This window comes from Mytilus edulis, chromosome 6 (genome assembly GCF_963676685.1).
Source record: "Mytilus edulis chromosome 6, xbMytEdul2.2, whole genome shotgun sequence".
Lineage (NCBI taxonomy): Eukaryota > Metazoa > Mollusca > Bivalvia > Mytilida > Mytilidae > Mytilus > Mytilus edulis.
In genome coordinates, this window is record NC_092349.1 from 61,261,391 (window position 1) to 61,373,760 (window position 112,370).

Genomic DNA, 112,370 nt, shown 5'->3' on the forward strand with positions numbered 1-112,370 from the left:
TAAAATATTTAAATTTTGTTTTATCTGCATGTTTCTCTCGTCTTCTAACAAATGCACAGTCTTATTTCTTAAAAACTTGGTGAAAGATAAATAATAATATCTCGGGATTCCGTTCATGAACGATTCGTATGTTCTTGGCATCATTTTAAAAATTTAAAAGAAACTAAGATTCCGTAATTTGTATGAGTTCAAAAAGTTGAAGAAGTAGAGTTCAATTCGTCAAAAAGGTCAATCCATCCGATTCGTAAGATAAGTCTGATCATTCAAAGATTTTTACCGTAAGTCTGACGGATAGTTAACGTGAGTTTCACGCGATCTATGCTGATCGATAACCGCTGATTGATCACTTGAATATTAACTCCTAATGTTGCATTTACTGTATAACAAACTGTCAATGACAATGTTTGCCTCCATTGATTCCTTCTGAGAAATCTAACTACTGACTTATGATAAATCATTAATGTTTTTCTGTTTGAAACTATAATTTTTGCAATGATTTCACAGCTTTATTCTATACAAACAGAGTATTTGCGTCCTCCTATTCATGTTAAGCCAGTTACCAGGAGTAAGCCCGAGCTGACGCCATTATATAGTTCTATTTTTAATTTTATGGAATTCGTTTTTACAATGTTGAAATTGTTCGGGTCACAAGAAACAGCGTGTCATGCCAGACTAATCTAAATGGGATACTAGCACGGTTCCAACGTTTGAATATTTGTATTCATATCCGTATTACCTCATGGTATAGGGGCCATGACATTATCATGCATTTTAGAATTATTTTTTTTTTATGGACCTTGTGAGACTCTGATTCGATCCAATTGCACAATCCGCAGGTTAACAAGAGTCAAAAGATGATAGATAGGCCGACATGAAAAAGACATGAACATCACATACGATACATTTGAAAAATGTCTCAAAATTTCAACAAAACTATTCTTTCAATGGCAATACAATTTTTATTTTTATAAAGAGAAATGTAGTACATTAGTAACAGACTTGCCATCTTAATGACAGTTTTTAGAACTTCTTTGCGATATTTATTTGTTTTCAAGACCTTTCAGTTATTATTGTTAGGATAACTTAGTTGTACCATGTTTAAAAGTATTAAAGTTGCATCCTTCATTTCCTCTTATATTAAAATATTCTATGCATGCAAACTAATATAAAAAAAAATTGTTCATTTGCAAAGATTTAAAAATGTCTGTACCACGTCAGGAATATGACAGTTGTTTTCTATTTGTTTGCTGTGTTTGAGCATTGATTTTGCCATTTGATAAGGAGCTTTCAGTGTTGAATTTTCCTTGAAAGTCGCTAGTTTTTTTATTTAACTTTTTATAATAACTTACTGCATCAACACCTACATTTGATATAGTAGTTGAGTCCACTAGCCGTTTAAGGAATAAAGATGCATATAATTTGCGTTTTATCTACTATACAAATTTACATCAGATTGCAATGCAATATTCGTGTACATTGAAAGTGTTATATATTATTAAGCAATTAAAACTTTGATGAATCTAACAAGAGGTTGCTGTCTAATATTATGATGAATAGAAATAATGTATTGACGGTAGAATGATCAGCACTGTTAATTTAACTACATTAGTGATACATATATATATATATATATACCAGATGCGTAATTCTATGTGAACTATGTATTTATTACTACATAATTACAGCAAATTATAATTTATAATATTCTCTAATATTGACGATTATACAGATATCATTTTTATGAATTTCAGTATAATTGCGATTTAAACTAAGGTTGAAGGAACGTTGCGTTGGAAAACATTTACTGTTTTTTTAATCAAAGAATTCAATTATTTCTTATTTTATTATTTAACTTTTTAGACAAGGTTAATCTATATTGAATTGAGTTATTGATCCATAAAAAATGACAGCAAATAAATCGTATTATTATAAAACTACTTACAAAAAATCCGCCCTGAAATCATCAAAAGATATATATATATAACAGGATTAGTAATGTTCTCTTTATATAACAATTATAATTATTAAATGAGTTATATGTTATATATAACTATGTACAAAATATGATTCCCTGAACGTACGTATTCCAATGATGAAGAGAAAAAGATAAATAGATTAATTTAGTCAATACTTAAATGTTACAGCTATTCCATCTTTGGGTTAAAAAAAAAAGAACACCTCTTTTCATTATCTATAAAGAGAACATCATCTGTATAACAATCTGTCAACCGTAAGGCTAACATCTTTGTATTCTTTCTTAGAAAGTCCTATATAGATCTCACTTTACCAGTCCAGGAACAAGTGTTTATACATGTAACTTTTTTTAAATTGTTATTTGAATGGAGAGTTGTCTCATTGGCACTCACACCACACCTTCCTATATCTATATAAACCCATTTATTTTTTGTTTTCATTATAACTTGTATCAACACCTACATTTCATAAGGTAGGCGAATCTTCTAGCCTTGTTAAGAATAAAGATTGGGAAAAAATGCGTTTGATAAAATGTGTCAAACTTATTTCAAGTTTGAATACACTCATTGTCAATGAAATAACCATGTACTGTGAAGTACTATATAAGCAATTAAATGTTCCAGTATGTATTATTAGTTGTTGTTCGACATAATGATGAATTTATTGACAGAAGAATTATCAGCAATGTTACTTCGACTACATCAGTGTTATTTAAAAACATATGATGCGTTTTTCTATATGAATTATGCATTTCATTATCACAATATTATATCACATTACAATTTATCATATTCTCTTATATTGAAGATTATGAAAATATCGTATTTGATAAATTCCAGTATTAGGATTTAAACTTAGGTGGAAGAAACGTAATGTTGGAAAAACACGCACTGTTTTCGTATTCAACAAATTCATTTTTTTCTGTGGATTTTACAAGATTGGTCTATATTGAATTCAGTTACAGATCAAAAACCAATGACAGCAAAATAACCGTATCATTTAATCACTACTTACAATATCTTTGCACTGAAATCATAAAAAAAGAATATTATAGTATTAATGTATGGACTTTTTCATATTGGCCCTGTAACATGCCCGAGGTATTAATAATGGCCAAGGATGGTTGTAATGGCCCTGAGGCAACGCCGAGGGCCATTACAACTGTCCGAGGCCATTATTAATATCAAGGGTATGTTACAGGGCCAATATGAAAAAGTCTATATATTGATACTTTTATTAACCAACTAACATGACTAAGGCAACTTCATTCAAGAACAGTCTTCGAGTCTCGGATCCAAAATTATACAGCTATCCACAAACTAGTACTACAACAGGACCAATACAGAAAAAGCGAGTTTTATAACCTTTTTATTGAATGGTTTTAATTCTTCGATTAAACAAAGAGTAAGAAACTTACCGTGAAGAAGATACAGGAATTTCATAGCTGAACTTCAACTTGTCAGCCTTTTCGCATTCAATTTCGCATGGAATTTTGGTCAACATTGTGACTGTCAGATATAATTTCTGATTTCTCATCCAAGTACTTAATTTTATGCTATTAAAATTCATTTCATCTAGCAAATAAAAAGTAGCTGGGAGGAATAAATCAGACAGATAACTATTCTTAATAGATATAGGAAGATGTGGTGTGAGTGCCAATGAGACAACTGTCCATCCAAATAACAATTTCAAAAGTAAACCATTATAGGTTAAATTACGGCTTTCAACACGGAGCCTTGGCTCACACCGAACAACAAGCTATAAAGGGCCCCAAAATTACTAGTGTTAAACCATTCAAACGGGAAAACCAACGGTCTAATCTATATAAACAAAACGAGAAACGAGAATATTACATAAACAAACGACATCAGATTCCTGACTTAGGACAGGTGCAAACATTTGCAGCGGGATTAAACGTTTTAATGGATCCAAACCTTCTCCCTTTTTCTGAAACAATAGCATAACATCACAACATAGAAAAACACACGATAAAATATCAATTGGCAGACTTAACTTAATCAAAAAACGTATGATTACACAATGAACGAATAAATTTGATCTGCGATATCTGAATACAAATGCACAGTTAATTAAATATTAGAGACAAACATTCATGACCAAAAAGCTAACAAACAAATTCAAACAAAGCCATGGCAGGACTTAAGTCTGCATTCTGAGGATTGAACAACGGAAATGAAACAGTGATAATAATCGAAAGTCGTACTCGAAAAAGGCTGTGAAATATTTCCGTTTCAAGTCGTTACAAAACAATGAACTTCATTTGAACTTGTTTTTATGATATTAGGTTTAAAAAAAAATTAAAAAAATTCAACATGCAGACATCTTATACGTTCAGGTATTTCACATCCAATTTTTTATGGAAATATTCTTTATAAAACACAAAAATGTCAGTATTCTCCTCAGAAACTAACAAAACCTTTAAATAGACTTATTAAACGGGATATAGTTACGATGCTGTTGTCAGGTTATTAAAGATTGCATATTTTGGCTTTAATATTAATTCACTGATAGGGTCTTTGCATCGGAACTAAACACATTTATTTCTAAAAAACAGTTGTTGGCATGACACGGGTTATGTTCTTCTCATATATTTTATGATAGTATGATACTCAACCCCTAACAGGAGGATTGTGCCTGATATTTATATGATGAACACATAATCTTTCAATCAGTTTAATTGAGGTCTGGAGCTGGCATGTCAGTTAACTGCTAGTAGTCTGGTTTTTTTTTTTTTAATGTTTTATTGTCATTTTATTTATTTTCTTTTGTTACATCTTTCGACATCGGACTCGGACTTCTCTTGAACTGAATTTTAATGTGCGTATTGTTATGATTTTACTTTTCTACATTGGCTAGAGGTATAGGGGGAGGCGGTTGAGATCTCAAAAACATGTTTAACCCCGCCGCAATTTTGCGCCTGTCCCAAGTCGCCTTTGGTCTTTGTTAGTCTTGTATGATTTTAAATTTTAGTTTCTTGTGTATAATTCGGAGTTTAGTATGACGTCCATTATCACTGTACTATTATGCATATTTTTAGGGGCCAGCTGAAGGACACCTACGGGTGTGGGAATTCTCGCTACATTGGAGACCCATTGGTTGCCTTCGGCTGTGTTCTGCTCTATGGTCGGGTGGTTGTCGCTTTGACATATTCACCATTTCCTTTCTCAATTTTAATAACTATGTGTCTGATCCAATTTTGTATTCTATAAACGGCATCTATATATTTACACTACTAATCTACAACTCTCAGTCTATGGCTACACGTGCTGATCTTATCTATATTCATGCATAATATTCATTTAATTAAATATTAAAGACAAACATTCATGACCAAAAAGCTAACAAACAAATTCAAACAAAGCCATGGCAGGACTTAAGTCTGCATTCTGAGGAATGAACAACGGAAATGAAACAGTGATAATAATCGAAAGTCGTACTCGAAAAAGGCTGTGAAATATTTCCGTTTCAAGTCGTTACAAAACAATGAACTTCATTTAAACTTGTTTTCATGATATTAGGTTTAAACAAAAATTAAAAAAATGTCACACTTATTTAAATAAATAAACGACATTTTGATTTAATCGATGTCCCGTTTCATCTGTTCATAATGCATGACTGTGATTTCGTAATGCACGGGTGTGATTTCGTAATGCATGACTGAGATTTCGTAATGACTGGCTGTAGCAATTTCTTCGTTCATAATGACCAGATGTCGAAATTTATCTTTTATAAAGCATGGGCATTTCTATACATATTGTAGTAAGTTGGTTAATAAAATATTATATATATCGATTTCCTTTTATTATAATACTAATAATTAAATAAGTTATATGTTAACATATAACTATGAACAAAAGTGTGATTCCTTGAACGTAATACACAGTTAGGTGTAGACCAAACATTACGAAAAGCAAACGCATATTAACGCCGCGTGCACATATTTCAACTGTTAACTCTAAAATGGAAACTTCAAATGTCTACTCGAGTAAACCCGCGTTTGCTATGTGTCTGTTAGGTCAATAGTTAACGGGCGTTCACACGAAATTTTACATTTTTACCTGTACATGTACGTTCACTTAGAAAACGTGCGTTTAGTTTTCCCATTAACTATTTGTAAATCATCAATACACTTTTTTCCCCTTGTTAGAATGATTTTTTATTTCAAAGTTTGAATATAAACTATAACTATTTTCATAGTGCGTTCTGTCCGATTATATTGGATTGTGTTTATCTTAATTTCAATAACATTGCATTATTATTGTCATTATTTGCAATGGCTTATTCATATGTTGCAATTTATAAGTAAATATAGTATAATTGAAAAAATGTTTTTAAAAACTATTTGATCATTAATTCTACAAAACTTAAAAAGAATGAAAGTTTTACATGTTGCCACCAATTATCATTACGGTAGATTGAATGAGGCAGTGGCTTACAGACTTGAAAGAAAACAGACGACATAAAGTTATCTATGATATTTCGTGTTCAGACAATATCCTGGTTAATGGTTTATGTCATTTAAAACCTATATATACAATGCATATTGTCAATTTTATTAAATCTGCTGATCATTCCAGACCACAGAAACTCTTTTTTATAAAACAAAAAATTCATTCGAAAGAATTTCTTTCCTTTATGTAAAAATCCATCCTAAGGTATGATAAGAGAATTTTTAGACCAGTACATGTTTTTATTATACGATATAATAAATATTGGCAATTTTGATTGTTATCGACATCAGTGTTAGTTACTGTAGATTGAAAGAGCTCTCAATTTGTGTTAAACTATACATCCGCTAAGGTATCAAAAGAAAAAAATGTTAATGCCGGTACATAATAATCAGGCAACAGGGAAAATAATGGAACCTTATATTAATGCTGACAACAACTACTGATGTTTTAAACTTATATTCTTTCATTTTTATGTCTAACAGTCCATCTTGATGTATAAAAAATACTAAGTTTTCAGGCCTGTACATGCATTTAAGTAAAACATAAAAAAATGGTAACTTTTTATTGTTTTTGATATAAATATTAGTAACAGTAGAGCTCCCGATTTGTGTAAAACTATTTTTCCGTATGTACCAAAAAAACCAGAATGTTGATGCCGTTGTATAATGTTCTAACAAAATGGAAAATACTGGCACCTTTTGTGGATGCCGACAACACATTTTGCAATTTTACAGTTTCATATCGACGTGAATATCAGTAAAAGAGGGACGAAAGATACCAAAGGGACAGTCAAACTCATAAATCTAAAACAAACTGACAACGCCATGGCTAAAAATGAAAAAGACAAACAGAAAAACAATAGTACACATGACACAACATAGAAAACTAAAGAATAAACAACACGAACCCAACAAAAACTAGGGGTGATCTCTAGTGCTCCGGAAGGGTAAGCAGATCCTGCTCCACATGTGGCACCCGTCGTGTTGCTTATGTGATTACAAATCCGGTAAATAGTCTTATTCGGTAGGTCACATTCATGAAAGGGAAGGGGATTGTAGTTACGACGTAAGAAACATATCCAATATCATTTGTGAAACGGTTATTCCATAACGGTCAACCAACTCGTGATGGCGTCCGTAAAATTTACGAAGGGATGATTTCAACTTCACCATTTGGAACTCTTGGTTTAATAGCTTCCTTGTGAGCAGTAACCCACTATCAAGAAAATAATGATAGGAAATGCAAGCACGGAAATATCGTATCAATTGGGAGATATATACCCTGTATGCAGGTGCTGCTGGAATGTTGCTACTTAGAAATGGAAAGTTCACAATTGGAAAGCTGAAATCATCTCTTTTGTCGTAAAGTTTTGTTTTCAACCGACCCTCATTGTCAATTTCTAGATGTAAGTCAAGATATGAAGCCGACTTAACTGTATCTGTAGTATCCTTTATCTCCAATTCGATGGGATAGATGCGTTCCACATAGTCACCAAATTTTGAATTGTTTAGTGAAAAAACGTCATCTATATAACGGAAAGTAGAGTTAAAGGATATTGCTAACTTCTTATCTTTCTTCCTAAGAAGTTCCTGCATGAAGTCAGCCTCATAATAAAAAAAGAAACAAGTCGGAAAGTAGAGGTGCACAGTTTCTTCCCATTGAGATGCCGACAGTCTGTTGAAAAACACGTCCTCCAAACGTTAAAAATATGTTGTCAATCAAGAAATCAAGCATCTTGATAATATCGGTTTCAGAGAATTTTTTGTTTGAATCAGAGTGATTCTTTACAAAGTATGATTTATCCCTCCCTAAGACAAGATACTTGTATCTACGTTGGCCATTCTTATTTTATGAAGCAAAGTAATACCAACTGAAGGACACCTACGGGTGCGGGAATTCTCGCTACATTGAAGACCCATTGGTTGCCTTCGGCTGTTGTTTGCTCTATGGTCGGGTGGTTGTCGCTTTGACATATTCACCATTTCCTTTCTCAATTTTATCTTTCAATTTGTCTTTTAGTTTGGAATGTGGAATACTTGTGTAAAGAGTAGAAAAGTCAAATGTTTTAATACTGTTACAAGATGAAAGAGAGTTAGATTGTATGTACTCTAAAAGATCTTTGGAATTTTTAAGTATCCACATCTGATTCACGCTACCTCTAAATTAGGCAGTTTCACAATAACTTTGAAGCCCGTCTTTGATTGCTGATAAAATAGATGTTAATAATTTAGAAAGAGGTTTCGTGGAGCACTTGGAAGACCCAGCAATATACCGTTGTTTGTAAGGACACTTATGTAGTTTAGATATCCAATACAGTGATGGAAGATCCAGTTCTTCATCTTTGGTTGAAATACCAAAGGAACAAAGAACAGACCTATGATTATCCAGGATTTCCTCTTTGGTAAGTGTCGTGAGGGTATATGTTGAGTTTCCAAGTGAATTGTCTATACCTAATTCGTTTATCAAGCAATTAATGTAGTGACTTTTACAGACAAAAACGATGTTATTTGGGGCTTTGTCTGCGGGGACAACAACATATTTATCATGGAGGTCGGATAAGTGTTTAGCAACATTTGGGTCTTTAAAGATTGACGTAGCATGGGCATTGATGAACCCATTCAGTTTCTTGATTCTGATTTGTATTAACGACCTCACTGCCTTAATCCATTCGGATAGAGTGTCTACGTCTTCCTTTTCATGTTTAGCCCATTGCCTGGCATAATTCTTGACTGAGTCCATCAAATTTTTAAAGTTGTATTTCCAATTGATGGATTTAGGCTCACGATATTTCGGACCTTTCGATAACACATTTCGTAGAGAAGTGTTATTAACAATGTTAAGGTCACCGATAATAACGTGGCCAGCAGGATTATATATGAATTGGGAACTAGCACAAGTGCAATCAGGAGGTTTAGACTTGAAGTCGTCAATATCGAGATTCTGCAAAACGCGTTTGTAATTAAAATTTTTAGTTGCAATAGGTTTGGTATAGGTATAAGAAATTATTGGTACCTACTGGTCTTTGAAATAAGGAGGTATTTTCGATTGAACTAATTTATGATGAAGGATATTGCCTAGGTTGACGCCATCGAGACCTTTGTTGGCAAAGGAAAGATTTAGAAAAGATCTTTTCTCTTTTTCATCTTTTCCAATGTGAACTGGCTTGAAAAGTCTGTGACTTGCAATATCCGAAATTATAGCTTGAAGTTTGTATTGGTTTGAATGAGGGTTTGTAACAGTGGATTCCAAACATAAATTGAACAGAGAATGAAGTTTTGAAAGGGGTAATGAATAAAGTTTCGTGCGAATGTGATGAATACCTAACGGCTTTTGTATGAATGACATCAAGTCATTAATAGAAACATCATGCAGAAAAGGTGGTGTATTATGACAATGACCATGACTGTGTAACCGTAGACTTATACAATACTGAATTAGTGTAAAACTCTTCAGCTTTAGCATGTTTAGGTACCAAGAGATCAGAACAATGAGGCTGTTAATGTTCTAACAAAATGGACAATATTGGAACCTTTTGTTGATTCCGACAACAAATTTTGCTATTTTATACTTTAATTCCTTAAATTGTCAAACATTCAATCCGGAGGTATAAAAAGTACTGCATTATCGGGACAGTACAGGACTATTAATAAAAAGAAGAAAATGAAAAAATATTGGCACTTTTTGTTGATTTCAACAACAAATTTTCCTATGTTATATTCCTTCAATTGTCAAACAATTAATCCGGAGGTATAAAGAGAACTCCATTATCAGGACAGTAAGGACTACAGTTGGGTGCATACCTAGTATAACATAAAGTAAACGCATATTAGCGCCTCGTGTACATATTTCATTTGTCAACTCCAATTTTCACGTTTACTACAATTGCGTTAACGCGCTTAAAATGGAAATTCGAGTAAACGCGCTTGTTAATAGAATGCAAATGATAAATAAATAAAGAATCGCTTAACAAATATGTTCAGAAATTATTTGAATAAGTAAATACTGCAAATTTTTTTAAAGTTTACAACAATTAATAAAATTGAGAATGGAAATGGGGAATGTGTCAAAGAGACAACAACCCGACCATAGAACAGACAACAGCAGAATTTATCAATAGGGTTAATATTCATTACCGCAGATTTAGCAAGGCAATGTTTCAAGACTTGAAATAAAACAGACGACATCAAATGATCTATAATATTTTGCTTTCAGACAATACACCAAATTTATCGATATTTATATATACCATGTAAAATGTAAAATTTTATTAAATCTATTCATCCCTGCCGACATAATGAATTGTTTTTTTTTATAAAAAAAAGATTGTCGAAATGATTACCTCCCTTATATGTCAAACAATCCATCTTAAGGTATAAAAAGAATTGAACGTGGGAAAACATTAACTGTCCTCGTATTAAAAAAAATCACTTATTTCTGTGGATTTGTTTTGGACAAGATTGGTCTATATTGAATTGAGCTACAGATCCATAATCAATGACAGCAAAATAACCGTATCATTTAATCTATACTTACTCTCTCTGTTCCCTGAAATCATAAAAAAAGAATATAACATTATGTATAACGTTTTCTTTATGTTATAATATTATTCATTAAATGAGTTACATGTTAACATGTAGTTATGTAAAAAAGTGTGATTCCTTGAACGTAATTAAAGTTAGGTGTACGGCAAGTATTACGAAAAGCAAACGCACGTTAACACCGTGTGCACATATTTCATTTGTTAAATTCAAAATTGAAATTTCTAATGTCTACTCGAGTAAACCCGCGTTTGATATCTGTCCGTTTTGTTAATAGTCAACGGGCATTTACTACAGAGTTTACATTTTTACCTGTAAGCGCACTTAGACAAAACACTTTTAATCTTCCCGTTAACTATTTGTGACAATTATAAATACCCTTTTTTCTCTTGTTAGAATGATTTTTAATTTCAAAGTTTTAATTTCAAACCATAACTTTTTTTATTAGAACGTTCTATTTGATTATAGTGGAGTGTGTTAATCTTGATTTCAATAACATTTTAACAGTTTCATTTTATGTTTAATGGCTTATTCATATGTTGCAATTGATAAATAAATATAGTATCATTGAAAAAAGGGTTTTTAGAAACTATTTGATATTTTATTCTGCAAAACGTCAAAAGAAAGAAAGTTTTATATGCTGCCACTAATTATCATTACGGTAGATTGAATTAGGCAGTGGCTTCGAGACTTGAAATAAAACAGATGACATAATGTAATCTATGATATTTTTTGTTCAGACAATACCCTTGTTAAGGGTTTATGTCATTTAAAAATGAATGTGCTGATCGACCTCTATATACGATGTATATTGTCAATTTTATTAAATCTGTTGATCAACGCATACAACACAAATTGCTTTTTATAAACAAACAAAAATCATTCGAAAGAGTTACTTTCCTTTATGTAAAAATCCATCCTAAGGTATGATAAGAGAATTTTTAGATCAGTACATGTTTTTATTATACGATAAAATAAATATTGGCAATTTTGATTGTTTTCGACATAAGTATTAGTTACTATAGATTGAAAGAGCTCTCAATTTGTGTAAAACTTTACATCCGCTAAGGTATCAAAAGAAAAAAAATAAATTTCAGTTTGTGTAAAACTTTTCATTCTCATTAATGAAATGACCAGCATTTTAATGACGTTATATAACATTCTATTAAAATCGAAAATATTGGCACCTTTTATTGATACCAACAATACATTTTACTATTTTGAACTTATATTCCTCCCATTAAATGTCAAATAATCCATCCGGAGGAATAAAAAGTAACTCCATTATCAGGCTAATACTAGAAAATAAGTAAAAATAAAATATTGTCACTTTTTATTGCTATCGACATAAATATTAGTAACCGTAGACCTATCACGCCTATAGAGCTCTCAATTTATAAAAAATATTCATCCTCAGGTAACAAAAGAACAGAATAATAATGCATTGTATAATATTTTAACAAAAGGGAAAATATTGGCAACTTACATTAATGTTGAAAACAAATTTTGTACTTTCATTAATTCCGTCCCTTTGATACCAAACAATCTATCATGAGGAATGAGAAAACACAAATATCAGGCCAGTTAATTAATTTTATTTAAAAAAAGAAATATTTGCACTCTTGATTGTTATAGACATATGTTTAAGTAACTTTAGAATAATAGCTCTTAATTTCTGTAAAACTATCCATCTTAAGGAACCAAAAGAACACAATTTTAATGCTGCCAAATAACATTCTAATAAAATGGAAACTATTGGCACCTTAAATTGATGCCGATAACAAGTTATGCAACTTTTAATTCAAATGCCTTCCATTTTAAGCCAAACAATCCATCCTGAAGAATAAAAAGTACTCAATTATCAGGCCAGAAGTGTGCTTAAAGAACATAATTTTAAATTCCGTTGTACAATAGTCTACCGTAATGAAAAAAATATTGTCATCTTTTGTTGTTGCCGACAACAAATATTGCTATTTCAATCTTAAATTCCTTCACTTCTATGCCTTACAATCTATTCTTAGTTGTAAAAAGTAATCAACTATCTGGCCAGTTCAAGAATATTAATAAGGGAAAAAAAACTATTGTCACTTTTCATTTTTATCGACATAAATATTAGAAACAGTTGATTTATAGAACTCTCACTTTGTGTAAAACTATTCATCCTTAAGTGCCAAAAGAACTGAATTTTAATGCCCTTGTTCAATATTCTTGGAAATTGAACAAATATTGGCACCTTCTGTTCTTCGCGACAACAAATTTAGCTATTTTCAACTTAGAAGCCTTTCCGTTAATGTAAAATAATCTCTCCGGATGTATACACAGTACCCCATTATCAGGCCAGTACAAAAATACTTACAAAACTTCATTGTTACATTTAGAGACATGAACATTAGTAACCATATACCTCTCAATTTATGTAAAACTATTCATATAGGTACAAAAAAAAACATAATTTTAATGCCGTCGTATAATATTCTCAAAAAATAGAAAATATTGGCACCTGTTGTTGATACCGACAACACATTTTGCTTTTTCGACTTACACTCCTACCATTTATTGTCAAACAATCTATCTGGAGGTATAAAAATACTCCATTATCAGGCCTGTACATGAATAATATATACAAGAAGAAATATAGGAACTTTATGTTGTAGTCAACATATGTTTTACATATTTAATAACCATAGATGTATGGAGCTTTCAATTTGTGTACAACTATCCATCCTGAGAAACCAAAAGATCAACAATTAAATGATGTTACTCAATCGTCCAATAAAAGAAACAATATTGGCACCTTACATTAATGCGGACAACAATTTTTTCAGTTTTAAACTTTAATTCCTTCCCCATGTTCCCTTTCATGTCAAACAAGGCATCCTTGAGTATAAGAAATACTCAATTATCAAGCCAGTGCATGAATAATATTAGATTGAAGAAATATTATCACTTTTTATCGTTAACGACATTAATTTTAGTCACAAATGGAAAAATATTGACACACTATATTAATGCCGACAAGGAATTTTGCAATTTTAAACTAAAATGTCTTCAAACAAGCCATTCGTAGGTATAGCAAGTAATGAAATATCAAGCCAGACCAAGAATGTCAAGAAAAAAATGTTTCTTCAATTGCAAATTTTGATGTTAAAAATGTTAAATCAATGACTCTCGCATCACAACAATTTTGGTAAAAATATGCCAAAATTAAATACATGTGATGAAAAACTGTAAGTACAAGCAAACGTCATATATAAGATAGCATCAGAAATAAGTGGTCAACTGTTCAATGACAACATTATTTATTGCAAACTTATCTGTTCAGACTGAAAGAAATATCTTAATCTGAAAATGTTGTTTTGGACCATGTAATCGTTTTGAATTACATAACCACTCACGGAAAAAAATAAAGATATTTTGCGATTCCAGAAAAAATATATTTTTGTTACTTATGTACAATTTTGCATTTTCAACTCATTAAATACGTGCTATAGCATGCATTGTATTCGTTAATCTATAAATTTGTCGAAACTGGACTAATTTTGCGTAGTATCAATGATACCTTGACAAACTGCGTTAACGCGCGTCTACTACCAAAGGGATACGTGCGTTTACTTCTAATAATAATAAAAGACATGCCTGTTTCTCTTTAATGCGAGGGTAAACGTTAAAATAAACGCCTGTTTACTTTATATATCTACTGATTTATTTTAGTTTACGCAGAGTAAGTGTGGTGTTTATATGAAGGGCATGTGAGTGAACACCGTGTTAACTTTGTCCGCCTGTTTACGTGTAATGTTTAGTTTGCTCTCAACTGTACTCAATCTATGTTTGCGTTCAACAAAACTTTGAAATATGTATAGAGAAAAAAAAATCTACATCACAGACAGTCAATCGTAATGCTAGCTTCTTTGTAGTCTGACTTAGAAATTCCTGTATAATATCTGACTTAAGCGGTCAAGGAACACATGTTTACAGGCCCATTCAATATTTTTTATTGTATCAATGATCTCACTGTCTTTATCTATTCGGAGAAAAAGTCTTGTCGATATTGCTTAGGCCTTCTTATATTTATGACATACCTGACTATATGTGAATGCGAGAACTAACATAATTTCATTTACATACTGTTAAGTTGATCTGATAAATTACTGGTAAATATTCTCATTGTCAGTTTATTTTAAACTTATGCGTTTGAGTATTCCTTTTGTATTTTCGCCTTTCTTTTATAATTACATTAACTCATGCTAGCACATTACCATAGACTTCAGAAATTACTTTTCTATTACGGACCTGGTATCATCCCGAAACTCCGACGTGAGTACAAGGCAGAAGCCGAGTTTTTTACGATTTAATGACCGACACACAAAAGGACATGTGAACATATAGTTAGTCTGTTGTTATTTATGTATTATTGTCATTTTGTTTATTTTCTTGGGTTACATATTCTGACATCAGACTCGGACTTCTCTTGAACTGAATTTTAATGTGCGTATTGTTATGCGTTTACTTTTCTACATTGGTTAGAGGTATAGGGGGAGGGTTGAGATCTCACAAACATGTTAAACCCCGCCGCATTTTGCGCCTGTCCCAAGTCAGGAGCCTCTGGCCTTTGTTAGTCTTGTATTATTTTAATTTTAGTTTCTTGTGTACAATTTGGAAATTAGTATGACGTTCATTATCACTGGACTAGTATATATTTGTTTAGGGGCCAGCTGAAGGACGCCTCCGTGTGCGGGAATTTCTCGCTACATTGAAGACCTGTTGGTGTCCCTCTGCTGTTGTTTTTTATTTGGTCGGGTTGTTGTCTCTTTGACACATTCCCCATTTCCATTCTCAATTTTATCACAAACCATATGTGTGACAAATGTGTCAAAATGTTTAAAACAAAAGTTAAGCTTTAATGTCAATACGATAATGTTTTGAAAATAAAGATGTTTAGGACATTAATACCAGGAGTGATATCTTAATAGTTGATTAACTAAAATATTGGAGATATTTATTTGTTGATTAAACATTATTATATTTATTGTTGTGATAACTTCGTTGCAAAATTTGTGAAAGTATTAAAGTAGCATCCTTCAGTTCCTCGTCTTTCGAAATACTGTATACATGCAAATCTATTTTACAAAACACAAAATCTATGATTCGCTACGTTGCAGAATACCAACTAACCAGATCAACAATTACATGTTATATGGTATGTGAATGGCTTAGCCTTGTTGAACATAAAGATGCACATATTCTGAGTTTCATCAATTAAACATTAACGGCAAATGTGTCAAAACTTATATCAAGTTTGAATATTCTCAAATTAAATGAAATAACAATATACATCGAAAGTGTTATATAAGCAATTAAATGTTCAAGTAATGTATGATCAATCGAAAAGTTGTTGATCGATATTATGATTAATAGCAATAATGTATTGACGAAAGCATTATCAACAATGTTACTTCAACTACATCTGTATTTCAGTGATTCATAGATACAAAAGATCCGTTTTTCTATATGATTATCATGATTATGTATGTCATTATTACAATATTATAGAAAATTGTAATGCATAATATTCTGTAATATTAACGATTATAAACATATCAACTTTGATAAATTCCAGTATTGCCTTAGATTGAAGTAAAAACAATCACTTTTTCCGTATTCAAATAATTTACTTATTGCATTTTAATTTTTAAAACACGATTGGTCTATTTTGAATTTAGTTACAGCTCCACAATTAATGACAACAAATGAATCATATCATTATATCACTACTTACTTCATCTGTCTCCTGAAATCATAAAAAAGAATATAACATTATTCATAACGTTACCTTTATATAACAACATTTTTCATTAAATGAGTAACGTGTATACAAAAAACCATGAAAAGAAGTGTGATTTCTTGAACGTAATTACTCCAATGATGTTTAAAAAAAATTAAAAGATAAGCTTAATCAATCCTACAATGTTATAGCCAATCTATAATTGCGTTCAGTATAATACCAACCCTTTAGATTATTTATAGATAAAATATCATCTGTATCACATACAGTCAATCGTAATGCTAGCTTCTTTCTTAGAAAGTCCTGTATAATATCTGACTCAAACAGCCGAGGATCAAGTGTTTACAGATCCATTTTTTTTTTCATTTTATCAATGATATCATAACCTCTACCTGTTAGGAAATAGTATATACATCTTTTTTACATGTAAAGTCAGTTGCTATACTAAATCGTCGACTATTTAAATTAGTATTTATGAGTTTTCCGTTTTTTACAATTTGTGAATTAAACACATCGTTTTTAGGTTGTTGAATTTGGTGAACACTTTTTGTGAAACAGACTTTTCGATATTGTTTAGGCCACACGTAACATCATGACATGCCGGAAAATATGTGACTGGCGAAACTAGAACAGTTTCTTCACATACTGTTAAGATATGTTAAGCTTATGGATTACTCTTAAATATTTTCATTCTCAGTTTATTTTCAACTTATGAGTTTGAATGTCCCTTTTGTCATATTTTGACTTTCGTTTCTATTATGGACCCGATATCAACCCGAAACTTCCACATGAGTCCAAGGCGCAAGCCGAGTTTTCACTTTGTTCGAAGGATCATATAATGACCGACAAACCAAAAGATTAACAAATGTCTCAAATTGTCAAAACGATGATGTTTTGATAATGAAAACGTGTAGGACATTAATACCAGTAATAGGATGATAATGATTGATTTTTTAAATTCCTTGAACTATTTATTTGTTTTCAAAACATTCTAATATTTTTGTTATGATAACTTTTTTGAAAAATTTGTGAATGTATTAAAGTTGCATCCTTCATTACCTCGTTTGCCGAAATACTCTACAAATGCAAACCTTTATACAAAAACCCAAAAATCTGTCATTAGCTACGTTGCAGAATAACAACTCACCAGAATCAACACCTACATTTCATAAGGCATGTAAATGTGTTAGCCGTGTTAGAAATAAAGATGCACATACTCTGAACTTTATCAATTACACATTTATGTCAAATGTGTCAAAACTTATATCAAGTTTGAATATTCTCATTTTCAATTTGCATAATGTACATCGAAAGTGTTATTTATAAAACGCAAACCGCGCGTAACATCATGACGGCCCTTGTATAATCCCGAAACTCCTACATGCCGGACTATGTACGACTTGGAAACTGACACAGCTCCTTTCACGTACTGTTAAGCCGACGTTAAGCTTATCAATTACTAGTAAATACATTGCCAGTTTATTTTCGACTAATGGGTTTGAATTTCCCCTTGACTTTTTTTGCCTTTCTTTTATAATCGCATTACCTCATGCTAGCACATTATCATACAATTCAAAAAAAACTTTTCTATGACGGACATGAAACCATCGCGGACTTCCCACATGAGTCCAAATCACAAATTGAGTCTGCGCATTGTTCGGAGGATGATTTAATGACCGAAATACAAGACATGTAAATATATAGTTATCACAAACCATATCTTTCACAAATGACTCAAAATGTCAACAAAACTGAACTTGTAATGGCAATACGATGATGTTTGCATGGTAAATGTTCAGAAAATTAGTACCAGAGATAATAGCGTAATGGTTTGTTTTTGAACTTGTGTGCGATTAACATGTTTCCTATACACTGCAATATTCATTTTCATTCAATTTTAAAAATTGGAAAGTATTAGAGTTGCATTCTCTATCTCCTCATGTAGATATAAAATACTATACATGCAAACTTAAATACTAAAAGCCAAGATCGTGCATTTGCGAAGTTTGAAATATTGTCATACTAGATCACCCCATACATTTCAAAATGTTGATACAACTGCCATCCTTGTTAAGAATTGAGATGCAAATAAGTTGTCAATTAATTATTACTAGTAAATTACGTAGTTTGATATGGTTTACTACTTCAGACAAGCACAAAGAACATTTTCAATGTATAGAACTTAACATTGTTTACTTGTTTTCGCCATTTCACGATGCAGCTGAAGCAATGAAGAAAACAAAATTTCTTATTTGTATAAGAGAAATATTTGAAATTCATCCTTTATTAATTACCTTTCAAACTATGTAATTATCTGTATATGTATTTAGTATTTTGGGCCTAACTTAATATTTATATATAAAGTCTTTTATTTCTTCTGATGATAATCATGAAATTACAAACAAAGTAACAAAAAAAAAGACACAAGAGTTTTTACCAGGCTGCCAATTAAATTACATATTGAAATATCAGAGTATAGCTCCCTAAATTCCTTTTTAAAGCATTCATTCCTAAATGCATTTCAAACATGTTTGAATTCTTAAAATGTATTTATTCACCTAAAATTGACTACATTTAAATATTATTTACCGTAGAACAGCTTAAAAGCTATATTTTTGCAGGTGGCGGTATTTCAAGCAACTAAATGAGTTGTTATGATTGGCTGTGTAATTAGTAAGAAACAGTAATATTATGATATCAAAAACTTCCGTAGCATTTAATTAAATAAGTTATATGGTTTTATGGTAATTAACAATTGAATCACAGAGAAATATTTTGAATTTTCATTCTTTTTTATCCTGTTCACCGGAATTTCACTAAAAAGACGCTAATTATTAAATATACGTCACATTTTAAAATGCGTTTGACAATTGACTAATAGTATCTGTTATAAAAGTTGTTTATATTTCCCTACATAATTTTATTATTTAAAAGACGGAATATGAAAAAATGTTGACATCTTGTTAAGTAAGAAATTGTCTTGGCCTATGGTTGTGATTTGACAGAAAATGCACCTTACGAATATTTGACGACCGGACAAAAAAAAAGAGACATATGATATTGCTTTCGAATAATATATGATTTATCCCTATGATAGGTGAGTGCATAACACTGAAATTATATGGTTAATGTTACTCGACAAGAAATATCATCAGCACTGTTGTTGTAACTACATCCGTGATAACTATTTGTTAATCCAACATTATTGAATATAAATTATGTATTTGAATAAAACAATATTATAACAAATCATATTTACAATTTTCTCATGGATTGGAGATTTCAAAGATATAACTATAGATACATTCTGAAATAGCTATTATAAACTAAGTGTAACAACGTTACTATGTTTGGGAATATATAATATTTCATTATTCAAATATTGTACTGATTTAGATTCAATTGTTCAGAAACGAGTAGTTAGATATTAGAAGATGTGGTATAAGTGCCAATGAGACAACTTTCCATCCAAGTCAAAATGTATAAAATAAAAGTACACCAATATAGGTCTTCAATACGGAGCATTGGCTCACACCGAACAGCAAGCTATAAAGAGGCCCAAAAATTAAATTGAGCTGTAGAAGTATAGTCAAAGACTGCCAAAGAATATTATAATTTTATCATTACTTACTCATGTACACTGTGAGCCCTGAAATCATAAAAGAAATATTGATATTAAAATAGTATTCATTAAATTAAGTACATATGTTCAGAAGTTTAATTCCTTGAACGATATTATTGCAATGATAATGAAAACAGACAAGGAAAAGATTCAATAATTAATCCTGATTTAATTTGTAATAGCAATTCTACCTCTGTGACGTCATTTTTAATGGATCTACACACAATTCATTTCATATACTATTTTGGTATGATGTGCATTGCTAAAAAAAATCAATGGCAAACACACGTTTACTTTAATAGGTATAAAATATTTGGAAATGTTTTGCCATATCCTTTGTGAGCTGTCAATCTTGTCATGACAAATGTTAAACAAGATTTCATACTTGATCAATAACAATTATGTAATCATTATAAAGATTTGGTATGCTTGCAAATGATAAAATTATTCACTAGGGATCAAATGACGTATCTTCGTTGCCATATTTACGTGTTTTTTATACCTCACATTTTCAATTTTCGGAATGTCTCATGTGACGAATCATAAAAAAAAATATAAATTAGCTTAATTCTGAAGTGTATGGCAACTCTTTCTGTGTGACGATTTTTATTTATATTTCTACACAAAATTCAATTATCTGCTTCTCCGATATGTTGTGCATTGCTAAATTAATACTAAATAGCATAGAGTAAAACAACTAAAATACAGAACTCCAAGGAAAAATTAATAAAAAACGGAAAGTCTCATAACAAATTGGAAAAATCAAAAGCTCAAACATATGCAATTTCCTTTAAAACAAATGTTATATTTCTGACTTGGGAGAGGCATTTCCTTTTTTTTTTATTATTTAGAAAATGTAGGATTAAACCTTGTTTTAAAGCTAGCTAAACCTCTCAAACACGACATGACTTTTATACGTGTTAAACATTGGAAAATGTCATGCCATTTCCTTTAAAAACACATTTCTTCCTATTATAGAACTGGTATAATTCCGGGACTCCCACAAGCCGAGGGTTTACATGGGTCGAAGGATGATCTAATGGCAGCAATTGAAAAGAACATTACTAAAATATAGTGATCACAAACCATATAATTAAAAAATGTATCAAAATTTCCAAAAATAATCAACTTTTAATGGCAAAACAATATTTCGATAATCAATGTTTAGGACAAAATGACTTGTGGGGAGAAGGGGAAAAAATACGAAATCCATGTTGGAACAGTCGTGTAGAGACATATTGTTGCACTAATAGGATATAGTTTTGGTAGACAAACAATGCCCCAATTCTGTTAGAGACAAATAAGTTGCCATATTGGAATAGAAAGAGGGAATATGTGCTATATACCTTGAAATATCGATGCCAATAAAATTCAAAAAACCGATTTCAGAAGCTTTTTTGTCCAAATCAAACCCCTGACACAAGATGCTGTCTAAATTAAATTTGGTTTTCACAGAGTAATATTCATTGAGTTATCAATGATGAATTGACGTGGCGCACCCTGGACAGAGGCCAATGGAGCAAAGAGGAAAAAGGGAGGAGTGCAATAGGCCACACAAATTCTTGTAAAAACAAACATAAACACTTCTGTATCAGACTTTTGCATTTAATTTTTTCTTTTTCTTTTTGACAATAAAAGTTAAGTTAAAAAAGAGAGGCGGAAGATACCAACGAGACATACAAATGCATTAGTCTAAAATAAACTGACAACGCCATGGCATAAAAAAAAAACACAAAAGAAAAACAACAGTACATAAAACACAACATTTAAGTTACATATAAGGGGGTACCAACACTCTACCCCCCAAAAAACTTGTCGTTTAATTTTTCTTGTTTTTATATCATTGAAATATTAGGCCTAGATGAATATCTTGTAAACAAATTTTAATTTGAACCGTTAGTAAAAAGATATGGCCACCCAAATATAGCATTGGTCACATGCTAATTTCGGTCGAGCTTGGAAGTTCTAGAAATATGGGTATATGGGTATATATGTTATTTTTTTTTTTGAAAATTTAGCCTAAATTGACATTAGCATAGTTATTTGGTGACTCAGTAAATTTTTAGTTGATCGATGCCCTTTACTTGTTTTTTACTTTTTTACTTAAGTTTTTTTGTTTTTTAATTTAAATTTTAGTCTGAAATAAAAAGGGGGGTCTAAGATAAGTATGTTTATTTAAAAAAAAAAGTGTCGTTTATTTATTTGAAAAACTAACCATTTGTAGTACTATATCAGTCTGTTGTTCTTGCAAAAATTTATAACTATTCATGATTTAACCGCCAGATTGTGTTCTATTTAATATTAAAATATATCCCCATCCTCGATAAATAAGAGCAAGATCCATTCTCATAGTACATATGGGCCATAACTTGTTTGTCTTTTGATCTAAGCCTTAGATATTTGGCATGTGGATGTATCATCATCAGGTTAAGTGTCTTGTTTCATGATGACCTTCATGATGACCTTCAAATTTGAGAGCAAGATCCATTCTCATAGTACATATGGGCCATAACTTGTTTGTCTTTTGACCTAGGCCTAACATCTTTGCCATGTGAATATATCAAGTGGTGGTGTGCCCCTCTCAAGTATGACCTTCATGTGACCTTGAACTTTGACGTCGAGGACGATAAATGCATTTTAAGCAAGAAACACTTCAGCGGAACACGACTTTTGACCTAGGCTTAATATATTTGATTTGTTAATTCAATTCAATTGAATTCAATTCAAATTTTTATTCAGAGTCGATATTTAGTAAACAAATACATATTATACATATATTATACAAGCTCCAATGAGCTATTCATATCGACAATAACAGTATAAACACATTATGACATATCAACAAATTCCATGCATACAAAATACATGTATTATCTGTTATCAAGAAGGGGTTAACCTTTTTTGTTTTTGAGATGAGAGCTGTTGAAATAAACAGCATGAAACGCCAAAAATACAAACGATACATAGGGAAAATCCTAAAAATCTGCAGATTTTTTTACATTATCAATATTTTCTATTTTGTTGGTCCACAGATTTATAATAAAATTATATACGATTAAGAAAATGAACGACGAATCCATTGGTGCAAACATACACAGCTCCTGAAAATTTGAACTTAAGTGATAGAATAGAGCAAACCATGCGAGATTCTCATGTATAATCAAGTTCGTTAAACATAGAATTTGAAAGTATTTATGCATAGGTTATGAACATTGGATACAAATGGTTTCAAGTTAGATTATAACAAATCAGTCTTTAACATTCTATCACGTTTAAGAGTCTTAACTCATTTCACCTCTGATTCACCAAATATAGAATTACAGTTACAAGTGTCACATTATATTTTTGGCCCCCTTATACTCTATTCGGACATAATCTTGAATTGAGACACTTGAGAAGAAAAACTTAACTTCAAAATTGTATTCACCTCTTCTTAAACCCATTTCTCTGACGTCAGTCTATTGTTCCAACGGTGGATTATTTTTCAAAAATCTACTGACCACCATGTTAACTTAATATAACTTATATCATAACTTTTAACTTACGATATTTTATCCTCTCAAAAACGAATGAATAATATAGGTTCAATCTCGCGCGTATTTTCGACAGTTAAGTCTGTAGTCTATGCATTTTTTTTTTATCTTTATGTAGTCTATACATGATACCACTAGACCACGAGTGCTGATATAAATTGTTATTTAAATTTCACTCTTATAGCGTATATCTGTCAATGCATGTCAATAAACTGAATTTAATGAAATATATAAACACTATAAAATCAAGGAATTGTAGATATTACTTACTAGTACAATTCCTTGATAAAATAAACATCCATGTACACATTACACTTATTACTTTTAAGGTACAAGGCCTTTCCCTTTTCATCATCTTTTGGTTTTATGATTATAATGATATCATACTATGATCACTTAGTAAATCTTTGTTTGATTATAAATAGTCCAAATATACATCAGCATTTAACTGAGTCTTATGTGAATAAAGTGTGATTAACTACGACTGTAAAACTACTTCTTTGACGGTGAAACCAGAAACAAAATCGTCAACTTTAGAGTAAAAATGAAATATAGATACCTCTAAGATAAGAAAAATATTTTGGTAGAGAAAAACATTACAAAAAAAAAAACATTCCGGATGCTAGGCTTGAACTTGGCACTGTTAATATCACATTTTTTTTTTATGTCGGTGCCAACGACTAGACGATAACGGCTATGAATAGCTTAAATTACACATTGCAAAATTGACATAATTATATATTGTACATTTGAAGCAAAAGCAATTCTGCTTGGGTTTTAGGATGCGTACCACAAATAATACTAGTTCATTAACTGATTGGAGATGGATGACAAATGCAATAAAGTTAAAAAAAATCAAAACAAAATGAAAGGGAACTAGTTTCAACAAAATGTATATATAATATTTCAATTATGACCAATCATAGTATCTATTTTATCAACAACTGGTATCGAGTAAAGTGGTGTTATTGTGAATTAATTCATTTAGTTTTAAAATGTGTATAGTAATTTTGAATGTGTGTTGTAAATTCAATTAAACGGGCCATTGGTTTGATCATTAGGTTGCTAAATACTATATATGTAAATATTAAAGGTTTCTAAATGTTGGTAATTAAAAAAAAAATTCCAAAAAAGATTTAAAAAAATCCATATATTAGTTATATGTCTATTTGAATGAATTATAAATACTAAAATCTAATCAATATCAATTATTTGTCATGAATGAAATAATCATAAGTTAAATCTAAATGTGAACCGTGTGGATCTAGTCAGTTCCAGCTATTAGACAATAAAAAAGACAAAATACGAAATTGTTTTTATGAAATTCAGTTGATTCATTGTCAGATCATGACACAGATAGTCGTTTTATTAGAAATGGGTTAAGCTAGAGAATTGATAAGAAGTAGTGGATTCGAAAACGAAAATCAACTCGCGACTAAAGTCGCTCATTGATTAACGTTTACGAATCCACTACTTCTTATCAATTCTCTACTACAGAAATATCATTAGAAAACAAATTTCACTCCCCCTTCGAAATTAGAATTTGATAAAGCCTCGTTCACACCTTACAGGATAGAGCGAACGGATGCCGAACGGATAACTTTTTTAATCCGTTCATATCCGTTAGACGTACGTCCATATCCGTTTCGTGTCCGTTCAGCTTCCGTTTTATCCGTCGACGTCCGTTCTGTACGGTTGAACATTTTGCGCATGTTCAAAACTTTGAACGGACGACCAACAGATGAAGTGTCCTTTTAACGTCCGGTAGTCGTCCGTTTATAACGGTACTCGTCCGTTTTGTTTTCGTTTTGAATCCGTTACTTGTCCGTTATACATCCGCTGGAGGTCCGGTAGACCAATTCACTTTTTACAATTCACAATTTAACGTATGATATACGGATGTGAAACGGACATGAACAGAAGGATAACGGATAAAACGGATACGTACCAAATGTAAAACGAATAAATGCCAATTAAAAATTTCGCGTTAGAAATGCCAATTTTTGGTATGTCAGATTTTTTTGAATGTCGTGAATGCTTATTATTCATGATTGATTGTGGAGTAAGAGCACGTCTTCACTATTAAGTAGCTCTCATTAAGCCAAACTGAACTTAAATCTGCACATATAAACCTTCTAGACTATAAAATAAAACCAGTTACACGGAAACTTTTTAATTATTTTTAAGGTCAATGTGATTTAAATGTATTAATATTGCCGCCTTAAATTTTCCGCTTATCTTTTTCATCCGTCTTATCCGGTACGCTTCCATTAGGTGTTCGTTTTATGCGGTACTCGTCCGTTAAATGTACGTTCGACATCCGTTCTGTCCGGTACGTTTCAGTTTCTCGTACGTAACGTATCCTGTGTGTGTCCGTTAGCCATTCGTTACGTGTCCGTTTTATATGGTCAGTACACCAACGGACTCCCAACGGATAAAAATTTTGTCAACGGAAAACGTTTTTTCATCCGTTCAGCGTCCGTTCGAGCTACCCGTTAAGGTGTGACCGCAGCTGAAAGCAGAAATAATATGTTCTATTTTTATCATACATGTGTATTTTCAAATTCAACCATCGTTCTAAATTTATATTTTACTTTCCCCAAAAATTGCGGAATAGAAGACACCTGTTTCTTTTTTACTCCTGTCAGGATAAAGTTGAATACGGAGAGTTGAATGACATTTTTTTTTTTCTTTTTGAGATACATGTTAAGAGTGCTCAATATTTAGTGTCTGTGTAATGTTTTGTGGACTGAATCTGATGGTGTTTTTTTTGTTGTTGTCTTTGTTCCTTGAGTTGTAAATGATGCAATAGTGCTCGATCATACGATTGGTATATTCTTACTTTTTGTATGAATATGAATCATGTCCAAAGTTTTTAAATTTCATAAAACACGAACATGCCAGCGATTTTCAACACACAAATTCACATGTCATATATATTTTTTATTCGTAACCTACTATTTTTACGCTTGTGTATTTCATTTAAAAACTAACCTTTACATTGTATTACTATAGGATACTCAGATTTCCGATTGTAGTCATTCTGATAATTTCGTGAGAAGTTTAAAGACAACATAGGCATACTTGTTGGATTCATTATAGACAGCACGAAGTCATTTCTCTTTCGTGAGCCCATTTTCCTTTCTATGAGTATGGGAGATAATTAAAACGACGGTAAGCCCAAACAACGTTTCCGCTATCGATTGGATAGGTGGAGAGGGGACTTGCCAATACAACATGCCTTATGCAAGCAGATCGTGTTTAACTATTCTTCCCCCCACATACTAGGACTATGATTTCCCATAAAGAGGATAAGTCACCTCAGTCTCTGCTGCTATGGCAATTGTGGTTATGAATATAGTTTAACTGTTGTAGTGGTCATTAACGATGGTTAATCGTCTGGCTCAGGTGTTTCCCTTCATTTTTCCATTTGCAAAAATCTGACCTCCTGCTTTTCTTTTTTAAATTTATTTTATTTTGAAATTTACCTGTTTGGTCTCTTTGAAGATTTATTTATTGGAAATGTGTTACTTTAAATGAATGGAAGGTTTAACAAATGACAATATGTGTACATCTGCTCTTAGCAACAATGTAAACATTCTGATCAGGATCTTTTAAAAGCTTGCATATTGCAAGTGATTTTAAAACGCAGCAATGAAACAGACTATTAGTAAGCGTTATATTTTCTTAGGTGTTCTGAACCCCTTAATATAGGAAATAATTTGTTCACCTCCAGAGGTGAGTTTCTAGCACGTGATATTCCCGCTAGTGGTTGTTTCAGCGTACCACAGTACCACTGGCCCCCATAGAAAATTATTGATATTTAGAAGTAAAGTTTAATACTTAAAATGTGATGGAAAACAAGTGATCACCATCCATCTTGTGTTTTCTTTTAGAATTTATGTCTTGAGATGATATATTTGTATTGCCAAATTCAGGATTTTAAGCATAAATAAAAGGAATCCATACCTTAGTCTGTCTTTTTTTCATTTTTTCATTAACATATACATGTTCCCTTATCTAAACAATAGTGTTTTCAACTTTATTCTAAGCAAGCACTTACGAAACAATGTTGTGTTACTTTCAAAAAGCGCTAAACATTTCAGAACATTTTAGCGCTTTTTGGTCTTTTTCAATAAACTCTGTAAGAGATGATTACTAATTTTTAGCGCATTTTAGGTTTGCATTTGTGCCGGATACACTAAGAATCACATATTTTACAAGGATATTAGTTATAACTATTATTCAAAGATTATTCTTCCAAAAAACCACACTGAACAGTTATTTAAAAGAGAAAAAAAAAACACAAAAAAAATCAAGCTGTTGTCTAAATCGTGCTCAGGCAGGCAGTAAACTAAATTTAGTCTTTATAAGGGCACATGCATTGAATTACCCATGATAACTTGATGTAGCGCACCCTGGACCGATGCCAATGGAGTAAAGAAAAAAAGACGGTTGCATTTGGGCACTAAAATTCTTTAGAAAACAAACAATTACTTCTGTATCAGACTTTTGCATGTAGTTGGTTTTCTTTTTGAAATTAAAAGTAAAAAGTAAAAAACCAAAAACACCGAACTCTGAGGAAAATTCTAAACGTAAGGTTCCTAAGCAAATGGCAAAATCAAAAGCTCAAACATATCAAAACGAATGGATAACAACTGTCATATTCCTGACTTGGTACAAGCATTTTCTTATGTAGAAAATGGTGGATTAAACCGGGTTTTATAGATATAAACCTCTCATTTGTATGATAGTCGCATACAATTCCATTATATCGACAGCGATGTGTGAACAAAACAGAGACATAATAGGTAAAAATGTCAAAAATAGGGGTACAGCAGTCAACATTGTGTTATAATCTTAATCACAATAAAAACAAACAAATATGTCGACAAAAATAAACAAAAAGGCCTATAGACAAAGCACATTAGCAAACACGAAAGACATGAACACAAAAATTTACCATAACACACACTAGTAATCATAATTTAGATTGATCGGCCGAAAAGGTATTAACCCTATTTAAAAAAAAGATAACTGGAATATTTAATAAGATTAGCAAAATTAAAAACGTTTTTTTTTTATCTTAATTTTGATTAAATCCATTTTAAACTATTTTAATATCAGTCAAATAGATTCCCTTGCGGTCATTCAAGTTCAGATTTCTAGGTTCATGCTTTTCGTATCAACTTTGAAATGTATTGTTTGGACAATGTTTACATGCAGTCTGGAGAATTTGGCAGTCCATTCGTCAATTTTCGTTTTAAAAATAAGAAGAAAGTAATTTCCAATTCTACAACCAGTAAAAACATTACCTATTATAAGTTTGTTGTAATAAAAATCTAATATTATAAAAGGCCACAAAATGACAAATATAAAACAATTTAAACGAGAAAATTAACGGCCTGGTTGTAGTAATAATGAACGAAAACCAGAAAAAAACAAAGTTCATTCAAAAGCAAACTATTGTTGAGTTATACAAAATAAAACAGTATTCTATGCATATGTGATTAATTTTTACTTTTACGTCATAACTTTAAACAGTCTGTTAGAACAAAAACATAAAATCAAATGCCTTAATATCATGATCCTATACTTTCGTACAATAAGTTTTCATGAAACTTTTCGTATGAGAAAGTTTTGTATCGAATATTAGCTTATTACTTGTGTTGCAGTTAATTTTTATCGTCTATAGACAAAAACAAAAGATTAAAACTGTATATATAATACAATACGGTCAGTATTTTTATAAAGAAAACAATAAGCAGCCTGTAATACCTTTTTTTTAGGGGGACGGGGGTGTCTACATTTAGGTTACATATGAAACTTTAATATTGAGACATAGATTCTTTCAATTAATTGATTGAAACATTCTTTTACTTGCATGATATAAAAATATAAGAAGATATGGTATGATTGCCAATGAGACAACGGTCACCAGAGTTAATATCGGTCACCTTATGCGGCCTGCAACAACAAAAAAACAGACCAAATATAAGAACAAACAGAATATACATGTAGAGATTTATTATTCCAATATCTTATTTAATATATTATATAACTGAATATCAAAACAGTTTAGTAATTTCAAGAATTTGTATAGTCAATCCTTGGCCATATGGATGCTATTCATTCATGAATAGGATCGTGAAGATACTTCAAATCAATATTTTTCTTTACCTAAATGGCAATTTGATCCGTCCTTACTGTCAGAAAATGATATGCGTTTAAAATAAATATTCCTATAAAAAACTGAATAGTCATTTCACAGTACATTATTTTTGTATTTATACTATTTACAAATACGTAGAGTATATATTGTAATGACTGTCAAACAAACAACTGTCATGTATGAACCTTTTTACTATTTTTTTAGGTTTGTGTTTTCTTTCTTCTAAAGCAATATCCAAATATGTTTTTGACTTGAGGCGTGTTTGATTACAAACAATCTAGAACTAGTTTGAAAACCAACACGTTATTTTACAAGAAACCAAAACCGGGTTTTCTCGGTTTCACGAAAAATTGAAACCTGCCCTGAAACAAAATTTATCAGAATCAAAATGGGCGGGTTTTAACCAGTGTGCCTATCATAGATCAGTCCATCTATTAATAGTCAGGTGTTTTGGGAATAAACTTATCAATAACGTGCCCAGGTGTGGTCATTGATCCGGTTAAAATATATAAACGCTTTATGTGTATTCAAAAAGTAAAAAATGAGACACAGCCGTTGATTTTCTTGTAAAATAGCGAGTTTTAGTTCTTGGCATTGTCTATGAGTTTGATCAACTTTGAATGAGGCAAACTGAAGTTAGAGTTCGGAAACGGAAATGGGAAGGACGGAAGGGCGGTAAAGTGTAACACTTAATGGTCCAGTTGCCTATGGCGTGGGCATAACACATTAAAATTGCGAAGTACAAGATACTTAACAGTTTTTATTGCAAGGGTGATCTCAGTGAAATATGTATTCATCTTTCTATTCTTTTATATCTATGTTCTGGTTCTTTTATACACAAAAAAAATATGATTGATCATTTTGTATATAAATTAAAAATGAGTGATGTACAAATAAGACGACGTGGTATGGTTTCCAATGCGACAATTCTCCACAAGAGACCAAATGACACAGAAATTAACAACTATAGGTCACCGTACGTCATTTAACAATGATTAAAACCCATAAAGCATTGTCAGCTATAAAAGGTCCCGAAATGACAAATGTTAAACAATTCAAACGAGCAAAATACAGTTACATGGTGCTGTGATTGTGTATTTAAGTATGAAATGATCGAAAACTTCTATGAAATGGCCCTGGCTTGAAATTAATGCTAATACATTGGCCATTCTTTTTGTTTAACTGTAATTATATACATTGTATATATGAAAAAATAATTTGTAAAATGCCTTTTGTTACCCATCCCAAATAAAACAAATATTCAAAGATGTTGCGCTTTAGCAGTATTCTTGAGGAAAAGCCGCATTTCAATGTTAATAAAATATTAAAATGCAGATCTAATATACTTTAAAATAATTATTGTGACTGTATTTCCAGTGACTTTTTATCCATGACATATCTTCCGTGATTATGTTTTTTCCATGACTTGTTTTCCAACATTCTAAATTAGTATGTCTGAAACTGTCAAACAGAATTCAAGACCCCAGTAACCGGATGTGATATTAATTAGAGTATGTAAGTATTATATTGTATAATATACAAAATGCAATACTTCCATGATTAGAGATACAAGTATTGTTTCAGATTTTAGACATTGGTTTTAAATTAGGAATGGAAAAATTGCGGGGAATTAATTTCTAAAGAGAACATATATATAGGTATTCGCCGTATTAGTACATCAAGACTAACGAATTAATAAAAAGAGGACATTTTATATACAAACTATCTAAAACTGAGAGACAATATTTTTTTTCAAATTCGAATTTCATATGCAGGTTAAACGTAAACCGATTTATGTTTTTTTTTTGTGTGAGAATATCGTGCAATACGACAAAAACGGAGGGAGGGGTTGTTTACTTATCTATCTTGGTTTTTATTTTGTTTTGACGAACTTTTTTAAAATATAATCTTAAAATGAAAATACATATGTAGCATTATTCTATAATTGTAAAGCATCTTTGCAAGATGCGTCAAAAATATCATGCGTTTTGTACTTTTAATTACGATTTATCTTCCTAATGGCCGGAAAGTTTTTGATTAATGTATTTGCAGACAAAACCCATTCGCAATAATTTGCATTGCAAGACATTAAACTCTTATTTATAAAACTTTAAGGATTAAAATTGAATTGCATGAAATCAATGTACAATAACACAATGACGGGATGTATAAATACCGAGCCACGTCAAATGAATATTGCCAAGAATAGTCTAAACAGTTAAAGTAATAATTTACAAAGACAAATAAAAGAATACTATATCACGTTATAAATATGATAAACAACGTCAGTACCTAGAATCTATACTTCAAGACCATCGTGTATTATTAGTGAAGTTGATACGGAATATCTATCAACAAGGTCATGGTATCTTCCGATGAACTTTATAGAGAAAGGACGAGACGTTCTTTGAACTACCCCTGGTTCATCCAATTGTTGCTCTGATAATGGTGACGCTTTGCAAAGTCTGAGTAGCAAATGCAAGCTTTTTAATACCGAATGAGTTTGGAAATGTATATCCCATATGCAGGTGAAGTTGGTATATTGCTACTAAGGTGGGGGAAATTGATAATTTAAAAATTAGAATCGTCTCGTTTGTCATAGTTTCTAGTACTGACATAACCGCTTATGTCAAGTTCGAGGTATAAGTCTAAAAATTAGGCAGAAGAAGCCGTGTAAGTTGTTTTCTAAATGTCAAGTTATAGAGGAGATAATATCAGATAAGTTTGGATTGTTAACCGAAAGAACATCAACAATATATCTGAATGTGAAATTAAATGATCTGGCCTCTTTGATCTTCTTGTTTTGACAAGTGTCTGAAGGAACTCTGACTCTTATGAAAAAAGGAAGAGGTCGGCAAGGAGAGGCGCACAGTTCGTTCCCATTGGAGTGCCGACAATTTGTTGAAAAAGTCTACCTCCAAATTTAACAAATAAGTTGTCAATAAGAAACTCCCGCATACTGATCACGTGCTCCTCTGTGTAGCACGTTTTAACTTTTTGTTAACTAATAACAAAATATGCCGTTTGGTTTCCAAAAGTTATAGCGTATGCTACCATTTTTATGTTGAAAAGCATTGTGGATTATTTCTTTTAGACTATTTTCTAATTTCACATACGGAATGGTGGTAAACAGGGTTGAAAAGTTTTGATAGAACTAATTTCAGAGAAAAATCGAGATTTAAAAAATTTCAGAAATTCTTCAGAGTTGTTTAGAATCCACATATGGTTAATACCACTAGGCGAGTAACAGTTTCACAATACTACTGAAGACCCTCTTTCACTGCGGACAGAAGCTTTGTCAATCTAATGGACAATTCTTTAGTCCAACATGTACGGAATTTTGTGAAGCTAAGGTATCCAATACAAACAAGGTAAGTATTCCGATTTGCTGTTCAATGTAATGTTCATTGAAGCCATGATGAAATACCTGAGTGCTCATGTATTCCTTATTCGTTTACAAGACACTCGTTGTAATATAATTTGAAGCTTTGTCCGCAGGAACAACAACATACGTATCGTGATGAGATGATAGACATTTCACAGTCTTTGTGTCTCTGAAACGGACTTTGGTCGATCATTCACACAGTTTCTTAACTTATGAATGCGACGTTTCATCAGAGACCTGATTGTTTTGATCCATTCTGCCAAAGTGTCAAGTTCAACGTCTGGGTAAGCCCATGTTCTAGCGTAGTCCTCAATGTCATCCATAATTATTCTGAAGTTATTATTCCAATTGATGTGTTGGTGTTCTCTAAACTTAGGACCACGAAATATCAACTTTCGGAGATGTTCACGTTGAATTATGTTTAGATCTCCAGTAATAACATGGCCAGGGGGGTGTAAATATAAGGCGACTAGGAACAGTCACATGTCAAAGATTTTTTTTGGGTATTCTTCTAAATCAAGGTCCTGCAATGCTTGCTTATAGTTACATACTTTACGTGCAATGGTTTTAGTGTAACTGTAGGATACAATAGGAGCAGACTAATTTTGAAAATAAAGTGAAATTTTAGATGTCACCTCCTTGTGATGTAGAACGTTGCTTATTTTGATTGCATCAATTCCTTTATTGGTATACTGAACAGGAAGGAATTTCCTCATTTCCTCATGTAAAGGTTCCGATCTTACTGGTTTAAAAAGACGGAAAAGAGCTACTTCACAAATTATACTGACCAGTTTGTTTATTAGAGAAAATGTATTTTGCATCCTTTGTCAGGTGCATAATCTCTCAAACATTTTAAATAATTAACAGGCAGTGAATTTTTTTTAGTTATCATGTAATGTAACCCTCGAGTATAATGGATATGTGAAAGAAGGTCATCAAAGCTCCTAGATTTGAAAGACTTTTTTGCATTAGGCAGATGGTACTGTTTTTGCCAATGACTACGTTACATTTAAGTTAATTTCATTTGTCATGTTTAACATTAAAGTTAAGTTAAGTTACATTTAATATAGAAAATATTTTTTTCTCACCTCTGGCAGTGAGATTCGAATAATCCGAATTCCTTAAAAACATTTTTTTGGGGAGCAGAATTCAAGATTATATCTGGAAGTTGAAATAGAGTGTTATCTTCTATATCTAGACATTAAGAAAACATGTCACCAAGCACTGAACCATGGACATGTTAACTGAAATGTACAAAGATGTTTTTTTCTATAAAATTGGTTTTTAATTGTGTGTTGAATGCAATTAAACACAAACAAATTAAACAGTTTTTTGTTAATCCACTGGTGACCATGGCAACAAATAGCATTTTTTGAGATACCTTTCAAAACTTGTAATAATGAGCGCATTTTCCTGAAGTTCAGGTGAATAGAATAACAATGAATAAAAACCAAATATATGTGTATGTGATTCAATTGTTTATCACCATAAAACCCAATAAAATATTTCAGTTTAGTGCTAATGTAGTTTTTGACATTATAATATTACTGCAAAAAACTCTTCTTGCTAATTTTAATGTAGTCAATTTCAGATTGAATAAACAATTCAAAAATGTGTAAAGGAAATATTACATGCGTGATGCATGCTTAAGAGGAATTTAGGGAGCTATACTTTGATATTTCAATATGTAGTTTAATTGGCTGCCGGCTAAAAACTGTTATGTCTTTGTTATTTTGTTTGTAACTGCATGATTCTCATTTAAAGAAATAAAATACTTATATATGAATATTAAGTTATGCCCAAAAAAATAAATACATAATTAGACATTGTTATAAAGCTTATTAATGAAAGTTTGAAATTTAGAAAATGTGTTTTGTTCGTTCTTCAACTGCATCGTGAAAAATTTACCAGAGACTCCAAGGAGCCTGTGTCGCTCACCTGATATTTTTTATAAACAATTGATACATAAAATTAATCAACTGTTATACTTTTCCTTAAGTTTCAGAAGACTTCTGTAAAAGATTACCAAAAATTAAAGAAAAAATGTTAAAGATTTACTTTAAAGGGCAATAACTCCTTATAGGGTCAATTGACCATTTTGCTCATGTTTACCTAGTTGTAAATCTTACTTTGCTGAACATTATTGCAGTTTATTTCTATCTATAATGATATTCAAGATAATAACCAAAAACTGCAAAATGTCAGTAAATTTACCAATTCAGGGGCAGCAACCCAACAACAGGTTGTTTTATTGATCTAAACATTTAAGGACAGATAGATCTTAACCTGATTAACTTTTTTACACGTCGTCCAATTTGCTCTAAATGGTCCGAGTACACAGTTATTTCGTAGTGCATTTCTTTTAGACAATAAATGAAAATTAAAAAAATCCCACCTGCGCTTTCTCAATAATATTTTTACAGTGTGTTGTACTACTTTTGGGACAAATTATATCAAAATTATAGAAAACTCCATCAGCTCTAACTCAAAATATGGACAATTTTGTGTTAAGGGGGTCTTGAAATCTTTTGACAGCTTCCGAAGTGCTAATTTCTGACCTTTTTCAGCTGGACCTAATCACTACTTTACATTAATATTTATGACCCAATTTTTTTTACAGTGTCATTTCACCCCCCAACTTGCTATATGAGGCATAAAACATGGAGAAATAAATTTGGAAGGGGTATAACAAAAATTGGCAAGTAACACACTGTCCACACTAAGGACTATATTCGTGGACAACGAAAATCAAAGGACGATAACTGTGTACTCGGACCTAATAGGATAGAATAAGTTGACCAATCTTAATAAAACTTGGTATGACTAAAGCTTAATATATTATAAGACTGCTTACAAAGTTTCATAGCAATAGGATATATATTATAGACAATATGATTAATTCTATATTCAACTTTGTGTGTTAAATTTAGACGTTAAAATTGAGAAATTTCAACTATCAACATTTGGGGCTTTTAAAATTTAAATATTGGAAAAAAAATACTTTTAAAATGCCTTAATATATAATATATCATGTATTTAAAGCAATAGAGTACTCATTTGATATATCAGACTTAGCATAATTATTCAAAAGTCAAATTTATATGAGCCTGTGCCTAAAAATGAAGGTTTTCCAATGAAGGGGGGCCTTACATGAAGATGTAATATTTTCCAGCAATTTTAAATTTGTGAAGCTTTTTGATTATAAATAATCCTTACATATGTATTTAATGTACTTTAAATGGAAAGAAAACTTACAAATAACATATCATATTAGTTTAAAAGGGTCTTAGGCCAAGTAAGACTAAAAATAATTTAGGGTCAATTTAGGCCGTAGCACATATTTACATTAAAAAATGCATATTGAAGCTATAGGAAATAAAAATTTGTGTCTTTTCTATCATTTCTATACTCAGGTGACATGATACAATAAATCTGAGCACTAAAAGGCTCTTACATTCAACTTTTTTAGCAGACAGTATGGTCTGATACAAAGATTTTTCACTTTTTAGTGAAAAACTTGCATGCAATTTTAGTCTCAACAGGCTTATATTTGAACCCCATGCTATCCTACAGAAGTAAAGAAAGATATTATGTGAAATGAAACAGGTACAAAAGACATTGTTAAGTGCTTTTTATACAAATTGAGTGAGGTCTTTATTTTGGACTTCAACTTTTATGTGCCATGCTCCTCACATTTAACTTGATCCAAACAGGGCGTTAGGCCAGGGTCATTTATACAACACATTTTGCTCATATTGTCTGAGATAATCTTCTTTTCTGTAGATTCAGAGTTCACACATGAGTAATAAAACTGGATTAAAGCATAGAAACACAAAAATTGACACATGAAAACATGTCAGATAGAAAGTCAGAGTGCCACTTATGCATCAAAATTGAAAAAGCTATAAAATGCTTATTTTGACCATATAATGCCAAAATTGGTCATTTTTGCAGAAATTCTATCAAATAAAAGTTTAAATCCTTTAGTTTTATGCTATTTGACAAATTGACACCATCAAATCATTCAGGGAAGTTTCCAAAGTACAGATTCTATATTTCCTGATTTCACCTCTTAGGTCCGAGTACACAGTTATTTCGTAGTGCATTTCTTTTAGACAATAAATGAAAATTAAAAAAATCCCACCTGCGCTTTCTCAATAATATTTTTACAGTGTGTTGTACTACTTTTGGGACAAATTATATCAAAATTATAGAAAACTCCATCAGCTCTAACTCAAAATATGGACAATTTTGTGTTAAGGGGGTCTTGAAATCTTTTGACAGCTTCCGAAGTGCTAATTTCTGACCTTTTTCAGCTGGACCTAATCACTACTTTACATTAATATTTATGACCCAATTTTTTTTACAGTGTCATTTCACCCCCCAACTTGCTATATGAGGCATAAAACATGGAGAAATAAATTTGGAAGGGGTATAACAAAAATTGGCAAGTAACACACTGTCCACACTAAGGACTATATTCGTGGACAACGAAAATCAAAGGACGATAACTGTGTACTCGGACCTAATAGGATAGAATAAGTTGACCAATCTTAATAAAACTTGGTATGACTAAAGCTTAATATATTATAAGACTGCTTACAAAGTTTCATAGCAATAGGATATATATTATAGACAATATGATTAATTCTATATTCAACTTTGTGTGTTAAATTTAGACGTTAAAATTGAGAAATTTCAACTATCAACATTTGGGGCTTTTAAAATTTAAATATTGGAAAAAAAATACTTTTAAAATGCCTTAATATATAATATATCATGTATTTAAAGCAATAGAGTACTCATTTGATATATCAGACTTAGCATAATTATTCAAAAGTCAAATTTATATGAGCCTGTGCCTAAAAATGAAGGTTTTCCAATGAAGGGGGGCCTTACATGAAGATGTAATATTTTCCAGCAATTTTAAATTTGTGAAGCTTTTTGATTATAAATAATCCTTACATATGTATTTAATGTACTTTAAATGGAAAGAAAACTTACAAATAACATATCATATTAGTTTAAAAGGGTCTTAGGCCAAGTAAGACTAAAAATAATTTAGGGTCAATTTAGGCCGTAGCACATATTTACATTAAAAAATGCATATTGAAGCTATAGGAAATAAAAATTTGTGTCTTTTCTATCATTTCTATACTCAGGTGACATGATACAATAAATCTGAGCACTAAAAGGCTCTTACATTCAACTTTTTTAGCAGACAGTATGGTCTGATACAAAGATTTTTCACTTTTTAGTGAAAAACTTGCATGCAATTTTAGTCTCAACAGGCTTATATTTGAACCCCATGCTATCCTACAGAAGTAAAGAAAGATATTATGTGAAATGAAACAGGTACAAAAGACATTGTTAAGTGCTTTTTATACAAATTGAGTGAGGTCTTTATTTTGGACTTCAACTTTTATGTGCCATGCTCCTCACATTTAACTTGATCCAAACAGGGCGTTAGGCCAGGGTCATTTATACAACACATTTTGCTCATATTGTCTGAGATAATCTTCTTTTCTGTAGATTCAGAGTTCACACATGAGTAATAAAACTGGATTAAAGCATAGAAACACAAAAATTGACACATGAAAACATGTCAGATAGAAAGTCAGAGTGCCACTTATGCATCAAAATTGAAAAAGCTATAAAATGCTTATTTTGACCATATAATGCCAAAATTGGTCATTTTTGCAGAAATTCTATCAAATAAAAGTTTAAATCCTTTAGTTTTATGCTATTTGACAAATTGACACCATCAAATCATTCAGGGAAGTTTCCAAAGTACAGATTCTATATTTCCTGATTTCACCTCTTAGGTCCGAGTACACAGTTATTTCGTAGTGCATTTCTTTTAGACAATAAATGAAAATTAAAAAAATCCCACCTGCGCTTTCTCAATAATATTTTTACAGTGTGTTGTACTACTTTTGGGACAAATTATATCAAAATTATAGACAACTTCATCAGCTCTAACTCAAAATATGGACAATTTTGTGTTAAGGGGGTCTTGAAATCTTTTGACAGCTTCCGAAGTGCTAATTTCTGACCTTTTTCAGCTGGACCTAATCACTACTTTACATTAATATTTATGACCCAATTTTTTTTACAGTGTCATTTCACCCCCCAACTTGCTATATGAGGCATAAAACATGGAGAAATAAATTTGGAAGGGGTATAACAAAAATTGGCAAGTAACACACTGTCCACACTAAGGACTATATTCGTGGACAACGAAAATCAAAGGACGATAACTGTGTACTCGGACCTAATAGGATAGAATAAGTTGACCAATCTTAATAAAACTTGGTATGACTAAAGCTTAATATATTATAAGACTGCTTACAAAGTTTCATAGCAATAGGATATATATTATAGACAATATGATTAATTCTATATTCAACTTTGTGTGTTAAATTTAGACGTTAAAATTGAGAAATTTCAACTATCAACATTTGGGGCTTTTAAAATTTAAATATTTGAAAAAAAATACTTTTAAAATGCCTTAATATATAATATATCATGTATTTAAAGCAATAGAGTACTCATTTGATATATCAGACTTAGCATAATTATTCAAAAGTCAAATTTATATGAGCCTGTGCCTAAAAATGAAGGTTTTCCAATGAAGGGGGGCCTTACATGAAGATGTAATATTTTCCAGCAATTTTAAATTTGTGAAGCTTTTTGATTATAAATAATCCTTACATATGTATTTAATGTACTTTAAATGGAAAGAAAACTTACAAATAACATATCATATTAGTTTAAAAGGGTCTTAGGCCAAGTAAGACTAAAAATAATTTAGGGTCAATTTAGGCCGTAGCACATATTTACATTAAAAAATGCATATTGAAGCTATAGGAAATAAAAATTTGTGTCTTTTCTATCATTTCTATACTCAGGTGACATGATACAATAAATCTGAGCACTAAAAGGCTCTTACATTCAACTTTTTTAGCAGACAGTATGGTCTGATACAAAGATTTTTCACTTTTTAGTGAAAAACTTGCATGCAATTTTAGTCTCAACAGGCTTATATTTGAACCCCATGCTATCCTACAGAAGTAAAGAAAGATATTATGTGAAATGAAACAGGTACAAAAGACATTGTTAAGTGCTTTTTATACAAATTGAGTGAGGTCTTTATTTTGGACTTCAACTTTTATGTGCCATGCTCCTCACATTTAACTTGATCCAAACAGGGCGTTAGGCCAGGGTCATTTATACAACACATTTTGCTCATATTGTCTGAGATAATCTTCTTTTCTGTAGATTCAGAGTTCACACATGAGTAATAAAACTGGATTAAAGCATAGAAACACAAAAATTGACACATGAAAACATGTCAGATAGAAAGTCAGAGTGCCACTTATGCATCAAAATTGAAAAAGCTATAAAATGCTTATTTTGACCATATAATGCCAAAATTGGTCATTTTTGCAGAAATTCTATCAAATAAAAGTTTAAATCCTTTAGTTTTATGCTATTTGACAAATTGACACCATCAAATCATTCAGGGAAGTTTCCAAAGTACAGATTCTATATTTCCTGATTTCACCTCTTAGGTCCGAGTACACAGTTATTTCGTAGTGCATTTCTTTTAGACAATAAATGAAAATTAAAAAAATCCCACCTGCGCTTTCTCAATAATATTTTTACAGTGTGTTGTACTACTTTTGGGACAAATTATATCAAAATTATAGACAACTTCATCAGCTCTAACTCAAAATATGGACAATTTTGTGTTAAGGGGGTCTTGAAATCTTTTGACAGCTTCCGAAGTGCTAATTTCTGACCTTTTTCAGCTGGACCTAATCACTACTTTACATTAAAATTTATGACCCAATTTTTTTTACAGTGTCATTTCACCCCCCAACTTGCTATATGAGGCATAAAACATGGAGAAATAAATTTGGAAGGGGTATAACAAAAATTGGCAAGTAACACACTGTCCACACTAAGGACTATATTCGTGGACAACGAAAATCAAAGGACGATAACTGTGTACTCGGACCTAATAGGATAGAATAAGTTGACCAATCTTAATAAAACTTGGTATGACTAAAGCTTAATATATTATAAGACTGCTTACAAAGTTTCATAGCAATAGGATATATATTATAGACAATATGATTAATTCTATATTCAACTTTGTGTGTTAAATTTAGACGTTAAAATTGAGAAATTTCAACTATCAACATTTGGGGCTTTTAAAATTTAAATATTTGAAAAAAAATACTTTTAAAATGCCTTAATATATAATATATCATGTATTTAAAGCAATAGAGTACTCATTTGATATATCAGACTTAGCATAATTATTCAAAAGTCAAATTTATATGAGCCTGTGCCTAAAAATGAAGGTTTTCCAATGAAGGGGGGCCTTACATGAAGATGTAATATTTTCCAGCAATTTTAAATTTGTGAAGCTTTTTGATTATAAATAATCCTTACATATGTATTTAATGTACTTTAAATGGAAAGAAAACTTACAAATAACATATCATATTAGTTAAAAAGGGTCTTAGGCCAAGTAAGACTAAAAATAATTTAGGGTCAATTTAGGCCGTAGCACATATTTACATTAAAAAATGCATATTGAAGCTATAGGAAATAAAAATTTGTGTCTTTTCTATCATTTCTATACTCAGGTGACATGATACAATAAATCTGAGCACTAAAAGGCTCTTACATTCAACTTTTTTAGCAGACAGTATGGTCTGATACAAAGATTTTTCACTTTTTAGTGAAAAACTTGCATGCAATTTTAGTCTCAACAGGCTTATATTTGAACCCCATGCTATCCTACAGAAGTAAAGAAAGATATTATGTGAAATGAAACAGGTACAAAAGACATTGTTAAGTGCTTTTTATACAAATTGAGTGAGGTCTTTATTTTGGACTTCAACTTTTATGTGCCATGCTCCTCACATTTAACTTGATCCAAACAGGGCGTTAGGCCAGGGTCATTTATACAACACATTTTGCTCATATTGTCTGAGATAATCTTCTTTTCTGTAGATTCAGAGTTCACACATGAGTAATAAAACTGGATTAAAGCATAGAAACACAAAAATTGACACATGAAAACATGTCAGATAGAAAGTCAGAGTGCCACTTATGCATCAAAATTGAAAAAGCTATAAAATGCTTATTTTGACCATATAATGCCAAAATTGGTCATTTTTGCAGAAATTCTATCAAATAAAAGTTTAAATCCTTTAGTTTTATGCTATTTGACAAATTGACACCATCAAATCATTCAGGGAAGTTTCCAAAGTACAGATTCTATATTTCCTGATTTCACCTCTTAGGTCCGAGTACACAGTTATTTCGTAGTGCATTTCTTTTAGACAATAAATGAAAATTAAAAAAATCCCACCTGCGCTTTCTCAATAATATTTTTACAGTGTGTTGTACTACTTTTGGGACAAATTATATCAAAATTATAGACAACTTCATCAGCTCTAACTCAAAATATGGACAATTTTGTGTTAAGGGGGTCTTGAAATCTTTTGACAGCTTCCGAAGTGCTAATTTCTGACCTTTTTCAGCTGGACCTAATCACTACTTTACATTAAAATTTATGACCCAATTTTTTTTACAGTGTCATTTCACCCCCCAACTTGCTATATGAGGCATAAAACATGGAGAAATAAATTTGGAAGGGGTATAACAAAAATTGGCAAGTAACACACTGTCCACACTAAGGACTATATTCGTGGACAACGAAAATCAAAGGACGATAACTGTGTACTCGGACCTAATAGGATAGAATAAGTTGACCAATCTTAATAAAACTTGGTATGACTAAAGCTTAATATATTATAAGACTGCTTACAAAGTTTCATAGCAATAGGATATATATTATAGACAATATGATTAATTCTATATTCAACTTTGTGTGTTAAATTTAGACGTTAAAATTGAGAAATTTCAACTATCAACATTTGGGGCTTTTAAAATTTAAATATTTGAAAAAAAATACTTTTAAAATGCCTTAATATATAATATATCATGTATTTAAAGCAATAGAGTACTCATTTGATATATCAGACTTAGCATAATTATTCAAAAGTCAAATTTATATGAGCCTGTGCCTAAAAATGAAGGTTTTCCAATGAAGGGGGGCCTTACATGAAGATGTAATATTTTCCAGCAATTTTAAATTTGTGAAGCTTTTTGATTATAAATAATCCTTACATATGTATTTAATGTACTTTAAATGGAAAGAAAACTTACAAATAACATATCATATTAGTTAAAAAGGGTCTTAGGCCAAGTAAGACTAAAAATAATTTAGGGTCAATTTAGGCCGTAGCACATATTTACATTAAAAAATGCATATTGAAGCTATAGGAAATAAAAATTTGTGTCTTTTCTATCATTTCTATACTCAGGTGACATGATACAATAAATCTGAGCACTAAAAGGCTCTTACATTCAACTTTTTTAGCAGACAGTATGGTCTGATACAAAGATTTTTCACTTTTTAGTGAAAAACTTGCATGCAATTTTAGTCTCAACAGGCTTATATTTGAACCCCATGCTATCCTACAGAAGTAAAGAAAGATATTATGTGAAATGAAACAGGTACAAAAGACATTGTTAAGTGCTTTTTATACAAATTGAGTGAGGTCTTTATTTTGGACTTCAACTTTTATGTGCCATGCTCCTCACATTTAACTTGATCCAAACAGGGCGTTAGGCCAGGGTCATTTATACAACACATTTTGCTCATATTGTCTGAGATAATCTTCTTTTCTGTAGATTCAGAGTTCACACATGAGTAATAAAACTGGATTAAAGCATAGAAACACAAAAATTGACACATGAAAACATGTCAGATAGAAAGTCAGAGTGCCACTTATGCATCAAAATTGAAAAAGCTATAAAATGATTATTTTGACCATATAATGCCAAAATTGGTCATTTTTGCAGAAATTCTATCAAATAAAAGTTTAAATCCTTTAGTTTTATGCTATTTGACAAATTGACACCATCAAATCATTCAGGGAAGTTTCCAAAGTACAGATTCTATATTTCCTGATTTCACCTCTTAGGTCCGAGTACACAGTTATTTCGTAGTGCATTTCTTTTAGACAATAAATGAAAATTAAAAAAATCCCACCTGCGCTTTCTCAATAATATTTTTACAGTGTGTTGTACTACTTTTGGGACAAATTATATCAAAATTATAGACAACTTCATCAGCTCTAACTCAAAATATGGACAATTTTGTGTTAAGGGGGTCTTGAAATCTTTTGACAGCTTCCGAAGTGCTAATTTCTGACCTTTTTCAGCTGGACCTAATCACTACTTTACATTAATATTTATGACCCAATTTTTTTTACAGTGTCATTTCACCCCCCAACTTGCTATATGAGGCATAAAACATGGAGAAATAAATTTGGAAGGGGTATAACAAAAATTGGCAAGTAACACACTGTCCACACTAAGGACTATATTCGTGGACAACGAAAATCAAAGGACGATAACTGTGTACTCGGACCTAATAGGATAGAATAAGTTGACCAATCTTAATAAAACTTGGTATGACTAAAGCTTAATATATTATAAGACTGCTTACAAAGTTTCATAGCAATAGGATATATATTATAGACAATATGATTAATTCTATATTCAACTTTGTGTGTTAAATTTAGACGTTAAAATTGAGAAATTTCAACTATCAACATTTGGGGCTTTTAAAATTTAAATATTGGAAAAAAAATACTTTTAAAATGCCTTAATATATAATATATCATGTATTTAAAGCAATAGAGTACTCATTTGATATATCAGACTTAGCATAATTATTCAAAAGTCAAATTTATATGAGCCTGTGCCTAAAAATGAAGGTTTTCCAATGAAGGGGGGCCTTACATGAAGATGTAATATTTTCCAGCAATTTTAAATTTGTGAAGCTTTTTGATTATAAATAATCCTTACATATGTATTTAATGTACTTTAAATGGAAAGAAAACTTACAAATAACATATCATATTAGTTAAAAAGGGTCTTAGGCCAAGTAAGACTAAAAATAATTTAGGGTCAATTTAGGCCGTAGCACATATTTACATTAAAAAATGCATAATGAAGCTATAGGAAATAAAAATTTGTGTCTTTTCTATCATTTCTATACTCAGGTGACATGATACAATAAATCTGAGCACTAAAAGGCTCTTACATTCAACTTTTTTAGCAGACAGTATGGTCTGATACAAAGATTTTTCACTTTTTAGTGAAAAACTTGCATGCAATTTTAGTCTCAACAGGCTTATATTTGAACCCCATGCTATCCTACAGAAGTAAAGAAAGATATTATGTGAAATGAAACAGGTACAAAAGACATTGTTAAGTGCTTTTTATACAAATTGAGTGAGGTCTTTATTTTGGACTTCAACTTTTATGTGCCATGCTCCTCACATTTAACTTGATCCAAACAGGGCGTTAGGCCAGGGTCATTTATACAACACATTTTGCTCATATTGTCTGAGATAATCTTCTTTTCTGTAGATTCAGAGTTCACACATGAGTAATAAAACTGGATTAAAGCATAGAAACACAAAAATTGACACATGAAAACATGTCAGATAGAAAGTCAGAGTGCCACTTATGCATCAAAATTGAAAAAGCTATAAAATGATTATTTTGACCATATAATGCCAAAATTGGTCATTTTTGCAGAAATTCTATCAAATAAAAGTTTAAATCCTTTAGTTTTATGCTATTTGACAAATTGACACCATCAAATCATTCAGGGAAGTTTCCAAAGTACAGATTCTATATTTCCTGATTTCACCTCTTAGGTCCGAGTACACAGTTATTTCGTAGTGCATTTCTTTTAGACAATAAATGAAAATTAAAAAAATCCCACCTGCGCTTTCTCAATAATATTTTTACAGTGTGTTGTACTACTTTTGGGACAAATTATATCAAAATTATAGACAACTTCATCAGCTCTAACTCAAAATATGGACAATTTTGTGTTAAGGGGGTCTTGAAATCTTTTGACAGCTTCCGAAGTGCTAATTTCTGACCTTTTTCAGCTGGACCTAATCACTACTTTACATTAATATTTATGACCCAATTTTTTTTACAGTGTCATTTCACCCCCCAACTTGCTATATGAGGCATAAAACATGGAGAAATAAATTTGGAAGGGGTATAACAAAAATTGGCAAGTAACACACTGTCCACACTAAGGACTATATTCGTGGACAACGAAAATCAAAGGACGATAACTGTGTACTCGGACCTAATAGGATAGAATAAGTTGACCAATCTTAATAAAACTTGGTATGACTAAAGCTTAATATATTATAAGACTGCTTACAAAGTTTCATAGCAATAGGATATATATTATAGACAATATGATTAATTCTATATTCAACTTTGTGTGTTAAATTTAGACGTTAAAATTGAGAAATTTCAACTATCAACATTTGGGGCTTTTAAAATTTAAATATTTGAAAAAAAATACTTTTAAAATGCCTTAATATATAATATATCATGTATTTAAAGCAATAGAGTACTCATTTGATATATCAGACTTAGCATAATTATTCAAAAGTCAAATTTATATGAGCCTGTGCCTAAAAATGAAGGTTTTCCAATGAAGGGGGGCCTTACATGAAGATGTAATATTTTCCAGCAATTTTAAATTTGTGAAGCTTTTTGATTATAAATAATCCTTACATATGTATTTAATGTACTTTAAATGGAAAGAAAACTTACAAATAACATATCATATTAGTTAAAAAGGGTCTTAGGCCAAGTAAGACTAAAAATAATTTAGGGTCAATTTAGGCCGTAGCACATATTTACATTAAAAAATGCATATTGAAGCTATAGGAAATAAAAATTTGTGTCTTTTCTATCATTTCTATACTCAGGTGACATGATACAATAAATCTGAGCACTAAAAGGCTCTTACATTCAACTTTTTTAGCAGACAGTATGGTCTGATACAAAGATTTTTCACTTTTTAGTGAAAAACTTGCATGCAATTTTAGTCTCAACAGGCTTATATTTGAACCCCATGCTATCCTACAGAAGTAAAGAAAGATATTATGTGAAATGAAACAGGTACAAAAGACATTGTTAAGTGCTTTTTATACAAATTGAGTGAGGTCTTTATTTTGGACTTCAACTTTTATGTGCCATGCTCCTCACATTTAACTTGATCCAAACAGGGCGTTAGGCCAGGGTCATTTATACAACACATTTTGCTCATATTGTCTGAGATAATCTTCTTTTCTGTAGATTCAGAGTTCACACATGAGTAATAAAACTGGATTAAAGCATAGAAACACAAAAATTGACACATGAAAACATGTCAGATAGAAAGTCAGAGTGCCACTTATGCATCAAAATTGAAAAAGCTATAAAATGATTATTTTGACCATATAATGCCAAAATTGGTCATTTTTGCAGAAATTCTATCAAATAAAAGTTTAAATCCTTTAGTTTTATGCTATTTGACAAATTGACACCATCAAATCATTCAGGGAAGTTTCCAAAGTACAGATTCTATATTTCCTGATTTCACCTCTTAGGTCCGAGTACACAGTTATTTCGTAGTGCATTTCTTTTAGACAATAAATGAAAATTAAAAAAATCCCACCTGCGCTTTCTCAATAATATTTTTACAGTGTGTTGTACTACTTTTGGGACAAATTATATCAAAATTATAGAAAACTTCATCAGCTCTAACTCAAAATATGGACAATTTTGTGTTAAGGGGGTCTTGAAATCTTTTGACAGCTTCCGAAGTGCTAATTTCTGACCTTTTTCAGCTGGACCTAATCACTACTTTACATTAATATTTATGACCCAAATTTTTTTACAGTGTCAAAACACCCCCCAACTTGCTATATGAGGCATAAAACATGGAGAAATAAATTTGGAAGGGGTATAACAAAAATTGGCAAGTAACACACTGTCCACACTAAGGACTATATTCGTGGACAACGAAAATCAAAGGACGATAACTGTGTACTCGGACCAAATGCTTTAGTTTCAGAGATAGAAGCCATAAACTGCATTTTACCCCTATGTTCTCTTTTTAGCCATGTCGGCCATACTGGTTGGCAGGCGTTATCATCGGACACATTTTTAAAACTACATACCCTAATGATGATTATAACAATCAAACATTGGTTGTATTTGTCTCAGTAGTTTCAGAGTAGAGATTTTTGAGAGAAACTTTAAAGGGCAATTACTCCTCAAGAGGTCAATTGATCATTTTTGGTCATTCTGATTTATTTGTAGATAATATTTGCTGAACATTATTACTGTTTAACGTTTATCTCTATCTATAATAGTTTTCAAGATAACAACCAAAAACTGCAAAATTTCCTTAATATTACAAATTCCGGGGCAGTAACCCAACAACGGGTTGTCTTATATGTCTAAAAGTTTTAGGACAGATATATTTTGACCTGATGAACAATTTAAACCATGTTAGATTTGCTCTCAATGCTTTGGATTTTGAGATATAAGCAACATCTACATGTTACCCCTATGTTCTATTTTTAGCCATGCGGCCATCTTGGTACGCGGGCAGGGTCATCGAACACATTTTGTAAACTAAATACCCCAATGATGATTGTGGCCAAGTTTGGTTAAATTTGGTCCAGTAGTCTCAGAGGAGAAGATTTTTGTAAAAGTTAACAGACGACGACGGACGACAAGTGATGAGAAAAGTCACTTGGCCCTATGGGCAAGGTGAGCTAAAAACAATTATTTTCTAGACATTGAAAATGTTCTTTGTGCTTGTCTGAAGTAGGACACTACCAAACTACGTAACTTTCTAGAAAAAAATTTACATCTTGCAGTTACATGCAGTTGCATATTGTATTTGGCAAAACTTTTCGGAAATTTGGGTCCTCAATGCTCCTCAACTTCGTACTTTATGTTTCCCTTCCCTTTCCTGATTGTGACCTACCGAATTAGACTATTTACCAGATTTCTTATCACATAAGCAACACGACGGATGCCCCATGTGGAGCAGGATCTGCTTACCCTTTCGGAGCACCTGAGATCACCCCTAGTTTTTTGGTGGGGTTCGTGTTGTTTATTCTTTAGTTTTCTATGTTGTATCGTGTGAGCTGTTGTTTGTTTGTCTTTTTCATTTTTAGCCATGGCGTTGTCAGTTTGTTTTAGATTTATGAGTTTGACTGTCCCTTTGGTATCTTTCGTCCCTCTTTTATTAGGCCTTTTTAAACTTTTTTTTAAATTCGAGCGTCACGTTGTGTCTTTTGTAGTTAAAACGACGTCTGCCGTGCAATATTTAAGCCTTATATCTTTGAAGAATTTATTAATAATTATTGGATCGATGCCACTGCTTGACGAGGTTTCCAGTCGTCAGAACTGCTGTGTTGACATGAATTATTATTTAGAATAATTTATACTTTTGCAAACAGTAAATTTATAAAATTACTAAACAAAAGCTGTACATGATAGAACTGAAATATTACCTAATTACAGGAAACAACTGAAATACTTTACATAACCAGACATTTGCAACACAAAATGTAGACACATCCGAATAAGTTTAAACCTCAACGCCAAATGACGTCATATTTAAAGTTGTAAAAAATGACAAAAAAATGATGACGTCATTTGAATTTGTAAAACAGTTCATCAAAAAATGAAAAATGACGTCATTTGAATGAATAAGATAGAATTAGGATTGATTTAAGATTATACTTGAACAAAATCTTGATATTGCATTTAATAACAATGCACATTTTAATATTTATTATTAGCAAACTAAGGTAGCAATTAACTATAATATAAAGCTATGTCCGCTTTGTTTTGAATCTCACTTCAAACGTAAAATATCGTACTGATTACGTTGAACAAAATGAAATCTAATAAATGAATGCGGTGATTCATTTTCTTTACCATAACACATAAATATGATAGAAAAGACGTCAACACATTTGACAAAATCCGATGAGAATTACAAATATAACATTAAACATTTAAAATAAATACATCAATTTGGGATAGACAAGTACCGTACACGTCTTATAGTAATGCGAATTCACACTCAGCAAAACAGTCACAATCGGGAATAAGTCACGTTTGGTAATTAAAAGATTAGACGACATAATGACAAACAACAATCTACCATGTGGTAAAAATGTCCTTAGCTAGTTTGGTCAAAGATACATTTTATGGATCCACCAATTCGTGATGGTGTCCATAAAATTTACGGAGTGTCAATTTTAATATGTCCTCCTCATAACTTTGTTGGAGCAGTTTCTGGGTAAGGAGCACACTCTTGTATTTGAAGTCCGTATAGTGTGAACAAGCACGAGAATAGCATATCAATTGTGATATGTAAACACCATACGAAGGGGTAGAGGGATGTTACTGCTGAGAAATGGGAAATTGATAATTGGGAAGTTGAAATCGTCCCGTTTATCATATATTTTCGTGTGAAGTCGTCCATCTACGTCAATATTGAGGAAAAGATCAAGGTATGAAGCAGTCCTTCTAGTATCAGTAGTATCCTTAATTTCAAGTTCACTGGGATATATGAGATGTAGGTATTGGCTGAAATATGGGTTATTCAATGATAGAATATCATCAATATATCGGAAAGTAAAATTAAAGAATTTCGCAATGTGTCTTTTATAAGGTTCTGAATGAATTCTGCTTCATACGAGTACAAAAACAAATCAGCCAGCAGGGGTGCACAATTAGTACCCATACAAATACCGACTGTCTGTTGAAATATAAATCCTCCAAACTCAACAAATATATTGTCGATCAAAAAGTCCAGCATTTTGATAATATCATCTTCAGTATATTTTCTGGAAGATTCAGTGTGATTCTTCACAAAATATGAATTATTGTAACCCAAAACAAGAAATTTGTATCTACGATTCCCATTTTTATAGAAAAAAACCGTTTCATTTTTTTTTTTAATGCTATGGACTTTCTAACCCAGGAAAGGATAACCTTATGGTAAATACTTTCAGAATTTGTGGTCCTCAATGCTCATCAACTTCGTGCTGTATTTGGCCTTTTTAAATTTTTTTATTCGCGTGTCACTGATGAGTCTTTTGTAGACAAAACTGGAGTACAATATTTTAAGCCTAGTATAAATTGGTTTATTTATATCAAATTGCAGCCTACATGTTTTGATTTGAAGATTCTTACAGTTATAATTAGACTTCCTAAGTATTACATATACAATAAAAGTTCTAAAGAAGGAAATTATTGTCTAGGTTTCAAAGCAACTATTCAACCAATCATCAGCAAGAACGTGGTGTAAACGTAGGCAACCTCTGACAAAATAATATTAAGCACTTTTATTATTTTTGCGTTCAGTCCTTTTTTTTCATCGTGCAAGGATGTTTTAGTGATTTTCACACTTCATTTACATACTTGAAAAGAGAAAGTTAATTCTATTCAATTCAATTCAAAGTCAATTCAATTCAATTCAAAGCTTTATTTATAGTCGGCATGTTACATAATAAATAAACACATAAGCTCTCTGAGCTTTTATAACCGACGAATGCATACATTTACATAACAATCATACACAATACAAATATTAAAACATAAAAGACATAGAACATACATTTCATGCACATTTAGACTGCACTATTTAAATACTATATATTATACACATGCATAAGCATAAGCACTAAAAGTAAACCTAAAAACTAAAGCACAGCATTCACAAATTATAAAAAGCTAAGCAATCATTCACAAAAAGCAGCACTATTATATTTCAAGCTGTAACATAAAATAAATAAAACTAAGCACATGCATTGCAATGGCATGAGTTGCCATTCCATGAGTTTATTAGACTCTTGAATTGGGTAAAAGATTTTTCAGTTCTAAAGTGGTTTAGCAACTCATTCCATAGTTTGGCAGCAGAATATCTGAAAGATTTCAAGCCATACCCGTTTGCTGCTATGTCAGGTGATTCAGGTATATTTTCGTATCTGAAAGAATATTTTGTTTTTTTAATATTTATAAGATCATGGAGGTACACTGGATTTTTATGATTGACTGTTCTAAAGACCTCTATTGGCATGGTTCTTAGGCGTCTTATTTTAAGTGATGGCATCTTTTATTTTAAAAGTAAGTCTTCATATGTGCTATTGTGATCCTGGTAAATGAAGCGAAGTGCTCTTTCATGTACTTTTTCAATTTTTGTAGTGTTGTCCTCGCTGCAGAAATGCCAGGACAATGAGCAGAAGTTAAAGTTTGACATAATAAAGGAGTGATATATTTTTAGTTTTCCAAGTTTGTTTAAGTATTTGCCAAGTCTTTTTAAAACGTTTAGTTGTCTGGATGCTTTTTTGCAGATGTTTGATATATGCGTGTTAATATTTAGGTTCAAAGTCAATGGTGATGCCTAATAGTTTGACCTCTTTTTCACATTTTATTTTGTTACCTGCTAGATCAAATGTAATGTTTTTGCCCATTGTTCTTTTGCCAATTGCCAAAGCTTGAAATTTTTCAGGGTTTGCCTTCATTTGATTGGAAGAAAACCATTCTATCAGAGCCAAACTGTCTTTTTCAAGTGTGGAGATAACGGTGTCTATATCTCTATTTGCATAAGATAATGTGTTGTCATCAGCATAATTGTAAAGTGAACTGTGTGTGGTGAAGTGAAATATGTCATTAATGAAAATGTTAAAAAGTACAGGACCAAGAAAAGCACCTTGTGGTACTCCTTTTTGCCAATTGCTCAGACTAGAGCCAACTCGAACACATTGTTTCCTGTTAGATAAGTAATTTTTAATGAGTTTTTATGAGGAAGTAGAAAGAACATATGCTTCAAGCTTAAGAAGTAGAAGATCGTGAGGAAGACAATCGAAAGCCTTCGATAGATCCATTAGTATTGAGCCAATAAACTTATTTTCATCAAGTGCCGTTTTCCAGTCCTCAATTATTCTTAGAAGAGTAGTTTGACATCCGTATTTTGGTCGAAAAGCAGATAAGTATGGATAAATTGTGTATTGAAGGATACAACTAGCTGGTTGTAAATTGCTCGTTCAAAAAATTTTGAAATTGCTGGAAGTATACTTACTGGTCTATAGTTGCCCCGATCAAGTACATTGTTCTTTTTATGCAATGGTTTAACTTGTGCCTCTTTTAATTTGTCTGGAAACGTGGTTGATTTTATAGTCTTGTTTATCAATTCAGTTATTGGTTTTGTGATAACTGGTTGTGCTAGTTTTAGCACTTTAACTGATATGCCATCTATTCCTGTTGCCTTTTTTATGTTTAATTTTTTAAGTTGTTTATCTACAAATTCATTTGAGATGGTACTAAATTCTAGTTGTTGTGTGACAGTTTTGTTTCGGTGTATTTTTTTAACACTTGGATGGTTATTATTAGCAGGTGTGTTGTTGCCAATATCTTTAGCCACATTTATAAAAAAGTCATTGAAGTGTTCTGCTACTTTCTTTTGGTCACTTATTATGGTTTCTTCATCACATAGAAAGATATTTTTTGTGAAGTTGCCTTGTTGCCTTTGTTTGTAATAAAAGGTTTAATAGTAGGCCAGAAATCAGATGTTTTTTGTCCGCCTATGCAGCGTTCGTAAACGTATGTTTTAATGGATTTTTTCTCTATTTTATTGACTAGATTTCTCTGTTGTCTATAGAGTTCCCAGTTATTACCTGATTTTTGTATGTTGTACCTATTGTACAGTTGTCTTTTTTGTACACTGCTTTTCGTAGCTCCTGGTTCATAAATGGTGCTGGTTGTTTACATTGTTTTCTTTTTTTCAAGGGAATATGTTGGTCTAAAACATTTACCACAGCCTTTTCAAAATCTATATATGCCTGATTTATATCATCTTGATCTATATATTATTCTAGAAAATTCAATTTTTTTCTAAGTCTGAAAAAAATCTTGATCTAATTTTTTAAAGCTTCTACACGTTTTATACTCTGTGGTCTTATTTGAAATTTAACCCTTTATCTGTACACTGTTCATGTTGTGTACATCACTAATACCAGTATTAAAATTTCTTATATTCATACATAAACTAGATTTATTTTCAGTACAACATCTATCAGACTTGGATTATTCCCCTTAGTATGACATGTAGGTACATGGACCAGATTTGTTAAATCACAAACATCACAAGCATCTTTTAAAGTATTACTTTTCTCATTTACTAGCATATCATAATTGAGATCACCTAACATTAAAATATTATCATATTTTGTCGCGTAAACAAATTAATTATAAAAACTAGCTGGTTTGAAGTTATGTCTTGTCCAAAACTAAGGTATAAAGAAACCCCTAAAATTTTATACCAATAACATGAATAAATAACATCGGTGTGCTAACATGAAAAAAACACCTTGATTTGTGATTGTTCAGCGCGTGGTGCAAAAGTATTCATTCGCATATTGAACGAAAATAAACTTCTTTACAGTCTTCCACTTTTGACAGCGATAAAAAAATATGTTTTTACTGTATATATCTTGTATTTTCCTTAATCACTTTTATTTTTTAATATGCTAATTAAAATTATTTTCTCCGGATACTAACAAAAATGGATGTTTTATCTAAACAATAAAATACAAGATGATTCCTATTTGCAGATGGTGGTAATAAGGGCAACTGTAAAAGCTTCATAAACAGGCTGATTCCTGACCATTATTATATCAATTGCAGTTTAAAATGAATGTAAAAGAAATCCCTTCACCCATAAACGATAAATTTGTTTTATTTTTGACATAGACAAATTGGTAGATAAAGAAATATTTTGCTTTTCGCTAAATTTTATTATGTTTGAAGGACTTTGAAAAAAATGCTATTTTCTATGGAATTATGGTATTCTGTTCTATAATGTTCATATGATTTTTAAGGAACAAATATCATACAAGAACCAACAAAGGGCATTTTGTTTTATTCTTGCGAAATTTAGGAATGTTCATTCTTGACATTTGACTTTGATTTAACAACAAATGCACCGTACTTATTATTGACATTCTGTTAAAACAGAAAGTACCTACAATAAGCTTTTGAATGATATATAATATAGCCGTATGTTAGGTGGGTGCATTAATTGAAATTAAAATTATAAGTAGAACATCAATTGTACTTGTAACTTATTTGGGAAATACCTAAGACTGGTACAAAAAATTTCTGAAGTCACTTTAAGAAGTCTTACTTGAAAATATTCATTATAAATGTGTTAAAAATGCAGGTTATTTGGGCACTTGCAGTACAATTGGCTACTGTGATGACGTTGATTTTTTTTATCTAGAAATGAATTATCTGTGTTTTGCACCGTATAGTGATAACGAAAATAGTCTAAATGTAATCAAGAATACCGTTCAATGAATAAAAAAAATCAGGCAACAGCGGAAGTGTGTACTTTTTTAATATAACTACAAAACAGAGCCTTGTTTTAAAAATGAATAAGCAGTTTATTGCAGATTGGTTTTTCAAATAAATACAATCACACACGTTAAGATCAAGCTACAATAAATGGGCTCGTTGAACTATTACTAAAAATCGACAAAATAATATATTTCCGTTTTAATGATGTAAAAAAACAATACTAGGTGACTTCTAACTTGAATTTATGACAAATGTGTCAACTTCAGTTTCCTCTTGTCAATTTCCAATGTCACAGTAGTAACATATATTTTACCACTTCATACATGTCATATGGTGTTTACATGTCTCAATCAATTAGTTATACGCATTCCATTCACATGGATTACCTTAACGACAAACATGGTAATGAAGACGAACATCTGGATTCGAAAACAGGTAACCATTGCAGTCACCATCACAAATAAATTGATCGATAAAATGTGCTAGTGTCACAGCTCACTAGAAACATGCTTTTTTACGTGAAATGATGTCATTTATAAAGACTTAAACTAGTCTTCTGATCGTTACTTGTATCGTATTGGTCTAACACTACTGTGATAATGAAAGTTTGAAGATCAATGGTAATCATGAGTTGAAAGTCTATATATTCCGGTACTGGTCCGTGAGAAGCCCATATGATTATATCAGGTTTTTCGCTTCTTTAATAAATTCCAAAAATTATTTAGCACTTACAAAAATGTTAAAATAATTTTTACTCTTATTTGCTCACCATGAACAAAAATATATGTTCCAATAAAGACACACTATTCAATAACAAGTTACTTATTGAATTCTTCAAAGTTAGTGAACATGTGTATAAAAATAATAGTGGTGAAAAACGTGCTTTAATTTTATCTTAGAATCATCCAATTTACATTTTGAAATCTTTTGATTTTCTTTAAAAAAAAACTATATGCTGTTTGTACATACATTTCCGTCTAACTATAATCTATGACAAAAATGTCAACTTCAGTTTCTGTGTCTATTTCCACTCTGGCAGTAGTAACATACATTTTGCCACATCGTATATGACTTAATTTGGGTCTTAATTTTTTATTTCTTATTAGGAGGATTGTCCTGGCTCTAGTAATAATGCATCTGATGTTATACGGATTAGTTTAGTACTACTTTTTTTGCCAAAATCAGAGATTAGATACTTTGAATAATATTTGTATTGCTATGTCGTTTTTAAATAACAATTTCATCAAAAATTTTACCTGTTGTTTTGTAATTTACGTTATATTACAGACTCGTCCGTAACGATAAAAAAAAAACCTATAACACCTAATTTATCATTTGAAAATGGGCATCATTTAGTTACTATATCTATCAGTAAAATTGATAATTATGTGTACATACCTTTGATATTTAAATGCACATAATTGAAATGTAGCATCATATATCAAATCGATAATACTAAACTGATACATTCTGAATTCAAAAAGAATTTTTGTTCCAAATATAGCTTCTAATTGTCTTTTTGGTACGTTTAGACGATATGTATTCCCCCATTTATATAAATTAGATGTTCTATAAACTTGATATAAAGAGTGAAGTTACATTATAAAATTATGTCAGAATTTTTTTATTGAGTTCTCGTACAATCTGTTTATTCCTAGGAAACTACACTAATTTGAAATGTTTTGAAACAAAATTCAAAACATATACCAGTCAATTTCGTAAAGATAAGTTTTATTTTTAAGATATACGGTCTAGGTTTTCAGAAAGACAATTAATTTGCATTAAATACAGGTTTTACTTCGCACATTATTTGACCAACACGGACTATCTGGACTATCTGGATCATGAGTTGTCTGTCCATCGTTGATTTGTTATAGTATTTTGTTGGCTGCGGATGTTGAAACATGAAGGAATATGAATTCCTTTAAAGCCGAATCTGTGATTATCCATGCGAGATCAAATGAAGTTAACTACATCTTGTGCATTTACCATGGCTGTGTCTCTAACAAACGTTTCTTTTTATCTTAAGTGATTCCTTAGCTTCTAATATTTTGCCAATATCAAAGATTATATAATTTAGATAAGATTGTGTAATGCTAGATCGTTTCACTATTTCAACAAACTTTTTGGCGTTGTGTTTATGATTTTACGTCGTTAATGATATAGATATTTCTAGTTTCACACTGTACGGAGTGTGATACGAAAACGTGATACGAAAATCTGCGTTAATTTGATTGGCTTATCCAGCATCATAAGACGATATCACGGCATTTCCATTGGCTATTCGTTAGGTCATTGATGACTTTCAAAAGTTAAGACGATGTACATTTCGTCCATGGCAACGGACATATGTAATTTTTTACATAATATACAAAACACTCCCACTTTTCACCCGACTTTTCACCCGACTATCTTCTTTTTGTCAAATTTTATTACATGCTGAAGCGTACAAAAAGTCCTAAAATGTTTGATGTTAAAGTTTGACAGCGGAAAAGGATATTCGCCGTCATACTGGCATGTGCAAAAGACTAGATTAGCGATTCGCGGAATCTTTAATTTAACACAATGAGAGTGTTGACCATAAGAGAAATAGGTTTAACAACTTGAGAGAATTGGATATCGCTTGATATCAACTCTCGTTATTTAATTCAAATAGTAATAATAAACTCGCCGAAGGCTCGTTTATTATTATTTTGAAATCAAATAACTCGATTTGATATAAAGCGATATCCCTTTCTCACTCGTCATGAAACCTATTATTATTAAATTTGCTGTCAGCATTATTATTTTTGATATAAAAATTCAAGTATATAAAGTTATAATACAATCAAAATGTTACTTACTCATCATGTTCTGCATCATAGTCTCTGGAAGAAAAGAAAAAACACTATAACTTATGAAAATGGAGGAACTATATTTATAATATCAATTTTATACCTCCAACTTATGGTTAGATTTGCAAAGAGTAGGGGTTTGCAAATGAAATACTTTCTTAATCTACATAACTGTTGGGCTTTCCGAACTCGGACTATATTCACGACGTGGTGCTCAGGATTGGTCGTTTATCTTTGAAGATTTTTGTTCGTATGCAGGTGCATTAAACATGAGATAATCCAAAGTCCTTCATGTGACAGTATTAGTGAATATACTGAGGAGATGAATTGTAGTATAAACTTAGATTATTTGAAAAAACACTTTATTTAGCGTGAATTTGTATCTCTAGGTTTTTTACTTTTTTGGTATTTCTTTCTATGGTATGTAAAGGTATTTATGTTAAACATAAATTAATGTATGGTCCCTCAATACTGCCAGGATTGTTGCTATTGTTTTATCAGGTTTCTTGTTTAGATTGATAGCCGATCAACCAATGAAAAGTCTCCTTTTCGACAACATCTTCATTTAGAGAAACAAAGAAAAGAAATTTTATCCCACGAACATTTTTTAAATTCGTCGATTTTCTCTTGTTTTGAGAAGTGGTTTGTACACAAAAATCTCAATACAGTTAAAAGATTTATTTTTGAAGCTAACGCTATTTAAAGATTTACACCTTTGTTCGTTGTTTACAAAATTTAATTAAGTTACTTGATTCTGTTGTGCTGACCTAGATCCACGGCGTGTTTTTAAAACAGTGTATATATATATAACTGGTAAGAATTGTTGTTAAAACGCTTATATTAGGTCATTCATTTATATCTAGATTTAAATCTTTTATTAAAGTTAGTAAACATCGTACGTTCTGTTAGCATGAATCTAGGTTTAGATAAATCGAGAGAGCATGTTATATTTAGGAGTTTCCCAGGGGTAATCTGGGGGGAAATGTGGTATTTCACTGTAGAGGGGTCTCAATACAGCACAAACAACATTTTCCAAAAGAACAAAAGTGAAAAAATATATTTTAACAAAACGCATTTTACTTACAGGTCAAACAACTGATGTTCACAAACCCTGCCATTGACGATTGCCAAATAAATTGATCAAAAGGTGTATCAAAATGGATCTCTATATTAATTAAATACCAAGTAGAAAACAAAAAACTTGCGGTAAAGATGGTAAACCAAAACATGAGGTGCTAAATTATTTACACCATATTCGGATTTCGACAATTAATGTCTCTTCAGTGCCTCTTAAACCAGAGGGAAAATATAATACAAGCCCAAACGAAATAAATATAAACAAGTCTAAATTGCAAACAACGTTCAAACCTGTGGTTGCGTTGGATAAAAACCGCATTTTTTATACGTGTGCATGTAACAAATTTCGCTGAAGAGGGGTCTCAATACAGCACAAACAACATTTTCCAAAAGACCAAAAGTGAAAAAATATATTAAAAAAAAACGCATTTGACTAACAGGTCGAACAACTGATTTGCTTAAACCCTGCTGACTGCCATTGACGATTGCCAAATAAATTGATCACAAGGTGTATCAAAATGGATATCTATATTAATTTAATACCAAGTAGAAAACAATAAACTTGTGGTAAAGATGGTTAACCACAACTTGAGGTGCTAAATTATTTACACCATATTCGGATTTCGACAATTAATGTCTCTTCAGTGCCTCTTAAACCAGAGGGAAAATATAATACAAGCCCAAACGAAATAAATATAAACAAGTCTAAATTGCAAACAACGTCCAAACCTGTGGTTGCGTTGGATAGAAACCGCATTTTTTTATACGTGTGCATGTAACAAATTTCGCTGTAGAGGGGTCTCAATACAGCACAAACAACATTTTCCAAAAGACCAAAAGTGAAAAAATATATTAAAAAAAACCGCATTTGACTAACAGGTCGAACAACTGATGTGCTTAAACCCTGCTGACTGCCATTGACGATTGCCAAATAAATTGATTACAAGGTGTATCAAAATGGATATCTATATTAATTTAATACCAAGTAGAAAACAATAAACTTGTGGCAAAGATGGTAAACAACAACATAAGGTGTTAAATTATTTACACCATATTCGAATTTTGACAATTAATGTCTTATATATATATGAATGCATATTTAAATAAAATAAAAAGATAAAAACTGTGAAAATGGTTCGCCCTAATGGTTGGGCTGAAATAATGGACTGTGCACAAAGATTTGTGCTTCTGTTGGTATGTCCTATTTGTTGAGCTTCTGTTTTCATGCCCTATATTTGGGGCTGCTGTTATAATATCCAGTGTATAGGGTAGCTGTTTAATGCCCTATGTTTTAGGGTGCTGTTTCATTCCCTATGTATTTGGGTGCTGTTTTAACACTGTATGTGCCCAATGTAATTGGCTGCTGTTTCCATGCCTACATGTATGTGTTAGGCTGCTGTTTATACTGTGTCCAATTCTCACTAAGATTGGCAATCTGTGTATGATGATTTTGATATGGTTGTGAGTATTCCGTAGGCAAGCCATTTATCAATGCTAGTTTTTGTCAATTTTTAGTGAGAATGGCCTATTTATAAGACTATGCTGAAACCGTCGGTAATTTCACTTTTATAGCAAGACATCTATATTACTTCATATATTTTATTGATATGTTGCTAAAAATTTAATTTTTAGCTATATATTTCATAAAGTATCCATGCCTAAACAAAACCAGGACAGTCTAGAAAAAGCAAAAATAAAGCCCAAAGTGAGTCTCCATTCCCTTTGGTCCCCTGAGGTGGAAGAGACTTTAATAGCCAGGATTACTGAGTCAGTAATCCAGTCCAGGCACCGTAACGAGCCAGTAGAGGAAATTCCTGAGCAAGAGGACTATGCTTCCGAAAATGGTGAGAAAGAGGGAGTGGAGATGGAGGAAAATTAGTGGCAGGTAGATCTGCCTGCGACTAGTTCTATATCGACTCCTATTGCAGCAATAGTAGACCCAGGCATAAATCACAAAATTTGGCAAGATAAATATATTGATCTTTCGGTATTGTTACCACAAAATCGTTAACCAAATGCTAAGAAAAATGGCTTACAATTTCAAGTATCTTGAAATTCAACACTGTCACTGGTTCCCAACAGGCCCAGGTTTTATATTTCATCAATTGAACAGTTGGCAACGGCTTTTTTAAGATTTATGGCAATTTATAGTGAAAAATTCCTAGAGTCCACTGCTTACTTGGCAGAACATGCAGACATTTTTAAGGATTTTGCTTCCACGCAGTCAAGTAACAATGCTTGGCTGACATATGATCAACAAGTCCGCATGGACAGACAAATGAGAGGTGTTCCATGGCATAGTTTAAACTTTGAATTCTATATTATGGTAACAAGACCCCAACAGGGGAGTCCACAGGGAAGTCGTCCTTTTCGTCCCTTTCGAAACCGTCAGCGGAATTCCTCCAATAAACAAGAAGGGTCTTTAACGAACGAAACGTTGCCAAAAGGGGTGTGTTGGAACTATAATAAAGATGGATTTTGTCGCATCAAAGTTTGCAAATTTGTCCTCGTTGTGGGAATGTAAAGGCCCATAATCAGATGTGCCAATCGTGCGGCCCTGTCAAAACACCAACACTATTCAACACCCAAGCCCGACCCCAGAAACATGTAATTATGTAACTCACTTAAGTCATACTAGGAAGTCGGTTGTCACTCCTATTTGCTCTAAAACTTTGAAAATTTTACTTATGGGATATCCTAATCAGGATGCAAATTATTTGGTATCTGGGTTTGAGGAAGGTTTTCGTCTAGGTTACGACGGATGTCAAATAATTTACAATCAGCTTATCAACTCCCAGATGTTGTAGATAGAAAACTGTCAAAGGAAGTTAGCCTTGGAAGAATTGCTGGTCCTTTTTCGGAAATTCTGTTTAAAATGTAAAGGAGTAGTTCCTAAAAAAGAGGACGGTCAATTTAGATTGATACACCACTTGTCATATCCCTCGTTTCATTTTGTAAATGATCATATTCCTGATGAATTTAAACGTGTTTCATATACTACAGTTGATGATGCTGTCCGGCTGATAGTGTTACTCGGTCGTAATTGTAATCTCGCCAAGTGCGATATTGATAGTGCTTACAGAAATATTCCTGTTAATTGTTTGGACTATGAATTATTAAGTATCAATTGGAAGAATCAGTTTTATTTTTACCGTTGTTTAGCAATGGGTCTTGGTAGGTCTAGTTCTATTTTTGAGAAATTTTCCACAGCTTTGCAATGGATAGCCCAAAACAGGCTTTATATCAAGCATATGATTCATATTTTAGATGACTATCTTTTTGTGGGTCATGCGAACAGTAATGTTTGTGACGAAAGTTTAAGATTGTTTTTGAATCTCTGTAAAACACAAGGAGGGCCAATTAAGAATAAAAAAATTGAATATTCCGGTTAAGTTGCGCCTTTACACAGACGCAGCTGGAGCTACTGGATATGGTGCTATTTTTAAGTCGCATTGGTTTTATGGGCGCTGGTTAAATTCTCTCAATTAGTGTACAATATCGTTTAAGGGCTCTATCCCATTGTGCTAGCCGTTGAAGTCTAGGGTCATTTATTTCAAAATTATTGCTTGTTATCCCATTCTGATAATCAGGCAGTTGTATGGATTGTCAATAAACAAACCTCAACAGATCCTATGGTTATGAAATTAGTGAGGCGACTTGTTCTAACATACATGAAATTGAACATATTAATGTGTGCCGAACACATTTCTGGAACACATAATATTCTACCGGATCTGCTTTCACATTTTCAGATTCAGGAGTTTCACCGACTGGCCCCTTTGATGGACACGTGGACCCAGGATTACTAGAAGTTTGTTAAACATTTCAAGACTGCTGATAGACGCTGGTATTGCACCCTCGACCAAAATAGTGTATGGTAATGCTTGAAGAGTATTTCAATCTTTTTTTAGTAAAGTTTTTCCAGGTCGGTCATACTATAGTTAATTGCTCACTTGAAATGCTGATGATTTTAGTGCATCTTCTTATGAGGATGGAAAGTCACCGAACACTGCAAGAACTTACTTGTGTGCATTATCTTACAATTTCAAAATCAATCGTCGTCCGGATTTATGTTTAAGTTTTTTAATTAAAAAAAAAATGATGTGTGGTGCTAAGCGTTTATCAGTAGCTACTGATTTGAGGCGCCCCATTACCCTTTCTGTTCTCCATGACATTATCAGGGCATTTCCTTTTGATTGTAGATCTTCCTGTCAACAAAAGTTGTTTTCGTTGATATTTTAATTGCATTTCATGCTTTCCTTCGAAAAGGAGAGATAAAGATTAGGAATGAACAAGAAAATCATATTTGATTTATTTGGAAAATCGGACTTTGAAAAATTTTGATTCTGGAAATCCGTTTTTGATTTTAAAGATGTCCAAATTTAAACATAATTTGTCTAAACAACCTGTCCAGTTACAAATTCTAAGTCAAGTTGAACCTAACTTTTTTCCCGTGAAGAAAAAGAGAGAATTTTTAGAATTATGGGGAAAAGCAGCAGGCCCTGTATTTTTCTATAGAGACACAAGAACTATTCAAAGATCTGAATTTTGTAATATATTAATATTGGTGCTTTCGTCTGCTAAGTATGATACAAGGTTTTACAACAACAGCTCACATGATAGGTAATCCTGATTCAAAGATAAGGACGATGGGTGGTTGGCATTCTGATTCTTACAACAGGTATATTCGGGTGCTATTGTTGACTTGCCTTCCGATGGTTTAAAAATCTATCCTATCCAAAAACCCGTACAAAGTCTGTAATCTTTTTAATTTTATCAGTTTAATATAGATATGAGACTGACTGAGGCAGCTCATATCTGAATCTAAATCACTTAAGGGATTGTATAAGGCAGCCCAAACACGATTGTCTATTTGCTGTTACTGCTAACTAGGATTTGTTTATTTTTAATTGTGAGATCATGGAGATGCTTATGCATTCATATTTTTTTTAATTTTATTTTCTCTCAAGACTGTCTGAGGCGGCTTGGGATTTGCTTTATTCAATGTTTTGCATTTAATGTGTAAAAAATATATCTTTTATAAAGTGACTTTCATTATTAATGTTCCATATGTTATAGTATTATTTTCTATTTTTAGTGAAAGAGTGTAGCTTTTGGTGACGTTATTTTAGTTAATCTGCAATGATAGAACAATTTGTGTATGAAATGGTTACAGTTGTCGTTGTTCTTGAAGAAGCTGTGGATAATTCATTGAATTGGACCAATACAAAAAGGCATTGCACATGAAAATCTCATAGTTTTAGAGATATTCTGCTGTTGTACAGACTTTATATGACTCCGATATGTGATGCCTAACCTGCGAAACAATCTGTAAAAACTGAAAAGGTGTCCGCTATAAATGAAACACGATTACGGACAACAACAACAGTTATGGGAATTTAAAGTTTACGTTTTTACCTGTTGGATATACTTTTAAATTCGGCTTGCTGAAGTTTTAATACTGGATGCATTACAAGAATGCACATTGCTTGCTTTTATACGAAATTTGAACTTAGACTGATGTTAGAATACCTTTAAGCAGAATCGAATGATTATACTGCTAACATTTTAAAGACATTGGTCTGCCCTTCTTTGCAACATCATTGTAACGTGTATTGTTACTCACAGTGGGGGATGTTAATATTATTTATGTCGTCATGTATTCATTATCGTTGATTATAAGACGACTCCGCTTAAATCCGTCCATTAGTTCTACAGTTGACAGTAACATCTATTTTGAGACTATGTTAACCATTATCATGATTTATATGTACATTGTTGTAGGACATTGCATGGTAACAAATATGCTGCTAGGTTGATGGTGTAAAAATATTTTTGTTTTGTTTACAGTAGTTTATAGTCTTCAGAATTTCTTTCATTTTATCATACTTCATAGAAACTTTTTTTATGTATTATCAGAGGCATACATTCGGTTGGGGCTGCTGTTTGACTTTTCATGTTAAGACATTTAAATTCAAACAGCTTGATTGGCGTTTTTTATGCCCCACCATCGCTCTAATTGTGTGATATAGATACAATGGATAAACGTTGATTCTTGAAAAAGAAACAATGAGCCCGCAGGGCGAATGGTTTGTTTTTCATGAATCAACGCTTATCCATTGTATCTATCACTTAAACTATTGTGACACTGTCTTTTGAAAATTAACGCCTATTCTTAATTAGAAGGTATTGTAAGTGAGTTTAATTAACCATGATATTGTGTCAAACGATCCATAACAATAAATTAGATATCACAATTAAATGTTAAAAAATACAAATATATTATTACACAACACGTCTGCCCTTAAAGATCTTCATATCATCAGGCATCCGAATGTTATCTGTTTTTACAAAATAAGATATATTCGAACTTATTTCTATTTGAATTGATCTTAATGAAAATGGAGAATGTGTCAAAGGGACAACAACCCTACAAAAACATATAGTGCATATAATAAGTATGTTTCCGAAATTTCTAGCAATAAGCCTAATTCAAGTAATATCACGATTTTCTAGCATAGGAATTTGCGAATTAAAATTTGTCAAATTATGTAGTAAAACAGATGAAATCATATAATATTAATTTATAAAACAAAAATGGACCAATATTATGCAATCCATTTTTGTTTTGTTGGAAACATGTGGAATAGCCAACCATTATCTGATAATAACGACCAAAATCGCTTTTTTACACAAAATATCCACAATAACCATGATAACATTCAAAACAAAAACAAAAACTGTAAATCTAGACTATTGGAACAAAAAAGAGAATTCAGGGATTCGAACCTAAACAGACAAGTCCTTAGCTTTAACTCATTTATTTTAACTACGAAACCTCGTGGCTACCAACTCATACTATACGATTACCTATTATGTATATATAAAGGTACAAGCCATTTGTGTCCGTTGTACCGATGTATATCATATATTCATTTATATATATAAAATAGACTTTTAAATCGTAACCGATTGGTAGCCCAGAGGTTACGTCGATATGTTAATGTCAGTAACAAGTTACAAAATTTATGGACGGGTTCGATTCCCAGTGAAGGCATATAGAAATTTCAAAAATTAAAGGTAAGTTTTTAAAAATAATTTCATTAGTGAACAGAAATCAGGAAATTAGTCAATTCAAACTTAATGATATTAGGCACACAAAGGAAACAATAGAATATAATCTGGTGAGTCCATTTCAGCGACGGATTTAAGAAGCGTTGATTCTAGAAAAAGAATCCACGATAAATGAATAGACTGACGTCACCACAATGGTTTAAAGCGGATGAACCAATCACAATTTACAGTCTAGTCATATGCATGGTTTTACCATATTGGTTACATTAATAATTTTGATATTGGCATTTTATATTAAAGCTCATTTTTGACATACCATTGTGTTGGGTTTTATTTAGAACGAACAAGCTCATGTATGCCTCTCTGTACATGTATATCGTTGATGTAACCGTATTACATTGGCGGGATCATCAAGGTATTTATGTTAAGCATAAATAAATTTATGATCCCTCAATACTACCAGGATTGTTGCAATTGTTTTAGCAGGTTTCTTGTTTAGATCGATTTTCCTATTTTCTACCCTACCACCCTCCTTTGAAACCAAATCTTTTTATTTGAAAAAGTGTAAATTTGTGTTATGTTTTGATTTTTTGTCTCAAGTGGTTTGTAATCACATGAATTAATCAGTATTTGATAGTCTAGTGTTTTTTATTTCATGTTTGTGGGCGCTTTTTATGCCCCACCTTCGCTCTAATTATATCGGATGATATAGTCTAGTCATATGCATGGCTTTACCATATTGGTTACATGAATAATTTTGATATTTTTTATATTATATAAAATTTGTTTTTGATATCATATTGTACATGTGTTCTCTTGTTTCATATTTGCATTTTATATTAAATGCTCATTTTCGACATACCATTGTGTTTGATTTTATTTAGAATGAACAAGCTCTTGTATGCCTCTCTGTACATGTATATCGTTGATGCAACCGTATTACATTGGCGGGATCATAATGGTATCTCATTTACTGATACTGTAAATCGAAAATCAAGGATAAAAAAATATTTCAGTTATGTTATGAAACTGGTATTTATAATTGTAAATTTATAATATTTTAGGATGTAACGCTGATTAGCATTTTGATTTATGGGAATTGATGTGTAAAATTTAAAAAAAAAAAGAAACTGTTGAATATTAAATTCCAAGAAGAATAAAGATATATAAAAAAACAAGTTTTAGACCATGTGAGTGAAACAAATACCGAGAAAATTGGCTCTACTCCTTTGCAATTCTGTATTAAAATGCCTTCAACAGTCACAAATAGCGCAAAACCGTATTTTAATTTTATGGGAAATGTGTAAAACTGTGACACAATATAGTTCACTGTTTGTCATCTTCAATTTTCAATTTCCAGACTTATTTTAGATTTTGACTGTCTGAGATAAATACGGAGCCTTGGTCTTTTCTTTACTCAAACCCGCTCCTCCCAAAAAAGGTGAAAAAGGAAGCAAAAACATCTACATTTCATTGGCTCAGACCTAACATCAAGCTATAAAGGCCCTAACAATTCAAATAGGAAAACCAACGGTATATCCTTTATAAAAAACGAGAAACACCTATGAACCACACAAACAAACGACAACCGCTGAATAACTGACTACTGACTTAGGACAGGTGCATAAAAATGCATCAGGTTTAAACGTTTAAAATGGCGCTAAACTTCACCATAACCTGAGACAGTAGTGTAACATTACAACATAAAAAGACACACCATAAAATATCATTTGAAATTGCCTAACTCGACGATCAAAACGACATTTAAACAAAAACAATTTAACATAGTTTAGTTTAAACATATTTTATTTGCTTAAATATGCAAACGGGAAGAGACACAAGTTAATCAAACTTATATAGACTTCTCCCATGAACAATTTATAACAATAGAATATTTACAAAGCATGCATGCAACCACCACATTATATATTGATATATATTGGATCTGTGAAAAGATGATGTGAGATGATGTGAATGGTTGTACACAATGTACATGTTTTACACTTTAGTGTGTTATATTACACAATTAGAAACCTCTTGGACTCTTTAATAAATTCATTTACATTATTTAAAATTCTTTCATTTTTATCTTTGGTTAAAGACGTATCACCAGAGGTTAGCATGTTCAAATTTATTGGAGAGTTCTCTGGTAACCAGTTCATATTATTAAATTGTTTGATTCTTATATTCGCATAAGGAAAATCAAAAAGGAAGTGATATAAATCTTCAAATTTAGCACCACAACTACAAGACGGATCTGATAAGATAATAATTCAAAAAAAGAGGCTGAGCATTTAAGTTGTGTCAAAATAATGTTGCGTTTACGAATTAAATTTAAGATTCTTTAGTTCGGTTTATAATTTTACTAAAGGGTCAATGTTGAGTGCCAACACATTAAGGTTATTTCACAGTCGTATATTTGAAGGTATGAAGGATTATTTGGTCAATGAAAGTTTACAAAATGGGTATATTATATCATTCCCATTACGTAAGGGATAAACAGCTGTACTTTGAATTGTTGGTGAATTAAATTGCAAATATAGGCTGGTGCATTATTATGTTGAATATTATTAAATAATTGTAATTTCCTCCTTTCTCTTCGTTCAACTAGAGTTTCCCCAACCAATCTCATCATAAATAATTCTACTACCAGTAAAATATTAAGACCTGTTACAATTCTAGCTGCTTTCTTTAAGCTGCAGCTGCGCTAATATTTTACAATAACACAAACCCATATTATCCAAGACTGCACGCTCAGGCAAATTCGAGTAGCGGTCTTGTAAAAGTCAAATACATGTAAAACTATATAAAATTATAAAGCTTTTATAAGATACTCCTTCTTATCCTGTACTTGAATTTTCTAAGTACATTCAAATGTTTAGATACATCTTTTATGATATTTTCCACATTGGTGTTCCATTTAGCATATCTACTAAATGTAATACCCAAGTGTTTGTGAAAATCTTGAATATTCTTACCATTGAATTTGAAATTCATTTCCGGAGATTCAATGTATGAAAACAACATAACTTCTGTTTTTTCTGGGTTAAAGGACATCAGCCATTTCTTAGATCAATCGCACAGCTCACTCAGGTCGTGACTGATCACTGATTTTATTTGTGACGTGTCATGACTAGAGTAGCCTAGAGATGTGTCATTTGCAAATAATCTACATAAAGAATTTTCAGCAATATCATTAATATAGTTATGTACTTTATTCTGTGTTTTGTATTTATTAATATCAGATTCTGTTTTAGTTTAGTTTAATGCTTTTTTACGGAATCGGTCTCTTCTACGAATTCCTTTCCTTAGAAACAATGGTCGCTCATTGGTTAGTATATAAACATGTCGAGTTGGGCTGCTCTGCATCGCTAGGTCGAGGAGTGTTTGAGTAAATGTATTGCACATCTTATCAACACCCTCAACATCAGAAAAAAGTTTATCCCAACTGACAAAATTAAGTTCTAAAGAAAATTTATTTAAATCTGTTTTATCGTACATCCAAATTTCGCTTTTGTATGATTTGGGTGCAAATCTCGGACATTCTAAAAATTTAACAGAAGCATCGTGATCACTTATTTCAGACGGTAATTTAAGTACGTCGGCAATAGAATATTTAATTGTGTCACTGATTATTATCGAGTCTAGTAATGTGCTACGGTGTCCAATCATCCTTCTTGTTTTATTTATTACATTTTCTAGATTAAAAAGATTCAGTATATCATATACATGATATAGTTTATTATTATGAATAGAAAAAAAATCAGATTCCAAATCTCCTGTTACAACAATATTCTTACGAAGCTGGTAACTCAATCCCAGTAATTATTAAGTCTTGTCCAACATTTTTGTCCAATAGTCATTGTCCGTCCACTCAGGCTAGGCCTATAAGTACAACAAAGAAAAAATAATTGACCTTTACCTTTAATCGCGACCCATATTGTTTCATCAAATGAATGTGGTTTTCGAGTTCACATTTACATAGATGGCAATGTCTCCGCCGGCACTGTTACACTCCTTTCGGTTCGAAAATGAGGAAAGCTGTAAATCGTCAATGTTAAAACTTTGATTCAAATGTGTTTCGATTGTAGTTACTTAATCAAATTCATCATTAAAGTCTTGGTGAAAATTAAGCTTATTTCTTAGACTACGTATGTTTGTGTTACATATGGATAGTGAGGTTTCTTTTATACTCCTGGTTAACTCAGTACAAAGATCTGACTTTGGACCTGAATTAGTTTCTATATTTCCAATAATTAGGATAAAATTTAAAACAGATAGCAGAAAAACAATATCTTTATTCGGATTTAAGCCATGAAAAAGTGAAAGAGAGACGACGAGTAACGAGCGTCTGAAATTGGTAAATAATATTTCTTTTAGAGCTATCGCTAGTTCGTGAGTTAAAACTGCCGAGTCTACATGTGCAACTACATAAGTGAAATAACCCGATTGCCCTCTATTGTCCTATACAATTACTCATTGGGTTTTATCATAGAATTCATAGTACATAAAATCAGGCAGCAAAACGAGATACATGTATATAAATCATCACAACCAAACACATCATCACACTTAACTGAGGAAAAGTTTAAATAAGACAAACAAAATAAAAATATTCGAAACAAGAGAAACACGGTTTGAAATCTGAGTGAAAGCATTTGTATTTGATATGGAAAATGATTTACTACTTGAAGACTTGAACTTTAAAAAAAAAACAAAAACATTTAACTCATATGCTGTTACGTGTAAAATAATATGATTATAAAATTTTGCAAACTTAAAAAAAATAGGGTAAACATCTATAAACTAGGCTTTCATGTTTTAGAAATGCTTGGAAAGTCTTAAAATTTAGAATGGAAATGGGAAATGTGTCAAATAGACAACAACCCAACCAAACAGTAGAAAACAACCGACGGTCACCTATCATGTCAATGGGTCTTCAATACAGAGAGAAAATCCCGCACGCGGATGCGGGCTTCAGTTTGCCACTAAACAAAAAGTGTACTAGTTCAATGAAATTGGACGTCACACTAATTTCCAAAACATATAAATGAACTAAAATTTAAAAAAACATACAAAACTGACAAAGGCCAGAGGCTCCTGACTTGGGACAGGCTCAAAAATTCAGTGGGGTGAAACATGTTTTGTGAGATCTCAATCCTCCCCCTATACCTCTAGCCAATGTAGAATAAATAAACACACAGTAATACGCACAGTAAAACTCAGTTTAGAAGAAGTCCGAGTCCGATGTCAGAAAAGGTAACTTAAGAAGCTAAGCAAAATGACAATGATACATAAATTAACAAGTGACTACTAGCAGTTACTGACATGAAAGCTTCAAATCTCGATTAAACTGATCGAAAGATTATGTCTTAATCATATGAAAATCAAGCACAATCCCTCCCGTTAGGAGTTTAGAATCATACCATCATAAAATATATGAGAAAAACATAACCCGTATCATTTCAACAACTTATAATAAATGTGTTTATTTCTTATGCAAAGACCCTATGAGTGAATCAATACTTATACCAAAATATGCCATCTTTAATGAACTGACAACAGTATCATAACAATATCTCTTTTGAATAAGACTGTTTAAATGTTTGGTTTGCTTTTGAGGTGAATGTCGACATTTTTGTACTTTGTAAAAAATACTACCATAAAAAATTGGATGTGTAATACCTAAACGTATAATGTGTCTGCATGTTGATTCATATTTACGAATGATGTCTTTGTACCGATGATAAAATTCAGTAAATGTTTTGACTAGATAGTGATATTGAAAAACCTGGTGTAAAAATGTGACATGGGCACATCACCATCTAGAAATGGATAATTTACAATAGAAAATGAAAATATCTTTCATCATAAATTTTGGTATTTAACTTCTCGTTTAAGAAAAAGATTCAAAATCCCGGAAAGGGCAGTGTTCCTTGTTAGTATTAGCTTTATTTAAAGTAAGTTCAGCAGGATATATCTCTTTAGTGTACAGATGTACATACTGAAGTCGTCATTATTGATGGCCAATATATCATCCAAATATCTAAAAACATTAATGAATTTTTGTATCAGATGTTGTTTTGATGGGTCTTTTCTAATTTTAGTCATAACTCATAACTATACAGAAACAGGTCCGCAATAAGTGGTGCACATTTAGACCCAATTGGAATTCCGATTACTTGACGATATATGATATATTTTATATATATTTTATAATAAAAATATTATCTAGTAAAAATGCAAGGGCAGTTATAGTATCAAAGCAGGTCCAATGGACATAGTTCTTTTGTTAATGGTTACTTAAAAATGACATAAAAGAGTTTGAACATATATATTCGCATTCTGACTTTTTTAATATCCATTTAATTAGGTGTGTGATTTTTTTCTTAATAAGATTATGAGGCAAAGTAGTGTATAGAGTTGAAAAATCAAAACTTTAAACAGATTCGAAATCACCAATATAAGCATGCAATTTATCAAGTACTTCCAAAAAAAATTTTATACTCCAAAAGTAATTAATTCCACTATTTTTAAAGGCCTTATTTGAACAATTTAATATCAGGTTTTTGATTGTACCAAGTGTACTTGTAAGTAGAATATATAGTTTCGTAGTGGTACAATGGCTTGAAGAAGAAATAAATCTATATTTGTAAGGTGTTTTGTGCAGATGTCATTTTCCGAAAATCGAGTCAGTTGGAATGTTGGTTAATTAGTGCTTAGGACTTTCTAGTTAAATGCTACTCAATTTGAATAACGATAACTTCATTCTTATTGTCAATTATTGACAAAAGAGGCTGTTAGGAAATACATGTACAATGTTAATAACTGCTTCATGTTTTTAAATTAAAACAGTTTTTCATCATTTATACGTGTTGATAATAATGTTTACTTTTATATTTCAATATCATTCAATTATGTTCAATAGTTGTTCATACATAGGTATTGATTATCATAGATATGAAATAGAACCCGAGTATACATTAGTGAACAACATGTTGTTGTATGGTATATCACAATTTGTTTACATAGATCTTAAAAGCTGGAGGCATCTGCAAGTTTTCAACAAAATGAAGTCTTATTACATTTATCAACACGGAATCAAACTCTATCTGGTCCACGTAGGTTGGCGTTATAACATAAACGTTACAGGTAGTAATAAAACACGTAGGAAGAGTGACAATAAGACAACTCTTACCTGGGACACAATGGCGTTAAATAAAACAATGTTGGGACCCAATGGCGTTAAATAAAACAATGTACACAGGTAAATTTAAGTATACATATAACTATAACTAATGATAAAGTAATAAAACCAATAAACACCTTTCAAGAAAATTTATACGATCCTCTTGGGTAATAATAAGGTCCTGAAGTGTAAATGTGGATGTATAGTTCAATGTATTAGTCGACATTATTAATAATATATTTGTCATGTCGCTGTCTGTTTATCTTTTGGTTTCAATGCATGAGATTAAATTTTTTTTTTGTAAATTCTGCTTCCTTTAAAATAATCATGATCTTAAAGATAAAGATACACAGTAATACTACAGAAATAAAAGGAAGACACACATCTCCGTGTTATTCTATGAGATCTTGATGGGGAGTTAGAATTCTTCGTTTCTTTACTCATTAACCTTAATGTATAAATTATGTTTTAAAATTTGTGACGCACAAGCTATATATTTAGATATATTTTGACAGCTAGGTGATAATGTCAGTGCTTTGAATCCAAGCTAAGCTAGTGTAGTTTCTAGTTTAGTGTCAATGCTCAGCGAAGATAAAGCAAAATGTTTAACCCCGACACATTATATGACCCAAGTCAGGAGCCTGTAATTCAGTTTTTGTCGTTTGTTTATGTGTTACAGTGGAGTCCCCGGTGTCCGCGCGGCCCGTGATATCGCGCATTAGCTGATTTTGTCATAGCAACATAGTAACATAAACAAAATCGTTCTTGTTATTGTTTTAGCCTTCCGAAGGGATAAAAAAAGAATAAAATTGATAAGTTCAAGAGATAATTAATAACTGCAATCCAGTGATTTACCATATTTGGTCAATTTCCATAAAAAAATAAATCATCAGATAAAATTTGTTTCGAAACCGGACATTGGAGGAACTCTCAGAACAGGGGTTTCTCTTATTTTGGACACACATTACAAAAAATCTAGAGGATGAAACCATACAAACAGAAGATTTTATGAAATAAAAGTATGTTATGAATGTGTTCACACTATATTATCTAATTGTTGGTTTTATCAGTTGCATGAAGTGAAATCACAAGTCTTAGGTGCGCGGATACACCGGACTGCACCGTACATATTAGTTTTTCGTTCATCTTTTTTACATAAATAAGGCCGTTGGTTTTCTCGTTTGAACTGTTTTATATTGCCATTTCGGGGACTTTTATAGCTGACTTTGCGATGTGGGCTTTGCTCATTGTAGAAGGACGGTGACCTATAGTTGATAATTTCTGTGTCATTGTGGTCTCTTGTGGAGAGTTAAGTTGTCTCATTGGCAATCACACCACATCTTTTTTTATATTTAATATGAAATTTGATTTAGCAGGTTGCACTCGAGATGAGCAGGCTACCGCTGTGCCATTTTTGTTTTCAACTAGACAGAATATCCTTGCATCGGTAAAACTAGTGAAATGAAACACGTATGGACCTACTTTAACAAAACTATGTTCGTGATATCACACTAGATATTAAGTAATATTTTTGTCGCTGAACGGTTAATGAGTACAACAAAGACACGGTATCAAGAAGTATATTGTAAACATCCGATGGCACATCAAAAATGTTTTTTTTTTGTCTGTTTCAATATATACACATGGGAAATCATGAATTCTATGTCAGGTCGAATGTTTTACGTACTAACGTTTTCCCGGGTTTATTCACGGTATTGTAATGTATGTCTTTTTTGACAATTGAATAAAAATAAACTTTTTTTTTAGTGTTGTCTTTCAGACTTATTTACCTATGTTTCATGATAGTTTTGTATTAACAGACAAAAATTCCGACATTATTATCACCGCTGGTCATGCACTATACGGAAATTTATGATTTTTCTTTTAATCTAGTATTGTCATCCGTATAAACAAAAAGGTAATCCAAATACCAAATTTGAAGTGAGTACCAATAACGTCTAGGATAATTGAGAGATTTATCTGTATATGTGAATATACAAAGTTGAGCAAAAATTGTATATCTAAATTAACGAAAAGGCCAGTGTGTCTAAATTGATATTGTTGAATCGTTTGAATGTGAGTTGTGTTAAATCTGGTAATGATTCAAGAGTGAGGATGGTGACAGTGATTTTCCGTTTGACTTAGATTTGCAAATTTAAAAAATGATATTTCTGCTAATTCCTAATCTTCAAGATGACATATTTTGTAAGTACATAAACCTTTTATTCTGATTATAAGTACATGTACAAAGTAAATGTGAGATGACCTGTTACTGTTACAACTGTCACGTGTTTAACGTGTCCGAACCACATGTACTTGCAAATGATGAAACATTCAATTGCGTCTTAGATTTGATTTGGCAATCTTCTTTTTGAGAATTTTATGATTTATGCAATTTCATTTATGAATTATTAGCATAAGAATTACATGCACTTTATATAAATGCGATAGTTTCTACACTAATGCTTATTTAAATATATCTAGGATTTGTATTTGTAACTTTAAAAATTCTTAGAAATACATTAAAAAAAAACTTTTTTTATATATTCTACACGTATACCTAAATGTATGCATACCAATGATATTGGCTTACTTACGAAAACGCACAACTTAAAAAATTAAGATATAACATTATCAAACCATTCAAATGTTGTTTTTAACTGATATTTAATAATCTCCACGGTTGAATTAGCATGAGTCTCTACCCAAGAGAACCAAAACTATGCTGTAAAATTCACCTTTTGTCTATATTTAACCAATTTTTATTACATAAATTGTATTTTGTTTTTTACAAAACAAGTATTGATTTACACAAGGATTTACATTTTTCTTAATTTCATGTCATTTATAGACAAATTTAGTTCTTTATGATTTGAATTCTTTAATTTTTTTATCTCAAATCTTTCGGGACAATCCTGTTTTTTTCAAACGTTCAGCATTTTAACTTTATAGCTGACAGAAAGAAAATTGACATACATATATAAATTGTACCCTTCTTTGACTTGGTTGTTATGCCTTCTACACGTGCGTTAACCGTAGGGATTGATAAAAAGAAAAAAACAAATTATGGATATTCAGTTTTCTAAATTACAGTTGCCTCCAATATTTCTTTCAATATTGAAATTCAGTATGCCAAACTCGTATGTGGAATTCAATACAATATCCAAGATCGGTCATTTGCTAAGTTGTCATTTTAAGGTGAGAAAAGGCAATCGGTATGTGAATGTTCAGAATGCACGCACATTCAGCAACACATATTGAATATCTTTCTTTTTTTTTCTACAACAAATCCCTCTTCTATGAATATGATTTAAAACAGACACATTCATAAAATTAATCCTAATAATAATTCTATTTATTGGTGTACAATTTAAAGAAATGGTAAAGTTTATTTGATGTACACATTTTTTTATTTTATGATCTATATCTGAAAACATAAGAATAAAATTAGATTTAAATGCACATTGGAGACCCTTTGTCCCGCTGAATTCAGTTTCAATACGATGAAATTTGTATGATTATATATAAAATAAGGTATATAGAAATTATAAATCGGTGAACGTAATGTCGGTTTCTTTCTACTTTTTATGATACCTGTTTACTATACATAGAAACATCAATTTTCTGCATTTTGGAAAGTATTAAAGTACTAAAGTAGCATTCTTTAATTCTACCGATGCCAATATGCAATGTATCGAAGTCGCCTGTAATATTTGATATGCCGGCATGATAATTTACACTATCATCCTTTACGACAGACGAAATAGCTGATCTGAAAGGCCGGTACGGCACACCATCTACATGCCACTATACATCATGTACTGTGTTACAACCCTAGATAAAGCCGACGGGGAACGGCATTACATCGACCATCGAAAGCTGTATTTTTATGTAGCCTAAGTGGTCGAGTGGTCTAGGGCACTGGACACGGTGCAGGCGGTGTTTCCATGATGTCACAGAAGCAAGGGTTCGAATCCCACTGAGGAAAGAACAAAAAATTGCAACATTGTTGGGTTAAATTTGACACGAATTATATATATACACATGGAAAAAAGTATTGCAACACCAAATTGAAATTGAAATTAAAAAAAACGCTCTTTATTTTTTTGTGATATAATTTGGTAAAATAGAACTAGTTAAACATTATTTAAGTATCACCTGAGTTTAATCAATAAATATCGACTCAATAAGTTTTTATCTGCACATGCAGCTACTGTACCCGTAAACAGCAAAACAGATGTTTTTATCCTCATTGTTTTCAACACTTTAAATAACCAAGTTTTTAAAGTTAGGTGATTGACACCTTGTAATGGGTCCTTTACAACTCTTAACTGCAGCAAGATTGCAAATAATCAGCATAAGAGAAGCAGGGATGTCGCTGTAAAAACTGCACGTATTGTTGATCATCACCATTCCACTATAAGCCGTTTTGAGAATAAAAATCAGGCAATAAACGCCCTTCCGAGATAATGAAGACCCCCTATACCATTTGCTAGAGACAATCAAGCATAATGAAGGTTGGTCAGAAGGAAACCCATTGCATACAAGACAATCCTAAAAAGAGAGTGGTGGCCATACAGGAGTCTTTTAACAAAAACTGTTCGAGATCAACTCATCGCTACTGGTTATCGTGCGATAAGACCATTTCTGAGACCTTTGCTAACGAACAGACAAACAGTTTTCCGTATCCAATGTAGTGCAGAGCTCGCCAAAGTTGGAAATTAGCATCGTGGAAGATCCAATGATCAAATGGAATTTGGTTCATCTTCCTTGGCCCGATCGTAGCCCGGCTTTGAACTATATCGAGCATATATGGGACACTATGGGGCGGAAAGTGCGCGAAGGACACCCCAGATCAAACACATCATGAAATAAACAATGCTCTTCATCAGAAATGGTTACTGCTACCATAGCAACAATTTAGTCGATTTATGGCAAACTCCTATAGATGAAGCCGACGCGGGAAGGCATGACATCGACCACCAAAAGCTATATTTTATTGTAGTCTAGGTTTTCGAGTGGTCTAGGGCGCTGGACACGGTGCAGGCGGTGTTCACACGATGCCACGATGTCACTGACGCAAGGGTTCGAATCCCGCTGAGGGAAGAACAAAAAATTGCTATATATATATGAGTAATTACTCTTAATACCAGCACAACAATATGTTAAATCTGCATACATTTTTAAATAATGTTATATACATAGATTTAAAACACCTTGACAAGTTATTTTGCTAGATTCTTCAAAACAATATAATTATGATTATTTTTGTTAGTTTCAATTTTATTAAAGAATTCCTTTTTTTCAATTTGTTCATCTATTATAGTTGCTATGTCCTATTGTTTTGGGTTTGTTTTGTTTTTGTTTTTGTTTTTTTTTTGGGGGGGAAGGGGTGTCAAGTCTTTTTAAATTAATCAAAATGTAATTAAACCCTGAGCTACGGATGAGTTACGCAGGAATTCTGCGTGTTAAGTTATTTAAAGAAAAAGAATGTCAATATTGAAAGTGAAATAAAAGATAAATCATTTGATTGACTGATTTGATCCACAAAGCCTCATTCTTATACAGGTAAAAACGATGATAAAAATATATTGCTAACCTATTATATGAAATTAAACAGACCTAGAAAAATCTAATTGAACGAGCTCGCTATCTATTTCTATTTCTATCTATATTTATGTTTATATCGCTTATATGACCGTCGGCAGTCTTCGAACGTCAACTCGATAATCGTTAGATGATGTCTAGACTCAAATACACACGAAACACATGATACATATTATCGAGCCCGTGCCTCGTAAATGGTTCATTTTAGACTTTTTATATAATTTGGATATACGTTTTACATGTTTTAGTATGTTTTGAATCAAATATGAGAATTTGAGTCAAATCGGTGAACATGAATTTGACAGCCAATTCCCTTTTAAACATTGTTCTTTCGTTCGTAATGAAAACTACATCAATGATAATTAAGTGAATACGAAGATATATAATGAACCTTCAAGGGGCTGTATATTATTAAATATGCTTCCTTATGATCTTCACTTATCTTACTATTAATACATTTTGTACATGTATCCTGACACGGTGATTAAATAAAAGATCTGTTAATGCAGAGTAAAGTGAAAAATCAAACCGCATGATCAATAATATTAGGGCATGTAGGTGAAAGGGATGTGCGAAAACTTTCAAAAGAACATAAATCTTGTTGGTGTAGTTCTAAGACAGTCAAAGATAAGAAACAAAACAGAAACTTGGAATAAACATGGAATGGAACACTATTGGGGTTCGAAAGGGCAGGTATATCTTGCTTGATTTACATGTTCCTCTATATGTCCAAACATATATTCATATTTTTTGAAACTTTGAGATTAACTCAAAATAGTTGTTGTACATACTGCAACATGATTCTGGAAAGTTTTAATTTTCGGCATTTTTTTATTCTAAATAATATCTCGCAGTGGTGATATAATTTAAACCATTTTGTATAATCGAAACAATATTAATGATTCATGGGAAATGATATACGCAATGAAATCTTAAAGATAAATTTTGTGAATTTATAACGCGATTATAAACAGGATTTTAACCTAAATCTTAAATTTTACGTTAAAAAATCTACTTGTTTTTTGTATCTTAATACACTAATTCAAATTTCCTCATGTCATGTTATGATATAGTTTGACATTCAATTACAGGTGCTTCGATTACGTATCGTGACTTTACATCGACGTTTTGTCATAATGGAGTTTACCGGTATAAGCCTGGAAATGTCATGGTGGTCAAATATTTTATAATTTTATAATTACTCTAATCATCAGCACACCAATGTTAAATCTGCAAATTTGCGGAAGCAAATTTGTGTTCTTCCCTCGCCGGGATTTGAGCTAATGCTATTGGGATATCATGACAACACCGCCTGCAATGTGTCCAGCGCTCTAGATCACTAAGCCACCTAGACTGAACTAAAAATTCAGCTTTCTGTTGCCTAGAGTTACCTTTCCTCGTCAGTAAAATCTAGAGTTGTAACACAGTTCAGGAAATATTAGGCATGAAGATGGAATTGATTGCAGATTAGCTAAATTATCTATCGTAAAGGATCGTAAGATGCAGTCACATATATGTATATATATATATAGCACGTCTGAATATTAGTCAACGGTCTTTCTTACGAGGGCGCTGGATCGTTACAAGTACACAATAAATAAATCATATAAACGCCTAAAAATCGTACAAAACAACACCAATAATAAAAAGGAAACATTAAATGTAATTATCTATAAATATTTCGGATAACAGATATCCTTCACCAGTATGATTATGATATTAAATGAATCATATCAGTCCATTCTGATTTAACTATAACTATCTTGAATTTTATACATTAAAACCGAACACAAAAATGACTGTAACTTTCTAAAATTTCAAAAAGGACGTAAGTTATATAGATATGAACTGATACATCTCCAAAATTTCAAAAGTGACGAAAGTTAAGATGTACAACAAAGACTACATGGAAATACATTCCAAATGAATGGACCGATCTTAGCTGGTATAATATTTCAAATTTGAAAACGGTAATAAAAGTAATTACAACCGAGGCGACAACAGTATCGTAACTATATCCTTTTCAAATAAGTCTTTATAAAGGTTTGGTTAGCTTTTCAGCTGAATACCGACATTTTTGTGCTTTGTAAAGAATATTAAACATTCCAAATGAATAGAACCCTGCGATATGAACTGGTGTAATTCAATAATTTTAGAGGTAAAGGAGAGGCAACAGAGACTGCGTGCGTAGTAATATGTAGTATAACCCAAATGAAAAGCACTGCGCTAATTAGAACTATACCGATTCATTTATCATATTCGAGTTATTTTATTTAAGAATATACTAAAACTTGGTAATAAAATTAAGTTCTTATCTAATGGACGATTTAATAATTCAAATTTTTATTTAGCAACAATGGAAGGTGTTCAAATATCAGTGACTTCAAAAGGAACAAATTTATATATCTGGAAATGAAAGAGGATAGAATGTAAGTGTCAGTAATGAACTTAAATTCGCCAATATACTATCCTTATAAAAAATAAACACTTAAAGTAGAAAACCTTAACTAAAGATAGTTCAAAATCAATCTGTTTTTTTATCTTAAATGTAAACGAAATTACGTCACCAATGAGAAGGTTTGTCTGACGGAGAACAAATTATCAATTTTCTAATCATACTATGTACAGGAATACAAACGTTAAAATACATGGCCTGTAGGACATTTCATTATGTCATTGTCCTTTTCGTATACTTTGATATTATTTTTGTTTCTCCTCATACGACTGTCGGTCGTAGAATGCGAGACATACAAATGCTAATTCGGTGATGGTGGTGTTGTTAACAGGTTTTATAAAATCGTATTTTGTTAAAAGATGGAATACCTGGATAATTGATTTCTTGCATGCAAGTACCTTATTTTGGACTTGGACAATTAAGTTGCTGTGTAGATTGTTGAACATCTTCTAAATAGACATGTGCCTTATGGTATGAGAATGGAATTTTCATGGTTAAGTTAGTTGCACCAACTGATTTTCAAAATGTGTATGTACCTATAAACATGATAAAATGAAGGTGCATTTAGGATTTTTTTAAATGAAATGTTGACACGTATTGCGACAAAAAGCATTAGTAGTTAAGAGATGTTTTCAAAAATTGATTCCAAAAGACATAAATTGATTTTCGGAATAATTTAAAGGTAACATTTTCGAGTTAAAAATGCACAATTTGTATCAACGTCTTTTTTGTGATAGGATTTCCCAAAAAAAAATATGTACATATTTTTAGCTATTTACAGATCATAATGTGTCTTTTATATTGGTCCTCGTATCATCCCGAGACTCCCATACAAGACCAGTGCGTTAGCTGATGGCACATATGGGTAGAGGGATGAAACCAGGGTTCATGGAAAAGAAAATTTATAATATATTTATTATATAAATGCTTTAAAAAATTATAAATAATGTTATCGTTTCGTCTGGCAAGATCAAACATTGTTTGCTCTTAACCGAAATAACTTACATTACGAAGCTATCTAACCCCTAAACACTTTAGTACTTGAACATAACAGTATGTATTTCATATTTTCCTTAAGTACAGCCCTTCGATGGTGTAAATTTCCCCAAAAAAACGTGTATGGTGTAATGGTGTATGGTGTATGGTGCAATGGTGTAAGGTGTATGGTGCTAAGGTGTATGATGTAAGGGGAATGGTGTAGTGGTGTATGAGGAATGGTGTGATTGTGAAACGTGCAATCGGGAATGGTGTGAATGAATGGTGTACGACATTTCATTGGTTGAAAACGATTTTATTTATTTTTTATTTTTCGGATTGTAAACATAAACAATAATCTTAATTAATATTTTTCCAGAGTAGCAAATTACTTTACTCGGTAGACTATATATATTATAGATAAGAATACGAAAAAAAAATTAAAAAATTAATTTGTATTTAAAGTTAATATTTTATTTTTTTCATATTCTTATTTACATTGAACCGAATGGCTATAAGCTTGGACACTTGTTATCACTTCAACTATCATAAAAGAAATGATTTTGTTTTAACTAGAAGCCGTATAAAGAGGTTATCCACGCATAGGAACATTATTTTTATATCATGGGTTATCAACATCATTTTTAACGTTGCTTCGTTCCCCGTTTTTGACAGGCTCATCAGTCATAAATATTCCTTCGTAATTCACGTTTGTTTGCCTTGGATTTGCGATTCTGTTGCCAGAAAATGTTCAAAAGAAAATTGTATACGGTACAGTGTTACATGTTCTGAACATAAGGTGTGATTTATAACAATCTAATAGTGTTAGATTTGTCTTTACTGGTAATTAAATGATATCGTGAACGCTCGAACAGGAATGAAATATTTGCCACTTGAAATTTAGCTACCAACAAAATCAACCATCCGACATAATATACTACAAGTAATATTATATTTTTCCAAGATTAGAAGAGAACTTCTCATACTTTTCATTATAAAGTAAATTTTGTACAAAGGAAATCTCTCATGTCAGTCACAGTGTTGGGTGATGTACTACTGGATTAGTTTTATAAACCTTATCGCTATTTGTCTGCCAATGCTAGCTAGATATCACACAGGTTCCCATAAAATTCTAACGTCATAAACAAAATGTTTGACGCTACAATGGAAAACTGAATGTTATATGCATCAAAAGTTCAAGCAGCCGGCTCAGCCAGGATTAGCGATGAGGTGTATCATATAAAACATCCTGAACCACTGGGTTTAACTCAGCACACCTCAGCAAGCACCACTTATTTATGGGCAGACTTGCCAATCACACAATAGCCGAAATGAATAAAGTGACCTACCCATCCATATTCAGAAGTGGGAAATACAGATACAAATACTGACTTCAGTGACAGATTTATGTAACGTTATTCGCGTTAACAGAAAAGAATCAAAATATTGCCGATTTGCTATGCCGCTATATGGATTAACATAATAGACAAGGCATATATGGTCAGTTTTGGTTGACATGTTTAAAAAAATATTATATAAGTCAGTCTGAGGTTTCAAATCACTTAAATTTTGTTGCGAGACAATATTTTGAATAAAAAGAGGACATGCTAACAATCTTCAATATTTATATAATGCAATTCATTCTGACACCGAGATATTGCTGATTTACTATGCTGCTATATAGATTTACACAATAAAGTGCAAATGTGGTCAGTTTTGGTTGACGCGATAAAATAATTTTATCATATGAGTCAGCTTGAGGTATCAAATCACTGAAATTTTATTGCGAGACACTTTTTTGAATAAAAAGAGAACATGCTGGCAATCTAGATTGATTGGAATAACCCTGTTTAATAAATGCGCACAAATGTAATCAAAAGCTGAGTGCAAATGTAAAACATTTTAATTCCCAAATGCGTGCAAACGTAGTGCGCCCATTAAAAGGAGATGTGGTACTATAATACAATGTAGTATATGATTGCCAATGAGACCTATCTCCACAAGAGACCAAAGTAAGTCAGCTATTAAATGCCCCAAGATGAGCATATTATCTTGTCTGAAAAAAGAATTCATTTCTTTTATTATTATTTTTGTAGTCATGGTACAAGATCCCAAGTATTTATTACGTACTTCTGGAATTTAACACTTTTAAGCCGAAAACATACCGACAATGCCAGACAAAATAAAACGAAAAAACACCGGAGTTCTTTGAAATGTGATCTTTATTTCTTCAACAAAATTCGCTGTCATTTAAATCCATGATCCTCGTTCATCATTATTGTTACGAATAACCGGTTATTGTGCCCTGTTATGACGCCATAAACGTCTTACAACAATGAAGTCATATCAGGACACACTAACCGGTTATTTTCTCCGGGCAGGAATATGACTACGGGAAATCTGCGGCTCATATGCAAAACACAATGTTTTCGTAAGAAATATGTGATAATTTAGCTTGTTTCCCGGGGTAATAAAATTTTGCTTAAAAAGTGAACAGAGGTAATAAAAACTAACTTTCTGTCAAAAGGCATAGATTTTAAGGGATGTCTTCTTATTATAAAATTCCAAAAGAATTGATATGTAGGTGTAGTAAGTTTCAAAAGTGAATGAAGGTTATTTTTTTTCTGAAATGGTATTAAGTTAACTTTTGTAAAAAAAAAAAAAAATCATTATTTGAGAAACATTTTTTAGAGGGGCATTATGTGTTAAATTCATGTTCACCGATTTGATTCAAATTTTCATATTGAATTTAAAACATACTACCAGTAAAAGTGTATCAAAATTATAAAAAGTTTAAAATAAACAATTAACAATCATGCATAGGTTCGATAATATGCATCAGTATTTCGTGTGTATTTTAGTCTAGACGCCATCTTATTAACCATCCAAAGACTGCCGACGGTCATATAACCCGATATGAACATAAATATATATATATATATATAAATAGATAGCGATCTCGTGCAATTGAATTTTTCTAGGTCTGTCTGATTTCATATTATAGGCTAAAATATATGTTGATCATCGTTTGTATCTGTATAAGAATGAGTTTTTGTGGATCGAATCAGTTAACCAAATGGTTTACCCTTGTTGCTCTTTCAATGTTGACATTCTTTTCTTTTTAACAACTGAACACGCCCAATGAACGCGTAACCCATCTCTAGCGAAGAGGTTAAATGAAATGTCACATGAATAAGAATTCAATGAGCAAGATGATGTCGAATCATTCACTCGTAAGTAAAACATTCATCAGCGATGTTTCTTTGCTAATTTTGACAAAATTTAATCAAACGAGCTTCTAAAAGCGAATTTATCATTTCATTATTTCATTATCATTAATGATTGAAGTTAGGCTTTTAATACAAAAAGATAAATATGTATAAAATGCATCACATTGTTACTCCAAGTCACAGATTGGATAAAAGATACGTTTTTTGGTGAAAAAATTACAACGTGTATCCCATGCATTCCAATTACTATCCTGATGTTCAAATTGTGGTTTCCATCATTTACGAAAATACCCATCAAAAACATCGTGTGGATTTCAACAATATTAATATTTATCGAGTACATATCCTGAACCATTTGCTAGTGCCAACATTCATGAAAATTGACAACACATGAAAATAAGTTGCTTGGTATATACCAGTCTGAGTGCCTAGCACAAATTGTTTAACCAGGGTCATTCCTGACAGTTTTCTGAATTTTTATTACTTGATTTTTCAGTTATTTTAGTAAAAAAAGACAGTAAAACCAAATATAACGATCAATTAAATGAGTCGGGGAAAACCCGACAGCACTATCATATCTACATTTCTTTCAGACAGGGTTAACACAACCTTGATCGCATAAAATGTTCAGTGAACACTCTATTTCTAAGATACAATAATTTATAGGTCAACAATACTCTGTGTATATAATGGTGTACATTTTCGTCTGATATCGTTAATATGGGGTTCATTTCAACTTTCGTGGTTGAATCGACAATATTGAGTTTTTGTAATTTATGTATATGTCATTATATCATCCTCGTCCGAGTTTAAAGTTTTTCTTTACTAAATTCCTATGCATTAATAAGAAAAACTTCTAATAGATATTTGGTTGCTCGCAGTAACTTGTTCTTTTCTCTGCAAACAATGATTAATACCATAAAAATCTAATATAATTTGATAACAATATTGTTAAAATTGACATTTGCATACAACAAAATTGTCCAAATCATCACCAACAACAAAATATATAAAATAACGGAACCCCAACTTTTAATCCGCCAAACGTGCATATATAACCAATATGTCTAAATCCAAAAAAACAATAACCCGTTTTACATCTTCTCTAAGCAGTTAAAATATATTCAACTATATGTAACGCAGGTGAAAAGAAAAGAAATATATTTAGAAGGTGTTCATTTGACCTTGCTTCTTGGTTCATTGATCAACGTTAAACTTTTTGGATAGGGTTCGTTTCTCAGACACTATAAGTAAAATTTCAACTACATCCAGTGTGTGTACGTCTTCGGTAGGAAAACTGACAATTCTAGTCAATTAAGATTGGAGTCGAACGCACCTGACACGTACGGTATTCGAACTCACAACTTCAGTGTTGACTGGTTAGTGATACAAAAGAGAGACGAAAGATACCAAAGGGACAGTCAAACTCATAAATCTTAAACAAACTGACAACGCCATGGCTAAAAATGAAAAAGACAAACAGAAAAACAATAGTACACACGACACAACATAGAAAACTAAAGAATAAACAACACGAACCCCTCCAAAAACTAGGGGTGATCTCAGGTGCTCCGGAAGGGTAAGCAGATCCTGCTCCACATGTGGCACCCGTCGTGTTGCTTATGTGATTACAAATCCGGTAAATAGTCTAATTCGGTAGGTCTTATTCATGAAAGGGAAGGGGATTGTAGTTACGACGTAAGGAACATATCCGATATCATTTGTGAAACGGTTATTCCATAACGGTCAACCAACTCGTGATGGCGTCCGTAAAATTTACGAAGGGATGATTTCAACTTCACCGTTTGGAACTCTTGGTTTAATAGCTTCCTTGTGAGCAGCAAACCTCTATCAAGAAAATCATGATAGGAAATGCAAGCACGGGAATATCGTATCAATTGGGAGATATATACCCCGTATGCAGGTGCTGGAATGTTGCTACTTAGAAATGGAAAGTTCACAATTGGAAAGCTGAAATCATCTCTTTTGTTGTAAAGTTTTGTTTTCAACAGACCCTCATTGTCAATTTCTAGACGAAAGTCAAGATATGAAGCCGACTTAACTGTATCTGTAGTATCCTTTATCTCTAGTTCGATTGCATAGATGCGTTCCACATAGTCACCAAATTTTGAATTGTTTAGTGAAAGAACATCATCTATATAGCGGAAAGTAGAGTTAAAGGATATTGCTAACTTCTTATCTTTCTTCCTAAGAAGTTCCTCCATGAAGTCAGCCTCATAATAATAAAGAAACAAGTCGGCGAGTAGAGGGGCACAGTTTGTTCCCATTGGAATCCCGACAGTCTGTTGAAAAACACGTCCTCCGAACGTAACAAATATGTTGTCAATCAAGAAATCAAGCATCTTGATAATATCAGTTTCAGAGAATTTTTTGTTTGAATCAGAGTGATTCTTTACAAAGTATGATTTATCCCTCCCTAAGACAAGATACTTGTATCTACGTTGGCCATTCTTTTTTATGAAGCTAAGTAATACCAACTCTTTCAATTTGTCTTTTAGTTTGGAATGTGGAGTAGAAAAGTCATATGTTTTAATACTGTTAACAGATGAAAGAGAGTTAGATTGTATGTACTCTAAAAGATCTTTTGAATTTTTAAGTTCACATACTTATGAAAGAACATCATCTATATAGCGGAAAGTAGAGTTAAAGGATATTGCTAACTTCTTATCTTTCTTCCTAAGAAGTTCCTCCATGAAGTCAGCCTCATAATAATAAAGAAACAAGTCGGCGAGTAGAGGGGCACAGTTTGTTCCCATTGGAATCCCGACAGTCTGTTGAAAAACACGTCCTCCGAACGTAACAAATATGTTGTCAATCAAGAAATCAAGCATCTTGATAATATCAGTTTCAGAGAATTTTTTGTTTGAATCAGAGTGATTCTTTACAAAGTATGATTTATCCCTCCCTAAGACAAGATACTTGTATCTACGTTGGCCATTCTTTTTTATGAAGCTAAGTAATACCAACTCTTTCAATTTGTCTTTTAGTTTGGAATGTGGAGTAGAAAAGTCATATGTTTTAATACTGTTAACAGATGAAAGAGAGTTAGATTGTATGTACTCTAAAAGATCTTTTGAATTTTTAAGTTCACATACTTATACCATTCGGCCACCGAGGCCCCTTTGTAAGTCTGACAATGTTCATTTGATACCGTTCACATTTTATGGTTAATTTTTCAAGTTCAAGGTTTCGATGTAGTCCGTTTCTCAAAATCTAAAGGTTTGAAGTCAACACTATTCGTAGTAAAGAATTATTGTAAGGTATAATTATCTTTCTGGTAGCATGTAAAAAGTAAAATAACAAAAATACCGAACTCCAAGGAAAATTCAAAACGGAAAGTTCTTCACCAAATGGGAAAAACAAAAGCTCAAATACATCAAACGAATGGAAATAATATACACGGTACCAATTTTTCAGCACCAGAAAACTTATATTTGATATTATTACCTTCATCGGTCAACGTTCAGTTTTCGTGATTAATTTTTTGTCTCCAATACTATTTGTCAACTATATTTTATGTATAAAACGATTGTAAGGTGTACTTTCTAGTCTCTAAAAATCTATCAGACATTAACCTTATTTTTCAAATATACTAATTTATATGATACCCGTATTTAGACCTTCATTTTGAAATATCTGAAAGCAGTCTCTTTTGAGTTTTCTTCAATCTGATTTTGGGTTTAATGTTTTATAACGTATATTATGTTAGTGTTTTATATTATCATTTTTAAAGAGGATATGGTAACCTATAGGCATTTTAAATTTCATTTTTCATTTTCTTCAACAGTTTTCTATCTGACAATCACACGATTCATGTATCTCTTTATCTTATTGTAAGGTTTCTTTTAAACTCACCTGTTTTCGTCCTCCTTTTCCTGTTTTTCTTCCATCAATGTCATCGTTGATTCCTCGTGACTCTTAATTTGCTCTCTTAAACTCCGAGGTTCTTGTTCTTTCACTGAAGAACAGGATGCTTCATCGATAGGACACTGCGCAAATCTGAAAATAATCTATATTTGAATAATACTTATAGACATATATCGTTTATTTTGAGATGAATTCTATGCCATTTAAAAAAACAATTTACAACTGGAATTGAGCAATTGAGCACAAATGATAGACTTTGTGTTTTTGAACTGAGATTCTCGAATTTCCAAACTGCGAAACTGGGACATAAAATTAATAATAATAATACTTAATCCATCTATATGTACCATGAGTTTCAAAGGAAATATGAATAAGCATACTCTTTTCTAAATAAGGTGAATTTTTGCTCTCTTATTTCCTTTTTCTGCATTTTGTTTCTTTTGGGGGGATGGGTGGTTCTTGCCAGCAAATTAGACTTCTTTGAGGAATGATTGTGTTAAATTTGCTCGGTGGTTCATTTTGACGGCTTGGTTTTTTCAAAACTTCAACGCCATATTTGATTTGATATCATTCTGAAATTATTTAGACCAATGTCCTGATTTAGGGGAAGGGGTTGTAGCGCTGACAAACATGTTTAACCCTGATACATCCTTATTCTGCATATGGTTTTCCCATGTCAGGAGCCCGTTATTCATTGTTGTCGCTTGTTTTTGTCCGTCATATTTGCTATTCGATTATCGTTTCGTCGTAAATGATGTCACATCTGCCTTGTTGATTTTTTTTATTTGACTTATTTTAACATTTTGTGCTGGCTAACATTGCAGTGGACCTAGAATAAAGATATCAAAACAATTAGTTAATGTTTGCACTGAATTAAATTTCAACATAACTTGATTGTGTGAGAACTTGAATAATAAGTTTGAGATGGCTTATCACAAAGTAATTTTCAGGGTTGAAGTGAATTATGTGGGAAGACATTTTATATGGGAAAATGTCACAGCTTCGAAACGAGATATGATCCATATCCAATTAAAGATATAGACAGAGGAATTCGTACAGATGTTGCTACTACTGTCAACCAAAAATGAATTGCGCATATAAGATTTGCTACCTTTCCAACCGTAAAATAATCAATATATGCAATACATATCAACGTATTTTTATGAATCATTATCAAAAGTAGATGGAGGAATGTAAGATGTAATTTATTATTAATTTCAGTTCGATATTTTCCGAATTAACATCAAACAGTATTGTGTGTAATCGATTATGCTTCCAAGCAACTGTTGCAAGTAACCGTTGAACGAATGGTTTCTACTTCAGATTTTTTCCCATGAAATTGCAATTTTATCTGATTTTTGCATGTTTTATGATTATAACACTAAAGAATAAATAGGTTGACATTTTTTGGGTAGTCTTTCAGAAACATTAATAAATAAGAGCTATGTTAACATAAACAAATGACCACACTAAAGTCATAATGGTGAAATTAATAAAAAAAATAAAAAAAATGTTGTAGGTTATTGCGATTTCGATCGCAAGTGAAATCGATCGAGTGGACCTTGATTTGGATGGACGTCGTTTTTTATTTATGTGAAATTTCTCTCTGTTCTAAGTTACTGCTCGGATATCTAAGCTTAATAATAGAATTTATGTTATTCTAACTTGTGACAGTATTCAAAGGCAATAGTAGTATACCGATATTCAAAAGTCATAAATCGATTGACAGAAAACAAATCCGAATAACAAACAAAAACCGAGGAAACACATCAACTATTACTATTACTATAAATTAATTAAAGTTTTGACAGAAGATTTCAATGATGTTCGGAGTACGAAATTTATGAATGATGAAGTGAACTAGGCAATACTGCTGATGGTTGAATATGCGGGGAAAAAAACTGTTAATAATGTCTTAATAAATTTTTATGAGCATATGCGTACGAATCTGTAAAATATAGTGTATGCCGGATAGTTTTTATTATTCGTAATTCCTTATGTGACTTTTTGTAGAATTGACTGAAGTCTCATAAACAACAGTGATTCATAATGATTAATATAAACGATTTTGATCGCGAATTTGCATGGTGGAATGGAATCCAACTCCGTACGAACAATTAATTTGATTGTTTTGCTTTTCGTCTTTAACTAAAAACAAAAGACATTTATCCGACATTTTTATGTTTTATTTTGTACTCTGTGTAGGTTTCTGAAATACGTTGAATGATTGAGCTACATGTGAGATAAGAGTGAGGTAGCCTGATAGTATAAGGACTTAGTGTTTTTGATATTGAAGTTGTAAATTGATATAAAAGATGATAGATAGTATTATGTGTAATAACATTTTATAAAGATAAAATACAATGAGTAAAGGACAATTAAATTTAGAAGCCAAAAAAAGAAAATAAATTGTAACACCTAATGAAAAAAATCAGTATCTATTATTTATTGTCACATATGTACGTAGCTCAAATATTTTTAAAATATTTATTATCTGTACCGTTCTTATACTTTTTTTGCATTTTCACAAAATTGCCCTACACATGCACCCAAAGGGTGACTGAGGAAAATAAATATGATTACTCTTGATCTACTTTCAACCGGTAGTAAAACCCTTGCTAAAGTAGGGAGCGTCCATTTGGCTGTGTGGTATTTACAAGAACGTAGCCATGTTCGGTCCGAATAAGATGCTTTGTGTACAAAGAGTGTCACTCTCTGCACGGTAAGAACTCTTGCATCATCAATTTGAAGGGTCCGTAGGTGGCCTGTTGTTAGCCATAATTTCTGTCCCTATCCAGTATACTCTCCTTTCATAGTAACAGTCAAAATTTCCCCGACCTTCATCCCGGGCGGCCTCTATTACAGAACCTACCTATTGTATATACGATTAATTTGTTCTCGTCATGAACATGCATGAAATATTTTCCGTTAAACGTGAAACAGGAAACAGTCGAAAGGATCAAATTATAAGATACGCTAAAAACTGTTTAAAGAATACGAGTGTCAGTGCAATGGTCACCACTACAATTAATATAATAATATGAAAAATTTTCTTGTTTTATTTTTAATATAATGGTTCTAGATATCAGCAGCTTTAATAGAATAGTAACTTTTTCAATGCTTTTTATAGTTAACTTTTAAGAATGCATTTTCAAAAGGAAAAAAATCTTCACTCAACTTTAAATCTCAGCTCTAACATCCCGTTAAGAAAACATATTCTGATGTAACGATCCAAAAAAAAGATTATATAAATTATAATAATTCATTTCAAAATCAAGCAAGAACTAATGAGAAATCAACACCATTTTGACATGAACGTATACAACCAAAATCAGTAACACGTGTTTAAGAAAGTCGTTCATTGACAGTAATTATATCATTGCAAATTGTGTTAATACATATAAACAAATATTTATTATATATAATGTCTCTGATTGATTAAATAATAAAAACTATAACACAATTTTCCATGCGTATCGGTCATTACGATCTTCATCATTGGAATAAAATTCAACATTGAAACAACAATAACATTGCTTGGATACATGACGTTAGAATAACTACTATGACGTTCATTTGCCGCGTTTTAAACGTTTATATATATATATATATATATATATAATTCGTCTAAATAACAGCCTAACGATGTTAGATCTGTAAATTTTGTGTTCTTCCCTGGCTGGGATTCAAACTTATGCTAATGAGATATCGTGGCACCAAATCGCTTTGCACTATGCCTTGCGCGCTAGACCACTCGACAACCAAGACTCGATAAAATAAATCAAGCTTTCGGTGGCCGGGTGCTACCTTTTCTCATCAGTTTTTATCTAGCGTCGTTACACAGTACATGCTAATTAAGGCATGAATAGATTAAGGCAACAGTAGTAAACCGGTGTTCAAACTCATAAATCCATGGACAAGAAACAAAATCGGGGTAACAAACTTAAACTGAGGGAAACGCATTAAATATAAGAGGAGAACAACGACACAACACTACAATGTAACACACACTGAAACGGACCAAACATCAGACAAAATCCCACGAGAATAACAAATATAACATCAAAACTAAATACATGAATTTGGGATAGACAAGTACCGTGACACGTCTTATCGCAATGTCAATTTACACTCAATATAAGAGAAAACAAACGACGCAACGTTAAAATGTAACACACACAGAAATGAACTATAATATAACAATGGCCATATTCCTGACTTGGTACAGGACATTTGTAAAGAAAAAAATGGCGGGTTGAACCTGGTTTTGTGGCATGCCAAACCTCCCATTTTATAGCCATGTAAAATATAACATTAAAATGACAACTCAACACCACACGACTACAATATAAATTAGAGAATACAATTGACAAAGAAACACACGAAGAACAGCCAACAAAAGGCAACAAGTTGAAAATTTTAATACGCCAGAAGTGTATTTTATCCACACAAGATCTACTAGTGATGCCCAGATACAAAAGTTTGAATGCCGAAACAAGCACAAAGTCGAAAAGCATCGAGGACCAAAAGATCAAAAAAGTTGTGCCAAAAACGGCCAGGGTTTTCTGTTAGTTACCAGAACATCCTTATTATTTAGAATAATTTATACTTTTGCAAACAGTAAATTTATAAAATTAATAAACAAAAGCTGTACATGATAGAACTGAAATATTAACTTATTACAGAAACAACTGAAATACATTACATAACCAGACATTTGCAACACAAAATGTAGACACATCCGAATAAGTTTAAACCTCAACGCCAAGTGACGTCATATTTGAAATTGTAAAAAATGACAACAAAAATGATGATGTCATTTGAATTTGTAAAACAGATCATCAAAAAATGAAAAATGACGTCATTTGAATGAATAAGATAGAATTAGGAAATGGAATATTGCAGATCAGCTGATTTATATGTTATGGAGGATCTTACAAATCAATGTAGGATACAGTCACAGAAATAATTATATTATAAGTACGTCTGAACCAGTGACAACTCTACGACAGATTTTATCCATCGGATCACCAGTGTTTGTGATACAAGCTTAAGGCTGAGAGCACATTCTGTACACATGTATAATTCGTCTAAATAACAGCCCAACGATGTTAGATTTAAAATTGAAGAAGCAAATTTAGCGTTTTTTGCTGGCCGGGATTCGAACTCATGCTACTGAGATATCGTGGCACCAAATCACCTTGCACTATACCCGGCGCGCAAGACCACATATAATTACTCTAAAAATCAATCAGCACACCAATGCTAAATCTTCAAATTTGCGTAAGGAAATTTTTGTTTTTCCGTCGCCGGGATACGATCTCATGCTATGGGGATATCGAGACACCACCGACTGCACTGTTTCCATCGCTCTAGACCACTCGGCTACCTAGACTGAACTAATAATACAGCTTTCGGTAGCCGAGTGTTATCTTTCCTTGTCAGTAGAATCTAGAGTTGTAACACAGTACATGATATACTAGGCATGAAGGTGGAAGATATTGCAGATTAGCTAAATATTTATCGCAAAAGATCATATATACATTCACAGAAATAAATATTTTGATAAGTACGTCTAAACAAGTGACAACTCTACGACAGATCCATCCATTGGATCACAAGTGAAGGTGATACACGGCTGAAAACACATATTACATTATATATATATATAAATAAAACAATCTGAATCTGACGGCTGTGTCAACTTAGTTTGTGTTATGTCTGTTTGATTCATGCACATGTACAATAACTGAAACATCTCACTTAACAGTAAAGGAATTTCTTTTATGTTCATTGTAATTACAATGCAATATGTATGAATGGTTATAATTTTATCATTGTAACATTTTGAGTGACCCATATATTCTATCAGATAAAACACAATAACATTATTACATAAATTTGTACTGGCAGAATATCAAATACAAATATGGTTAAGATTAAAAGATTATTGTCAAAATAATTCTATTGAAATTCGAGTCTGTTTTAGAAAATTTGCCCTGACGTATGAATAAAAGGGAACCGGATATTACGAAGTACACGAGACAGTGAAACAGAGTTAACAATTTAAAAACAATCTCTACAGACAGCTTTAAGAACTAATTGAGATAATAATGTATTTGGTAATGCTCCAAATTCAAAAACAGTATTGGTAAAAAATGAAAATGTTGATAAAGTCTTAAAGGGTTAAAAAAATATTGATCCTCTACAAAATATCACAAACGATGAGGATTCAGTGACATTGTATATAAAGATAGTTAATGTGTGACCTCATTGTGTCTAAACTACCCCGGCAAACAAAACTCACATAATACAAATACACATATAACTATTTTCTATTATGATTGTGAGACGTAATATTTCCTACAACTGTTCTAGATTAATGGAGAAATAAGTAAAAAGGCACACCAAAATGGTGAATTGATTCAATCTTGCCTCTTATTTCTTCAATTTCTCTTTAAATTGTGCACATTGTACTGAAGAAAGGTACGGTACGAAAAGAAAATAATCAACCCGGAGATCACAAGACTAGTCACTTTGAGCATATACATAATTGTATATCTGTGCCTGGGAAGAAAGAAATGAATCATGTCAAATGGAAGACCCGGTTAATGTCAATATGTAATAACTGGTTTCGTCCTAAAATTTCACAAAGCAATACCCAGTTATGTGATAGAAAATGTTGCATAATCGTATAAGACGTTAATTAAGATCCGCTGTTCAACAGTAATTTGAAGGCTCTTTGGAAATCGATTTATTTCACAGGGTAACTTATCAATTATTTGAATCCCTTAACACTTGAATTTCTGCTTTAAAGGAACAAAAATATTTTTTTTAATTTTTCTTGTATCAAACAAATACTTGTGCGGCGAAATACAAAGAAATGAAACAACAAATACAATGCTTGGATACCTGACGTTAGAATAACTACTATGACGTTCATTTGCCGCGTTTTTTAAACGTTTTTAGATATATATATATATATATATATATATATATAATTCGTCTAAATAACAGCCTAACGATGTTAGATCTGTAAATTTTTTGTTATTCCCTGGCTGGAATTCGAACTTATGCTACTGAGATATCGTGGCACCAAATCGCCTTGCACTATGCCTTGCGCGCTAGACCACTCGACAACCTAGACGCGATAAAAAAAATCAAGCTTTCGGTGGCCGGGTGTTACCTTTTCTCGTCAGTTTTTATCTAGCGTCGTACCACAGTATATGATAATTCAGGCAAGTAAAAGGAATATTGCAGATCAGCTCATTTTTATGTCATGGAGGATCTTACAAATTAATGTAGGATACAGTCACAGATATAATTATATTATAAGTACGTCTGAACCAGTGAAAACTCGACGACATATTTTATCCATCGGATCACCAGTGTTTGTGATACAAGGATGAGAACACATTCTGTATATATAATTCGTCTAAATAACAGCCCAACGATGTTAGATTTAAATTTGCGAAAGCAAATTTTGTGTTCTGTGCTGGCCGGGATTCGAACTCATACTACTGAGATATCGTGGCACCAAATCGCCTTGCACTATGCCCGGCGCGTAAGACCACATATAGTTACTCTAAAAATCAGTACAACAATGCTAAATCTGCAAATTTGCGTACGGAAATTTTTGTTCTTCCGTCGCCGGGATTCGGACTCATGCTATTGGGATATCGAGACACCACCGACTGCACTGTTTCCATCGCTCTAGACCACTCGGCTACCTAGACTGAACTAATAATACAGCTTTCGGTAGCCGAGTGTTATCTTTCCTTGTCAGTAGAATCTAGAGTTGTAACACAGTACATGATATACTAGGCATGAAGGTGGAAGATATTGCAGATTAGCTAAATATTTATCGCAAAAGATCATATATACATTCACAGAAATAAATATTTTGATAAGTACGTCTAAACAAGTGACAACTCTACGACAGATCCATCCATTGGATCACAAGTGAAGGTGATACACGGCTGAAAACACATATTACATTATATATATATATAAATAAAACAATCTGAATCTGACGGCTGTGTCAACTTAGTTTGTGTTATGTCTGTTTGATTCATGCACATGTACAATAACTGAAACATCTCACTTAACAGTAAAGGAATTTCTTTTATGTTCATTGAAATTACAATGCAATATGTATGAATGGTTATAATTTTATCATTGTAACATTTTGAGTGACCCATATATTCTATCAGATAAAACACAATAACATTATTATATAAATTTGTACTGGCAGAATATCAAATACAAATATGGTTAAGATTAAAAGATTATTGTCAAAATAATTCTATTGAAATTCGAGTCTGTTTTAGAAATTTTGCCCTGACGTATGAATAAAAGGGAACCGGATATTACGAAGTACACGAGACAGTGAAACAGAGTTAACAATTTAAAAACAATCTCTACAGACAGCTTTAAGAACTAATTGAGATAATAATGTATTTGGTAATGCTCCAAATTCAAAAACAGTATTGGTAAAAAATGAAAATGTTGATAAAGTCTTAAAGGGTTAAAAAAATATTGATCCTCTACAAAATATCACAAACGATGAGGATTCAGTGACATTGTATATAAAGATAGTTAATGTGTGACCTCATTGTGTCTAAACTACCCCGGCAAACAAAACTCACATAATACAAATACACATATAACTATTTTCTATTATGATTGTGAGACGTAATATTTCCTACAACTGTTCTAGATTAATGGAGAAATAAGTAAAAAGGCACACCAAAATGGTGAATTGATTCAATCTTGCCTCTTATTTCTTCAATTTCTCTTTAAATTGTGCACATTGTACTGAAGAAAGGTACGGTACGAAAAGAAAATAATCAACCCGGAGATCACAAGACTTGTCACTTTGAGCATATACATAATTGTATATCTGTGCCTGGGAAGACAGAAATGAATCATGTCAAATGGAAGACCCGGTTAATGTCAATATGTAATAACTGGTTTCGTCCTAAAATTTCACAAAGCAATACCCAGTTATGTGATAGAAAATGTTGCATAATCGTATAAGACGTTAATTAAGATCCGCTGTTCAACAGTAATTTGAAGGCTCTTTGGAAATCGATTTATTTCACAGGGTAACTTATCAATTATTTGAATCCCTTAACACTTGAATTTCTGCTTTAAAGGAACAAACATATTTTTTTTAATTTTTCTTGTATCAAACAAATACTTGTGCGGCGAAATACAAAGAAATGAAACAACAAATACAATGCTTGGATACCTGACGTTAGAATAACTACTATGACGTTCATTTGCCGCGTTTTTTAAACGTTTTTAGATATATATATATATATATAATTCGTCTAAATAACAGTCTAACGATGTTAGATCTGTAAATTTTTTGTTATTCCCTGGCTGGAATTCGAACTTATGCTACTGAGATATCGTGGCACCAAATCGCCTTGCACTATGCCTTGCGCGCTAGACCACTCGACAACCTAGACGCGATAAAAAAAATCAAGCTTTCGGTGGCCGGGTGTTACCTTTTCTCGTCAGTTTTTATCTAGCGTCGTACCACAGTATATGACAATTCAGGCAAGTAAAAGGAATATTGCAGATCAGCTCATTTATATGTCATGGAGGATCTTACAAATTAATGTAGGATACAGTCACAGATATAATTATATTATAAGTACGTCTGAACCAGTGACAACTCTAAGACATATTTTATCCATCGGATCACCAGTGTTTGTGATACAAGGATGAGAACACATTCTGTATATATAATTCGTCTAAATAACAGCCCAACGATGTTAGATTTAAATTTGCGAAAGCAAATTTTGTGTTCTGTGCTGGCCGGGATTCGAACTCATGCTACTGAGATATCGTGGCACCAAATCGCCTTGCACTATGCCCGGCGCGCAAGACCACATATAGTTACTTTAAAAATCAGTACAACAATGCTAAATCTGCAAATTTGCGTACGGAAATTTTTGTTCTTCCGTCGCCGGGATTCGGACTCATGCTATTGGGATATCGAGACATCACCGCCTGCACTGTTCCCATCGCTCTAGACCACTCAGCTACCTAGACTGAACTAATAATACAGTTTTTGGTGGACTAGTGTTATCTTTCCTTGTCAGTAGAATCTAGAGTTGTAACACAGTACATGATATACTAGGCATGAAGATGGAAGATATTGCAGATTAGCTAAATATTTATCGCAAAAGATCATATATACATTCACAGAAATAAATTTGATAAGCACGTCTAAACAAGTGACAACTCTACGACAGATCCATCCATTGGATCACAAGTGAAGGTGATACACGGCTGAAAACACATATTATATAATATATATAAATAAAACAATCTGAATCTGACGAATGTGTCAACCTAGTTCGTGTTATGTCTGTTTGATTCATGCACATGTACAATGACTGAAAAATCTCACTTAACAGTAAACGATTTGTTTTATGTTCATTGTATTTACAATGCAATAATGTATGCATGGTTATAATTTCATCAATGTAACATTTTGAGTGACCCATATATTCTATCAGATAAAATACAATAACATTATTATATAAATTTGTACTGGCAGAATATCAAATACAAATATTGTATTAAGATTAAAAGATTATTGTCAAAATATTTCTATTGAAATTCGAGCCCGTTTTAGAAAATTTGCCCTGACATATGAATAAAAGGGAATCGGATATTACGAAGTACATGAAACCGTGAAACAGAGTTAACAATTTTAAAACAATCTCTAAAGACAGCTTTAAAAACTAATTAAGATAATAATATATTTGGTAATGCTCCAAATTCAAAAACAGTATTGGAAAAAAATGAAAATGTTGATAAAGTCTTAAAGGGTTCAAATAATATTGATCCTCTACAAAATATCACAAACGATGAGGATTCAGTGACATTGTACATGAAGATAGTTGATTTGTGACCTCATTGTGTCTACACTACCCCGGCAAACAAAACTCACATTATACACATACACATATAACTATTTTTTATTACGATTGTAAGATGTAATATTTTCTACAACCGATCTAGATTAATGGAGAAATTAGTTAAAAGGCACATCAAAATGGTGAATTGAGTGATTCTTGCCTCTAATGTCTTTAATTTCTCTTTAAATTGTGCACATTGTACTGAAAAAAAGTTACGATACGAAAAGAAAATAATCAACCCGGAGATCACAAGACTAGTCACTTTGAGCACATAAATAATTGTATTTCTGTGCCTGGGAAAAAGAAATAGATCATGTCAATATGTAATAACTGGTTTCGTCCTAACATTTCACAAAGCAATACCCGGTTATGTGATAGAAAATGTTGCATAATTGTATGAGACGTAAATTAAGATCCGCTGTTCAACAGTTGATTCATTTATTTCAAAGGGTAACTTATCATTTATTTGAATCCCGAAACACTTGAATTCCTGCTTTAAGGGAAAAAATTTTTTTTGAATTTTTCTTGTATAAAACAAATACTTTGACGGCAAAATACAAAGAAATGAATATTTTCAGGGACGAATCCAGCAATTTTTTAAATGAGGAAGGGTGGTGTTTCCAACCCAGGATAAAGGGGGGAGTTCAAACCGTATGTCTCCATTCAAAAGCATTGATCGTCAAAAAAGGGGGTTCCAACCCCTGAACCCCCCTCCCTGTATGTGCCACTGAATTTGTAACACAATTTGAGTTTTATTTTTTTTATTTTTTATTTGAATGAAGTAGATTTAAGTGTTCAAACTTAGATAGTGTACGGCCTTGAAAATTGAAAGACGTACATTTGATATGTTATTTTCTTGGATGACAGAATGACCTTAATAAATATTCCACTCTATCTAAGGGGCAGTATGATAGTTTGAAAATGAATGTTATGAACACTTATTGTTCATTATGAAGCAAGAGAATAAGACAAATGTATATGCCCAAGAAAATAAATATATATACGGCGCGAAGGATCACAGTAATAATGCGTTAAAAATCTTTTTACTCCTGCTTGTAACTATTAAACTAAAAATAAATTAGTATAAAAGTCTCAGGCCATCCAGAAAATGCAATAGTGATTATTCTATAAACTATTTTATAAATAAACGGTTCTTTTATCTACATTGACAAATGTTCTACATTTTAGTGACGTTGGTCAATTTTATAATTGTTAAATGCAACATGCAGGGGCGGATCGAGGATTTTTGAAAGGAGTCGTTATTCCATAAAACGTATTATATACCACCCAGCGTAGCCAGGGGAAATATTTTAATACGATATTATGCTGTAAAATCATATATGAATCGTGAAAAACATGATATAATTATTTCTAGCTATCAAAAGTTGAGAGGAGCGTACTTCCTCTACATCAACTTTGAGTGCCAATCGCGCATATACTATATAACTTTGTAATCGAATTACATTGTAGTTAAACCTTTTTCAACTGATTTTTGTTCTCATATTCTGTTGTAAATTCTTCGATGTCACATGTCTGTAACCCATTCTAAAAGGCCCTATGACTTAAGCATGTACTAAAAAAAAGTTACAGCTATGGTCGAAATCTAGAACTTAAAAAAAAAATTTGACATTGACCTCCATTTCAAGGTCATGATACAGACACCTTATTGCAAAACACCCTAGATTCCTACTGTATATTATATAGCTAATCTAAAATATAAGAGGGAAGAAAACACCCATTAAATGTCAGCTTACTCTTTCATGTGTCATGACATGTTGCAACTAACAATCTAGTACCAAAATGTTTTCCATATCTGATACCGTTTGTGAGGAGAAAAGAATATAAGCCAAATCAAAATTTAGAAAATCACCTTGATCTAGATCTTATTTTCATATGGTGGGCAAAAGACCTTGAATAAAAGACCCTATGATTCTAGCACTTATGCTTTTCAGTTATAAATACATTTCACTTATATCACACCTCTCATGTGGAATCTCTGAATTGCTTCTGTCAATATTTAACAAAATATCATGAGGATGTAATGAGCAGTTGGTAAAATAAATTTGTTACTTTCTTTAACGGTATGAAACTAGTAGCAATAACAAGAATATTAGTGTTCGGGAAGATAATTCTTACAAGGAAAAGTATTCAGTTGAAAAGGATGAGTTTTTAAAGAGCAATATCTATTCTCTATCAAATGCCAATTATTTAAGGAACGTCTTTGGAAAAGAAAATACTACGAAAGATATTAAAAAGGTGGAAAGAATATAATAATAATCAGAACAAACCTAATACTCCATTCCACGGAAAAGTTGAAAGGCCTTATTGAAGTCTTCCCCCATCAACTATTGATAATAAATGTTTAAATGAATTTTGATACAGATATGCAAAAACTTTTAAAAGAAAACAAAATTAATCTTCTTTATAAAAAGAGAAGGGTGTCAGAAAATAAATTGTCTTGATTGTTAGTTGCATTACGTCAAGTGGGCAATATTTCATGAATGGCTATGACGATCTATTAAATACAGGGAGATAATCAGAAACTTCCAGTTTCATTAAAGTCACTGCCGGTGTCAACTGTAAGATGACTTTTCACTGATTCCCCAAAAATATTATTTCTTTGTGTTTCCCATTGAAATACGAGAGAATACAAAATGCTGCTTTCAGTGGCAAAATGGTAGCTTACAGAATACTGATTCGAAAAATATATTGTTTTTCATACATTTGCTTGAAATAAAAAGATGATTTGCTACTTTCGGCTTATATGATGGGTTCAGGGATGGGCACGATTACTGATAAATGTAATCGATTAATAATCGATTACATGAAGGATTTTTGTGCAATCGATTAATAATCGATTACTCAAATTTTAGTATGTAATCGATTACAATCGATTACTTTATCAAAAGTAGTTACATTACTTTTCGATTACTGTCGATTACATGCTTCAACATTTCAACAAAAAAATAACATGCCTGAGTAAAACACAATTATATTGCTCAACATTTGTATAGTGAAAATTAAGAACTTTACCAAATGCATCATTTAAAGCATTGTTTCTAAATTATAAGTTAAAAGCTGTTTTTTAGATCAAATCTATTAACATGCTTAATGAAGATTAGAAATATTTAAAAAAAATCTTCAAATTTTGACTTTCAACATAAATGTAAGATGTCATCGCATTACAACAATCACTTATTCATAACTAATTGTTTTTAATAAATTTTGCTTTCTTACTGACTTACGTTAGCTATTTTGTTTTTACTCTTAAAAAAAAAAATATTTATGCATAGTTAATTATAATGCTTAAGGAAATATAAAAAAAAGTAGAATAATTAATCAGTTCAGCTAATTTTTAAGATCAAAATTATTAAAATTATAATGACATGCATGATTTAAACCTTTTGTTTGGATAACCATCCTAATTACAGATTATTTAACTGCCACTGGAGTACAATTTATAACCTGGGGCTAAATATTGTAAATTTCCTTCTTAATTAGACATAAGATAATTGAAATAAAAACAAAGTATGTTTGGTATTGATTAGACTTTGATCATCTTATTAGTAAAGGCAAGAATGTTGTTAAGATTTGTTAACTTCTCCAATCAAATTATATACAAAATATATCTATAGTGTCAAAGGGATACATGTATCTATTTCTAAAAAGAATTGCAATGCATTGCCATTGGTTCATTGTTAAAAGGATTTTGTGTTCTTTTTTAATTTAACTTATATACATGTATATCATAACATTTAAGAAATCAACTGTTTATCTATTCTAAGCTTTAATTTCAACTCTGATTGAAAATGATGTTTTCAGGAAATTTAATACAAATAAGCTTACTACTTTTAAAAATGTACTACAGAACTTAACGAAAGACGGACACATTTCTTATTTTAGATCTATTTTCTTATTTTAATATTAAAGCTCTATAATTATTGACAAGCACATACATCCATTTGTTTCAAAAGCTAGATATAAAGTAAATTTAGGTAGGGGATCTGGTTGCTCATAATGCAGCTTGAGACAATAGATAGAAATAAGGCAGTTGCTTAACTCTCAAGTATTGTTGATGCATAATATTTTATCTGTACTACAAAGAGATAATATACATATTTTCCTCTGAAATAGGTTATTTTTCATCAAACTATTTTACTAAAGTAATCGAAATGTAATCGAAAAGTAATCGATGATTACATCAAAATTTTTGCTGTAATCGATTAAATTACGATTACATGTAATCGAAAATGTCTTCGATTACAGATTACTGTCGATTACTTAAAAAAATGTAATCAATTACAATCGATTACGATTACAGATTACGATTACCCCATCCCTGGATGGGTTACTTCTTACTTATTCTAAAGATACATGGTTTATACATGGTCAGTTTGATTTGACGTCCATTGTCTTTGAACTAGTAAACATTTTGTTTAGGGGCCAGCTGAAGCCCGTCTCCGGGGGCGGGATTTATCGCTGTGTTGAAGACCCATTGATGGCCTTCGGCTGTTTTCTGCTCTTTGGTCGGGTTGTTTTCTTTTTGACACATTCCCCATTTTCATTCTCAATTTTATTTATAGGTACTATTTCGGTTTTTATCATGAACCAGTATGATGTTTAAAGGTTAAAATCAGAAACGTCAAGTTGATCTCTGACCTTGATCTCAAAGTAAAGGGATAGTTCATGGATCTCAAAACAAAATACCCCATGTTTTCCACATGTTTGGATAAGGAGATATACTGATTTCTATAAATAAGGAATGAAAGCTCAATACATCGTTGGCGTACAAAGTCGTTAATTCGACATGTCACTTATGTTAAATTTCAAAAGGGAAATAACTCCCATCAGATGCCATTGAATCGCTTTGGTCAAAATTGACTAATGTAATTTTAAGATTGGACGAAAAAATGTCGGTATCTTTTAAAGTAACAGAGGAGAGGAAGGATACAAAAGAAGGCATAAAAAAGAGATACCATCAGTAATAATAAGTGTTTGATTACACACAGGGATTAAACCGTAATCGCTGTATAATACAATGTGTCAAAAATCATGTTGATATATGCGGCGAAACATAAAAACATCTCAGATGGTAGAAGAAAATGAATATTAACCAGAAAAAAATTTAAATGTTTTTCCACGGGAAATGGGAAATAACCAAATGATAATCAGAACAAATTCAAAGACTTATAATCAAATTAAAATCAAAAGGTCTTTCCTTACAAAGTCGGAAGACCTTAAAACTATCTATTACAACATGAATGCATTGAAATTGTTCACCAACTTAACTTTCACATTATTTGACAGGATAGAAGTGCATGTAATTACTTCTGTTGACTCCACTGTGCTGTAAACATATATTAATAGTAAATAAATACCCGATTTTGTTTTCATCCGACATTGTTATATTTGAATTCTAAAAAATCCTCTTCTAATGTCTTGTCAAGGTAAATTCCTTTCCTGTGTATTTTTTTATATTTGTGTATTATGTGTGTATTGCCCATTTAAATCATTGATTATTATCTAGTTTTTAATCCCGACATACATATTTATAGTAACACGTGTTCAATCTTAATTGTTAAAATATATTACTTTAAAACAATCTGTACCGTCAGTCAGTTCAATTTTGCGCATGAATTGAAGCAACATAAAGTTTTCTATTCACCAAGTTGTAATTACCTCCCGTTGAACACCCATAGCTTGTCAAAGGTAAATGCATACATGACCAATATGATTTAGGATAAACAATGATATCAATAAGACTGGCTTAATTCATATGAAAGAGAGGCAAAACATACCAAAGGGGTATTCAAACTTATAGGTCAAAAGTGTCATTTTCAGTGTGCATATATGTTGTTTAATTAAGAGTGAAATTAGTAATAGTAAAAGTTCAGTGATCAGTTAATATTGATATTAAAAGACCTCCGAACAAAAAGGGTGTTTAGATCCCCGAGCCCGAAGGGCGAGGGGATTTGAACAGCCCTTTTTACGAGGAGGTCTTTTAATGTCAATATTAACTTAATCATTGAACTTTTACTGACTTACAAACCGTCAAAAATATAAGAAAAGTACATAAAAAGAATTTACAGAAACCTAATTCCCCTGAATTGGACGAGTCTAAATATGTTCAACTTAAATGATATTTAAACAGTACTCAGACTGATATATACAATTAACAGTTACCAAATTGCAATGAAAACGGACCGATTAAATGGCATTACATCATATAATTATTTATTTATCATATTTTTTTTAGCATTAAAATAACACCAAATAATAGTTTTACAAAATTCGGGGGTAACTTTATATTTTTAGCCAACTTTTCAAAATAACGATTTCTTATTTAATAAATGAGGCAATCAAAACCCCATACAGACCTCATTTATAACTGACCAATGAATATTCTGCCCAACAACTTCTTGCTATATATACTTGATGTTTTTGATCTGTCAGTAATCATGAAATAGATTCGTAAAGATCAGACCTGAGAAAACAGTAAGTAAACTCTTCAAACAATTAGGTTTTTAAACATCTTGTTTTAGAACTTCTAATCGAACAGACCTAAATGCATAAGGTCCTTCACAGTATTCATCCGGTAAATGTTTATTTTGTTTCTGATTCGGTAATTTTCCTACATTACGTTACATGCGAATGCAAAATAATTAGTTTTGTCTATTCAGTCCAATTTATTAATAGATCTTGCCTTATTTGGTTTTTTTTTTTAAATAAAAACTATGCATGCAAACTTCAATTAATAAAAAAAACCGTATTAAACTACACGGCCGACACTCGGCTAACCGAGAGATAGGTCGGTTAATCTATATTGAGTATGCGGCTATATCGGCGGTTGGTCTGTTAATCGGGTTGGTTATACGTCTGTTAAGAGTAAAACGCACAATTTTAATATTAAAATCTATTTAATATACAGATTTTAGGTACATTATAAGAATCAAATCAAAAAAAGAACAGTGTCTGACAAAATGATATATATCATAGAACATTTTCCAACTGTAAAAACATTTTATAGTCTGCACAGTTTTCAGTGAAACTAAAAGGCGTCGCGCAAGTATGCAGTATTTATGCTTATACGCATAGCAATTTTTGTAATGAAAGGCGAAAAAAAACAATTTTAGATATCATTTAAAGGACACAAAATCGTACTTTGGTTCTAAAATATAAATTGAAATTAGTAAATATTTCATAATTGTAATATAACGTGAGTGATACCACGTTTTAGTGAACATTATGGGAATAAAGTCTGTTAATGGGTTGGACAATTGAAATTGTGTCAGTTAAGAGTTATTTAGCCACGACAATAGTTGTGCTACCTTTATATTTTCCCTTTGAAAAATTTAAGAATGAGATGCTCTTGAGTAAAAAAAAAAATGACAATATGCTACAACAGTATCCTTCTAGTAAGAACATTTTTATTTTGACTTCCTTTGCATTTTATTAAGGGGTGTGTCACTTCAATATATGGATATGGATTGCCTGCTGGAATATGCATGAATCTATTATTAACGTTTTCTTCAGCCTTAATTTTTTTGTCTGTTCAAAGTAGCACGTTCTCAAATCCGTCCGAAAGTGTCTTTCTAATACAACACAGGGTACATATAACGTGTTGTCATTCTCATATGCACATGATATTTGTCACTGGACGTTAAACTCTAAATCGTCAACATCATCCGATTGGTTCTTTTCTTCTATTACTGAATCATCTGTTGTTTACAAATCAGTCTAAAGAAGTAAATGGAAAGGAGCGAATGCAGCTACATTTGGTTATCTTAAGTTTTAATTCATTTTATTCCGTTTAGTTCCTTTCTACATAAGTGCAGAGGAGAACTGCAGTTGTCCGCATGTAAACTTTTAGCATTTATAACCAGTATGAGTACATAGCAATCCGTTACTGTTTCAACACCCAGGGGTTTATTGTCGTTTAAACTGCCGATTTTTGATTGGTCTAGCCGAGAGGGTGACATTCCAAAAAAATGTCACCCGCTCAGCCATGTGATAGAGTAAATTAACACCTTCGTATTAGGCAATAAAAATATGGCATTTTAACATGATTTATAATAATACTTTAATATTACACTTTTTTATATCAGTTTTCAATATTCATGGCCTAAATTCATTGTTCATGTCAGTGTTTCCGTATCTATTATGTTTCATTGCTCATGTGTTGTTTCCGTATAATTTAGCCACTCGTCTTGAGCCTACCCATTTGATCCGATAACACCCCATACAGCAATAAAATTATACTTTTATTGCCATTCATAACTCTTAACAGACCAATTAACAGACCGGGTTTTATACATCCGACCCATTAACAGACCAGGTTTTAAATAAAGATTGATTTATGTCACCAAAATACAGATTTTTGTGTAGATTTTTCACACAATGATATCAGTTTGGTTGACAAACATAATGCCTGTCTTTGTTCGATGTTCAAAATATCGCATGCAAGTAAATTCGACCAACGTGTCTTTTTGTGTACATTTTGTGTGTGTAAAATGTGTATAAATTTATTGATGAGTAACACGCCTTATCATTTTATAGATCGTACATCAAAGCTGGAAAAATAATAATTACACCACTGGATTCAGTACATTGAATTGTTTTGTTAGACATGAATAATTTTTATGATAAACATATATTTAAAAAGTTATACAATGAAACATGCAGAATTTCCAATGATTTCCTCGATAACACCTGATTAACAGACTTTAGCCAACCCGATTAACAGACCCACCGCCGATATAGCCACATACTCAATATAGATTAACCGACCAATCTCTCGGTTAGCCGAGTGTCGGCCGTGAACTAGGTTTCACTGGCCCGATCAAAACGTGTTAGGTGAGATATATTCGCAAGTTCAATGTATTATATGAAAACAAACTCTTTGATTTAGTCGTCCGTGATTCCCTTTTCATGTCTAAATGAAGCAAAAACACCTGAAAAAACCTTTTATCTTTCTAAGTTTTATCATCGTCTGACAAAAAAAAATCATATGTTATAAATCGTATTAAAACAGTAGATAAGAACCATAGTAAAAAAAAATATTTAAAACTTTTTAGTAAGCAGTCAGTTATGTAATATATTGAAGAGAAAAAAAAAAACCCAAAAAACCATAACAATTTAATGGAAATTGTACATTATAGCATTTTACAAGATCTTGTCTTTGTGTACTAAGTACTAGTACAGGGGAATTAATTAAATTGATTGGTTGATGTTTGCTTTACGTCCAGTAGCAAATATTTCATGCATGTTCATGACTATAACACATAAATTTTAAATACAATAGGTAGGTCGTGCAATAAATAGGAGGTCGACAGTGAGGTTGGACGTGAAACTTTAAAACACCACTGGAAAATGAGGGTATATTGAATAAGGACAGAAAAGACTTGCAACAGCTGGCAACATTCGTACCACTCAAATAATAGATGCAATACTTTTTAATATGCCGAGAGCGTTGATCCATAAAATCTACCCTGAAGTCGATCATCGATGTTTACATGTAGTTTACAATATCATTTCACGCATCTAATTTAGGTTAGATACTTTTAGCTCGCTTTAGTAACTGTGATAATTCTGTGAAACTGTATTGTGTATTGTACTTTAGTTTTTGGTATGATATTCTGTACTACCGATCACTACCGCTCTCCTGGTTGGTCTCGTGTGGGGGTGTTCGCCTCGAGACCGGGAGGTCATTTGTTTGAATCCCGAACGGGTCAAACAAATACATGTACGTTAATTAAATTGGTATTCTATTTCAACGCTAAACACGTGGCATCATAGAGTAAGAGCACAGACTGGCCGGCTCAGAGTCGGAAATGTATCCGGGTCGGGTGACTTTTCTTCCTGAGAACTAAATTGAATATCTTGTGAACTTACACGATAAAAAAAAACGACTCAGCGGGTCAAGTCTAGTAAAAAACGGGGTTAATACTCTTATTATATTTACATGTTATCGTCCTGAATATTAATTTTATTTGCCGTTGGTCGTCATCCATTATCATCATTTATTTTACCGTTATATTATACAGTGAAGTGTTTTTCTTTTACTGGTTTATATTACAGCTTCTTAAATTTTCACCGATCAAAATTAAAATAGGGCAAGTGAAATTTTTCAACCAAACACTTATGATTTTTGGAATATCTTTGACGGTAAATAATATTAAATCAAATGTGCCTTTTCGGATACATAATATTTGACTGTAAATATTATTGAATTAACTCCGTATAACTATTATTTAGTCATGGGTCGGTTTTGAGCTAATTATTCTGTATTTATACGCATCTTTCGATATAAAAAAGACTGAATATAAAAAAGGAGATGTGGTATAATTGCCAACGAGACAACTCTCCACAAGAGATCAAACTACCACAGTCACCGTACGGCCTTCAACAATGAGCAAAGCCCATACCGCATAGTCAGCTATAAAAGGCTCCGAAATGACAATGTAAAACAATTCAAACGAGAAAACTAACGCCTTATTTATATATAAAAAAATGAACGATGACTCTAAATATTTTGATTTATCTGTGTCTTTGGGTTGCTGTCGCATTAATGTATTCCTTTATCTCTTTTTATTCAAAACCGAATGATTGATCACTTGGGTATAGAAATATTGACATCTCTGGTCCTCCCCCGTCCCTCAGTATACACTTGCTAAATGGGTGCGTTCGTTTGGCTTATCGGATATATAAAAACGAAGCTTTGTCCGATCGGTCGAAATATAATAGGAATGTATATCCGATGCCTGGTGTAGTGAGAATTTTACGCTATCTATAACTTAAAAAAAACATTATAGGGGAAGAAGATCTACGCACGAGCTGAATGATTTAAATGTGTAAACAACAAGAAAGGTCAGCTAAATCTTTTCAAATAAGTCGCATGGCTGATTTTAACAACATTTTTGTGACTTTTGCTTGGACAATAGTAGATGAAAAATATAACGAAACCGATCAGCAAGACACTATCAAAAAATTAAACGCCCAAAATAAGTTGAATCCTTTTATAAATTGTTGTCAACATTTTTTTATCAATTTTTTTGCTGTTATTACAACTATTATACCATTCTGAGATATAAATAAACTTGAAACAGCAAATGTTGTCACCTAGACGAGACAGCCGTCATTGTACGCTTCAATATATGAATTATTGCCACTCAATGAAGATTGTTTTTCAGTTATAATCCCCACTCCTATTAGTTTTGCTGGAAAGGATACAATGTAACCCCCGTGTACTACGACAATGTTTTTAATGTTTT

At 31.8% G+C, this 112,370-nt stretch overlaps 1 protein-coding gene across 1 annotated transcript; it reads right to left on the reverse strand.

The window, feature by feature from the left end:
- Positions 1-2,973: 2,973 nt before the first annotated feature.
- Positions 2,974-106,610, reverse strand: LOC139526536 (uncharacterized). Its single transcript, XM_071321694.1, has 9 exons — positions 106,479-106,610; positions 90,149-90,292; positions 58,675-58,698; positions 52,420-52,461; positions 20,398-20,415; positions 16,761-16,772; positions 13,527-13,587; positions 10,980-10,991; positions 2,974-3,000 (listed from the first exon to the last, which is right to left on the reverse strand). Exons 1-9 carry the CDS (start codon positions 106,499-106,501, stop codon positions 2,974-2,976), a joined length of 363 nt encoding a protein of 120 aa, XP_071177795.1. The 5' UTR covers positions 106,502-106,610.
- Between the last annotated feature and the right edge of the window lie 5,760 nt (positions 106,611-112,370).

Excerpts from the sequence above, each read along its gene's own strand:
- LOC139526536 (XM_071321694.1), bottom strand. The coding sequence starts at position 106,501 with ATGTCGGATGAAAACAAAATCGG. Across the intron at positions 90,293-106,478 it reads TCGGATGAAAACAAAATCGG|ATTTGCGCAGTGTCCTATCG; the intron begins GTATTTATTTAC and ends GATTATTTTCAG. Across the intron at positions 52,462-58,674 it reads TATGATGCAGAACATGATGA|ATACGAAAATATACCTGAAT; the intron begins GTAAGTAACATT and ends ATATTCTTTCAG.